Source organism: Cucumis melo, chromosome 1 (genome assembly GCF_025177605.1).
Source record: "Cucumis melo cultivar AY chromosome 1, USDA_Cmelo_AY_1.0, whole genome shotgun sequence".
NCBI classification, from domain to species: Eukaryota; Viridiplantae; Streptophyta; class Magnoliopsida; order Cucurbitales; family Cucurbitaceae; genus Cucumis; species Cucumis melo.
This window is the reverse complement of record NC_066857.1, coordinates 12,852,574-12,974,469: the sequence shown is the minus strand read 5'-3', so window position 1 is coordinate 12,974,469 and position 121,896 is coordinate 12,852,574. Positions and strand designations below refer to the sequence as shown.

Genomic DNA, 121,896 nt, shown 5'->3' with positions numbered 1-121,896 from the left:
GAAAGGATTCTATAAGTTTCTTACTAGGGGGCGTTGTTTGTACTTTCGGTAGGAGAGAGTTTAACATCGTAACTGGACTATGGGGTCCTAAAGAGGACTATATTCAGTTGGTTGGGAATAGTCGACTGTTGGAGAAGTTTTTCAAAGACAAGGAGTGTGTTTACGTTAGCGACTTAGAGGATATATTTTTGGAATACGAGGGTGATGACGATGATATTGTCAAATTAGCTTTAGTCTACTTTATAGAGATATCTTTGTTGGGAAAAGATAGGCGAACCAAAGTGGACATTGGTTTTTTCAAGATTGCTGATGATTGGAATTCATTTAATAATTATGATTGGGGTCGGATTGTTTTTGTACGCACGCTAAGTGCATTGAAAAGAGCCTTGGACAAGCAATATGCCAAGGGAAAGAAGAAATCAACACAGACAAAAAAATATACTATCAATGGATTTCCGCATGCATTACAGGTATGTGACTTCTTACTTCTTACTTCAAAACTTTAAAAAGATCGTTTAGTTATTTGAAACGATCGTTTAGTTATTTTAAACGATCGTTTAGTTATTTAAACGATCGTTTAGTTCTTTTAAACGATCGCTTAGTTGTTGTTTTAACGATCGTTTAGTTATGTTAAACGATCGTATAGTTGTTTTTTAACGATCGTTTAGTTATGTTAAATGATCGTATAGTTGTTTTCAAACGATTGTATAACCACTTGTTTATATATCTATATATATCTTGTGGCACTTTCTAAACTTGTTTGTCAAATGTCGAATAGGTTTGGGCATATGAGTCTAGACCAACCATCATTGGATGTGGTGTAGATAAAGTAAACGATCATGCCATACCATGAATGCTGAGGTGGGTGTGCCAACAATCACCAAAGTCCCAAACTATAAGCCAGGTGTTTGACTCGCCAATGGTAAGTAGCAAGCAATAGTAACTTACTTAAGGATCGCGTGATTTTGTGCTTATTTCTTTGTCCTAAATACATTTGCCTTTTTCTATTTGCAGTTTATAATTAAGGCGGTCATTGAGATGACACCTGAAGAGGAGCAGTTGAAAATTGCTTCAGGTGAACTTTTTGAAAACTTCCGCTCATCTACCATTATTCAGTCGAAGAATGGTGGTTCAAAAAGAGTACGAGAAGTTGTTAATGATGAAGATGACTTCAAAAAGAGTAAGAAACAGAAGTCCAAGATTAAGATGAAAAAGGCTATTCGAAATCTCCAAGATCGAGTAGCGGTTGTTGAAGGGCAACTTAATACTATAAAATCCGATATTGATGAATTGAAGGGCATGATGTCAACCATATTGAAGCACATTGGACTTCAAAGAAAGGTTAGGAATGAAACTGTTAAGTGTATTGACGTTAGTTGTTTCATATTTGGTAACCATGTTCTCGCTAATTCATTTCGAGGTTCCATAGGGTGACGAAGGGGACCACAAGGTGTCCGAAGGCTTAGTAGATCATACATTAGAAAGTAAAGATGTGGATAATGCTAAGACCGAAGATGTTGACACAGGCGGTACCCCTAATTGGTTGAGGATGCCAAAGGAGGATGAACACATTGAAGTTAAAAAGAAGGTTTGGTTCCATGTTCATGCTAATATTGATGTTTAATTTCTATCATTATCCACACTAATGCATTATGAGCTTCCATAGGGCGACGAAGATGTGTTGGAGAAGAAGGTTGATATTGGTTTAGATGAGCCAATAGATGTCGTTGACGATGAGGACGTCATAGAGATAGAACCATTTCTCACTCAACGACCACACGTTCGGCCCGCCCGTAGGAAGCGTGCAAGTGTTTACCAATCAACCCCATTCACAACTCTACCTAAACGGTCTCTGACATCAACCACCAGCACCTCTGAGTCTGAAGCAATAGTTTATGATCCTATGCACAAAATACTTGACGTCCATTTAGATAGACTTCGAGCTTGGATTACAGACAAGCGTACAGACGATGAGCTGCGTGAAACCTTTCATGGGAAAAAATCGAAGGCTTTTTTCAGAGACTTGTTTATGTGTCGCCGGTGGTTGTCGGATGAGGTATGGGATTATCTTATCATTTATGCAATTATAATTTTATCATTGTTATGGTTCTATACATTTACTGCTTACTTTTGTTTCTATTAGCATTTGGATGCACTTTTTCTTTTCATTCGCTTGAAGATTAAGGCAGCCGGGATACCTTCTTCTCAGAACTTCACAACTGCAGACACAATCTTTATGGTTTGGAATCGTCGCGTTACTTTATGTATGTATTTGCGTTTGATATTTGTCTTTCGATCTGATATTTGCGTTTGTATGTTTTTTTTTGCAGCGCATTTTAGTTTCGAAGTGGCCTCTATACAAAGAATGTATTAAAGAGAATCGCCCGTTTGACTGGGACGAAGAGTATAGGTTGGTTGACTATGTTGTCGGGTCAAAAGTGGACTTCCAAGATCCTTGGGCAAGTGTTGATTACGTTTACTCTCCATTCAATGTCCATGGCAACCATTGAGTTCTATTATGCTTGGATTTGGTAAGTTGTCAAGTGAAGGTATGGGATTCGCTTCCGTCACTTACAACTGCCGAAGAGATGACAAACATATTACTGCCCATTCGACAGTTGGTGCCAAAGTTGTTAGATAGTACTGGCTTCTTTGATAGGAGAGGTAGATCATCGACATACAAGGAACCTCTGCCAGTTGTCATTGTTGACTCAATTCCACTTCAACGAAATAATAGTGATTGTGGCGTATTCGCAATTAAGTATTTTGGGTACATAGCTGCTGGTGTTGGTTTAGATACATTATGTCAAGAAAACATGTCATACTTTAGAAAACAATTAGCATTTCAATTATGGACCAACACTCCTATGTATTGAAATATTAACATAAATCACAAGTATCAATTGGCTGTTCGATTATTGTGTATGTTGCATTTCAATTAGTATCAATTGACATTTCAATTAGTAGTATCGATTATTCTCTATGTTGCAAAACTACTTGTAGCTAAACGATCGCTGAATTTTTTTATGATTTTAAGAATATCGTTTAGACTTTACCAAACGATCGTTTAGACTTTACCAAACGATCGTTTAGACTTTACTAAACGATCGCTTAATATTTTGACGTTTATTAAGAAGATCGTTTAGACATCGTTTATTAAGAAGATCGTTTAGACTTTACCAAACGATCGTTTAGACTTTACCAAACGATCGTTTAGACTTTACCAAACGATCGTTTAGACTTTACTAAACGATCGCTTAATATTTTGACGTTTATTAAGAAGATCGTTTAGACATCGTTTATTAAGAAGATCGTTTATACATATGTGCGCGATGAGTATTTCTCTACACGAATATTTTGTGATATGTATCTAAACGAATACAAATATTAACTCAAATATTCTTTCTCAATTTTGGTCGCGTTTAATTGAAAATATCACAAAGTATTTATTTTATAACAAAGTTTAAAATTATAATATGTTATTCTCTCTATAAAAATTACATAAAAAAATTATATAAACGAATACAAATATTAACTGAAAAGTACAAGAACGAATATATATTTTTTTATTTAGCAAAAGTATTTATTGGCCCAAAGTTCCAGCACATATTGTTGTCTAAACAGTTTCATGTTTGGCACAGTTAAACAACCAAGGTCACTAGCAGTTACAAGGCATTCAACAAATTTGGCACAGAAAATTCCACAATCCAATGAACGCCCTTTCTGTAATGTGGCCTTCGATCTGCGTATTGGCCAAGGGCCCTATGTGAAACGATCTGAATGGAGGTTGACTCCAATTGCAATCGCGAGTGAGGGGATGCATCGTGCAGGCATTTGAAGAGCTTCATCAACAAGTTTCTGCTCAACATAATTTGGCATTGAGTCGAACACGTAGATCCTGCATTTTCTCATATCAGCTGCAATAGCCAACCAGTGTTCTTTTATGTTGATGCAGGTAATCACCTAGTTGACATCTCCCCACCCTGGTATGTCGTTGTAATCACCAACAGCAGTGTTGAAATAGTATTCGACATCTTTTTCTGTCCATATACTTAGGTGTGCTGTTGGGTCTGTCCATTCAGCTTTCGTATTATCTGGTGTCACCAGATGAGTATAAAAAATATGGTTCCAAACAATGCAGTCTGGTTTATTGATTCCAAGCTTCAAGAACAAGTCAAAATTTAGTCAGAATATAATGATGCAGTTTAACTTCTATACAAAAAAAAAATTAAAGAATAACAACTTACCAGAAAAGAGGAATGTAATATTCTAAAAGAACGCTTGCAATGGTGCTTGAGATGCAACATTTTATTCTGCAAGTGGGAGAATAGCAAATCCAATGTCTACAAAGAAAAAATAAACGATCGTTTAGTGAATGAAAGGAGAGGATAAGCGATCGCTTAAGAAATGTACATGTAATCGTTTACGTAGTAAGCGATCGTGTAATATTAACTTAACGATCGTTTAGTTAATAGAAGCGATCGTCTATCAAATATAAGCGATCGTTTGGGAAGAGTACTTACGTCTCCATGTACCCATGTGTTTTCTTCAAGCTGTCTGAAAAAGTATTTCTTTCTGGTTGTGGAGACTACTTTCCTTTCTTCATGGGTTGTTTTTCTTGATCTTTTCCATTGTAAGTATTCCTTCCATAATTTTGGATCCACTTTCCACATCGGATTATATGGATCTACTTCTCTGATTTCCACATCTGGGACAGGTGTTGTAGATACTGATATGATCTGAGCAGATGTTGTGGGTGGATTACCTTGTTCATCTTCATGTTGCACCTCTTTATTTGCTATTTTACATAGTTTTCTTCTCTTTATTGGTTTTTCTTGTTCATATTTATCAGGCACAGTTACTGGTTCTTTTTCAACCAAAGTAACTGCTTCATCATTTTTTTTCATCTCAACCTGTTTTTTTGTTGTTTCCTGCAATGTAATCGTATTAAACAAGTAACAAACTATTCATTCAAACGACTACAAATTTGTTGTGTATACATACCAGTTGAGATTCTTCATTTACAATTTGTACAGTTTGATCCAATGGAGCCAATTCACAAAGTACAAGAGGTTGGCTCACAAATGGAAGGGTAGTAATCATTTGTGGCAGGTCTGTTTCTTTCTGAATTTGATGACTTAGACTATCCGATATATCTCTTATAGTCATTAGCAAGTCTGCATCCCTACCGTCTATGCTTATATCACTACCACATTCCTCTTGATGTTCCCTAAACAAAATGAGAAAAAACATGAGAATAAGAAAAAAAAATACAATTGTTAGGTATTTATAAACTAGTAAACAATGAATGAAATGTTAACCTTTGGGTTTCCTCTTGATGTTCAGTATGTTGTTCTTCAGTAGGTTGTTGTTGAGTATGTTGTTCTTGAACAACATACTCATTGTCATTCTGATCAGTACGATCATTCCCTTGATTTTCAGTTTGATTCTAACAAACAAATAAAAACGAACATAAAATTAAAAAAATAATGTATTGTTAAACCATCGTGTATATAAAAGTAAACGATCGCGTAACTTTGATAAACGATCGTCTATCGAAGTTAAACGATCGAGTAACTTTGATAAACGATCGTCTATCAAAGTTATACGATCGTGTAACTAATGTATGATGAAAACAAATTTTACCTGGACCAATCTCTACAGCATCTGCTTCATTTCATACAGCTCCAATGACTGCTTTGTGATTGTGTCATCCATCCTACAGACTATAGAAGTCAGTGTGGATAAATCCTTACGAACTTCTTTTATTTCCTTCTTCAGTTTCTTGTAGGATTTTGAATGACTTTGTTCTTCTTTGTCATTGGACTTCTTTGATCTGAAATGTTTCTTCTTGGTGATTGGATGCATTTCAGACTCCTCAGCCACTGTTTGACTTTGTTCCCTTTGGGGTGACAGTTGTTCTCTTTGTGGAGATGAGTCTGATTGCTCCAATGATTTGTTGTTCATTGCTCCAATGGATTCATCCTCCTCCATTTGCATGTTATCATCCCCTCGAATTCGACTCTCCATGAAAGCCTTCTCTTGGGTTGACATCTTGAGTTTAGGTTGAACAACAGTCTGCAATGTAATTGTATTATTGGATTGTGTAATTATATTAAACGATGACTGACAGGTTTTACTTACATTTTTGTTGTCGAATATGTTATTCTGCAGCATTTTGTAAGATGGAGCTTGTGTACAATTCCATCTCAATATCCTAGGGATTAATCCCTTACTGTTTCTTGTGGCCAGGTGCTCATTTGCGGTTGAGAGTACTTCATAAGCCCACACCTACAACATTTAAACAAATATGTTAAACTTTGATGTTCAATTGGCATTTACTTAAAGTGTATGAAGAAATAAAAATCACCTGAAAAGCAAGCACGTAGCCTTTGATGTTGTAGTATGACACTGCTTTGGAACTTCGTGTCTTCTTCAGCTCGTATGCTTCTTTTTTGCCTTGGAGACTTGTCTTTAAACTGTTGAGCAGACGAGTGTAGAAGAAAGTTGACCAATCGAAGCTTTTAAATGCTTCTTCATCATCAACTCTTCCCAAAATATCCATGTCAAACTGTGTTTTCTTATCCTTCCCGACCATCACAGTTTCTATAAAGACGGCCAAGGCGACCTTCACAGCATCGTCATCATTTGTAAACTCAAAATTCTTGAAAATTTCCTCAATTTCCAAGCATGTTATTACTTTCTTATTTTCTGATCCGAATAGAAGACTTTGTAGTCGCTTGCTATCGCAATCTTTCTCCAATGGATTGTTTGTTGGCCACAATCCAGTTATGATGTTGAATTCCTTTTGGGTAAAACGGACGTTCTTCCCTAAAACCGAGAAACAGATTCCATCTGCGTTACCATCTTCAGGTATCTGCCTCAGCAAGAAATGATGGATCAACTGGCCGTTGAATACCATGTTCACATTCAGCAATGGACCAAAAATTGTTTTTTCGAACATTTGCAGCTGGTCCTTGGTCAGTTTATCCTTAATAAGACTGCCGATCTTGTGCACTTGGCATGACACAGTGGCAGGGAAATACTTTTCGCTAGGTACAGCCATCCTGAAATGAATATAATATATTGAAGACAGAAGTCGAATCCGAAACCCTAAACGCTTCACAATAATAATTTAAGAACACAATGATAGTTTTTGAAGACAGAAGTTGAAACGTTTGAAATATAAACAAAGGAAAAGTGTAACGTTATAGTAAGAAAAGTTCGGAAAAATACCTTTTAACGTTGACGAAAACTATGGACTGAGACAAAAATGGTCTGAGAGAACAATGGACTGAGAGAAAACGAAGGTGTGATCAGTGCGGTTGTGTATTGCGTAGTGACGAAAAACGAAAAGTCAGAAGGCGGAACGTATATATATATCGGTCGTTTTTACCAAAGGGGCAATATTGTAAATTCGCATACTTTTTTTGAAATGTTGAATCGCGGTTGTAAACAATTCGCGGGTGTCTTTCGGTTTCAAAAGATCGTTTAGTTTCTGTAAACGATCGTTTAGTTTTTTATAATCGATCGTTTAGTTAATTTCAAACGATCGATTGGTTGTTTTAAACGATCGTTTAGTTTTGTTCGACCAATCGTTTAGTTTTGTTTAACTGATCGTTTAGTTAATTTCAAAGTATCGATTGGTTGTTTTAAACGATCGTTTAGTTTTGTTTGACCAATCGTTTAGTTTTGTTTGACTGATCGTTTAGTTTTTTTCAAACGATCGATTGGTTGTTTTAAACGATCGTTTAGTTTTGTTCGACCAATCGATCGTTTAGTTTTGTTTAACCTATCGTTTAGTTGTTTTCAAACGATCATTTGGTTGTTGTTAACCGATTGTTTAGTTATTTTTAAACGATCGTTTAAATATTTTTAAACGAACATTTTTAAACGAGTGTTTGTGTTCTTAAATGAATAAGTCAATCGTTATTTTCGTCTTCTTCATCCATTTGGAAGCACAGAAAGTAAGAATGTTGGGACAAATCATTAAGAAAACACATCATTAACAAACATTCATTAATTAGTGTAATACTTAGTACATTTGTAGGGAAATTTCTAATCTTGTATGCTCGACTTGTCGGTATATGAAATTGGATTGGTACACGTTAATCTGTTGTGACCTATTTGTTTACACCGACCACACTTATGCAATTTCGGAGCTTCACCAACACTTGGAATCCTCTTTTTCTTCGGTCGACCAACTCTTTTGACTACGTTTGGAGGTAAAACAGTCATATGTACGTAGTCTTCGCTTGTCTTCCAATCTGATTGATTCCCAACTGGGTAGACGGCCTCCGCATATGCAGCCAACAAACATTCATTAGTGTAATAATTAGCACATAAACTATAAACATTTATATTACGAACCCGTGCTGCAGCAATGGCATGTGAGCATGGTAGTTGCTCAGCTTGAAACTCCTTGCAAGTGCATTCTTTAGTCTGAAGGTTTACGACCTCCTCCTTATCTAAATCTTTGACATGAAATTGGTAACAGTCAATTGGGTTGACCTTCATTGTCAAAGCTCCTTCTTGTTTCTTTTGAATAACTAACTCTGCCCATTTGGTCAATGTAGACGTCACTTTAATGCCTTCTTCTCGACGTTCCCAAAACCAACGTTGTAGCAAAGCTCGAACATTTTCAAGGAATGAAGCAATAGGCAAATCTCTAGGTTCTTTCAGTATAGAATTCATGGACTCCGCTATATTTGTTGTCATCATGTTATACCGTCTTCCTGGGCAGTGAACACGAGACCATCGTGCTATTCCAACATCATTTAAATATTTCCCTGAACCATTAGGAAATGAAAGAAGATGTCTCCACGCTTCTACAAACGTTGATTCACGATATGTTCTCGATGCATTATAAAACAAAGTAGCAACCGTGTCATTCTTATATTTATCATGCAAATTTTGACTCAAATGTTGGACACAAAGGCCGTGGAATGCAGAGGGGAAAACTGATGAAATACCCTTGGCGAAGCATGTTTTCCGATCTGTCACAAAGCCTAGATTAGGCACCTCCCCTATTGCACCTTTCAATTTTTCTAAGAACCACTGTATTGAGTCATCTGTTTCTCTATCAACTACTCCAAAGGCTAGAGGATAGATCTGATTGTTACCATCTAAACAAACGGCCACTATCAACTGACCCCGATATTTGTTCTTAAGAAATGTTCCGTCCATGACTATGACCGGTCTAATGCAATTTAAGAATCCTCTAACACATGCACCAACAGCCATAAAAAGATATTTAAAGAAACGATCATCTTCGAGTTCCATGTGAAATATTGTACCTGAATTTGTAAATTTGAGTGCTTCACCATATCTACACAAAAGATTATATGACTCTTCAGGAGACCCTCGCACTCGTTCATATGCATTTTCTCTGGCACGCCATGCTTTCTCATAACTCATATTTATGCCATAGTCTTGCCTCATGTCTTCTATGATATCACGTGGTTTGTATATGCGACCGGGTCCCTTGAATTTGGACTTTATTAATTCTCCAACAACCCAAGATTTTGCTTGCCTATGGTCACGATTCAAAAACTCAAGAGAACATGAATGAACTTTCACATACTTTTTAATCTTGAATATATTTGAATCCTTCAGTCTAACCGCTCGCAATCTCCAACCACACTTGTTGTCGATGCATCTAACGAAAAGAACCTCTTTTGTAGACTTTTTTACTACAAACTGAATTTTTTTTTTCATTGCCAACACACTTAATCTCATTGACAAATCTCTCTTGCAAAAAAATATTTGTCCTACATCCAACTCTTCATTTGTAGAGCTTTCTTCCGACCAGCCACTTCCTTTTGTCTTCAACTTCCGACTAGAGGACTTGTAGTCAACTTTACCTTTTCCTTTGCAATCTTTTGTAGGAGCATCTCTTTGTTCTGGGATGTCAAACAATTCATTGTACATCTCAACTGACTCCAATGTAAAAGTATCATCTATTGAATGATATGACTCATATGATTCCCATATAGCCGAATTGGTCCCTATCATGTTATGACACAAGCCACCCTCAACTTCACCAATATCAACTTCATTCTCATCTAATCTATCCATTCCAATTGGAGGAGGATGAGGGTTTAAATTTTGAACTTGGTTGCTCCCAGATACTGAATTGTAATCTTTGTTTAACACTTTCATGCTTCGATTGCTTGTAGGCTCAAACGATAGGTATAGGGGGACCTCCAATGGATTTTCACTAAGAATATAAAACTTCAAATCACGGTCATTGCTTAACTCAAATGGAGGAGCTTCCTTTTCCCCTTTGATCTCATATATACATCTTATCTTTATGTCGAACTTTGTAGAGTCAACTTCTGCAAGGTCATATAGTTCAGACTGTAAATCTTTGTGTGTTATTTCTTTAGGGACAACAATGCCTTTTAACACTCCTCCTTCATATTTTCTTCGTCCCTCATCCCATTCACCACTGTGACGCACTAAAATCCGAACATGTGCCATCCTTAAACTACCTTAAGTACTTTTGTATCTTCAAAAATTGATTTGAACTTAAGAACCTACAAAATGCGTGCAAGATGTAAAGAAATGGATTAGGAGGTGTACCAATTTGATTTTGAAATAAATAGTGAAAGTTTGGAACGTGCGAGATACGTGCGAGATAAAGCATGAGGGCCTAAGAGAGTTACTAAACATGCAAAGAATAGCTCTAAATGGATTAGGAGGTGTACCAAGTTGATTTTGAAATAAATAGTGAAAGTTTGGAACGTGCGAGATAAAGCATGAGGGCCTAAGAGAGTTACTAAACATGCAAAGAATAGCTCTAAATGGATTAGGAGGTGTACCAAGTTGATTTTGAAATAAATAGTGAAAGTTTGGAACGTGCGAGATACGTGCGAGATAGGTGCGAGATAAAAAAAAAATATGTGCGAGATAAAAAAAAAACCTTCATTCCTTCTATTCCTATTGCTTACTCCTCCTCTATTTGATCCAACTAAATCCTCATCCTCTAGTTCAATTCATTTTTCACTACCCATTGAACATTGAACTTTCTAAGAACCTAAAACCAAAATTTGACTAAACTAATTTACGGCAAATAAGTCCAATTCCAAAAACCAGACAATTACGATGAAAATAGCACCAAATACCCTAACAAACATTTACTTACAGCAGATAAATTGAAAATCGGTTAGACATGAAACTCACCTAAATAAGACGCTCGAAGTTGATTGAATGGTCCGAATAGGAGCGACGAAATGCACTGGACAACGACCGACGAAGGGCAAGCGACGATGGGCAAGTGACGATGGCCGGAGTAGGTTGCAGGTGTTCTACACGAAAGAAAAGATAAGGGAAAGGGAACTATACGCGAAAGAGAAGGAATCGATGGTGGAGAGAAGGGAAAGCAAACGTGGAAGAGGGAAAGGAAAAGAAGAGCATTTTTGTCCATTCACACCCAAATTGTCCTAAAAGTATTTCTTTTGAAAACTTGTCCCAAAATTCATTTAAACCTCTTTTTTTAACCTATTTTTGGCAATTTCCCAAATAAGTAAGTGTGATTATTGTTTATATTATATTTAAGTTCGTGATATTTTGATTTTAAATTCTTTTTGTGTTTTAGGTTTTTATATGATATAATGAAAATATCAATTCACGTGAATGAAACTTTGTTAAACCGTAAAATAATAGCAAATTGAATCAAAATAATTATACAAATATAGTAAAATATCATGATTGGGTTTGTCATAATAAACACAAATATTAGTCCATCCTTGTCAAATGGATTATGATATTTTTTTAAAATAATCAAAATAATTTCCTTAAAAAAGAAAAAAAACGGACTGAAATCAACTGCCGAGTCAAGTCTCAGACTCAGGAAGCAGAACGAGTGAACCCATAAACCCCAGAGGTACCGCCTTCTTATCTTAAACCCATAACCAATTTCTTCTCTTCTGCAGTAAACCATGAACCATCAGCATTCCCCCACCATGAACGCCCTTTCACATTCACCTTCACCTTCAATCAAATTCTCTTCATACAAAACCCATTCTCTCCTTCTCCCTCAGCCCCGCTCCACGCTTCAATCCATTTCTCTCTCTGGGAAACTAAAGCTGAAGATAAGTTGTTCTGCGTCCGAACACCCAGAACATGCAGCACCAAGAAAGCACCAGCCGTCTAAGAAGGCAAAAAACGTCTCAGATGGCGAGAAAGGAGTCGACCCAGTCGGGTTTCTCACTAAACTCGGCATTTCTCACAAGCAATTCTCTCAGTACCTCCGTGAAAGGTAAGTTTCTTGGTTTTGTTTTGTCTCTAGGACAATGAGTTTGGAGTTTGAACCTGAACGAGTGTGGAATGATAATAGATGGGAATTTTGTTATGAGAGGCTTCAGAAACCTTCATTTTATTCTAATTGTATCGTAGACATGGTTATCTTATTAACTTTTAAGCTAGTTTTCGGATAAATATGACAGTACTTGAATCAAGGGGCTACATCCTTTTAGTTTAGTATGAGGACGATTAAGATTTTTTGACGCTTGTTTTTGTGTGTGGGGACTCTAGATATAAATCGTTGAAGGACCTCAAGGAAGAAATTTTCAATCGTCATGCAAATCTACAGGACCTGTCTTCTGGGTTAGTTCAGTTCTTCATTTTCATCTTCATTTCCATCAGTATCTATCACTCTTTCCTTATTGGTTCAATTTTGTGTTTGGAACTTGGCACAATTTTTATTCCCATTCTTTTTACAGCATCTTCTTGATTTTTTTGAAAAGAAAATTTGGTTAACGTAGTTGTTAGTTTACTAGAGTTGTCTGCTCACATGAATCTAATGCTTTATGATATTTTGGTTATAGGTTTATGTTTTTAGGTATGCATCGCCATGTGGAACATCGTGTTGATTTTATGGAATGGGCTCCAGGTTTGGATTCATTGCTTCTACTTCTACTTTTCCCGCTCTAAATAAAATATGATGCTGGAGCATATTTGATGACTGAGGATTGATGAACATCACGTTGTAAACGCAAAACTTTCCAAATTATGTGGGTACTTGAATCTAAATTTAACATAGCTGGCTTGTTTCCTCAGTTGGGAGAATATCTCTAGCCCAACCATTTTTTTTTCCACATCAACATCAGCCCTCCCTTGTGCCCTCGTGAATCTTGGTTGGGAACTCCTAAAAGATTGAGTTTTTTTCTTCTGGTTCTTGGCTGTCTCTCAAAAGTCCACCTTCTCCCTCACAGATGTGTTTTATGCAATTACCAAGGCGGTGACAGATACCATTCCCCACTATTACTTTTTTTTTAAACGGAAATGAGCCTCATTATTAATTTTGTAATACTAGAGTTGGATGCATTCCAGATTTTTGGTGTTTCCTGATTCCTAGTGCATCCACAGAGGCCTTTTAATCTCCGGTTTCTGATTTTCACTGGACATCCTTCTCTTGCTCAAATGTAAAAAACACCTATGGCTCAACAGGACTATAATTTTGATAGAAAGTCTGGAGACGTGAAGGATTTTTTTTGGTATTATACTGTTGTTAGTTTCTGCTTGGACCTCCTCATCTTATTTTTTTTTTAATTTTGAGAGGTAAAATTGTATTGATCTCAATAATATGTGCAATTTAGATTTTTTTTTCTTTTACGTTGGAGAAAGAACCTATTTCAAATATAGAGAAAAATTAATACAATAAAGACTAAATATTTGATAATTAATAATCACACAATCATTCATTGAAAGTAGAAACTCCAATAAATTTGTTATTTTCTTGGTAAGCTAATTGGAGTGCTTTTCTGGCATTCAGTTATATTCTTCTATATTTGTTTTCTGTTCTGAATCTAGTTAAGCTTCATTTCTGCTACATACTTGGCCTCTGCTGAGACCACCGATTTTTCTATTTGCTTGAGAAATATTTCTTGGACCGATTTCTCTTTCTGCTTCATTTTATTTCTTCAGCCTAACTTAGTTGATCTTGATCTTCAACTTAAACATCGATCTTATTTCTTCTCTAAGTTATGAAAGACAGAAAATAACAAGAAATCACTGAAGAGCTTGAAGTTTCAATTTTGAAACCTCAAACCATCTTTTGAAGCCTAAAATCATCATTTGAAGTAATAGAGAAACCAAACCCTATTGGTTCGAGCGTTGCCTTACATCTCATTTTAATAACTAGTTAAATTTTCTTTTTGTAGGTGCTCGCTATTGTGCAGTAGTTGGTGACTTCAATGGTTGGTCACCCACAGAGAACGCTGCCAGAGAGGGACATTTTGGTCATGATGATTATGGTTACTGGTTTATTATCCTTGAAGATAAGTTGAAAGAGGGAGAGAAACCGGATGAACTCTACTTTCAACAGTATAATTACGTGGATGATTATGATAAAGGTGACAGCGGGGTCAGCATTGATGAAATCTTCAAAAGAGCGAATGATGAATATTGGGAACCTGGAGAGGACAGATTTATTAAAAACCGTTTTGAAGTTCCAGCTAAGCTCTACGAGCAATTATTTGGTCCCAATGGTCCTCAAACATTAGAAGAACTTGAAGAAATACCAGACGCAGAAACAAGATACAAGGCATGGAAAGAACAACATAAAGATGATCCATCCAGTAACTTACCTTCATATGATGTGATTGATAATGGAAAGGAGTATGATATTTTTAATGTGGTGATTGATCCTGTAACAAGGGAGAAATTTAAGGTTAAGAAACCTCCTATACCTTACTGGCTAGAAACACGTAAGGGAAGGAAAGCTTGGTTAAAAAAGTACAGTCCCACTATTCCACATGGAAGCAAATACAGGGTATATTTCAACACTCCTAATGGGCCATTGGAAAGAATTCCTGCTTGGGCTACTTATGTGCAGCCAGGTAATGAAGCACTAACAATTACTACGGTTCAACCAAGATACTTATATCACTCAGTGCTATACTATGTGTGTTGTATAGTTTAACCCATCCTTAGCACATGTTAGAAAGTTCTGATAAAATTTTCCATCTTAACTGAGGTTTGGTAACTTTTATCTTAACTGGTGTACTGGTTAAAAAATTCAGATGCTCATGGGAAGCAAGGTTTTGCAATCCATTGGGAACCACCACCAGAATATGCATATAAATGGAAAAACACCAAGCCAAATGTACCAAAGGCTTTGAAAATCTACGAGTGCCATGTAGGAATTAGTGGATCAGAACCGAAAGTTTCTTCTTTCAATTACTTTATAGAGAAGGTTAGTTTCCTCTGCTTCAAATATATGCATGTATATTATGAAAATAGTAAACAGTTTGGCATTTTATATTTACCCCTATGTTTTTTTTTTGGTAAGGAGCTAGAAGCCACACCTTCATGTAGAAAAATGTAAAAGTACACGAAAACATACTAAAAATGATCCGACAAAAGGAGTCTGACCATAACTATAGAAAAAGGACTCCATCTCAAACTCATAATTACAAAATGGTCTAATGACTGGTGGCCGGCGCCCATAAGGAAGCATTAAACCTAGCTACCTCCCTAAACCCTTAATCAAATGCTCATTTAACAAAAGAACATTGGACTGTTGTACCATTGGAAATGGTACACCAATGCTTCTTCTTGTACTTGTGAAACACATAGGAATGAACAAATATTATGTATGCAGATATCAAAGTTGGTTACAATCATATGGATTATGGAATTTTTTTATCAGTGCATCTAAGCTTCTGAATTTGTCTAGCTTTTGTGAATATCGTGTATAAGGAATGGCGATTGAACTATTTGCTTGTGACAGTTGACTATCTCGTGGTGGAAGCAGGAGCCTTCTAAGATATAAAATTTTCAGTTTGAAAAACAATCAATAATGTAACATGCATTGATTTAAGAGACTATAGAATCTCAAATGTGTGTTTGTGTGTGAGGCTATTCACTCCACAAGAAAATATACTTTGCACAAAAGGCCTGGATTTATAAAAAGGTCTCCAAAATGGTCAGGATTACGAAAGCATTTCATATTCAATACAACATCAGGTTTATGTAGCTTGTAGTATTACAAATTTGGAGCACAAATATCTACTAAACATAAGCTCTACTTGTTAACCATGAGTCGCATGAACCTAAGCTATCCTATCAGTAGGACACTTCCTATGGTTTTCATATATCTTAATGGCTTTATAAACTTTTTTTTCCTTTTTGATGTGAAACTTAACTTTCAGTATCAAGAAGGATGATACAGAAGAGGGGGAAATGAGATTAAGATATACCCACTTACCTACAAGTTACAGACCTTATAATTATTATATATTTTTTACTCACATCAACTGAGGATTCTTTTGGTAGTCTTTTTTTGCACAGAGTGGGAGAAATACTTAATCTTGGCTCACTTCCATTTGTATTTTAATTTGTCAGTTTCTTTATGAAAGAAAATAAATTTCGGCAGCAAATCATCTAAAATATTAACTTATACTTGCACTTTCATTTGCATTGTAACATTACATGTCGTTGGTTCATTTTCACTTTGCACTATGTTTTATCTCCCAGGTTCTTCCACATGTAAAGGAAGCTGGATACAATGCAATTCAACTGTTTGGAGTGGTTGAACATAAAGATTACTTTACTGTTGGTTACAGGGTATGGTATTTGTTTTTTCATCTCTACTGTTATTGAGCAATTTAGGATTTCTACATTTTTGGACATTCATTTAGGTGACCTGTTTTTATACTAGCCAGTATTGCGGGACTTGTTTGATAAGAAATAGTTTTTCTCACTTTGTTTTTTTTCTATGATTTTATTTCTTTTATAGTTTAATTTTTTTTTTTGTTGGTCTATTGGTAGAGAGACATGTTTATATCATTTTAGACATGAAGGTATTAGGTATTTATTTTTTGTTTTCATTTTGTATGATTCAATTTCTTATATATTTTAAAACTTTTTGTTAGTCTATTGGCAGGGAGATATGCTTATATCATTTTTGGACCTTGATATAAACTTAAAGGTCCTTGGTTCAATTTTCAATTTTAACTGTTCTTTTTTATTTTTTATTTTTTATTTTTATATTTCTTTACTTGTTTTATTAATTTTCTTTTTTCTTTTTTTATTAATTTTTAATATTTCTAAATTTATTTTTTTCTTTCTTTATTAATCTTTCATTTTTATGTTTAATATTTATTAATTTGTTTCTATTTTTCAAAATTTTTTCTTCTCTTAACTTTTTATAATTCTGTGTGAATTTAATTTTGAATTTTAAATTTTCAATATTTAGAGAATATATTATTTTATTTTTAAATTTTGAATCTTATTTTAAAATTTCTTCTCTACTTAGCTATATTTATTTTATATTTATTAATTTATTAATTTTTTATATTTATATATTTAATTTAATTTAATTTTGAATTTTAAACTGTTCAATATTTAAATTTATATATTACTAAATAATAATTCATAAATTTGATTTATTTAATTTCAAACTTTTCTTTTATTTCCAATTAGAAGGAGGATACAATTGTAATTAATTCAAATGTTGAAGGATAAAGTTCTCTAGAAATGTTTTTCTTCTACTTTGGCTTTTTATACATTTTTATATATTTGTAAAACTTTTGTTTTGGTATGGTATTGGTGTGTAGAAGTTATATTTTGGTAAGCAATTATGCTTTACATATGTTTGGATTTCATCCATTGTCTTTGAAGAACGAATAAAACAGACTTTTTCCACCTTGTGAAGTGCGCAGTGAGTATTATGCTTGCTAATATGATAATGCTATTTGAGCTGGACTGGAAGAAGACAAAGAAGTAGGTGGTTGGAGAGGACAGGCAAAGAGAGTGATCAAGAGAGACAAAAAGGCAGAGGAAAGATAAATAAAGAGAGGATTGTTGGGTTAGAAAGACTGGCAATATATGGTCGGTTCTTTTTTACGATCCTTGAACTTCCTCTCTTTCCATGTAACAATGAGAAGTTCGTGTCTTCGTTAAAAGGAAAGAAGATGGGCAACAGATAAAGAATGAGAGTGGGTGGAATAAATGGAGAGAGAGAAAGTGAGTGAAAGAGAGAAGGAGCTTACTTGCATGTTGGAGTTTCAGGTGCTGTTTTCAAACAAAGTAGCAGACCCGAGCTCTTTTTTGTGGAATTTCTGTTTCTTTTTTTATTTCTAACCAATAATTTTTTTTAATTATTATTGAAAGTAACAATGAAGAACGAAAACAAAATTTACGTAGAAACCCTAGTGCAGGAAGAAAAACCATGGGGAGAGAGTTCCTTATTATTTTCTGATGATGATAAAAGTAGGGAAATATTTATAGGCAACACGAGCCTCATTAAAAGAATAAAAATTAGGGTAAAGTAAGCTACACAACTGCTTTGGGCTTTCAACTTGACCCAAGCCCACTATTTCTAACACCCTTCTAGGACGTAAATGTCAAAAAGACCCAACTTGCTAACACACGAATCAAAGCTTTGCCTGAAGTGCCCCTTTGTGAGTATATCAACAATCTGGTGGCTCAAGGGTATGTAAGGGATGTAAATTCTACCATCGTCTAGTCTCTATTTGACAAAGCGCCTATCAATCTCCACATATTTAGTTCTGTCATGTTGGACCAGGTTGTTGACAATGCCAATAGCTGCCTTGTTATCGGAGAATAGTTTCATAAGCACGTCATAGTCCTGACAAATATCAGACAACACCTTATGGAGCCAGATTTCCTTCAGATTTTGATAGAACTCGATCCGGAAGAACAGAATTTCTATCTTTATTGATGAATGTAGAATTGTTTACAATATAATTGAATTGAGTAAAACTCAATTCAATGATTAGGGCACTCTTGTTCTTCTATCTCTCAAGAAGTAACAAGCCAAACTAACTTCTTCTCAAAGCTTGACTGATCTTCCCGCCTAACAAATTTCTATTTATACCGACTCCATTGACATACTGACTTAATAGACTAACTAACAACATACAACTTATTACAACTTAGTTCACTCACACATATGACTTCTTTTTATTTCTCCTACTGTATTGAAGTATTATTGGAGGTCTAACAGATTCCCAAACTCATATCCCTGTATTCTGCTTCAGCGCTGCTTCTAGCCACAACTCCTTGCTTCTTACTTCTCCAAGTAACAAGATTGCCCTACATAAAGGTGTAGTATCCCAAGGTGGATTTTCTATCAACAATAGACCCTGCCCAATTAGAATCAGTATAGGTCTTCATACACTTTCTGTCAATCTTCTTGAACTCCAACCCTTTACGAGGAGTTGCTTACCTCAGAATTCTGTTAACTACCTCTATGTGGTCTTCATAAGGAGCTTGCATGAACTGACTGCCTTTGCTCATAACATAGGAGATGTCAGGCCTAGTGTGAGATAATAAGTAAATCAGCTTTCCCATCTAGCGTTGATATTTCTCTTTACCAACAAGAATCTTGTCACTTGAATTTCCAAATTTGATATTGAACTTAATGGGCGAATCAGCAAGACGACATCCCATCATACTTGTTTTAGCTAATAAATCAAGGGTGTACTTTCTCTAGGACACAAAGATGCCCTCTCTGGATCTAGCAACCTCTATCCCAAGGAAGTACTCCAAACTCCCTAAGTCTTGAATTTCAAACTTATCCCTCATCTTTTTCTTTAGTTGGATGATCTCAACAGCGTCATCCCCAGATAGCACAATGCATCAACATAGACAATCAATATTACAATTTTCCCAGCCTTGGAGACTTTTTGTGAACAAAGTGCGATTGGAGTGCCCCTGATTGTAGCCCTGAGACTTGACGAAAGTGAAAATCTGTGAAACCAAGCTCTTAGTCTTGGTGACTGTTTCAACCTGTACAAAAACTTTCGAAACTTACAAACCTGATTATCAAACTGAGCTCCAAATCCTGGGGGAGGACTCATGTACACTTCCTCTTCTAAATTTCCATTCAAGAATGTATTCCTAAAATCAAGTTGATATAGGGGTCACTCTTTATTCATAACAACTGACAGCAAGACTCTTAACAATATTTAACTTTGCAATATGGGAAAAGGTCTTAGAATAGTCAACCCCATACGTCTGAGTGAACCATTTTGCAATTAACCTGGCCTTATGTTTGTCAAGGATACCATCTTCTTTGCACCCATAAGTCTGAGTGAACCTTTTAATGCTTATAAAGTGTTCGTAAAAAGATTTCTGGATCACAAATGAATATGGACTGTATGATCATAGAGAGATTGTCTATTTGGTCGGAACTTATTTCTTTAGCAGAGTTCATTTTGGAGCCTTGATCATTTGGAGGTAATTTAGTATGATAAGATGAATTCTAGTAGGCAATATGACATGAGGAAGAAGAAGATGTTTAGTTGTATGGCAGAAAGTAGTTTGCTGGAAACTATTGTTTCAACAAAACTTGAAGGTTGAAGAAGTGAGTGAGTTTCAAAATCTTATGGAGCTTTAGTCACACAGGAAAGTAAGGATATAATCGACCAAAGATAGTGGCTGTTGGCTTCTTTTGGAAAATTTTGAGTTAATTCATTCCTTTGAATAAAAATATGGGAAAATCACTATGGAAATGTAGAAGTCTGTGTGGAATCGATAATCTAAATTGGAAAATGACTTTTGGAGTTGAGGGTTGTTAAAAAGGAAGATGTATAATCATTGTTTGTCTCCTTCAATTTGCACTATATGCACTATGCTAGTGACTCTTCATAGTATCTGTTTTTGATTGCTCATTCTCAACTTGTTTGCATTGTTGTTAGAATTGTATCCGGGGAGAATCTAGAAATTTTTTCCAAGCAAGCTTCTCAATGTAAAACTTTAATGGAATCATCTAAATTTTAGCCTCCTCTTGGTGTTCCTTCTCCAAGGATCTCGAGATTAACTCAGTGCGAGATATAAGCCTAATCAACCGCCTTTTCCTTAGATGGATGTTTAGTCTGTTTTAGTCTTTTTAGACCTTTTATTCGTATTTCTTTGTACTTCTTTTGGTTTTGTTTTGCTTTTGGACATTACTCCTTTATTTTGGTTTTTAGCTTGGTTAGATATGATCAGGGTGCTATGGGTTGTTAATCTAGTTGAGATGTCCAGGTGCACCTTCTGATCCATGGTTTACATGCTTATTGTATAATTCTCTTGTACTATGAGCTTTTGTCTTATTATTAATACACTAATAAAGAGGCTATTTTCTTTAAAGGAAAAATGATACCATCTGCTTTGTACTTGAGTGTACAATGAGAATTGTACATTCCAAGGTTCTGTTCTTTTCCAGGGATCTCATTTCTTCCATGACATCGGTTTTCCACTCAAGGCACTCTAAGGCGAGGTGGATATTCTTTGATATCGTATAGAGTCAAGGATGACAGTGAAGGCTTTGAATTGGGGTGAAAGGTTCTCGTATAAAACATAGTTAAAAATAAAGTGCTTTGTACAGGATCTGATACCTTTCCTTAGCCAATAGGAAGATCAAGAGATGGATCATATTTACTAATGTTTCTTGGATGGTCCTGTTTGGTTCTGTTTTCAGTAGATTCTGCAAGAACCTCATTCTCATCAACTCTGTTCTCTTTATCTGTGATGACCTCATCAACATTACCCTTCTCAACCATATCTTCAGGGACAACTGTCTCAGACTTGTTATTCTTACCCACTGGACTATTGGTATGTGTGAAAGTGGAATTCGTCTTGGACCTATCATTCTCACTCATTCTATAATTAATATGTGACTCAATGGAATTGGTCATGCCTTGATCTCGTAAAGGTTCAGAGTCCTAGACCAGAGTTGACTGAACAACATGAGACCTAACTTCCTTTCTGAAATCCCTCCTATAGGTTTTTTTGGGAACTTTGTTCATAGGTAAGATTGTACCGTGAGGATTTTAGTCAGGTAAGGTAACCATAGTAGGACAGGTAGACTCTAAGAGAACCACTTAGTTAGACTCTTCATTCACACTCTCACTCTTTCCCCTGAAGTAGGCTAACGGGAAAGAAAAGAGGATCCTCAAGAAAAGTGACATCCATGGAGACAGAAGTATTTATGTGATGTGGATGAAAGCATTTATGGTCTTGTTGGTGCCGAGGGTACCCAACAAACACGTAAGCCTAAGCCCGATGAGTGAATTTAGTTTGGTTAGGGCAAGGGCTATGAACATAGGTTGTGCACCTGAAAGGGACATTAAGATGAGACGGGTGGAGGGATAGGATCCTTTGACACATCCTAGGGGGTCTGGAGGTGTAGGACACGGGAAGGCATTTGGTTTATGAGATGAGCTGCTGTGAGATTAACATCGCCCCATAAATAGGAAGGAAGAGAAGTAGACAACATAAATGAACGGGTAACTTCCAAAAGGTGATAATTTTTCTCTCGGCAACCCCATTTTGTTCGGGGGTGAGCCCAGAAACTTTGGTGGATAATTCCTTTAAAGGACAAAAACTTGTTAAGGGTGTGGTTTTGAAACACACGAGATAAGGTAGAAACATCAATTTTAGAAAAAGGATGAGTAAATAAGTGTGTACTGAAAATTAGGGTGGCCTAAATGGAAATGCCACAACATACAATCTTTTTCAAAAGTAATAATGTGTGAAGATAAAAGACTAGTCCTAGAAATGCTACTGGAGGAGATGTCATCATCAAGCAGGTAGAGTCCCTAACTTTTCTGGACAGTGCCAATCTTCCTCCCTAAGTTCAAGTCTTGAAAAGAAACAGAATCGGGTAAAAATGTTGCTTCGCAGTTTAATTCCCAAGTAATCTTGCTTATAGATAGTAGATTATAGGAAATTTAGGGCACATGGAACACATTGTGTAAGGTCAACCCTTCAAAAGGAGAAATCTTCCCCTTCCTGCCAATAGGAGTCAAGGAGCCATATGCCGTTCTTATTTTCTCATTACCAGTACACTGAATGTAGGACACAAAATATTCAGAGAAACCTATCAAATGATCTGTGGCGCCAGAGTCTAGGATCCAAGGGTTCTTCCCATTAACACTAATAAGACTAAAGGACTGAGGTATATTTGACTGGGCAATAGCTCCTAGTGTGGTCGAGCTGAGATCCCCAGGTGTCTGAGAAAGGCTGGCAAACTCACTCACATAACCAGCTTTGGGTTCTGTTTGTTGTTGGAAGAGAATCTCTTACCTCCTTGGGGACGACCATGTAACCCAACACTACTCCTTGGTATGCCACTCTTTCTTACAATGTTTATAGATAGGGATCAATTTCCCATTGTTCTTCTCACTGACATGACTAGGGGAACTTGCACTGAAGGCAGCGAAATCAATAATGGGGGTTGTCAGACTACTTGTAGCATAGGTACGATCCTCCTCCAGACAAACCTCAGAACAAACCTTCATTAGGGAGGGTATAGGTCTCTGGCCCAATATACATCCGTAGACAACATTGAACTTAGGGTTGAGACTAAGAAAAACATAAATCCTATTAACCTCCTCAATTCTGGAGTATCGTATGCCATTGTTGAGACAATTCTAGACAGTTTCTCTGCATAGATCAATTTCCTGCTAGATAGGGGAGAGTTTGTTAAAAAAGATGTCACATCCATGGTCCCCTGTTTGCATTCTTGAACTTGTTTTTGCAATGTATAAATAAGAGGCATTCTGATGCTTGGAATATAATTTCTAAGCTATGTCCCAAATATTCTTAACAGTTGTAGCATACAGTAAGGGCGTGTTGATATGTGGTTCCATACTATTGATCAATGTGGAGCAAATAAGAGAATTCTCCCATTTCCAGTACCGTTCTTGTGGGTCTCCCAATGGAAGACGAGGTATCTCACCTGTTAGGAAGCCAAATTTGTGGCGCCCTTCAAGAATCATTTTGATAGATTGGGGTGATGAAAAATAGTGTGGGCTGTTTAGTTTCTCCCCTAGAAAATATCCTATAGATTATGCCATTGTATTAGAGGCATAGGAAGATGACAAAGTAGGGAACGAGGTTACCTGATTTTTAGTATACATTGGTGGGGTCGTATGAAGGCCATGGCGAGGGTTGTTGGAAGAGGCCCTTAGTGTCGCTGCGATTTGCTGTCAAAGTACATTCAGCTGCTGTTGAGCGACATGGGGGACGAACCTTGCACATGAGGTGTTGACTGCATTGACGACTCACCCACCTCAAAAGTCAAGTGGGCTTGAGGAGTCCCAAACCCCGGGGTAACAATTAGGGTTCATTGCTGAATTAGTGGCCTGTATCTTGGTGTGAAGACCGTTCCAGACAAGGGTTTGCAGTTGGAAGTGGAAGGTGGCTGGACAAGACCGGGCAGCAGCATGTGCATTGACTGGGCAAAATCCGGAGGTGGCGTGCACAAGGAACGTGCTGGTGCAGGAGGATTCGTACGGATGCTTGGTTGTAGGGTGAGTGCGGCATGTACAACAGCGCAGCTGCATGGGTGACGCGTGCGGTTCCTGTGCGGCTGGATGTGGTACGTGCAGCTGGCAAACCATGCTGGTTGGACTGATTTGGACTTGCTAGAGCAATCTGTCCATGGTGGCGGCGATGCTGGCATCCAGAACGGCTTGGACAACGACATTGAGAGGGGCAGTAGGCTCGCTGACAGTTTGATCCTCCACGGGTTGCTCCTCGTTCTAGGTTCCATCAAGTTTGGTTTTAGGGTTTTAACGTCACCTTGCTTTGATACCATATTGAAAGTAACAATAAAGAACGAACACAAGATTTACATGGAAACCCTAGTGCAAAGGAAAAACCACTAGAGAAAGAGTTCGTATTATTTTCCGATTATGATAAAAGTACAAGGGAAAAATATTTATAGGCAATAGGAGCCTTATTAAAAGAATAAAAATTAGGGAAAAGTAAATTACACAACTACCCTTGGGTTTTCAACATGACCTAAGCCCACTATTTCTAACAAATATAAATGAAAAGATACTAATGCTCGTATTAGTTGACGAAGATTAACCAAACAAAGAAATGAAAATAGAAGTTGGAGCTCTGACAGGCCCCATTTTTTTTGTTAAAACGTGAGTTCAAATAAATTATGCTAACACAAAGTCGGGGTGAATTGTGTTGTTTAAGATATCTACAGATTCTATTTAATTGACTGGGGGATTGTGATCGTGAATTTGGTTCTCTTTTCTATTTTCCCTGTTGATGGTGGATTGATGGGGAGTAACAGGGGATATTTGAATTGGCTTTAATGTTATAATTGATTAAGCATCTTTATGCAGGTTACCAACTTTTTTGCTGTCAGCAGTAGATATGGGACCCCTGAGGACTTCAAGCGCTTGGTTGATGAAGCTCATGGTTGTAATTCATTGTCTATCACAATTTTTTTCGTTTATTTACTTTAAATATTTTGCTTGTTTTATTTTCCTTTCGTCTTGTGTTAAATAAAAAGGTGAACATTTTCTTTGCAATTGAATTTCAAGTTCTTCTAACTTACTAGATAGGCCGGGTCAAGTCATTGAAAAAGAAATGACTCTCTTTATTCATATAGATATAAATTAAAAAAGACTAATGTTCTAAGTACACAAGAGTTATACAAAGAGGATAACATAATCAGCAGGCGCACTTGGATGTATTGACACCCTCTTAATGCCCTCATCATATCCTTCAAGCAAACATAAAAAATCTCGACTAGTGCTCATATATTCAGACATTGCAAACAGGACAAAAAGACTATAAATCACTAGCCTTACAAAGGTTTCAAGACTGAGACATGCAAGACCTATATCAAAAAGCACAAAAAGAAGTAAACTAAAAACAAGTAGATTAGGCTGGGAGAATATAAAAATTCAATTTAAGTAGATTTCTTGAGTACTGTAGATCTCAATAGGTAAGGAACACCACGGGGAGGCATTCTTATGGGTGAATTCAAATCGGTCCAACCAAGCAAAAGATTTATCATGAAACCATAATTCAAGATAGGTTAAAGAAAGAAAACAACTTCTCCCAAAAGTGAATTTACCGTATGTAACCAAAGTGATCGAGGGATTTTTTTGAATTGCACCCCAAGTAAAAGTTGCTGGATATTTCCTTGAAAGTCAGCAACGAACACCCGAGATAGGTTAAAGAAAGAAAACTTCTCCCAACAGTGCACTGCCTATGAACACAAGAGAAGAGATGTAAAGGGTCTTCTTCATGCTGATGACATAAAGAGCAAATGGAAGGAGAAAAACAATTGGTAGGACGTTTATGCTGCATGACAGAGGATACATTAAGATGATCATATATCATGATCAAATAAGATTGTTATCTCTAGCTTTAATTGGGATATGATGTTTTGGTGCTAAGAGGATGTCAACCTAGTGGGATATCCAAGTGCACCTTCTGAACCCCCTCGCTTATTGCTCTCTAGGCTTCTTTATTGTACTCATTGTATAATTCTCTTGTACTTTGAGTTGTTATTAATAAAGGAGTTTGTCTCCTTAAAAAAAAAAAAAAACAAAAAGAATTGTTAACCCTCCTTGGGCTATTAGACTTCCATAGCACTGAATACAACAATTTGTTTATTGGGGAAGAAGGGGATATGTGAGCTGTGAGGGACTTTACTGAGAAAACACTATTTCCTATCAAAGACCATGTTCTTCTATCAAAAGCATCTGAAGTTTCTCTTGCTGCAATTCTATCGAAAGCATCTGAAGAAGGGGCCGTGCTTTGATGCTGGTCCCCTAAAAAGTGGAACAGTTTGCATATTCCTACGAAGAACTAAATGTCTTCAACTGCAGTTGGGAGTTATATATAATATAGAAGAGTTTGCATCTGCATGTACCACCTGAAACTGGTTTTTATGGGATGCTAGTTAAGAGGTCTATACAAAATGGAAGATTGTGGAAGGATACGGTGTTATAAAAAAAAGCCTCCTTTTATAATTTAGGTTGCAGTTTGGTTAGGTTACTTTCATTCTTGAACATTCATGCAAGATTACTGTTCATCTTTTTGTCTTTAAATATTTTTTTATAGCTTATATACTTTTGGTTTGCTCTTTGATTTTTCTTGGTACAGGCCTTGGACTGCTTGTCTTCTTGGATATTGTTCATTCATATGCTTCTGCTGATGAGATGGTCGGATTATCATCCTTTGATGGATCAAATGACTGCTACTTCCATACTGGTATTTAAGTCTTGCTTACTCGCTCTATTTACTAGAAGGCCTTTTTTCATCTGTCAGCCTTCTTTGTGTCTTGATGATACCAAGGTTGCTTTTAAGTGGCTGGGCGCATGTTCTTATTCAGGGTTAATGGAAAATTGCCATTGATGTTCTAACTTAATTCTTTTAACTGTACCTTGTCTCTGACTCTCTTTTTTGAGTAGATTTATTATCCTCTTCTACTTAGAGTTATAATTTTTTATTTATATATTGTTCTTCTTTTTTATCCCACCCAACAGGTATGCTGTTCCTTGTCCAAGGAGCATTCAAAGATGTTGCAAAAATTGTATTTTCATAAACTGTTGGATTATTGATATCTCACATTTTATTTGAAACCTACCATTACCCACCAAATTAATTGTGCTCTACACCCTACTTGGGATCATTCGCAGCTTCATCAATTGTGGGATTCTAACTAATTTGAATTTGTAGGTTCTTTTTGTAAGAAATGGGAAAGATTTACAGGATCCTAATTTTTTTTCTTGAAATGGAAACAAGATTTTTCATTGATATAATGAAATGAGATCAAAGTACAACAATGATGCATATAAAGATAAAATACAAACAAAGAAATGGGAACAATAAGAACAAAGAAACAAAGGAGACTAATCCTTAGAAGCAAAAGAGGAAAAAACTACAAATCCAAAACTAGACAGCACCATTCTAGTATCATTGAAACGATGAGGATGCCAAGTGTCACAATTTCACTTTTTCGAACACGGGATGGGTGATTATACGACACCTGCTCTTAGCTCAACGGGCAAGCCAGCCATATGAAATTTTAAGGTCACAATCAATGTCGTTGTATGATGCAGCCGCTAGTCACATTCCAAGAGAAAACTGGTTTAATTAAACGTGCGAGAGGAAAGAAAGTATTGAAAACATCTTTAAAGCATTGAAGACTAACAATTGCAACACAAAAATGAAAATGATGTTTTAAAGCATCGAAGACTAAAAATTGCAACATACAAATGAAAACGATGTTTAGTACTCGAGCAACACAAAAATGAAAACGACCTAAAGATGAACCTGAAAGATAAAACAACGAGCTATTCAAAGCAACTGAGATTCGAAACAACAAAAAAGAGCTAAGAGGCAAAACAACTACTTCAAAAACTCTGTCCACTAGCAAGCATGACTAGGGAAGCTCTTCTATTGATCTGAGAGTTAAAAGGCGAGCCAATTCAAACAAAGTTCTACAAAGAGAAAGCTTCGAATTGCTTGCATAGGATGCACCCGACTGTAGCATTCCTGTTGTCTATATCGAAGCAATCAAACCATCCCACTTCTTTTGACATAGTATATCCTTTTATTATGCCCAAACCAAAGCTCTGCAAGCAATACTGATGACAAAAATTTCCAAAAATAGTCTCCACCCTTCTCTACAAAGGGAGCCAAGATAAATAAGGGCCATATTGCAACGAATGACAAATCCATCCACCCACGGATAAATAAGGACCAAGAACAAGAAAGGACCCAGAGTGCAGCAAAAGATCCGTTGGTTAAGAGAGCAATCCAGGAACAACCGTTGCGAAGCTTAAAGGGAGTCAAAGATTCAATCTTCCTCCGAACCCATGAAATGCAAAGCACCATTAATAACAAATGAAGGGACATAGTGGTAAAAAAGGAGACATAATAACTAATTAAGAGGTCATGGGTTCCATCCATGGTGGTCTCCTACCTACGAATTAATTTTCTATGAGTTTCATTTTTTTCGAAAAGGAGACAAGCCTCTTAAATTATTATTAATAAAAGAGCCTTTAGCTCAAAGTACAAGAGTATTATACTAAGAGCAAGAGAAAAGAGAAAATTTAGTTTACCTCTGCCAAAACAGCTACAAAACAAATTCCAAATAGAAGAGATCAAGCTAAACATAGAAGAGACCAAGCTAATCAAAACCATATCTGAAGAAATCTAATTACAAAGCATAATGAAAAATCCTCTCATAAAGAACAAAATTGAAACTAAAAACTTTCAAAAATATGCAACCGGCTGCCTTGTAACTGCCTAACCAAATTAATCCATAATCCAGAGGAAGCTCGAAGAAGTCTTCCACTATTCAGCATCGGCGTGAAGGATTTACTTGCTACCCATATGAAGGGAAATCCTAAAATGACTGATGTTGGTCTTACATTGAGGAAAAATACATTAAACTGTTGAAGAATCAAATTAGAATAACTCTACAATTAGATACTATTGATTTCAAATAATCTGGTATTTTGCAAGATCGGGGACAAAAATGAGTTACAAATGGCAACGCTGCGTATTCTGGCTCTTCCTTGCATTGAAACACGACATTGAGATCGGTTTCTAGAGGCTAAAAATGTTTCTGACTTTCAAGTTCGGTTGACCTATCCAAATGCTTAAATTCCTCACTACTAACACTGAAAGGAGAGTCGAAAAAAGGCTTACCCTTGTTGTTGGATTGATTGATAGGGGTTTTGCTTCGAGAACCCTTAAAAAATTTTACCTTGGAGTTAGGCAAAGAGAATTTAGAGTACTTAAACTGGGTAGAGTGGGGATGATGAGAAAATGATTTAGAAGAACGGGATAGGACTTGAATTTGGGTGCAACTGACTTCCAATAAATTAGGATTAGCCTCTACAAATAGCTTGGAGCTGTTGGAAAAAGTTGATGAAAGAGAGTGGATAGAATTTTTTTCAAGCAAAACGGGTACTTGATCATCTAAAATTTGGGCTTTTAAGGACCGTTTTGCCATGATCTTTGATTTCTTCTTTTGGATAAAATACTTCGGAAATGGCTTGAGGTAATATGGAAAGATCTTGGAATAATTCTTTCTTTTCAAATTTCCTCGGGAGCCTTTTGATGAGGAAAAAAGAGAAGAAGAGGAGATGGGAGCTGAAGATGAAGTGTTAAAAGGAGGGCAGCAACCGTTGGTTTCTTTTGGAAAATAGCAGCTGAAAAGAAACCATAGCAGCTGAAATAATTTCAGCTTTTAGCTTTTTGTTCATAGGATTTGAGGAAAGAGGATCACCAAAAAGAGGGCTGCTGGCTGGTTGAGGGGACTTTCCAGCTGTAAAAGTTAACACAGCTGGATTTTTCTCTTTCTTCATTAAAAGTGACTTTTCAACAGCTGCCTTCTTGTTCTTTTCAAAACAAAATTTATTATTCTCTCTCCTTCTTAATTGTGGCTCTTCAAATCCAACCGAGTTCACATTACTTTCCTTGGAGTTCAAATTTAAAACCATCGTTGCTTCAGGGGAGGTAATCGACGCCGACGCCAACAAGGCTAAAAATAGGTGAGTTCCCTGTTTCAAAGCTTTAAAAGGATTCCTCTTATATAAAGGAATTTTTTGGATTGATCTTAGATATTCCACCCGTTTCGGGAAGAATGAATCATCAACAACTCCTTCATCTTTTAAAGCCTGATTTAATCTTTGCAAGTCAAATGGTTTTGAAAAATCCTCAAATGATAAATGACCCTTGGTTAATGGAGGAGGCTCAATCTGTTCAAAATCACCCAAGTGTAAGAAAAAATTCCCTCGGTTAAAATCTGTTATTCCTAATGTAGTTGGTACAAAACCACATTGGTTTTTTTTACTTGAATTTTTGCTTCAGAAACATTTAGAAGGTTGAGTGTTTCAGAAGCGATATTTTCCAGACCTCCAAAATGATCTCCTATCACTTTGAACGTTTGATTGCTCCAATAATCAAGAGGGAGGGTTTTTATTTTAATCCATCCTCCATAGCCTTCAATAATAGATGGTCTGCTATGTTTACTTTTACTCCATTTCTCAAACTTTAAAGGAAAAGGACCCATTACTTGCCATACCGCTTCTTTTCCAACAAACTCTTTTAGAGAACCTTCATCCAATTTAATCAAAGCATTCTCTACAAACAATGGATTAATGATTATCTTTGATTGAAAAAGATCTTCCATGGTTTTTCTAATTTCCTTCCAATCATCAAACACAAAAAATCTTGAAAGAATGCATAGATTTTCGAAGTCTTCTTTTAACTTCCAGATTTTTAACGGTCTAGTGTTGAGTTGCATTCTGAAATCCTGAGGTTAGAACAAGGGAAGAAATGCTCCGTTTTTCCAATTCTTGAACAGAGGGTCGGTTAAGCATCACCTTTTCAGCTTAACTTGCTCTTAATGACTCGAAAGGGGGTTGCAAGGAGGTCTGGAGATGATTTCTGTACCAAATCGAATAATCATGCTTCTTCAAGAATCTTTCCAACATTTTGTGAAAAGGATTTCCAACCTTGTCGAGAGACACCAGAACAAATATGGATGAAGGATACATTTTTGTTCCTCTTCCAAGTTACACACCTCATAATCCAACCTACTTTTGACCTAAATTTTAAGAGTCTTGTACTTCAAAAATCATCAAAACCATTTCGAAGTAGAAAACCATTCTCCGGGCCACGCAAGAATTCAGAAGTTTCCTTCAAGAACCATTTGAATTGAGTGTCTGATAATGACAAGATCTTTCGAGCTTCCACGTTTTCTATATGGAAGTAATCTTTGTCGAACCAAATACAGTAAGGGGCATTCACTACTTTGCATCTTTCTACCTCCATTTTCACGAAAACTAGACAGCTGCTGAAATAGGGATGGACAAGAAGATTCAGGCTCTAGTGAACTTACCGGAGAAGGACGACAAACGCCAGAGGAGAAAAAGGGAGTCGAAGTGTGGTTAGGGATGAAAGGAAGGAAGGGAGGAGAGAGGAGAGAGTCCACATCACTATTTTCTCCATAGGTTAGATGTTTTACATGGTAACTGCAAATATTAATCCCTGCAAGTTTCCTTAACACGTGAATGTTGTAGGGTCAGGCGGGTAGTCTCGTGAGATTAGTCGAGGTACACGTAAGTTGATCCGGACACTCACAGATATAAAAAAATAAAAGAAATGAAGAGGCCAAGAGTGCTGTAGTTTTCAAAGTACTTTGAGAGGGTACACCACGAAGAAGTGTTTTGGCGAGCAATTTTGTACCAATCCCACCATCCAATGAACTTATTATGGAATACCCTTCGGTTTCTTTTAAACCATAACTCTGCCAAAATAGACTTTACTGCATTAAGCCATAGAAAAAACTTAAGAAAGGCGGCCGATCCTTCAAAACTTCAAGGCTTCAAACTGTGAAATCTGCGATGCAGTGGATCTGGTGCAGCAACGGTTAAGCCATAGAATCTGAGGAGCCTTGCTGAGTTTGGGCCCATAAAGGATCCGAGAAGCTGAACATTTTCTCAGATATCGTCCTGAAACATTCAAGCAAAGTTAAAAACAGAGAACAAACTTGCCCAAAAGCCAAATACCCTGTGCTTTTCTTGGACTCTAGTCTTTGGTTTCAGCTAGGGCTTGGACTTACAGTCTTAGACCGAACTTTTCTAATGATTAGGCTTCACATTTTCTGATATACTAGATTACCATAAGCGAATACCCCATGTTATTCATGGGTTACATAAGCATCATTGGGAGCCTAAAGGACCAAGAGACTAATAAACTTCTGTATCTAAGACATTACATCAATACACTTGTTCTAACTAGAAAAATGGATTCTGCTTATACTTATTTATTTATCTTAATTTTTGAATCGTGATTTCCTGCTCTTTTTTTTTTATTCAAATATATTTCTTCTTGACATGTAAAATTCTTTCTCGATTTAGTTCCTCTCTTAAGTTTCTGCTTGAACAGGTAAAAGAGGGCATCACAAATATTGGGGTACCAGGATGTTTAAATACGGTGATCAAGATGTGTTGCATTTTCTCCTCTCGAATCTTAACTGGTAATGTACATAGCAATTATATATATAGAAAATAAACATTTTCTTGTTATAATTGAATGTGATATTCAGTCGTTTCCCCATTTTTTGGTGTTGTACATCTCCTTTGTTTTTTTGGTTTACGAATTCTTAAAGATAGTATTGGTCCTATGTTGTGTGTAAGAACGTGTTTCTAAATAAAATCCATTAAGGTACGATGAGAAATCCTCACTCATACATGCCACAAAGAACGAACTTTATAAGTCTTCATCATTGTCATTATTTTTTAGAAATAAAAATAAAGTATTCATTCCACCATAGAATGGAACATGGAAAGAAAAAATCTATTATGGGGTATTTGGCTTGATGTAGAGATTGAGGAGATTCTCTTGTCTTCGCCTCGTGATGAAGCTCAATTGGGGCAAATGACCTTTTTTTAATTTTTGTTTCGGGATATTTGACGAGAGGAATAATAAATTTTTTATGGAGGTTGAAAGATCCAGTGAGGAGGTCTAGGAGGGGACTCAGTTTAATGCCTTTTTTTTTTTTTTTTTTTTTTTTTTTTTTTTTTTTTTTTTCCTGAAACGGAGACAAAAACTTCTTTATTAATAAGAACTCAAAGTACAAAAGATTTATACAAAAAGCGCAATAAAGAAGTAGTTATCAAGGGAGGGTTTAATGCCTTCTTGTTTGTGTTGTTGATAGTCTCTTCTGTAATTACGATCTTGGTTTTATTTGGTTGGATTGAGACTTTTTTTAGTTTGTTTTAGGCTCCTTCTGCTTTTTTGTGGGGTATTTTTTCTATGCCAATCTTTTATCATTTCTCTATTGTTTTTTTGCAAATGTATATATATCGAGAGAGATTGAAATGAAATTATTAATCTGAGGTGTAGGTTTACCTTTTAACAGGTGGGTTGTGGAGTATCATATTGATGGTTTCCTTTTTCATTCACTCTCTTCAATGATCTATACTCACAATGGTTTTGCTTCTTTTACCGGAGACATGGAAGAGTAAGGCATCTACTGAAACTTATCATCTTACTCTGCTAACATTCAACATTTTTCTAACACAATAAGAACTAGAATTTTTAATTCGGAAAGGAAAGCAATAATACTGTTACCTTAGAAAATTGCTCTATATGGGTCCTTATTTGTTTAATTCAAATCTTGTATGTTGTCTCATTGTCACATGTGTAATCTTTACTGGAATGTCTTGTACCATGTACATTTCATCCTCTTGGAAAAACTAATAAATAAATAAAATTGAAGACATGGCATGAATGAACTAAGAAACACTTGTTGAAGTCAAAGGAGATCATAAAATGCCTTGCAATTGGCGTTAGTTATGTTAGATATAATATTAAGGTTCCTTTATCCATTAGCTTAAGCTATTAGATCAATCCAAAGATAATAAAAGTATTACAAATGATGACAAAAACAACAATCAAACTGAAAAAATAAAAGCGTTCCAATTCAAGATCTAAGCCTAAATTGGCATGGCTCTATCTTTCCAGCCTAGAGTTATAAAGAGTTTCAAATTTGTTGTAGGGTTGTCTCTTGTATCAGTCCACCATAACTTTTGGACTATTTTTAATTTGTTGTTTTAATTTCCCCCCCCCCCCCCCTCCCCCCCCAAACCTTTTCCTTTTTTTATTTCCTTGTGTATTCTATTTATTCTTCTCATTTTACCTATTGTAAAATTAATCAAAAAATAATAAGAAAAAATCGTGGTTTTTCTCCCGGTACTCGGGTTTCCATGTAAATTTGTGCGTTTTTTGTCTCTACTTTCAATATGGTATTAGAACAGGTGGTCTAGGGAGGTCTTGTGTTCAAGCCCCTGCATTAGTGATATACAATTAAATTTTCCTTCAACCATCAGCTTAAACCTTTTGGTGAATTGGTCGATTAATATGGTATCAAAGTCCATTAAGGCCAAACGGGTATTTGGTCCAGGATAGGTGAATCCAAAAGAGGTACCATCTTGAGGGGCATGTTGAGAGTCCCATGTTGGAAAAACCAAGGAGACTCACACTTTTTATAAGATAGATGGCTACTTCTCTCATTGCCAATTGGTTTTGAGATGGAACCCCATACTAGTTGCAGATGGTACAATTGACAGACATATGGCCAGACTAGTTGCAAAAAGATTCATTCAGACCTATGGGATTGACTATTCTGAGACTTTTTCTTCTGTTGCAAAGTTGAACACTATTAAAGTTTTGTTGTCTGTTGCAGTGAATAAAGATTGGCTCCTATATCAACATGATGTTTAGAATGCATTCTTGGATGGGGATCTTAAAGAGGAAGTGTATATGCGTTTGCTTTCAGGATTTGAAGCTCAATTTAATAATCAAGTTTGCAAGCTTCAGAAGTCTTTATACGGGTTGAAACAATCTCTAAGAGCGTCGTTTGACAAATTTTCCCTTTTCATCAAGTCTCAGGGGTACAATCAGGGGCACTCCGATCACACCTTGTTCATCAAAGTCTCAAAGGTAGGGAAAATTACAGTATTGATTGTCTATGTCGATGACATTATGCTATCTAGGAATGATATTGATGAGATCGTTTAACTAAAGAAAAAGATGGGGCTTAAGTTTGAAATCAAGGATTTGAGAAATCTGAAATATTTCCTTGGAATGGAGGTGGTCAGATCTAAAGAAAGCATCTCCGTGTCTCAGAGAAAATACACCCTTTATTTCCTAACTGAGATAGGCATGTTGGAATATCGGTCTGCTGACACTCTTATTGAATTCAATTGTAAACTAGGAAACTCTGATGATCAAGTTCCAATTGATAAAGAACAATATCAGCGTCTTGTAGGTCAATTAATTTACTTATCCCATACTCGTCTTGATATTTCCTTTGCTGTGAGTGTTGTCAGCCAGTTTATGCAGGCTCCCTATGAGGAACACATGAAAGCTGTCAACAGAATTTTGAGATACTTGAAAACAACACATGGTACAAGGTTGATGTTTTAGAAAGATATTTAGAAAGACCATTGAGGCATACATTGACTTGGACTGAGCAGGATCTGTTGTTGACAGTAAGTCTACCTTCGGTTATTGTACCTTTCTTTTGGGCAATCTTGTAACTTGGAGGAGTAAGAAGTAAAGTGTTGTGGTCAGAAGCAAGCGCTGAGGCCGAATACCGAGCCATGAGTTTGGGAATACGAGAGGAAATTTGGCTTCAGAAAGTCTTGTTTGATCTTCATCAAGAATGTGAGACACCATTGAAGTTTTTTTTTTTTTTTTTTTTTTGTGATAATAAAGTCGTTATTAGTATTGCTAACAACCCCGTTCAATATGATAAAACTAAACATGTTGAGATTAATCGATATTTCATCAAAGAAAGACTTGACAGTGGGAGCATATGCATCCCATACATCCCTTCGAGCCAACAGGTTGCTGATGTTCTCACCAAGGGGCTCTTCAAACCAAACTTCTACTTTTGTATTAGCAAGTTGGGCCTCATTGATATTTACGTCCCAACTTGAGGGTTCTTGTATCAGTCCACTGTAACTTTTGGACTATTTTTAATTTGTTCTTTTAGTTCTTGGATATGATGAGGGTGCTAAGGGGATGTCAACCTGTTGGAATTAGTGGGCTTAGCCTTAGATTATGGAAGTATTTACCCTAATTCCTAAACCTTCTCCCTTTTTTATTCCCTTGCGTATTCTATTTATTCTCCTCATTGTACCTATTGTAAAATTAATAAGAAAATAATAAGAAAAAAAATATCGTGATTTTTCTTCCGATACTCGGGTTTCCATGTAAATTTGTATGTTCTTTGTCTCTACTTTCAATACAACCTATTTGAGATGCTCGGACGTGCCTCCTAATCCTTAGGGCATTTATCTCTTTGTCTTGTATTGTTCTTTCATCTTCTTGATGAAATTTCTTGTTTCTTTTTTGAAAAAAGCATTCCAATTGAAACACTATCTTGAATGAAGTAATTAACATACGGTTTAAATAAAGAACACCAGGATGAAGCTAGAAGGCACACAGAGCCCAAAGGATCCTATCTTAAAAAGTACTCTGATTTCGTTCAAACCAAATCTCAGATAAAAGAGCTTAGGTAACATTGATTTAACAAGTAATAATTGCAATTACTCAATTTCTACAATTGGTACAGGTAATGATAAAAAAAAGCACAATTAGGAAATAATTTAAGTATGGAACTCTCTCTTAATACTAGGCAACAACTCCAGCAAATGTGCAGATTGCGTTTTTCTTCACATTCAAGTAATATTTGGGGTTACTCCATTTCATATTAACTAATAGTCGACTAGCAAGCTGGACCTTTGTTTTCTTGACCTTTGTAACAAGCTGGATGTTTTTATTATTGTTTCTATGTTGGTTTGTTTATGTTTGTACTCGGGATATGATGCTTGGCGCTAAAGGGATGTCAACCTAGTTGAGATGTCTAGATGTGCCTCCTGATCCCTATAGAAATCCCTTGATTACTACTTATTTATTGCTCTCTTTGTGTAAATCTCTTGTACTTTGAGTTCTTATTAATAAAAAAGTTTTTGTCTCCGCTTCAAAAAAAAAGAAAAAAATATAGTCAGACTAGCAAATTTGAATGGTGGATAATTCTATATATCTACAGACACTAATAAAAATAGTTAGATAATGGTGTAGGTTAAACAAAAGAGAGACAATTTTATGAATTGCAAGACTTCCATCCTCTTTCATTAGTTTGGAATTTTCCTTTTCATTTGCTTCTTTGTATCAAGAGGAGGTAGACTTACTCTTTACTCTTCTGTACTCTCCAATCTTCCCACCAACCTCATGTCCACTTTCCTATTCCAGAAAAAGTAACCAAGTCGATTGAAAGAAACATGAGGAACTTTTTTTTGGAAGGAAACACGGGCAGCAAATTGAATCATCTTGTTAAATGAGACTTAGTATCTAAAGCCCAAGGAGAGGGGGTCACGACAAAGGAAAGCCGTGCTGAGAAGTCCTTCTCTCTGCTATAAGAAGTGCAGCAGTTTGGGTTTCCTTAAACAAGGAGTTCGGGGCTTACTCTATTCAAGATATTTATCTCAACTGGGCAGCTTTCCTCTCCCAACCAGCCCCTTAATCCTCATCTAGTATTGGATCCAGCCTTCAGACTTGTATCACCTAGCAGCTGTAGCTTTTGTTTTTGTTCTCATTAATTTTTGGTTCTTTCCTAGTCTTGGCCTGTGTTTCTTTTCTGGACTTGTATATGTTGTACTGTTTATTTTCTCTGTTTCGATCAGTCTTATATCTGGGATATGATGTTTTGGTGTTAAGGGGGTGTGAACCTAGTTGAGATGCTTGAGTGCACTTTCTGATCCCCAAGCTTTTTGCTCTTTATGCTTCTTTGTTATTCTCAATGTATATAACTCTTGTACTTTGATTTTATCATTAATAAAGAAGTTTTGTCTCATTTTAAAAAACAAAGCCCAAGGAGAGGGGGCCTCTGCCTAGACAAACCGAAAATTAGAAATATGGCTTTCCTTGCCAAGGTTCGGGGTATCCACGGCAATTGGACATTCCAGTGGAACACAAGCGGAAAAGAGACCTCCAGTTTAAGAAGCCCCTGGATAAATATATCTAGGCAGTGGCACAATTAGAAGCCTTGGCAGATTTTAAAATCGGAAAGGGGCGCAGAACCTTGTTTTGGTTGGACCCATGGCTGGACAGAATTGCTTTGAAAACCAGATTTCCAAGGCTGTACAGAATAGCTCTTCTTCCTAAGGGTTCAGCTTCCAACTACTGGGATTCCTCCACCTCATCCTGGTCTATTGATTTTAGAAGATTATTAAAAGAGGAGGAAGCTTCTGATTTTCCACTTCTCCTTGAATTATCGGATAGGACAAGGTTATCCAATTTAGATGATAAAAGAAGATGGTCTTTGGAATCTCATGGAGTTTTTTCAGTAAAGTTGTCATCAAGACACCTTGCTTCTGCCTCTCCTTTGGACCCACAGCTGGCAAAATGCCTTTGGAAATCTAAAAGTGTGAGGAGGGTGAATATAACCATATGGGTCTTGCTGTTCGGGAGTCTAAACTGTGCTTCGGTTATGCAAAAGAAACTCCCAACTCATTATATTTTGCCGTATATTTGTCCATTTTGTCTTAGATCTCATGAGGACCTACAGCATATTTTCTTTGAATGTATTTACGTGGCCAAGTGTTGGAGTAAGCTCTTTCTCATCTTTAATCTAGCTGGTGCCTTGATAAAGTTTGCAAGAATAACGTTAGACAGCTTCTAATTGGTCCGATTATGGATAAATTACATCCTTGATTTGGTGCAATGCTGTCAAGGCAATCTTAGCAGAAATCTGGTTTGAGAGAAACCAATGGGTCTTCCACAATAAATTTTCCTCTTGGCAGTACATATACGAGTTGGCACGGGTGAATGCCTGTTCATGGTGCTCTCTAAGCAGACAGTTCAACAACTACTCATTGCAAGACCTCCTACATAATTGCCGGGCCTTCATTCCATCAATGAGAAGATTATATCCTTTCATCCATCAATGAGAAGTTATGTTGAGGATGCTATAAGTTTATGTTGCAGTAAGTTGTAGTTTATGGACATAATCAGGGCGCTAGGAGTTGAGGTGTCTTGGTGCACCTATTGATCCTTTGGTTTATTGCTCTTTGTACATCCCTCAAGTATATCGAGCTTTGTCTCTTTATTATTTTTATAAAGAGATTAGCTTCCTTTTCAAAATAACTATTTTGTATCCTTTCATTCCATCAATGAGAAGATTTTATCTTTTTGGTTAGACAACATGGTAATACTTATTTCAAAATCTAATTCCAAAGCAGGTGAGGTAGTAGGACTCAGGTGTAATCTGCAGAGTTCGATTTTATGTGGATACACAGTCCTGGTAGGTAGAACTTGGTAGCTACTTTGTTGGGCCGTAAAGAAGTGAGTGTTTATGTGACAACACTTAACTTTTGTTGAAACCAATTTCACAAGAATTTCCATCCCCCAAGTGTACAAATGTAAATCTTTCTATAGTTCTTACAATCTTTCCTCTCTTTTGATCAATTGGAGAAACCTTCTTTAACTACTTTGATTTTGGGTGACTTTTTATTGTTTTATTATCCTTCCTTTTTAATTTTATACATTAATGAAATTGTTTCTTAAAAAAAATCTAGCCCAGCAACCAAGCAGAGATCTTCTATCAATTATCCTTGTGTAACTGCTTTTTCATAAAAGTTTTTCCAAATTAACGGAAAATTCTTATCTTTATATTCAGCTTAACGTTGGTACTTTGGTTTCTGATTTATTCTATCTTCCTAGTAATTGAAACCCAACCCTGCTTGTTCACAGGTTTTGCAATCAATATGTAGACAAGGATGCGTTGCTGTACCTCATACTGGCAAACGAGATACTTCATGCTCTTCATCCGGATATAATAACGATTGCTGAAGATGTAAATGATTGCTCATCTATTTGCATGTCTATATTTTTAGCATACATATACTTGAAAACCCTTTTATTCGTGAAGTCAAAGTTAGAGATTGGTATGATGCCTTGTTTTGGCTTGGTAAATGGTTAATCGGTGGTCCTTAGCTGATAAATTCTTAAGACTTTTCATGTTGGCCAGGGGTAAACTTCCACTGTTAAGAAGTGAGAAATGAGGTCAACGACAATTGGATTTCTACTTTTAGAAGACCTTATCTTTTATAGAGAGATAAATAGTTAGTCGTATGTGTACCTTTTCCTCCTTCTCTGGTTAAAGTTATCTTTTCTTTAGTAAAATCCCTTTTCAACCACCATTTTTTAGGCTTTTTTTTTTTTTTTTTTTTTTGAGATGGAGACAAAACTTCGTTATTAGTAAGAACTCAAAATACAAAAGAGTTATACAAAGAGAGCAATAAAGAAGTCGTAAGCAAGGGAAACCTAAAAGGATCAGGAGGCGCACTCAGACATCTCAACTAGGTTGACACTCTTATAGTGCCCATTGTTATATCCCAAGAAAACAGAAAAAAACAAAACATACAATATTGAAAAGTCCAGCTTAATGTGGGAGAGGATGATTTGATTCAATAGCAAATCTGGTGGGGTGCAAAGCAGAAAAGTTACCGATCTTATATTTAGGTCTCCCTTTGGGAGGCTACCCTCGACAAAAGGTGTTTTGGCAACCGGTCATTGATCGAATTCACAAAAAACTAGATAGGTGGAAAAGATACAACATCTCTAGAGGTGGAAGACATACTTTGTGCAACTCAATTCTGGTTAATCTTCCCACATATTACCTATTTTTTTTTTCAATACCTGAAAGTGTGGCTGCCTCTTATAGGGAGAATCATACGAAACTTCTTTTGGGAAGGTCATGCCATTAGCAAAATCAACCACCTTGTTAAGTGGAACAAGGTTTCATCTCCTGTAAAAGATTTAGGGGGGAGGGGGGGGGGGGGAAATTAAAATTCATAACACTACTTTGCTTACTAAATGGGGTTGGAGATACTCGAAAGAAGAGTCAGCTCTTTGGAGGCAAGTAATTAGAAGCATTCACGGTAAGGAGGCTTTTGATTGGTTCACTAAAGGGAAGTTCGGTAACAGCCTAAGAAGACCTTGGGTCAACATTGCTAGAGTTTGGAGGTCGGTTGATTCATTAGCCTCATTTAATCTTGGTAACGGTCTTAGAATTGGTTTTTGGACAGATCCTTGGGTTGGTAACACCCATCAAGGATCCTTGGGACCATGATACTTCATCTTGGACATTGGACTTTAGAAGAAGTTTGAAAAATGAAGAAATTGCAGAATTTCAATCATTTCTATCCCTCCTCTAAACGGAAAAAGTGGTTAATTCTGATGACTTTAGATCATGGTTTATTGGGTCCTTTTCTGTTTTTTCTGGTCATGTTTTTTTTTTTGTTTTTTTGGATCCTTGTAATAGGCTGGACGTTATTATCATTGTTGCTCTGTCGGTTTTTTGCCTTTATGTTTTTTCGGGATAGGGTGCTTGACGCTAAGGAGGTGTTAACCTAGTTGAGATGTCCGGATGCGCCTCCTGATTCCCCTAGGATTCCCTTAATTACAACTTCTTTATTGCTCTTTTTGTATAACTCTCTTGTACGTTGAGTTCTTATTAATGAAGAAGTTTTGTCTCCTTTAAAAAGAAAAACAAGGGTCCAGAAGATTATTTTTGGACCAAAAAACAGATAAAACAAAGGGAAGACCCAAAAATATAAATCTCAACCATAAAGGCTAAAAGGGACAATCCATCAAAGCTTAAAACGCAGAAAGAAGCTTCAGACTGTGTAATCTGCAAACAATGGATATGATGCAGCAACTATCAGGCAGGTCGAGTGAGAAAAGCACTCCAGTTGAGGCAAATGTCTTGAATGGAATAATTAACAAACTCCTTTTGTAAGGAGCACCAAGCTGCAACATTAAGATCTACTGCACGTACAATTTCTGCCCTTGATCTTGCTTTATCATGGAAAATACGTTGATTATGCTCGAACCATAATTCTGTGAGTAGAGCTTTTGACAAATTTTCCCATATTATACGAGATTTTTTTGGGTAAAATAGGACCCGACAGAAGTCCATACTACTGAATGAACAAATACCCCATCAAAATTGAACCAAGAAAGTTGAACATGACGAAGAAGGATGACCAGTCGATTAAGGATCCTTTAGAATCTGATCTTAATACCTTGTTTCTCAGAGGAGGATATAATTACTGAGAAACATCCCTCTTTATTTCCCTCACAAGCTCAACACTGTGAAGTTCCAGATCACTTGAAATAAATTTTTGAGAAGTGTGGAATTATTTTGGTTTGAGTACAAAATTTAGACTTGATCTTGTTTTTTCAGCCAATTACTTTTGAAGTCTGTTTTAGTGAATCATGAGAGGTTTGGTGGATGCTTCTATTATTTTGGTCGTCTAAAGTTCTTTTGAAATATTTTGGTTCCAGTGACTCACTTAAGATTTAAAGACAACTTAGGAGGCATATCTTTTCAACAATCCTTAACTTAAAGCTGCATGGCTTTTGCTCTAACTTGGTGTTTCCTCCCATCCATTTTGAAGTTTTTAGTCTACAACTTTCAGCTGATTTTGGGCTTCTTGTTGAAAGATTTTTAAGTTTTCTTTGTTCTCAGTTTTCTATTGTTTGCTTAGAGTTAGTGTTCAAAATAAATGTATGAGGGTGTTTGTGTAATCTTTATACCCTTATTTATTTTCTTTTTTGTCAAGGTCCATTATGACCTATATATATTCTATCCCTTGGATTCTTTTGATAGAGAAATATACAAAAAGTCTCCTATCGTGGTTTTTTCTCCTTGAATTAGGATTTTCCACGTACACAGGTGTTATTCTTTCTTCTCTTTTTATTAATTTTATAGTTTTGATTGTTTTGTTCAACTCACCCGTACTTTCGTTTGTGATCGTTCTTTTCGCTCTTAGTATAATTCGCTTGTACTTTGAGCATGATAGGAACTGAATTTCAATATGAAATTCCAGTAATCTTTATTAGTAATTCTCTGCAATATGAGTGAATTGAGGAGATCTCAATTCAATTACAAATCACAATCTCTCTTGCTTCCTCCGCTCAAGAAAGTCAAGACTAAACTTCTTTCTACAAGACTGACTTTCCATCTCCCGCCTAGCCCCTTTTTAAACTCTCTCCTTCTAACTACTCAACTACCTCTAACAGCTTCCCTTCTAACTACTCAACTATCTCTAACAACTTTTAGTAACAACTTACTTGCTAGTGTTTATTTAATTACAAGGGTGCCCCTGCTTTCTCATTCTTTCTTTTATTCTTTCTGCTGTACTGGAATAATATTGGAGGTCTAACATTACTCCTCCCTTCCAAACTCACCTTGTCCTCAAGGTGGAAGTCCGGATATTTATCAGCAACATCAACATATGGTTCCCAAGTTGTTTCATGAATTGACAGCCCATCCCAACGTATCATCACCTCCCATTCCCCCACCTTGTTTCGACGGTAATCGAGGGCTTCCACCGGGTGTGTTTTCCAAACAAAATTCTCATCCAACTGCTGTATCGTTGGTTGTATGTCAGTATGCTCTCCTACCAGTTTCTTTAGTTGAGAGACATGGAAAACAGGATGAATTAGTGCGCTCTTGGGTAATTCCAGCTTATACGCCACTGGTCCGATTCTCTCCAGGATTTTGTAAGGACGAAAATATTTGGCTGACAGTTTCTCATTCCTCTTTCGTCTCAATGATAGCTGACGGTATGGTCGTATTTTCAAAAAAACAAGGTCTCCCACCTTATATTCAATATCCCGGCGTCGTTTGTCTGCGTATTTCTTCATTTGTTCTTGGGCTAATCGCAGGTTTTCCCTTAAGGACAGTATCATTTCATCCCTTTCTTTCAGCTGTTCGTCTAAAGTAACGTTAGGCGTGACTTGCGTACCATAAGACAATAATGGGGGAGGTTTCCGCCCATAAACCACCTGGAAGGGTGTCATTCCTAGAGCCTTTTGGAAGGTAGTGTTATACCAGTATTCAGCCCATGTTATCCACTTAACCCACTCTTTGGGTTTGTCATTGCAGAAACATCTCAAATATACTTCAACCCCTCTATTTACTACTTCGGTTTGTCCATCTGATTGCGGGTGATAAGCTGAACTTCTATTTAATTTTGTTCCCGCCAAACGGAACATTTCTTTCCAAAAATTGCTAAGGAACACCCGATCCCTATCTGATACGATGGAGGCTGGAAATCCATGTAGCCGAACTACCTCCTTAACGAATAGCTCTGCGACTGTCTTTGCTGAGTAAGGATGTTTTAATGGTATGAAGTGGCCATACTTACTCAGCCGGTCTACTACCACAAAAATGACTTCGAACCCGGCTGCTTTAGGTAGTCCTTCCACGAAATCCATTGATATATCATTCCAGATTAGTGTAGGAATGTTTAATGGCAGTAATAGGCCTGCTGGTGATAGGCATAGAGTCTTGTTTTGTTGGCAGATCAAACATTCAGCGCAGTATTTTTTTACAACAGCCTTCATGCCTTGCCAATATAATTCTCCTGAAATACGTTTATAAGTGCGGAGAAAACCTGAATGCCCTCCTACTGCCGAGTCATGATAGCTATGTAGTATCTGTGGTATTAATTTGGACGTTTGTGATATTACCAGCCGGTCTTTGTATTTCAACATTCCATTATGTATTTTGAACTTGCTATCCTGTAGAGTCATGTTGCCATTCATTTCAGCTATAATTTTCATCAGCTTTGTATCTTTTTCCACCTCTTCTTTAATGATCTGCAAATCAAGGGAGACTGGGACTGTTATGGTACACATCTGCACAGTGGGGGTTATTCTTGACAACGCATCAGCCGCTTTATTCTCGACTCCCGGTTTATATTCTACGTCGAAGGTGTATCCCAACAATTTAGCTAACCATCTTTGATATTGTGGTTGTACCACTCGCTGCTCTAACAGGAATTTCAGTGATTTTTGATCCGTTCGCACGATGAATCGATTGCCCAGTAGATATGGGCGCCAACGCTGCACAGCTAGTACTACAGCCATTAATTCCCTCTCATACACTGGTCTGCCCCTGTCTCTGATGGCCAATGTGTGGCTGTAAAACGCAATGGGGCGCTTATTTTGTATTAAGACAGCTCCTACTCCATACCCTGAGGCGTCAGTTTCAATCTCAAATGGTTTATCAAACATAGGTAAGGCTAATACCGGTAGAGCTATCATTGCTTTTTTGAGCTTTTCAAATGCTTGTTCTGCCTCCGTATTCCAATTAAACCCTCCTTTCTTGAGTAACTGGGTAAGTGGAGCTGCCAAGGTACCATAGTGGTGTACAAATTTTCTGTAGTACCCCGTCAGTCCAAGGAAGCCTCGTGTTTCACGTACGCTTGTCGGTTTCGGCCAATCAGTTATGGCTTTGATTTTTTCTGGGTCCACTTCTACACCTTTGTTTGATATAAGATGTCCCAAGTACTCTACTTTAGCCAGGCCAAAGCTGCATTTTTTTCGGTTTGCGAAGAGCTCGTGTTTTCGTAGCACTAAGAAAACAGTCTCTATATGTTTCAAGTGATCTTCCAGGTTTCGGCTGTAGATTAATATATCATCGAAGAACACGAGGACAAACCTTCTCAAGTATGGTCTGAAGATCGAGTTCATCAAGGATTGGAAGGTGGCCGGTGCGTTTGTGAGCCCGAACGGCATCACTAAGAATTCGTAGTGTCCTTCGTGTGTTCGGAAGGCGGTTTTCTCAATGTCCCCATCTATCATTCGGATTTGATGATACCCGGCCTTCAAATCGATCTTGGTGAATAGCAAGGCACCTCCCAATTCGTCAAATAATTCCTCCACTACTGGGATTGGAAACTTGTCTGGAACAGTAACATTGTTCAAAGCTCGATAGTCAACACAGAATCTCCAGCTACCGTCCTTTTTTTTAACTAACAGCACTGGGCTTGAATAAGGGCTTGCACTCGGTCTTATGATTCCCGAAGCCAACATCTCGTTTACCAATCTTTCCATTTCTTCCTTTTGATGGTATGCGTATCGATATGGTCTGACATTTACCGGATTCGTACCTTCCTTGAGATGTATCTGGTGTTCTATGCTTCTCCGTGGCGGCAGCTTCTCGGGCCATTCGAATATGTCTTTAAACTGATCCAATATTGGGAGCAGTTTTTCTTCTATTTCTCCTTTTTCTTCCTTATGCAATGTTATCGGTTCAGCAATTTCAATTCCCATGGATCTGCACTCGATCAGATAGCCGTGATCATGCTCCTCCCAAGTCTTTACTAAGTTTTTCAAACTTACCCTTGCTTTAGTGAGGCTCGGGTCGCCCTTGATGCAAATCTTTTTCTTGTCGTCATAGAATGTTAGTGTCAAGTTCTTCCAGTCACACACTGTTACCCCTAGCGAATATAGCCATTGCATTCCGAGAATCACATCAACTCCTCCAAGTTCTAGTGGTAAGAAGTCCTCCTTTACTGTCCAGTCTTTCATTTGAACTTCAATCGATTCACAGATCCCTTTCCCTTGTATTGCTGTCCCGGATCCGAGAATTACTCCGTAGTGGGCGGTTTCTTTGATCGGCAATTGCAATGTAGTGACTAGTTTTTCAGACACAAAATTATGTGTGGCGCCGCAATCGATTAAGATCACAACCTCCTTACCTTGTAGTGTTCCTCTGACCTTCATTGTTCCTGGGTCATTCAATCCGACTACCGAGTTAATTGACAATTCTACGCAGGCTGTTGCTTGTGGTCGTACTTCTACGGTTCTCAATTCGGCAGTATCGGTTTCTGTTTCCTCCACAATTTCTAACTCTTCATTGTTGTCTTTTACCACAAACATTCTAAGCTCCCTTTGTTCTCTCATTTTGCACTTGTGATCAGCAGAATATTTTTCATTACATTTGAAGCAGAGTCCCTTTTCTCTTCTTAATTGGAATTCCGCATCCGGCAATCTCTTAGATGTTCCTTCCTTCCTTGTTTCTCCCGAATTTGGGCTTTTCAACGTAATCGTTCTTATCGGAAATGGAGCATTAGCTTTGTTTTCCTTATTTTGCTGATGGTAATTGTGTTTTGTACCTGTCGATGTGGGTGTCGAGGATTTCCCGCCGATGTACCCATTTAAATTTGCTGCGTTTCTCAGAACCTCCCTGTCTTCCACCAATTGCGCTGTTCGCATCATCTCCGCCAATCCTTTCGGTCTGCAGAGTATGACTTCGGCTCGAATCCACGGAAACAGACCGCTCATGAATGTTTCTTCAACGACCCGATCTTCTACGTCGGATAGGGGTGCGACTAATTTATCGAATAGATTTCGATATTCTTCCACCGTCGTTTCTTGTTGGATCCTTAAAAATCGGCCGAAAGCGGTACCTTCTCTGGTCGACTGAAATCGAATCAATAATCGCTCCTTCAAATTCGTCCAACTCACGAATTTCTCCCTTTCCTCTTGGGCTCGGTACCAGTTCAGAGCTGGTCCGTCGAAACAGATCGTCGATACCAACATTTTCTCTGATTCCGTCAGCTTGTGAATCTGAAAATATCGCTCTGCTCGGAACAACCACGATTCTGGATCTTCTCCGGTGAATACCGGCATCTCAACTTTCTTGAATTTGCTTCGATCGTTAGAGTTTTCGTCCGGTTCGTTTTTTTTTGTGTTGATTTCCTCGACATCGCGGCTGGAAGATGCCTTGTCATTCTTTGATTTTACCGTCGGCGAGTTCTGGGTATCCGATTCGTTCATCCGTTCTCCAGCCATTGATCTTTCTTTCGCATTCATTTCCATGTATGACAGAATTGCTTGTTGCTGTTTTTCGGACTGCAGGCGCATCATTTCCATGTTTCTTGTTAATTCGATCAACGTAGATTCGATCACTGGCATTTTTGCTAATTCTTTCTTGATTCCGGCCACTTCTTGTTCAAAGGATTCCATTCTTTCTTCAATCCTGGTTTGCACCATTCTTCCTTTGTTTCACGGATCGCTTCGGCTCTGATACCAATTTGATAGGAACTGAATTTCAATATGAAATTCCAGTAATCTTTATTAGTAATTCTCTGCAATATGAGTGAATTGAGGAGATCTCAATTCAATTACAAATCACAATCTCTCTTGCTTCCTCCGCTCAAGAAAGTCAAGACTAAACTTCTTTCTACAAGACTGACTTTCCATCTCCCGCCTAGCCCCTTTTTAAACTCTCTCCTTCTAACTACTCAACTACCTCTAACAGCTTCCCTTCTAACTACTCAACTATCTCTAACAACTTTTAGTAACAACTTACTTGCTAGTGTTTATTTAATTACAAGGGTGCCCCTGCTTTCTCATTCTTTCTTTTATTCTTTCTGCTGTACTGGAATAATATTGGAGGTCTAACAGAGCATTAGTCTCTTTTACTAATACCTTTCATAAATAGGCTCTCCGTTTAAAAAAAAACATTAGAAACCAATTGAACAGATATAGAATAAAAGCCAGTTAAAAAGAGAGTGTTTCTTACCATGGATGCTTTTTTTAAAAAAAAAAAGAAAATTTAACAGTACATTTTAGCTTGTAAAATCATTTTAACTGTTGGGTAAAGTTCCACTTGTTCGTTTTCTATTCTATGGCAAATTGTAACATCTTTTCTAGCTCTAGTTTCTTGCTCGTTTCTTTTGTCACGAGGCTTCTTGCTAGGATATTTACTATTAGGCACTGTATGCATTCTAGCTTTCTAAGAATTTTTATTTGTCAGGCAACGTATTATCCTGGACTATGTGAGCCAATCTCTCAAGGTGGACTGGGTTTTGATTATTATGTGAATCTTTCTGCATCAGAGATGTGGTCGTCCTTCCTTCAGAATGTTCCAGACCAAGAATGGAACATGAATAAGGTTGTTTTATATGATTTGTGAACCTGTTTGATGGATCTCAATCACTTGGAGGGTTTTCCATTTATTAAAGAGAGAGAATTGCATTGTTCAGATTGTTAGTTCGTTAATTGGCAACAGACACTCCACAAACAAGATGCTTCTGTTTGCTGAAAACCACAGCCAAGTAATTTTCTTCCTAATCTTTTTAAAATTATTAACCATCAACGGTTTAATGAATTATAAGCATGGATGCGTGGATGCATGTCTTCCTCATCTTTTCTTTATTTCTTTATCCTTTTAGTCCATCTCTGGTGGCCGTTCATATGCAGAGATTCTGTTTGGTGATATCAAGGAGCATGGTGCTGGATCAAAGGAAACACTGCTAAGGGGGTGTTCCCTACACAAAGTACGATTCATCTCTTGAACTAAATTATTTATTTAATATTTTAGGAAATAAACGTTCTAGTTTGCAGAAAATGCTTCTAGCCTCCGAAACGGTTGCAAATACAATGACAACGTGTACTGGTTTCAAATGTTAGGCTAGCCGACAGTTGGGAATTAGAACGTTGACCAAATGATATGCTGATCCCAGAACATTTGAACTAATCATCTTCAGTTTTCATTTTTTACGTCAACTATATTATAATACTATATGACAGAACCTCTCAATACCTGTTAAAATATATGGTTCCATCCAATTTCCTTATCATGTGTCTATACCATTTTCAGTGTTTAATAGCTTGCATTCAAATGCATAAGGTCAACTAAATAGTGGGGAAAGAGTTCTACCTTCTATCCTCTTCTGTTATTTAGTTAATCCATTTCTTTAATTTTTGTTTTGATGGCGTTGAATCAGATGATTAGATTGATCACATTCACTATTGGTGGACGAGCATATCTTAACTTCATGGGAAATGAATTTGGGCACCCAAAGGTCAGCTTATATCTCTTCAATATGCATGAAGATGTGTAATATTTTCTCCTGCCAAAATATATTTATAATATTTATCTGTGGATCAGAGAGTTGAGTTCCCGATGCTGAGCAACAACTTCTCGTTTTCGCTTGCCAACCGACAGTGGGATCTTTTAGAAAAGGAAATGCATCATGGTTTGTTTCTTTTTGATAAGGTGTGCAGTTATTCTTCAACTTTGTTAAAATTGAAACTGTCATGCAATTTGAATTAAAGTAAATGTTCTTGTTAGCGATATATAATCAAATTTGCCTTCAACCGCTAGCTTAAGCTTTTGGGTGAATTGGTGATTTAATAGTTCTTGACCTTGAAGTCCACAAACTTTTTACTATCTCATCTTTTTGAAACGGAGACAAACTACTTTATTAATAATAACAATTAAAGTACAAGAGAGTTATACAATGAGCGTAATAAAGAAGCCTAGAGAGCAATAAGTGAGGGGGATCAGAAGGTGCACTCGGACATCTCAATTAGGTTGGCATCCCTTAGCACGAAAACAACAAATCCCAACTAAACCTAGAAATAAAATATGCCAAAATACTATCTCATCTTAATTAACAAAAAAAACTTACCTAAAAAAGTAAATTACAAAATAAATTGCTATTGGTATAATAATTCAGTTGCGTTAATTTACCTTTGTCCTTCTAGGAGCTGATGGGATTGGATGAGAATGAAAAAATACTGACAAGAAGTTTACCAAACGTTCACCACGTCAATGAAACTACCAAGGTAAGCTCTCTCCTTTTCCTTTTTCATTTCTAGTTCATTTTGTCTACTTTGACATTTACAGGTTTGGTACTTGTTTGTTACTGCTTTTGATTCTTTCATGCATTCCGGTTTCAGTTAATGTTTATATTTGACACGGTTAGCATTAAGAATATATATAAAAGATTAAAGATACCTGACCCGCCTAACTTTAGCTTTTGAGTTTAGTGCTAGTTAGAGTTAGTATCAAAGCAATAGAAAGTGTGTTCAAAGGCCTACAGAGTTTGTATGTGTTACTGTTAGTGTCTGTGTTTAGTATACATAAAAATGTTAAACATACGCAACCTTTTCAGTTTAGTGGTAGTTGAACACAGTATCAAAGCAACTTATACTATTATTTCCTTACAAATTGTCAAATTAATTAATAAACCCAAATATGGGAGTATCATTAAGAATATCAAGCCTATTATATCTTAATTTCTTTCAATGGTTTTAATCCTTCTTATGCAATAAAGCAGAAAAGAAAAGAAAGGTAAATTATTGTAAATGGCAAACTGCTGAAAATATTTACAAAGCAAAATTTTAGATTTTATCAACAATAGGCACTATCCATTAGTGTCTATCTAAGAAGCACGAACACGAGACACGACATGACACGGATACTACGCCACACAATATTTTAAAATTTTAGGAAACGACACGACAAGGATACATTTATTAAAATATTCATTTTAAAAATATATATAATTTTTATAGTAAAAGGAAATTCATAGTAAATGAATTGATATATTAAGATTTAGCTTGATGCACTCCACACTCAAAAGTTATTATTATTGTCATATACGCATCTTTTTAGTCTACTCAATGAGTGTTCTATGCATGTCTAATGAATTTGTTGTACTAACAAGCATCCAGGAGATGTCCACCAAGTGTCAAAGTGTTCGACAGGGACACGCTAGCCAAATTAAAGTGTATGTGCTTCTTAGGTGTCTATCATTAATAGAATCTGAAATTTTGAATTGGTTTTCAAAAATACTAGTAGAAAGTGGATAGAAACATAGAAGCGTAATTTTCAAAGACCAAAAACCAAAAACCAAAAACCAAAAGGATGGTGGACTTGGTCTAGGGGGATTAAGGAGGAAAACATAGCACTAGTAGCCAAATGGGGTTGGTGATACTTCAATGAAAAAGAGTTTAGAGAAAGCATTATGGAAGTCTAATAGCCCTCGAAGGGTTAATATTTCGGTTTGGATCATTAAATTGCTCAGAAATACTTCAACGAAAGTTTCCTACCCACTGCTTGTCACCTTCAATAGATCCTCTGTGCAATTTGAATTCAAGTAAATGTTCTTTATTTTGTTATCTACTTCTAACAATGTTTTCAAAATCCATTTCAAGTTTTGAAGACTAGAAAAATGATAGTTTCTAAATTTTATTTTGTTTTTGGTAATTTAGATAACAATTCTAATGCTACCATAAGAAAATGAAGAAGACTATTATAAAGAAACATTGAGAAAATAACCAGAGTCTTCAAAAAGAAAAAAAACCAAAGTCTGAAAGTTTTCAAATGGAGTCTAGTTGAGATTTAGCTAAATATTTAGTTAACAATATGTTAAGATTCTACCTTAAAATAGCACAAATAATCGTAACAAAAGGCTAAAACAGAGGCTGTACTCTGTATTCTTTATAATATTCAACCAAAACAGAAGTTGACAAGATGATTCAAGCAAGAAAATAACAAGGAAAATGATAGACCCCTAATTAGATTTGTTTACAGCAGAAGGAAAAATTAGTTATACCAGTTGGAGTTTGTTACATTAGTTTGTTATGTTAGTTGTAATAACACTCACATGTGAGTTAGTTAGAGGCTGGCAAGATTAGTATAAATACTAATAGAATTTAGGAGGAAGGATATGAGAATTTTGTAAGAAGATTTACTGTAATTTCTTGAAAGAGAGAAAGGCAGTAGAGAGAGAAAGGAATTGAGTTACTCAATTCCAGAATGTACCCCTTATCAAAATCTAAATAGAAGAGGAAATTCATACCAAAAGGTGGTGTTCCATCAGAAAAATACAAAACATACCCAGCACCTTAAAGAGGGCTTGCAACTCCTCTCCTAAAGCTCTAGCAGCCTTTTACAATACTGTTAGGACTCTTCCCCTACACTTAGAAAATCCCAACAACAATGCAGAAACAAAGTGACGGTACTCTGTGAATATTTATATATATCAACAAGAAAGTGTTAACAAGGAAAGATCTAAACAGGAAATACAATAACAGCAAGATAAGCAATATGAAAATAGTAGTAAGAAAACCCCCAGCAATTCGAGAAGCTGTCTCTCCCTAAAAGCCTTCATAGCAACTTTTCACAGGATAAAGACTACCTCACCAATCCCTAAAAACATTCCTTAAATACCTCCACTTCCTTGCCCCCCCCCCCCCCCCCCCCCCCACCAAAGAAAAAATATTCCTTTCACTTATTTCTATTGGCCGAGCTGTCTTCTTGGGCATTCCCTTTTTTACCTTTGCAGCTGTAGTTATGTATGATAGGAGGTTTAACAATACTATCGAGCTTGAAGTTCACCTTGCCCTCCAGGTGAAATGAAGGATATTGCTGGTTCATAGCATAAACGGACTCCTACGTTGATTTACTGTCATGTAGTCCCTTCCTTTTCACTAACCAATCGTTAGCTCCTATTTCACTGTTCCAACGGACACCTAAAACTGGCTCAGGTTTAACTTGCAGCTCAAACTCTTCGGTTAGTGCAGGTGGCAAGTGCTGTATGTGTTGGGTTTTGCCCAACTTCTGTTTCAGCTGTGAAATATGAAACACGTATGGATCATTGCCTCAGGTGGGAGGTCCATATGATAAGCTACTTCCCCAATCTCTTCTATTATGCGATAAGGCCCATAAAACTTTGGAGCTAGCTTCTCACAACGTTTTCTAGCTGAGGATCGCTGTCGGTACGGTTGTAATTTCAAATAAACTCCGTCTCCCACTTTGAACTTCGTTTCATGGCGGCGAAGATCTGCTTCCTTCTTCATCGTTTTCTGGGCTGTCAATAGATTTTCCTTTAAGGCACTAATAACCAAATCTTTTTCCTTCAACAACTGTTCTACAATGTTTTTATTGGTCTTCCTAAAACCAATGGAGGTGGTGGGCAGCCATAAACTATTTGGAATGGGTTTGTTCTTGCCGATGAGTGAAAGGTGGTGTTATACCATAATTCAGCTCATGGTATGCACTTATGCGTCTTTGGTTGTTCGTTACAAAAACAATGTAAATAAGTTTCGAGGCAATGGTTCTCCCACTCGATCTGCCCATCCGTTTGAGGATGAAAAGTGGTACTCCTCTTCAATGATGTTGCTATGGTTGCAAATAATTCTTTCTAGAAGTGACTCAAGATCTTGTCACGGTCAATGACAGTGGAGTTCGGGATTCCATGTTTGCTAATGATCTCTTCGACGAACTTTTCAGCAACTTGTTTCACGATGAATGGGTGTCTCAAGGTAATGAAGTGAGCCATTTTACTAAGCCAGTTAACAACAACCATGATACTATCAAAACCTCCAGCCTTGGGTAACCCTTCTGTGAAGTCCATCGTCTAGTCTTCGAGACTTAAATTGGGTAAAGGTAAGGGCTGTAATAATCCAGCAGGGGAGAGTGCTTTTGTTTTATTTCTTTGACATACTTTGCACTGTTCAACATGTTTTTTTACATTATTCTTCATGCGCACCCAATGTATTTCTCCATTCATACGCTTGTAAGTCTGAGAAATCCCGAATGGTCCCCTAACACTGAATCATGGAACGTATGGAGTAAAGCTGGAATAAGATAAGAAGTTTTTGACAGCAGTAACCTTCCCTTGTAAAGCAACCTGATAGACCCCTAATTAGATTTGTTTACAGCAAAAGGAAAAGTTAGTTATACCAGCTGGAGTTTGTTACATTAGTTTGTTATATTAGTTGTAATAACACTCACATGTGAGTTAGTTAGAGGCTGGCAAGATTAGTATAAATACTAATAGAATTTTGGAGGAAGGACATGAGAATTTTGTAAGAAGATTTACTGTAATTTCTTGAAAGAGAGAAAGGCAGTAGAGAGAGAAAGGAATTGAGTTTACTCAATTCCAGAATGTACCCCTTATCAAAATCTAAATAGGAGAGGAAATTCATACCAAAAGGTGGTGTTCCATCACAACCCGTCCGACACCCACTAGCAGTTGGCTTTTCCTTCTAGATTCTCCTTTAGAATTTTAATTATTTCTTGTAATTCGTCATCCCTTTCTACCTCTTCCATCACTATTTCAACTTCTAGCAACCTGGGAGATATTAACGTATTTAATTCAACGGAATGCTTCATTCGAGATAAGGCATCTGCAACTTTATTCTGCAAATCAGGTTGGTACAAATTTTCAAAATCATAGCCCAGTAATTTAGTCAACCATCTCTGAAATTGGGGTTGGACCTCCCTTTGTTCAATCAAAAACTTAAATACCTTCTGATCTGAAAGCACTGTAAATTTCCTTCCTAACAAATAATGTCGCCATTTTTGAACCACCATCACAACTGCCATCAGTTCCCTTTCATAAATGGATTTCGGTTGTGCTTAAGAGGATAATTTCTGGTTGAAATATGCTATTGGCCTGCCGTTCTTCAACAAAACTGCTCCCAGACCTATTCCTGAAGCATCTGTTTCAATGGTGAACGGTAGGGAAAAATCGAGGAGTCCTAAAACCGGTATAGAGATCATTGCTTGTTTCATTGATTCAAAGGCTTATGTTGCATCTTCATTCCAATTGAGTCCATTTTTCTGCAACAACTTGGTCAATGGATCTGCAATATTCCCATATCCCTTGACAAATCTTCGATAATACCCTGTGACACCGAGCAATCCCCTTAATTTAGAAACATCTTTGGGTTATGGCCAATTTACCATTGCCTTTAGACATTCTCACCATCAGCTTCTACTCCTTTCTTAGAGATCCAATGTCCCAAATAGTTGACTCGGGAATGCCCGATATACACATTTTTTCTTGTTGGCTAATAACCGGTTGTCTTTCATCACATTAAACACCACTCCCAAATGCTTCGCATGTTTCGTGATATCACTACTATAAACCAGGATGTCGTCGAAGAAAACTAACACAAATCGTCTTAGGAAGGGCCTGAAAAATTGGTTCATGAGAGATTGAAAAGTTGCTGGAGCGTTGGTTAATCCGAAGGGCCTAACCAGGAATTCGTAATGTCCTTCGTGGGTGCGAAACACGGTTTTCTCAATATCCTCCTTCATTCGAATTTGGTGGTAGCCTGAGTGCAAATCCAATTTCGAAAAAATTTCAGCAGCATATAGCTCATCTAGGAGTTCTTCAATTACGGGAATTGGGAATTTATCGGAAATAGTCACCTAATTCAATTTACGATAGTCTACACAAAACCTCTACCCTCCGTCTTGTTTCTTTACTAGTAAAACTGGGTTGGAATATGGACTTCGACCCAGCCTGATAATTCCCGCTTGAAGCATTTCCAAAACTAACTTCTTTATTTCTTCCTTCTGTATGTACCCATACTTGTAGGGTCGAACATTTATGGGCTTCTGTCCGTCTACAGTCAATATCCAATGATCCACGACCCTTCTCGGAGGTAACTTCTTCGGCATCTCAAACAATCCCCTGAACCTTTTTAACAGATTACGAATCATTGGTAAGTTCGACTCCTCCCCTTCTTCCTCTCTTTTGCTTTCCTCCTCGTTATCTTCATCAATTTCAACGTTCTGGAATTCCAACAAAAACCCCTGATCCTCTCTTTCCCATGTCTTGGAGATCGTTTTCAAGGAACACTCTGCCTTTGTAAAGGACGAGTCCCCTTCTAATATTACTTGAGTTTTCCCTGCCATTGTTTCAATTGCCAGCGAACCCCCATGAATTTGGTATTGCTATGCCACGACCGTTAATTCAGGAAGTTTGACCTCAACTCTCTTGCATATTCCTTTCCCTTCTAATAGTTACTCCGTATTTAGTTTTCCCTTCCATCGGTAAGTTTAACTTCTTAACTACTTTTTGATGAATGAAATTGTGCGTTGCGCCACTGTCAATGAGGATAATTACCTCTCTTCTCTTCCCTTTACTGTCCCTTGCAATTTCATTGTGCCCTTCAACGTGAAATCCAAAATTTTCCAAAGCGTTATTTCAGTCTCTCCCTTGACTTCTAGGGTTTCGAGTTCCACCACTTCTGGCTTTGCTTCCTCCTCCCCGTTCGTGTCTTACAAATCTTTTTCTTCATTTCCGATAAAAAACATAAGTTCACGATTTGCTTTGACCTTGCACTGGTGCCCTAGTGCATAATAGTTCAAAAACTTCTCCAAATAATTGGTGTATGATTGGTGTATGATCCATCTTGCTTAATCCGTATGAGATGGGCACCCAAACTACATTCATCAGGAGCCTTGAAGTGTTCGAACATCCTCTTTTTGAGATCTTCCCACGACGTAACCTTCTTCCGATTGTTACTCCAGCGAAACCAATCAACCTTGTCTTGACCAAAGCTGACGACGACTATGTTCACCTTCTCCTCGTCAGCCAACTCATTGATGTTGAAATAGTGTTTGGCCCTATAGAGTCATGATTTCGAGTTTACTCTAGTGAAGACATGTATCTCTAACTTCTTATATTTACTTCTATCTGATGAACCTCCGGTGAAAACCGAAGTCATGTCTGTCTTTCCAACTTTTCCTTTCCCTTTCCCTTTTAGCCCAGACCCATTTGAGGCACACGATTCTTCCCAATGTTTAGCACGACTGCTCTCCTTCACTTCTTCCGTCAGATTCCCTATGCTCTTATTTAGACCGAGTATCATTTTCATCAATTCTAGGATCTCTTTCTCATTCATTTCCTATCTATCCTCCCACATTTTCTATGTCATAGCTTGTGTCTTCCCCAGGATGTTTGTGGCTCTGATACCACTTTGTTAGGACTCTTCCCATGCACTCCGAAAATTCCAACAACAATGCAGAAACAGAGACGATACTCTGTGGATATTTATATGTATATCAATAAGAAAGTGTTCACAAGGAAAGATCAAAACAAGAAATGCAATAACAACAAGATAAGCTAGAAAATAGTAGTAAGAAAACCCCTAGCAATTGGAGAAGTTGGCTTTCGCCCTAAAAGCCTTCATAGCAGCTTTTCACAAAATAAAGGCTACCTCACCAATCCCTAAAAACATTCCATAGTCCATTGGTCCACCCCCCCCCCCCCCCCCAAAAGAAAAAAAAAATCCTTTCATTTATTTCTATTGGCCGAGCTGTCTTCTTGGGCATTCCCTTTTTTACCCTTGTGCCTGTAGGTATGTATGATAGGAGGTCTAACACCTACCTAAGCAATCCCTAAACATTCTATTTATATCTCTCCTTTATTCGTGGCCCCATCTGCCATTTTCTTTTTCCCAATCATCTCTCCTTCATGGTTAATGACCCCTTCTTTTATATTTGTGAATAATTGGGGGTCTAACACAATTTCATTTATTTTTATTTATTGCCAAACATTTTCTACAACATTTTAAATTGAGATCCATTTTCTACAAACACACCTTTAGAAACCACGAGGAAGATAATTCTTGGGTGGAATATTTTGATGAAGACTTTAGCTGTTTGAATCAATACATTGTTTTTTCCATTTCAGGTAATATCTTATATTCGAGGTCCCTTCCTCTTCATATACAACTTCCATCCCACAGATTCTTTCGAAAGATACAGCGTTGGTGTGGAAGAAGCTGGAGAATATCGAGTAAGCAATACTTTGCTACCAATTTATATTTTCTGGAACTATAGATCTTGTTCAATAACGACTATCTTTTATTTTAAAAGTTAAATTTTTACTTCTAAAAATATTTTTGAAATCTAAACAAAATTTTTTAAAAACTAAAAAATTTAGAAGTTATGATTTCATTTTATGATAATTTCGAAAACGAAGGAAAAATTAGTAAATAAACATAATTGCTGGTATGAACATAGCTTACGTTCCACTACTTAAAGCATATATCCTCAGCCAAGAGGTTAGATATTCGAATTTCCAACCGCACGTTGTGTTGCTGAACTCTAAAATACAAAATAAGCCAAAAGTAGCAGGAACTAAAAACAAAACACGTTATCCTTCTATGAAATTTATAAAATAGTCAACTTTACTCTTTAATAAAAATCTTGTAGGCCTTATATGGATAAATTTATTTTTGCTCTCTTCAAAACACCCCGACTGAAGTCTGATATTTTAATGCTCACAGATTATGTTAAATACTGATGAAATTGAATATGGAGGTCAAGGGAATATAAAGCATGATCAGTATCTTCAAAGAACTATAAGCCGAAGGTAATGTTTTTTGACTTTCTTGTAGACTTCCTTCCCTTTCCAGATTAATCTTCACAATATCATCATGTTTTTCCATGTTTCCAGAATTGACGGCCTTCGAAACTGCCTAGAAGTTTCTCTCCCTTGTAGAACTGCACAGGTTAGTTAAATCTGTGAATGTTGTGTTCATGCATTAGCCTGGGGTATAATGTACTCGTTTGATAATGTTTTAAATTCTTGTTTCTTGTTTCTTCTCCTTCAATGAAGGAAAACAAAACTGGATTCGGTAAGGTTTCTTGTTTTTGTGGTTTCTTTTTATTGGAAAAGATAGAAATATGTTAGATAATCATTTCTATTTCTTGTTTAAGTTTTCAAAACTAAATTCCAGAACTTTAATGTTATATTTCAAATATTTATCATGCATTTTTAGAAGTGAAAAATGACAAAATAATGGAACCTTACAACACCAACTTGATCCAACCATCCACCCCACTCCCTGTTGCAAGGACTTCTTCTGAGGCAATCAGAATAGCATCTGATATATTTCTTCCATCAATTAAGATGCACTATCCAGAGGTATTCCTTTGTTTTCTTAAGTTTTTATGAAGTTCAATTTATTAGTTTGAAAAATGAGCATTTTCTAAAGGTAAGTTCTCTCTCCCCTTCTCTCTTCCCTCTCTCCTCTTTTCTTTCTCCTCCTCCTCCTTCCCTTCAACTTCATGCCGGCCGATTACCCTATCCGATAGACACTGCTAGTCGTCGCCTTGTTCTTTGACATTACCCTAGCTGCATTTGGCATGTCTTCGTTGCAGTCTTGATCTCTTGGATAGAAGGATTTCCCCCATCCATCATACTGGCAATCCGTGATCCTTTACTTGATGATCCCTCAGGCCCTTCAATCATCGTTGACTTCTCCTTCATTATTCCTTCTATGCATTTCAGTAGCAACTGCTGTTGATGTTGTTTCTCAGCCTGAATACCCAATCGTTCAATGCTCTTAGCCATGGATGCCAAATTCTCCTCTATCGTTGACAACTTGTGTAATTCCACTCTTATGCTCGAAGTGTCTTGATCAACTGCTTCGAGTTTCTCCTCAATTCGCTTCTGTGCCATATCTAAATATATCCCAGGTATTGTTGCTTTAATATCAATTTGATAGAACACTAGTATAGTTGTTCTTTATTCAATTTGGTAAAAGAAGTTACAGATTGGTAGTTTATCAATCTGGAAATTACACACAAAAAATACAGTGAACAATCCACTCTGTACTCATAGCCTACACACCAAAATAACTGATCACCCCCTTTCACACAGACTCCTCTCAACCCCTAAAAACTATCCTGTCCTTCCTAAATAACTGCAAGACTCAATAACTGTAAAGATAACATTAAATTACAGAAATTGTAAAGATACATTAACTGGAATTAACTATAAGAAATTGTTGGCTTCTCCTTCTTCTTTCTCCTACTCTTATGTAAATAATATTGGAGGTCTATCAGATTCTCAATGGGACTCCATTGTTTCTAAGATTTTGAAATTAAATCCTTTGGGGACTTTCAACTAGTGGTCTATCATTGGTCATTTTCAGGTAAAAGTAGTTCTGACTTTTGATGATTGTGTATCACTTACAATCGGTTTGCTAAAAATTTTTGCAGGACTCTTATCAACTTTTATTTTTCTTATTTAATTTACTAATTTAGTCCTGAATTTTGATGGTCTTGTTGATTTAATCTTTAAATTTTAAATAGTGTAAATTACATTTGTAAACTTCGAATGGATGATTATACATTGCTCTTGTTATTACACAAAATGGTGGTGAGTCGGTGATGTAGCATGTTCAATAAAAGTTGGTTGACTGGTCATGCTGTGACAAATGACAAAATGGATTGGATTGCTTAAAAAGATATGACATTATTTAGTCTCTATGTTAGCGACACAAAGTACATATAAGTATAGTTGAAAGTTCAAGAACTTGATTGAAACTTGTGGAAGTTTGGATTCATCCTTTATTACTGTCATCTCATCGATTTTCAATGATGTATAAGAACTGATATTACAGTTGCTTAAGATATTGTGTCATTTGGGGGACAACATTTATGAACACAATTCATTATTTAGTCTCTATGTTAACGACGCGAAGTACATATAACTATAGTTGAACATTCAAGACCGTAATTGAAACTTGTTAAAGTTATTACATGACCACCCAACTTCAATTTATACTTGAACCCATCCCTTATTACTATCATCTCATGATGAAGAACTGATATGACACTTGCTTAAGATATTGTGCATGAAATCTGTTGTTTAGAAGTAGGTAGCTGAAGGGCCATACGATCATGCCAACAACTCGTAAATGTCTGAACTGAATTCATTTCTATGAATACTTGTCCAATCTCTTTCTATCTCTCTCGTGCAGGTTTACAAACTAAGTCGGATATTAAGAATATAAACCATTTTGCACACATTGGGAGGAATTTGACTGAAGTTCGGCGAAGTTGTTATCCATGTTCGCTAGAAAGTCCTGTCCAAAAGACCACTAAGTGAAGTGTCGAAGATGAGCCTGATTTTCCCGTGCCAAGGTAATTTGTTGAGCTTAGCTCAACTTTGTATTTATGAGATAGAATCATGCTTATAATTCTTGCCATCTTTCTCCTTAAGATCCTAAGTGGAAAAATGAATAGTTCTTCAAACCAAGAAATATTGGACGAAGATCTTGCTATTTATAAGATAGAATCACTGATTTTTAGCTATTCTATTACAATTTTGACCGTGGTTCTGTTCTAAACAGCCAGGGTGGACTTGTTTGTTCAGTTGATCATGAGTACGAATAGTTCACTTTCTTTGTATTTCTTAATATTTAAATAAACGGTAGTTAAAATGAAAAAATTGGCTTAGATTACCAAAATGAGTTCTAACCCTTGGGTAAGTGTGTCTCCAGCAGGTTTACTTACCTATCCTTACACAAAAATTTTCTTGGACAAAGTTTCCAAAAATTTTGGGCCATTTAAAATTTTATTTTTATCTTAGCTAAAACCTAAGCTTGTTACGCAAGCATGCAAATTTCTAACCTCATTAAAAGTTCATAAAGCTAAACTATGATCATCTTTGCTTGCAATCTTCCTAATCTCATTAGAAAATTTACAAAGATAAACTATAACTAAATTGTTTTTATTTAAGCATCTAATCTTACTTAATTCTTCAACTAGTTATCTAATATATGACAAATATTTTTTTATTAATAAGGAGTCTCTACATCATAAAAATTATTTTGAAATTATCCTAAACATTCAAATCTATCCATTATATTAAAATATACATGATATGTTTAGCTTATGGCAGAATTTAATCTAAATGACATATTTTATGCCACATTCAAAATGCAATTTAAATCACCTATCTCACACATAATTAAGCTAAAATAGCAAACTTGATCAACTTTTGGCATTCATAGAAAATGTTCTTTAGAAAATCAACTATCCTAAAATTCTAGGTCTTACACAATCTTCGATCTATAACCACCTTGAATTAGGGATCCTAAAAACCATAATCTTCACCCTAGGACAGTTGAGAATATTTGAGTGTTCCAACGGTTAAAGATTGTTGGCCAGAAATCACTCGAAGCACCTCAATGCTATTGAAAAAATCAGCACCCCTTAATTTGAAATGTTGTGACACCTCTTGATTTGAAATGTTGTGGCACAAAACTTTTGATTTTGCTTTTGATCGTATGTTTTTTTGTTCTATTTTTGAACGTTTTTCACAACAAATCTTTGGCATGAACAACACCAACTTGATTTACAGTACAAATATTTAAAAAAATGGATTTTATATTGATACAATCAATAAAAATCGTAAGACTAAATGCCAAAAGCCTAAATAGTCAACTTGTAAACCGCAATTAAAAATCACATATAGTATTTATTTTAAAAGCATTTTGATTTTCAATTTAAATCAAGATTCAAATATTGACTTTAATATCAATTGAAAGGGTCGAGTGTTCTCGATCCCACGGTGAAAATAATGGAATCGTCTTTGATTTTTCAAAATAATTAAAAATACAAAATCTTATAGAAGCTTAAATAGTCCCCTTTGTTGATAAAAGTCAACATAAACTTCTCTTAAACTGATAGTTTTCTTGGAGCTTTCATTCTCCATGAGATTTTCTTTGGTATGACTATCAAGGATTTTGGTTGTAGGAAAATCTCTTCAAAGGTGTGAGGGCATGGGGCTGGAGAATTTTCAGAAAACTCTTTTCAAGGACAACTTTGTTGGGAAATGATGGGCTTTCGAAATAGGGGCCGTTTTTAAAAGAGAAGATGCAAACAATATGCTATGGTGGAAAAGATATTTAAAGAAAGTACGTGCAATTGATAAGGTTCAAGAAACACAAGTTAAAATCTTTCAAAGAATTTTTTACTCAACCTCACTACTAAAAATATTTGTTCAGATCAAAGAAATATAGAGTAAGAGAAGGTTTAAATCCAAGAGACTTGGTGGAAAAAATTATCAATCTAAGATACAAAAATTCAAGAATCAAAGAATTGTGTAGTGGGATTTATGGTAACAAGCAAAAATAAAAAAGAAAGCAACTAAATGTTCTTTTTAGTTTTCAAGAAAGTGATGAGCATAACAAAACATAAATTCTCTCAATGGTTGTAAAGATGGGAATGGATAGTTCTAGCAATCTTTTTATCATTGAATAAAGAATACATTGCAATTCAATTCAACCTACAACCAATAGTCCAAGAAACTTGAGCAATGAATCAAGAAACAACTAAAAATTCATACTAATTTTAAAAAAATGCTTTCATGATGTCTCTAAAAATTAATCGATTGAAATTCAAATTAAGAATTGAAGAAAAATTAATAGATAGATCACATGCTAAAAATTTGTAATTTACAATAATTTTTCTTTAATACAAAGTAAGAAAATATATTGATGCATGAGCAAAAAGTTTAAACAGAAATGCAAAAATAATTACAATCTAATATAAAATTTAGGAATATTTTAAAGGTGGGATGATGTAACAGTTATGAAAGTTTTAAACGGTAAAAGAAGAAAATTATATAGTTTAATTTTTCAAGAATTACGATCTTTGGCTTTAAAACTGAATCATTTCCTTGTATTTGAGAAGATTTTCCAGATTAATAGGAAGGAAGCTTAATCAAAATGAATCAGAAATTTTTTTCTATGATCGATCGATATAAACATCAACAACTCCGAATTGGATTAGTTTCTCCTCAACAAATAAGTGCTTGGGCCAATAAAACTCTATCGAATGGCGAGATAGTTTAATGAAAAAGTTTCGAATATAATTAAAAATAAATAAAAGTTTTTTTTTTCAAACTCAGTTTCTTTAGAAATGAATATTATAAAATTATAGATGAAAATTAGGAGAATCTATAATTAAAAAGATTAGAGGAAAAAGGATCAGCCATGTGTAGAATATGATATTAGATGTGCGAAATTATAAAACTAATGACCGTAAAATTGGAGAGAAAATCGATTTTTTTTTTTTTTAATTTCTTAAATTTGTTTCGAAAGATCAAAATTTCATTTTAGGAGAAGAATAAAATAAAATAAAAAAGTGAAATTTTTATAGAGAAAAGAAAATTAAAAACTATTTAGTAAGAAAAGAAACTTAAATGGTTATAAAGAATTGGATAGATTTTTTATTTATGCATTTGAAATTGGTGCTCAGAAAAAAAGGTTGAAATTTTGTGATTAAATTTAATTTAATCGGGAGTTTTGGGATTTGGTTGAAAATCTTAAAGCATGAATTTAACTTTAGATTTAGATTAATATGTTTATATTACAAAACTACACCTTATAAACTCCCCCTTCACTACAAAGTACAAAGGTTGCCTGTGAAAATACTCGAAAGAAAAAAGAAAAAGAAAAAGAAAAAAAAAAAAAACAACCTTCCATACTGCCCCTTCGCCGGCGTGAAATCGGAGGAGTATTGGGCTCGAAGCTTCTCGACTGTCGGAAATGGCGAATCTCCCCCAGTCCCTTTCCATGAATGCTGCCTTTGGAGGTCCTGGTCCATCCATCCCTGGTGCCACCGGAGCTCCACCGAACAAGGAGCGAAAAATGGCTTCTTCAGAGCAGTTGGTCCTCGACCTCAGCAATCCGGATCTCCGGGAGAATGCTCTCCTTGAACTTTCGAAGGTAAGATTCCTTTAGCGGAGGAGGAGGAGAGTAGTCGGGGTTTGGTGTTGGCGTTAGTTTTTTTCCTTCTTCTTATTTTGGTGCGATGGTGGTGATAATTAGGGGTTGCAGAGGAAACGAATTCTGTTGGTGTTGGAGAGTTTGTAGCTTTTGTTTGGTACGTGAGAAATTTGTAATTTGGCTGCGGCCGAGAGAAGTGTAGGCGAACGTCTGTGTTTATTTGAAATTAAGTTTTTGTTGGTGTGTATATCGTCGCAGCCAAATCGGGGATTGATGCGAGGTTTCACCTGGTTTTTATCCTTGCCCGTATTAGTGCTACTTTTGTGAATTATTCTGTATGGAGTTGACTCTGACTGATATGTAGCGTAATGAAACTTAACCCAACCGGTTAAAAGAAAGAAATATAAACTCCGATTATTCGATTTCGAGATAACGGACTAGTCTTCTTCTTTCTCTTTCGGCTCTAATTCGTGCTGCAAATTTTGTTGGTATCGAAGTACTAACAACGGTTGGATGGGAAATGAAAGTACAAACTAAAACGTACGCTGTGTTTCTAGCGAAAAAAAATATGGCTGACCCTTTGTTAGTGCTAGGGAAAGGTTTAGCCCATCATGTGGGATATATATATATATATATATATATATATATATATATATATATATATATATATATATATGTATGTATGTATCAGTTAAACAAGTATAGTTGATGCTCTAATTTGTTTCTGTTTTTATTTTCAGAAGAGGGAATTGTTTCAAGATTTGGCTCCCTTGTTGTGGAACTCTTTTGGAACGATTGCTGCCTTACTGCAAGTATGCTGTTTTACTTGTCAAACTTTCTATCAATTATCTAATCATTGATGTGATACAAAATCTTATGTTTATTTATTTATTTCGTTGGCCATATTTCATTCCCTAATGTTGTTAAGTTATTTTTAATTATTCTTTTTGGCTCTTACAGGAGATTGTATCGATATATCCCGTTCTTTCACCCCCAAATCTAACCCCTGCGCAGTCAAATAGAGTTTGCAATGCTCTTGCTCTTCTTCAGGTCACTCACTGTTAAACTTTTCACTTAAGGGGAACCAAATTATAGATGGTTTTATTGTCGCTAGTCACTCATGGACATTTTTATCTGAAACTACAACTTATGCACTCTGCATGTTTTTTGCAGTGTGTAGCCTCTCATTCAGATACAAGGATGTTGTTTCTCAATGGTAATGTTTTTCATCTTGTTTATGTTTGAACACTTTTGCTTAAGAATTCGTATACGAAAAAAAAGTGTCCTTGACAAATCTTACACTAATCTATGAGGAGGGAGGGACTAAGGGAGTAGGCCATGTGGATCCGGAGCAGTTTCAAAAAGGTTCTTCCCCATATACTGATGGAGAAGGGACATAATAGAAATATACCTTTTGCATGTGCCACACTCACCTCATATTGGTTGGAGGAGATCCTGATGAATTCTCCTTTTCAGGACCAAGGGATAGTATTTGTTGGCTAGCTTGTTGTTTTGTGATATTGTGGGGAGTGTGGATTCAATGGAGTGGTAGGAATTTAAAGAGGTCGAGCGATATTCAAGGAGGTGCGAGAAGGAGTGAGGTCTAAGCATCTTTAAAGTGTCTGATAATTGGAATTTGTTTTGTAATTATTAGCTTGGTTTCAGTCTTTTTCACCAGAGAGATTTCCTGTGGTCGAGGTCTCCTTTTCTCTTTTAATTTTATTTTTCAATGCTCCTGTGTATTCTTTCATATGTCTCAATGAAAGCTTTCTAACTTCTGCATAAGCCATAATGATAATTCTCGATTGAATATCTAGCAAAAAAGTAAAGTACATATACAAATATGACTTGGGTGCCCGTCAAGAGTGTTTTAAAGCTCAAGGCAACAATAGTCTTCTGGGGCTTAAGCACATGGTGCCAAAGAAAAGCAGTGTTGGTTTTTTCTTTGAGGCGCACTAAAAAAAAAAAAAAGATACCCTTGAACACAAAAATTTATATTTAGACTTGGTAAATTTTATTTTTTAAGTTAATGAAGAAGGAAAGCCCCCTGATTATTTCTAAAAAATAATGAAAAAGCCCCGAGGTGCAGGGTTTTGAGGCTGGGGGCTTCACAAAAGGGGAGCTCCACGAGGGACACCTTATTTTGTGAGTCTCACCTTGTCAAGGCCAGGCACCATACTTGCGCCTTGAGCCTCGACACTTCTGTACGGGAGGGCATTTTAATACACTGGTCATCGGTCATACGATTTACGTAATTTCCTTAAGACGATTGCATTCTCATAATATTTCCCAGTATTCTAATTAGTGTCATTTTCAAGAATTGACCAGCAACTAAATTTTATCCTTTGCAGCTCACATACCACTGTATTTGTATCCTTTTCTTAACACAACTAGCAAGTCAAGACCTTTTGAGTACTTGCGCCTTACTAGCTTAGGTGTCATTGGTGCATTAGTGAAGGTATTTCACTTTAAAGCATGGGCTTTCTCTTCTTTGTTCTCGTTTCTTTACGTGCACTTTCAATGTTTTGATTCCACTTATAACTTTGATACAACCGTATGGACATAGGATGTGGACTGGAAAATATGGCAGGCGTTCAGAATAAAAGGAAACTTCAATTGCATGAATTTCTGTAGCTTTTGCTTTTGATACCTTATAAATCATAAGATCTAAACCTTCTAAATGTTAAGTACGCTTTTCTTTTTTTTGAGATAAAATATTAAGTATGGTTTGTTATCAATTGAAACTTTTTTATTTAAATGAAGAAGCTATCAGATTAAGTAGCACCATTTAGGGCTTTCTTAAAATCTTTTCGGTGCATTAATCATATTACTTTTGTAACTTTATCCCGTTCTTTAGAAAAAGATAGTTTATGTGACTGCTTCAATATGTACAAATATATGCACCTTTGGTACTTTCTTGTAGTAATTTTATGATGGGCGTTTTTTTTTTTTTATAATTTTGTTCTTTTCTCCTGTTGATATTTATATTTCTTTGATTATTAAAGATTCAAACTCTTTTTTGTAGTAATTCTTGGTAGCTCTTGTTTTTGTGATGGCCTATGTTTTTTTCATGAGCTTTTTCTAGACTTCGTTGCCCAGGAAAGAAAAAAAAGGAAGGAGAAAAAAGAAAAAAGAATGAAAAGCTGTGCACCAAGGTCCAGATAATGTAGTTTGGTATTTAAGCACCGATTTGTATAAGACTTTAGCTTAACCTGCTTGAATAAAATTACTTCGGCATGGCAGGAAAAAGGATAATACTACGACATTAAACTTTTTTGGCCTTTAGACGTGATATTGGTTGGTGTTTCATTATTCAAATGAAAATCTGACATAGTAGTCTATGTATGCCTTCAGAAAATTGCTAAGTCCGTGTATCTAAATATAAGAATATACTCCATACCTTCCACTACATAACCTCAGGTACATACAGGCATTGGTACGAGGTGGCCTTTTAATTTCATTGTTACATGGGGCGTAGGCTATGTTTCAATAAATCTTGTTGATCTTTTGAAAATGTGAGTGCTGTTTTCCTTCTTGTTTTCCCAGGTAGATGATACAGAAGTAATAAGTTTTCTTCTGTCAACTGAAATAATTCCTCTATGCCTGCGTACCATGGAAATGGGAAGTGAGTTGTCAAAAACAGTTGAGTTTCCTGATGCTACTCCTATTTCTTTCTCTCTCTATATATTTTTTTCTATTTGTTTCTGCAATTTTACAATGGCACATTTTGGGAGTTAACATCTATATTGTAATTTTCACGGAAAGTTTTGATTGTTTTCTTAATGGGATGAAAATGAAGAAATGTCAACATTTCTCCTCCATTTCTTTTCCCGTTCTTATCAAAATCAAGGGATGTGGGGACTAACTCTCAATTAGTGGACTCTTTCTTGAACTCTGAACAATCCTTTCCTTTTGAGAGGGTAGGAACATGTCCTCTTCTCCATTTGTTGGCCCCTCAATTTTTTGCCTTTTTTTTTTCCAAGACTTCTCTCAACCTTTCCGTGGTTTATACGTATGAAAATAGCAGTAAACAATTTAATGGTACCTTTCTTCCATCTCTGATTCAGATGTTATTTTAGTGAACAAAGTATTAGAGTTTATACTATGCGCTCGTTAACTAACTACTACGACCAACAATTTTATGCTGCAGGTTGCAACATTTATTGTGCAGAAAATTTTGCTGGATGATGTGGGGTTGGATTATATTTGTACTACAGCTGAGCGATTTTTCGCTGTTGGTCGGGTTCTAGGGAATATGGTAGCAGCTCTTGCTGAACAGCCCTCCTCTCGGCTATTGAAACACATAATTCGATGTTATCTTCGATTGTCCGATAACCCAAAGTCGGTAAACGTAGATTTACATCTCATTTGAGGCAATTATCCTTCACTGTTTCTTTAACTTGTTCCATTGTTCAGGGCTTGCGACGCCTTGAGGAGCTGTCTTCCAGACATGTTGAGGGATGCTACTTTCAATAGTTGCCTTCGGGTAAGTGCCCTTTCTAAATGGACTGCATTACTATTTGGTAGGGCTTCTAATGAGGAACAATGTTTACAATTGATGGAATATTATCTAAGTGGGAAGTGTGGTTGTGGTTGTTGCATAAGAAACCATTTCATCAATAAATGAAGTATCTAATTACAAACAAAACCCAAGTACAAGATTATGCTAACCATTTCATCGATAAATGAAATATCTAGTTACAGACAAAACCCAAGTACAAGATTATGCAAACCATTTCTTCGATAAATGAAATATCTAATTACAAACAAAACCCAAGTACAAGATGAACCGACATGACAACCCCATCAATAGATGAAAAGTATGATGAAATCAACGAGGTAGGGTGGATGAACAAAATGGCGATAAAAAAATGTAAAAAGAATTGTTGTAGAAGCCCGCTACTATAGAGAGACCAAACAAATGATCAATTCAAAGAATATCAAACTGAAGTGGAACCCCCAATTGAATCTTTTTTCTTATATATAAGAAACAAATATATTCATGGAACAAAATAAAAACAACCTAAGGGCAAGGGACAAGAGGCCCTCCCTAAAAAAAACTAAAGAATAAGGGGCCAAGGGCCTTCCAATTGTTGAAAATCATAGAAATGATGTAATTACAAAAGTGTTTGGTATTAATTCGTACTCCGTCAAGAAGTTGTGTGTTGCAACACAATCCAAAAAGAATCAAAAGAATTATAGTTGTCTTAAAAAATTCTACCATTCCTCTCTTTCCAAATACACCACAAAAGGGAACGGGTAGCACAAGCCCACAAGATGTAACCTTTCGGACTATAACCTCTAATTTTGAGCCTTTCCAACATCCAACTGTCAATCTTACTAGAAAGACAAACCTCTGAGTCAAAGATTCTAAACAGAGTGTTCCGAGCTTTCCAGGTCCAGGGTCTCCTCTTCTTTGAAACAAAGGCAACACATCGAGGGGATGAGTATGGTATGCCAAAATAGTTTCTCATGAGCATTGAAACTTCTATAAGCGAGCGACCATAAGAAGAATTTCACCTTTTTCGCGATTTTAGTCTTCCATGTGGCGAATCAAGGAAGCAGAATGGAGGGGATCTCTTGGTTAATTTAAGAAAAGTTAATTTCGTAGTAAAGCTGCCATTAGCATTAGGTAGGAGTCCATTTAAGATTATCACGATCGTCCGAAGGGGCCCAAGAATGAAGAGTTTCCTGAATAGTGGCCACGTTGTCAAGCTCACAATCAAGCACATTTCTTCTACGACCCATATTCCAAGAATGACTGGCATTACACCAACAGTCAGCCACAAGAGCATCCTTGTTCAATGACCTGGAGAACAAATTAGGGAATATTTCTGCTAAAGGTTGCAACACCAGCTGTCATTCCAAAATCTGATTTTTGTTCCCTCACCTAACAAAAAGGCCGAGAAATTAAGGAAAGTCTCCTTGTGTTTCAGGATGCCAGCCCATAATCTATAAGACCTTCCCCTGTTTGGAGCTTTAGGAAACTATCCATTCTCCTCCAAGCCGTAAATAGCCACAATTAAGCGCTTCCATAACGCATTTTCTTCCTTACTAAATCTCCAAAGCCATGCAAGCCAAAGTCATGGAACCCCCAATTGAATCAACATGCAAGCTTAAGTAACCACTAACGACCAAAAAATAACTATGACAATAATGATGAGAGAAGGCCAAAAGAGGATCGAAGAGCGTATCCAAGCTGACAAAGAACCCTCCGAAGGGTGGATGAAACTTTTTTCTCATTAGAGCTCTAGCACTCTTAGTTCCAATGTCTCTGATACTTTTCGTTTGTTACATAATAAAACATGGTTTAAAATATTATAGAAAAGGGTTCTGGAAAATTAGTGCTCCACTAAGAAAAATACTATTTTCAACATCATCCCGAACTCATGTTCAGTCGGAGCTCCTACTTCCACAGCTACTGCTTATGAGTATATATATACATACATGTGTTTATACATGTTTTGTTTTCAAAAAACTTATTGACTTATTTTGCTTTGTTTTTGGTTCATTTCCATTTTTTTCTTTTAATGTTGACAGGAGGATCCAACCACTAGGAGGTGGCTGCAACAGTTGCTACACAACGTAGGAATGAGTAGGGTTCCAGCACTTCAGGCTGGAGCTGGATTTGATCACATGATGGTGAACTAAACCTGAAATGTATGTTTCAAATTTTCAGTATTTGTCATATAGTTTTACAGTTTGCAGCTTTGCTACAACTTATTTATTTTCTCTGCTGTGTTTATTTATTTGTAAGCATGATTTAGTTTTGTAGTTAGGGACGTTGTATCTGAAAAAAAAAAAAGAAAGAAAATTCATTTAACTTGAACAATGCCGTTTCTAGTGGAAGAATTATACATGTTCATAGTTGCCAATAGAACTGCTTTTAGCTGTGTAACATCTAAGTCTTATCTACCAAATATTTTGTTTCAATTAAGGGAAAAGGGTCTCTTACTTTGTTAGACATTTTTTAGCATGTCGATGAATTTATTTTTATTTAGTCCAAGGTCTGAAACTATTACACTTTTAGTCTTAGGTTTTTAATTTCAATTTAGTCTCAAGGTTTTAAAATGTCAAAATTTTACTGTTGAGGTTTGGAGGCTTTTTTTTTCTTTTTTTTTTCAAATTTCAATTTTCAGTTTGGCCTATAAGTTTCATCATTTACACCTTTAACCATTTTTTCTGTAAGAAGATTGAACAGTTAGAACGATAAAGCACAAACAGAGATGGGAAGATCAGATCTTTTTGACACTTTTTATGTGATTTAGTTTCTGATATTTGTTTGTTCTTTTTCTTGTCGAGCAGAATTTCACTAAGTTACTGTGTTTGTTTTTGATGCAGCCAAGTCTGTGTAGTACTTTAGGAGATTTCTTTTACGATAGGTCTTAGCCATGAACCCTCCTTCATATCAATTCAAGTGCGCAACTTACCAAACGATCTTGAGAACATTGAGCATTTGTTCGAATCTTTGTGGGTTCTAAGTAGCTCTTTGGTTTCCTACAACCCTACGAACATTAGTTTTACCATATTCGCCTCAACATTAGTTCCCTCTCAACAATCCATTCTCAAAATCGTTGGGATTTGTCTCTTCTTACAATGCCAACTGAAGGAAATGGAGAAAGGAATGGTAGAGACAAGATTGGAATTTCAGAGACGAGATCAAACCCCCACCTCGAGGAATAGATGTCGTGACATTCATTTATCCTGTTAACTAGTGAATTCGTTGTGTATTTTTTAGTGCATGAAAGCATAAATAGCTTTGATTGGAATAGTGTTTGTAGATTTTTCTTTCCATTACTTCACTTGGGTTGGGTGGAGTCTACCTGATTGATCGTCCAACGACATGGCGGTTTAGTAAATTGACGGTTTAGTAAATCGATTCCTATGAATTTATTAAATAATTGGAATTCTTTATTCACAGTCTATCGTGAGAATTAGTCACTAAATTCAGAGTTGAAGACTTTGTTTTAAAATTTCTCCAAAATATACTAACCAAATTAAAACGTTTAAAGTTTTTTCAAATACAATATCTACATATATAAGCAAGAAAACTACAGTTAAAACAATTTTTCTTTTCCCCTTTTGTATTAGTTGTTGATAAAAGTTATCATGTTAATAGGACATGCTACATAGGGATTATCGTTCAGATGCCCCAATTGTTTATATTTATGTGAAATTGCCTAAATATAACACCTCATATGCAGATTGAGTCAGTCTCGCCCTCTTGCTCTCCTTTCTCACTCGCACTTGCTCTCCTCTTTTTTTGTTCTTGTTTAGACCTTTTTTATTCCAACGAAAACTTAAATATAGTATCTGATACTACTTCTTGACGAAAGCGACCGCCCTTTGGAAACAAACTCACATTTTGGTAAGAACTCGCATTCAATGCGGCAATGACCTCTCTAATTCTTTTGAGGTGAGTCTACAACCACTTCAGTGAAAACATGGCCATTGGTGAAAGGAGATGAGGAAGAGGAAAAAAATAGGGCCTTTGATGTTGATCGGTGATAATACAAGCAGAAAGCATAATTCTTAAGTTTCAAAATATAAGGCAAAAATTTATGTTAATACGAACTATGTTGACATTTTCTTTTCCTTCGGAAATCACCAAGTAAGAATTTTACATTTCTAGATGAGTAAGTCTAACTAGTATGCATTCGTATTATTTATATTTCATCGTTAGTTTTATAAGAAATTTATATAGGACGTAACGAGTTTTGTTTTAGAAAAATTACAATTTCATTGATCTTCGAATTAGTGTTACAATTCTTTCATGTCAATAGGTTTTCATTTTTGAGTTTGTCATTTTTTTCAAAATAAAAAAGTGCCGATGCAAAAATTCTCTTTATGTCATTGGATTTGGAATTTATCTTCTTCTTCTTTTCTTTTCTTTTTTTTTTTCTTTTTTTTTTTTTTAATTTGTGAGTTCTAAAGATTTATTCAATTGTCAATGAGTTTTAAATTAGTAAATGCTAATGTTTATGATATTTTCTACATGTACATACAAAACTGTCTAAAATTATATACTGAATTTAAACCATATTAAAACAACCTAAATAAGCAAATAACAATATCAAAACAACCTTGGCAACCATAACAAATAACAATATTAAATACAGTTACATCTCCTCTCAAATTCAAAGTGGTAGAGTAGAGACCATCTTTAATTTGCAATGCAACTAATTGAAGTGAGTAGAGAAGAGTGCCTTGATGAGAATGTCTACTGGTTGTTCTGAAGTAAATATAGATTGAAGGTAAAGAGTAAAACTTTGAAGATGGTGGCAGATAAAGTGACGATTATTCTTTATGTGTTTTGTCCGTTCATGAAAATCATCATTATGAGTATTTTTGAGTAGCAATACGACTATCATAAAAAAGAATAGTAGCAGAGTCTTGGGGAGCCCCCATGTTCCACATACACCCTCATAAGTAGCATTGGCAAGGACACAATATTCAAACTCTATGTTGGAACAAAAGACAATAGTTTGTTTCTTACTATGCCAAGAGATAAGAGGATCACTAAAAAAAAAAACAATATCTTGTAGTAGATTATCTATTTGTAGGATCTCCTGCTCAATTAACGTCAGAGTATCTAGAGAGAACCAAGGTTGATTGTGAGAATGTACACCAGTGAAGTGAATGGTGCAAGGAGCAGACATGAGCTAACTGACAACATGGATGACATAGACGATGTCTGGACACGTCATAGTCAGATAGATATAAGACTGCCAGCAAGTTATTGATACATGGTTGATTTCTCAAGGGGGGTACCATTAAAAGGAGTTAGGTGTACATGTGAATCCAATGAAGTTGGTGAATGACAAAGACAGTGATTGCAAATCGGGCCAAAAGGTCAGAAGCATATTTTTTCTTGGACAAGTAGTATCTATCAGAAGAGGTTGTGACCTGAAGGCCAAGAAAATAACTAAGTGGTCTATGTCCTTCATCTTAAAGTGTGTGCTTAGATATTTGCTTAGATATCATTGAGATCTAATACAACCTAGGATCATCACCTGTAATAATCATGTTATCCACATATAAAATAAGAATAATGTCATAAGGAGTCTTACGAGTGAACAGTGCATAATCATGAGCATTGGAGGTAAAACCAAGTTAAGTGATAGTTGAACTAAAAGTTGCAAACCAAGCATGTGAGACTTGTTTTTAACCCATATAAGAAGAAATACTTTTTGAGGTGGAGCATAGGTACTAGGTGGTGGTTGCACATATACCTCTACAAGATAGAGTGCAATTAAGAAAAACATTTTTTAACATCTATCTAAAAAAAAGGCCCTTGTTTAGAAGTGACAGTGGGCAAAAGACTCCGAACAGATGTCATGCGGGCAACATGAGAAAAAGTTTCCTCATAAACTATATCATACTTATGAAAATATTCTTTAGTCGCAACACAAGCTTTATATCGTTCAATGGGCCCATGTGAGTGGGTCTTGTTCTTATAGATCCTTTACAACCGATAGGTTTCTTATTAGGAGGTACCTCAACATAATCCTAGGTGTGAGTTCTTTTTAAAGCATGAAGTTCCACAGTCATTACTTACTGCCAAAGAGAGTTGGTACATGCCTTAGGTAAGACAAAAGTTTAAATAAGGACATGGTAGTAGAAAAACAATGATAATTTTTTAGATGATGAGGAGTTTACCTTACTTGGGTGAAGCGACGAAAATGTACAGGTTCAAGTTTCAAATTGGGAGCAAACGACAAATCCATGAGAGTGGTGGTAGGAGAAGATTGATTAAGCTCAGAAGTGGATAGTGGGGAAGATCAACAAGATCAGAGGTTGAGATTAAATCCCTAGTGGGGTTAGTGAAGAATGGTTAGGGGCTACTTAAGAAAGTATGAAATGGTGAAAGTCTTAAAACATGTGGTGTCCCCAAAAAGTGACATGAAGGAAAATGTGTAATCGTTGAAAGATAGGATTTCAACATTAGAATCCTTTATGTTTTGTGCCACAACCTAGAAAACAACATAGACAAGCACATGATTCAAGCTTGGTATGTTTGCGAGAATACAAGAGAATAAAACATGCACACCCAAAGACTATAAAATGAGAGTAAGAAAGAGATGGACCCTACAATTGTTTAAACAAAGAAAAAATTGTGAATAACAAAGGAGGAAAGATGATAGGAAAGAAGATTGATGACATAAACAGATGTGAGGGTAGCCTCACCCCAAAACTTCTCAAAACATGATGCAAAGAGAAGTTAGGCATGAATAAAGTCTAGGATATGACGATATTTTTGCCCGGCTCGGCCATTTTATTTAGAGGTATAAAGACATGAGCGTTAGACCATAGTACTCTGATAAGCTAGCAAAGAAAGGAGGTGAAAATCTTTATACCCTATTTCATTGTTTGCGCGAAGAATTTTGATGGTTAGAGAAATCTGAGTATTAACCATTTTAGCAAATTCAATGTATACTTGGGGTAGGGAAGAGCGGTGTTTAAGAAAAAAAATATTCAAGTAACAAGTCGTTACTAAAAAAACAAAATATCAATAAACATTGATTGAAGAAGTGGAAGCAAGACCCTAAATATCAGAATGAATTAAACCAAATGATGTATCACATAAAGAATCAAAAGTAGAAAAAGTAACAACTAAAATTAAATTATGAAGTTTATTAGGAGATGGATGATCAAGACAAAGACGTCACTGATATGTATCGGTATCAATGACGACTGTAGAAATAGATAGGAGAACGAGTGGCTAAAAGGACATGAGCTCAAGCAATCTTCCCACCTTGCGACTCATACCAATCATTTATCCAAACCGTGGATCCTAAACCTGATAACCATGAGAAAAAAAGGATGGTTAGACCAAGATCACACAACAGACCAATAGAAGCAAGAATAAACGTGAGGTTGGGGACATTATAGGTGTACGAAAGACTTATGGTAGGGGTATCGGTAGTGCCAATGTGAGAAATCGGCATATGATTACCATCAACTAAAGGAACTGTGGAAAGAGATTTTACAAGGTTGGAAGAAGACAATAATGTTACGTGAGGCCCTAATCCAAAAGGAAATCCTATTGAAGAAGAGCTCCACCAAGAAAGGTAAGTTTGACTTAGTGTAAAAGAGAGGTGTTTCGCGAGGAGGGATGCAATTGGAGAAGAGACGATGCAAAAAAAAGCATGTAAGCTCAAGTGCTATCGTGTTAAAGAAAGCCTAAGTGCTATCACATTAAAGAAAACGACGCAATGAAACTTCGTTAACGAAGAAGAAGCATGCGATAAAAGCTAAGACATCAAAGAAGAGTTCAACCAATACTTTATTTATGTCCTAGTTGATCCTGATATTTCAAAAGAAACAAAAAAAATGGGTCATAAAATTTTTTTATTTATAAATATAAAATAAAGAATAAAATAACTTTTACAAAGATACCCAATTCGTTTATTTCAATTGAAATAAATATACGAGTTGAATGAAGCTAAAAATGAAAAAAAAATTGATAATAAGTAATCGAATGATCCAAGGCCCATCCATTCTAATTAGTTGTATGGAATGGATAAATTTTTCGTTCTCATTTTCAGCCCTTGTTCATTTATTTCTTTCTTGATTAGGAAAAGCGGGTGCACCTAAGGTTCCAACTAAAAAGGAAAAATGATTTCTCATTATCTCAATTGAAGTAGTGAGCCTCATAGGCTCATTTCTTCAACTAGTCCCCCTGTTCCTTGAATGGATCTCTTAGTTGTTGAGAGGGTTGCCCAAAAACAGTATATAAGGCATACCTAGTAAAGCTTATATGTAAATCAAATATAGAGATGGCAACTAGGTTTGTTGTTTCCATTATTATATAATTTCAAGACCACAATGGATCTATAGTAAGATTATTTATTTACAACGAAATGGTATACAAAGTCAACAGATCTCATTGATTAAAAAAATATAGGATTATTTATGGCTACACAAACCATTGACGATAGTTCTAGATCTGTGCCAAAACGAATTGTTGTAGGGGATTTATAAAAACCATTGAATTCGGAATATGGTAAAGTGGCTCCTGGGTGGGGAACTACACCTTTAATGAGTGTCGCGATGGGTTTATTTGCGATATTCCTATGTATTATTTTGAAGATTTATAATTCTTCCAATTTACTGGTTGGAATTTCAAGCAATTAGATTCGATCCACAAGAACCCCTAAATAACTTTTCAATTAAAAGGAGAGTCTAAAGTATGTAGATTTTTGCTTTTTAGCCCATTATTTTTTGGTAGTTTGATAGTGAATTTTTTTTTTTTTTTTTTTGTATATTCGAAATATGAGTGCTTGACTTGTTAGGATTGATCCTATGGATACGATAGAGAAGAAGTCAGTCATCTCTATCAAGATGATTTTATCTCGTTGGATATTCAGTCTAGGCTAGTATTTGGAGCACATAATATATGAAATAGATTCCAAAATATTAGAACAAATATGAGAACTACGGTTCATACTTATCAGACCTCGTGGCCGGACTTCGAAAAAAGAGTTAGAAGTGATAAATAAAAAGGAATTTATTCTTTAGTTTCTACTTATTTTGGTTCAAGGACAAACCTTTCTTTGGCTTTTTTTCATTATATTCAGTCATTGAATAAGTGATAATCCAAGGCTTCTTACTTAGGGAATTTTTGAACTTTTTTTGGAAGGTTTCTTTTATTGAATCATCGTGGTTCTAGTCTGAATCTAAGGTTTTAATTGATTCATAAGGTCTTAACAAGATAATTCATATCAATAATAAAAAAAAACAATAGTAAAGTCGCATTACATACAAATAAAAGAAAAAAAAAGGTAAATAGAAGATTCAAGAGGCCTCTAATGATCAATATAAATTTGAATGAGCCGACTCGATGTTTGGGCATTATAACTACAACAAAGACTTTTTGGAGATTTTGATTCTTTTGTATCTTGATACAAAATATTGAATCATAGCATCAAGAAGTTTGAAATTTTTTAGTATACATATCCGTTGCGAGTGGTATTTGGGTGTTTCTGTTTGAGCCATACAAGACGAAGTTCTCATATACGGTTCTTAGAGGGGGGACCCCTCGGTTTACCTATCTCAATAAAGTGTATGATTAGTTCGAAGAATATCTTGAAATTCAAGTGATTGCAGATGATATAACTAGTAAATATGTTCCTCCTCATGTCAACATATTTTATTGTCTATGAGGAATTATGCTTGTTTTTTAGTACAAGTAACTACGAGGTTTGCTATGACTTTTTTCTACCGTCTGACCGTTACTGAGGCTTTTGCTTCTATTTAATATATAATGACGAAAGCAAATTTTGGTTGGTTAATCCGATTAGTTCATAGATGGTTGGCAAGTATGATGGTCTTAATGATGATCTTGCATGTATTTTACGTGTTTCTTACCGTACATGGTGTAGTTCTAGCTGTATTAACCACATCCTTTGGTGTAACTGGTTATTCTTTACATTGGGATCAAATTGGTTATCAGGCAGTCAAAATTGTAACAGGTGTATCAGAAGTTATTCCAGTAATAGGGTCGCATGTGGTAGAGTTATTACGCATGAGTGCTAGTGTGGGACAATCTACCTTGTCTCGATTTTATAGTTTACACACTTTTGTATTACCTCTTCTTACTGTCGTATTTATGTTAATGCACTTCCCGATATATGATACATAAGCAAGGCATTTTTGGTCCTATATAGGGAATAGAAATCATAGATTTGTAATTAGTTATTTATGATTACTCTGAGGTGAAGAAAAGTATTTCATTGCTGCAAATATGGGTTATTGAAAAATAAGACATGCGTTTGAATATTTTCCTTAAACTCCATGAAATTTTATTCATTATTTTTCAATAATAGTTGAAGGAAATTATTCGAAGAGAAAATGGATTGTGGGAGTTTGTGACTTGAACTATTGATTGGACCGTGTAGATGTCTTTTTATCTACCACATTGGGATTCACAAACAAATGTGTCTTTATTCCAACCATCGCGAAAGCTTCATATAGAGGGTAGAATGGTTTAATTGAAGAGAATCTTTTCCATGATCAGACTTGACCATGTCATGCATGACCAGGCTTCGTAAGATCCAATAGAATAGGTGACATATATGACATAATATATATTATGTTTTATCTATTTCACACATATTATGCTTTATCTATTTCACATATATTATGTTTTATCTATTTCACTTACTTAATAGTATGAAAATGCATTCATGTCCTCTAAATTGACTCGATTCATAATACTATCAGAATGAAACAATGGATCTAAAGAAGAAGATAGGCTAGACTCTATTAGTAACAAGTAAATCCTTTGGATGAAAAAGTATCAATATTTTTGGGGGCTAAAGCCCCATCACAAGGTTTAAGTCAACCCATAAGGCCCTTGAACATTATCAACTTTGTAAGACTACTTGGGTATTGATAATTTATCTGTAAGAACTAAATTCCTTGCAATGGATAATTGTGACTCTTGAAAACAGAATCTGGTAAATTTCTTCTTACATTGAATCACTCATTTATTTTATGCTTGGATAAGATATCAATTTTTTTAGGCGCAAGGTGTAAAGATTGTTGGGTTTTATGTCCTAAAACTCGTAGATAGTAAATATGATTCATTGACCGTTATTAATAAAATGTTTTATTATTATAATTTCAATAAGTGTTATTGATTATATTATTAGTTTTGTCTTAATAACCTAAATCCAATAAACTAACATCCTAAGCTGTTTTATGAGTCTTGAATAGTATGTAGAGACATACGGGGATCAATGTTCAAGATCAGTTTAAAGGGTCTATAGTATAGGGTTAAGGTTAGGTACTTTATCCTGTTAACACTATGGATACGGCTCACTTTGTATTTGATTCAAACAAATTGATCCAATGCGATCATGTATGCGATATGCGAGTGAGTTTGCATGAGATCGGACCACGAAATAGTAATTACTAGATGTAACTCCATTAACTAGTTTGGATTCTATTTCATTAGGATGACTTAGGTAACTTAGTCTTAATCTTGAGTGTATTATGAACTCTTTTTTGCGAGGGATTGTCCTTTGATTTATATGAGTGAGAGTGGCCAAATTGTCGACTCCATATGCTTATCATTTTAGGGACAAGACCAAGTGGGGAGCTGGGAACATAATCACACAAAATGAAATTCACTCCTTCCCGACTTTAGGGTAAGTAGATAAGTGTTCCCATAAATGGTGTCTTCGGGACTTGAACAAAGGGTCATACCCTCTCTATGCACGAGAGGGGTTTCTGTTTAGTGGTTGGACCATAAATAGATTGTTCATTAGAGGAGCACTGGTATTTAAGGACTAGAAGTAACCTAGGAGTAAAATGATAATTTGACCGAGTTAGTGTTACAAACACTTGTGAAGGATTAACTTACTGGTAATTGGTCTATATCCGTGGACACATAAATATATCTACAGTGAGAAGAGTTCACCTGTAAGTCTTTAGTGGAGTATACACACAGTTAACGAATATTGATTAATGTGGTCAATGAGTTTAGCCAATTAATCTCATATCGTTGTAGCTTCTGATCTGTAGGTCCATTAGGTCCCCTTCCTAGCTCGTAAAAGGTAATGAGATTTATTTATATTGGTTGTAATTTGAAATGTTCAAATTTACTTTGAAAATTAATATAATATATGTTATACATTATAATATAAAGTTTATATTTTAATTAGACTTTATTATATAAATTTAATTTTGGATATGATTCAAAATTAAATTATGAGAGAATAAAATATTTGAATAAGTTCAAATATTAATTTAATGTGAATTAAATTCATATTAAAACTATAGGTTAAAATTTAATGTGTATGTGATACATATTAAAACTATAGGTTATGAGAGAAATTTATATTTGAATATGATTCAAATTTTGGATTAAATTAAATATAAGATATTTAATTTAAAAATTAATTAATTAGAGAATTAATTAATAGTTTAGTTTAATTTGATTTAATTAAATTAATTAAATTAAAACTATAGGTTATGCAAGAGATATTCATTTAAATATGATTTAAATGAAATATTAATTAAATATGATTTAATTAATTATTATTAAATTAATTAATTAATTAAATTAATTAATTATTTTAATATATATTAATTTAATATTTATTTATTAAATTAATAGAGAACGTGGGTGGTTTTACCACATTCCCATTTATTCTCTCAACTTCCCACCTCTTCTGTCTGAAGAAGAAGAAATTTTTTTGCGTAACAAAAACAGAATTGTTCTATGAGTTCTATGATTCTAAAAACTCTCAAATTCTCTCTGAAAAAATTTTCTATGTAAAGAAAAATTCCCTCAATCCAATTTGGTTCCCACAAACTATCTCAATCCAGAGAATAGGAAGGTTTTTGAGTGGTGGTGTTTTCCAATTTTGAAGTTTTGTACATACAGAGACGTCAACAATCATAAGTTTCCTCTTCTTTATTCTTTGTATTTTTTCTTGAAAGCATGCTTAGCCATAGAAATTAATTTTATAATTTTTTTGCCAATGTATTGGTATTTTTTAGGTTCCAATTAAATTGAGTTATGGACTCTTTTAATTCTTCTGCTGTGTAAAGGGTTTTTATCCCTTCAAAGATGTGGGGAGAAATGCCTACACCTAAGTGTGGTCGCAATAAGGTAGACATATTGTTGAAAAGATGGACGCCGAATAGATGATTGGACAACTCATTAGAGGCAAAGTTAATGTTCTGTGAACTTCTCGAAAAGAAAGTTAAAGGATGAGAAGTTTGGCTTTCCAAAGAGGTAAGGTTGGTATCTCAAGGAAAGTGTCTATTTGTAACTGACGCTGGACTTACGTATTGAGTTCGGGTCGGCTGCAGAACATGGAGAAATGAAAGGGTGACATGTGTAAAGAGTGGAAATGACCCATGGATGTGAAAGATCACTATAAATGGGCCAAAGGTCGAAAGAAAAGGGGCATAAGATGTTACCATTCTGATAACTCATCGAAAAGGAAATTTTGAGAGTTGAACTGCAAAAAATAAACTGAGATTAAAAAGGAAAAGTGGAGTCTCAAGTGTTTGTGAGTGATCCTTCTAAATGAATGTTTGTAGTGAATGGTTCTTATAAACGAATGATTGTTTTGAAACGATCCTTTCAAATAAATGACCGTTTATGAATGATTCTCATTAATCTGTATTTTAGCAAATGGTTTTTGTATGAAAAAGGGATATCTTTGTGGATGATTTTCATGTATATATCAAATGTTATATTATGTTCCTTACATTCGTAGAAAGTATCTTCTGAGTATTGTGTTGTTATATCTCTTCGTAATCTTGTGATCTGAGTGATATTGTGATGATGTGCCTTTCTGTGTTGTGGAGCTAACATTTGTTATGATGATGATAGTGTATTGTGTGGTGATGAGATCAATCACAAGATGTAGGTGGGTATCCCAGGAAACTCGTAAGAAGCTGGTTGAGATGTGTCCCAGGTTTAGGCGAGGGGAGAATCCCAGGCCCTTGTGGTAAGGAAACGATTTGTGAAATGATGATGGGTATCGCAAGAAACTCATAAGATGTTGGTTGAGTTGTGTCTTAGGTTTAGACGAAGGGAGAATCCTAGGCCGATGAGGTGGAAAACGATTGTGAAATATGATGGGTATCCCAAAAAACTCGTAAGACGCTAGTTGAGATGTATCTCAGGTGAGGAGAGAATCTTAAGCCCATGAGGTGAAAAATAAATTGTGAGTCACTGGTGGAAATCCCAAGAAACTCGCGAGACGCTAGGAGTTGTGTCCTAGGTCCAGGTAGGGGAGAATATTAAGCCCCAATGTTGAGAAATGATGGTGCAATAATGTGGAACGTGTGAGATCCTTGTGATGGCTATGATCATGTTTGCGATGAGGTAAGCCTGTGATTGTCACTACCACAAGTCGGGGTATTCTTGATGCATTAAAGCGTCAGAGTAGGCTTGAAATACGTCGAGAACTGATTTTTCGACAGAGACCGATGCAACGTCAGAAACCGTTTTCCCAATGCTATTATAAGTACGTCGGGAGGCTTTCAATTGCCGACCATATGCTGTGTTGGGAAAGATTTTTAAAATATATATTTTTAATTTTTTTAATTTTTTTAATTTTTCAAATTGTTTTTTTTATTCAATCGTATTATTCTTTTCTTTATTCTAATTCAATTTAAATTGAATCAAATTATAGAAAATAAGCAATAAATTAGTAAATAAGTATATAAAATAAAAAAATCCAAAAAGAAAAATTAACGAATGTTCCTAAAAGTATATAATATAGTAAATGTTCAAAAAAAATACATAGAAATAAAAAACTACGTACGTCTCCTAACAAGCCGCATATGCTATTTTACACCAACTCCAGACCTACAATGATACAAAAGTAAGTTTATTATATATGCATATCAGTGAATAATGCAATGTAAAAAATTGAATATGGAAAGATGTATACGTACCACAAGGGATCATGGTCCTCTATGTGCCAGACTCATTTCTTCTACAAGCTTTTGCATTTGTTCCAATTATGAAGTCAAAATCTTCGATTTCGTTCTCTTTTCTTCAATTGCTTGTTTAGCTTCATCAAACTTCGACTCGTTGCTGCTCAATCATGACTTGTTATAATTTGTACTCCCTGGCTTGCGAAAACATGGTCGAAGAACTGCTAATACTGGTCGTCTTGCGGGACTTGGGCTTGGGTCCCCAACCAAGACCTTTTGAGTAGCCCGATCGTCTATCCAAAATGGTCTCACATATCTCATCCCTAGAGAGTGGCTAAGAACCCTCTGAGATAGGCTAGAACTTAAGTTCCAACATTCGATTCTGCAACAAATTTCCTAATTAAGTTAGTAAGACACAAATAAAAGTACATAATAAGACAAATGTATTGCTTGAACTTACATGCACATCCTCAGCGACCTGCGAAATAAACATACCATCTCAAATGTGTGTTTTCCTAAATAACTCAACACGATTGACTAGTTGACCTTATTGTTCAGCGAGCTTGTGCTGTCGTTGTAGAAACGACATGTACCCACTGCTATGATTGTAAGACTGCTTTTGCTTAGCAACCTTGTTCGTCCGTGATTGCTTCTGTATGAAAATAATTGGTTATTTTTTATACATATAAAAAGTTGAATGAAATAACCATTACAATATATAAGTCTCTCCTGAAATGCATGACTCACGTAGTAATCACAATGGAAGTGTCAATCTTCCATACATCCCACCAATATGTGCCGTGGGTTAGCCTGTTCAGGGTCACTGTACTTTTTGAAATGTTTATAACAGTCACCTCTGAACTCTTTGAAAGAATTGAGTATTTGATGCTCTACAAATCTATTCATTACTTGATCGTTAAAATCAAGCACAAAATGGCGCTACACATTACAAAACACCACACATTAGCTTAGTTACTTAAGTATGTTTCAAATGAAAACCAAATTATGTATTGCACATACTTGTAGATCGCCTTTGACGACCTCGATGTATTTCCTTCCAACATCAGCCCACCTAAGGTAGCGAACTGGAAATGCATGCCTCACACATACGCCAATGACCTAGCTGAACCGAACATTTGTGGAGATATTGGCTTCTTTGCTCTAAGAGCTATAGACATGGGAATCCTACTATTAGCATGGATGTATCTCTCCAACTCCAAGAGTCAAGACTGCTGACGTCTTCTAGAGGTTGGAGGGGGTTGAGTAGTTTCTGTTGAATAAAACAACAAATCATATGAGAAACAAGTTTAAAAAATTATGAGTTTAAGTACCAAGAGACTCATCCGAATTGTCACCCAATAAGGACGACCCTTATGCAGTGTTTAAATCCTCATCGAACTCGAGGAACATTCGATCTATCTCCTTAAAACTGCTCAAGAATGATGATATAGTATTTGTGAACATAGAAAAACAAGCATTCATTAAACAAATACGAATACATACTCAGATTAGAAATATAAACTAATCAAATATGTGGATACATGGTCGTCACTATCATTTATCGTCGCTTGATTCGCTTTGATGTGACAATTATTCATCACCATCGTCTATGAAGTCGTTAATGACATGTCGCACAATCGGTCTTTCAATGACTGCAGGATCAACATTAGGCCTGAAGAAAGTGTCATCCTCAATTGTTCATCCACTCGATAACCGACAACAATTTCAAGTGCATTCAGTTGCCCATTCTCTACTTCATCCACTTTGGGCACGTTCCATATACGCTTATTTTGGACCACTTGGAAAACTTTCTAATTAGTACCATTTTTTAGGTCATCTAGGTAAAATACTTGATGTGTTCGCGTCGCAAAAATGACCAGTTCCTTGGCGAACAAAAAACGGGACGTGTTGATTGCTTTGTACTCTGATTCCACACGGGTCTTTTGGCTTTTGTTACTGTCGATGTCATACCACTGACACTTAAATAGCCAAACACTTCTTTCCATCAAATATTGAACGTGTAACACTTCATCCAGAATACCGTAGAAATTGTTGTCCTCACTTCCATTAGTACTACTTTCATCGATTACCATGACTCCACTGTTTTATGTAGTGCATCGGGAATCACATTCTGTCGTATGAAATCTCACCTCACCGAAAATGCACCTATTATAACATAGAACGTCAGGTGATGGTCCTATCGCAAGTGAGAAGAAATCGTGAGACATATTTTGTCTTACGCAATTTTATAGCCTGAAATCCATGTGATAATGATTATATACATTCACGTTCAAATAGCTTAGTGCGTATATGTCAGCTATCAAATTTGTGCATGTTATATACCTAATTTTGGGACCATTCAGGAAATGCATGTTGATGTCTTTTGTACAAAGTAACGTTTTGAGCTTACCGACGTATTAATCTCTAATGTTTCCTGATGATGATGATTATAAGTTTGTGTATGAACAATGTATAACAAATACTCAACAAATACTTAAACAGTCAAAGATAAGAAATGCTCACTTGTGATACTCTGATATTTCGTCTACGTTATTGAGGATATACCAATAAAGAGGCATTTCTCTACCTGTGATAGAGTTCGAAGACTTGACACACCTAATGGTCGTACTTTCTGCTTGAAAATTTTGAACTCACCAATCACCTCGTCATCTGGAATGCTATCATCACTTCGCTCATCTCTAGTGAATTGAGTCTCGATACCACTTAGGTAACGCGAACAAAAAGTGCCCTATTAATTCATCACATATGCTTCTACAATAGAGTCTTCAGGACGTGCATTGTTTTGAGGATACTGTTTCGAAGTGCGTAAAATTCTTTGAACAGGATACATCAAACTGTAAGAAACCAGACCAGCAACCTTGATTTCATATGGTAAGTGAACAACAAGGTGTACCATAACGCAGAAGAAGGCGGGTGGAAATGTTTTTTCCAACATGCAAAGTATGATTATGATATATGCTTACAATCTATCCAAATCACTTCTCTGATCGTTCTTGTGCACAAGTGATGAAAAAAACTACATAGTTCGGTAATAGTAGTGTACACATTTTTTTGGTAAGAATGCTCGAATACCAATAGGTAGAAGTCGATGTAGCAAAACATGACAGTCGTGCATTTTGAGACTTGATATTTTCTCATCTCTTTCATTCACACATCGTGAAATATTAGAAACGAATCCATCGAAAAACTTAATTTATTTCAGGAACTTGCAAAACTTAACTCGCTCGCCGCTAGTCAACGTGTAATTTGCATGCACCTTGACTAATTTGTTACCAAATTCTATAAGATGTAAATTCTTTCTTATCTTCAAATCTTGTAGGTTCAACCGAGCATTCGTGGTATCCTTGATTTTTCCTTCGATATTCAATAAGGTACCAACCAAGTTATCACAAACATTCTTCTCAATATGCATTACATCGAGTTTGTGAAGTAACAGTAGTCTCAACCAGTAAGAAAGTTTAAAAAAATACTTCTCTTCGTCCAATTAAAAGATCTCTTTCTTTTCTTATCTTTTAATAAAGGATGTTCACTCATAATTAGAAACTTCAACTTATCTAGTTGTTCCAATATTTCATGTTCATTCATTACCACTAGAGGAGACATGCGCTCTACCTTTCTATCGTGTAGCATACTTCTGCACCACACGTGGTTCTTTAGAAGATAGCGTTGATGTCCCATAAAAGATATATTTTACCTCGTATCCCAAACGACGATCTATCTCTCATGCATATGGAACATGCCTAATACCCCTTTGTACTCCACCCGGATAGGTCACCATACGTCGAAAAATCATTAATTATCCACAACAAGGCTGCATGTAGCTGGAAGAACTTACTGGTAAAAGAATCATACGTACACACACCAAAATTTCATAACTCTTTTAGTTCCTCAATCAATGGTTGGAGGTAAACATCGATTTTTCTACCAGGAGATCTAGGCCCAGGTATGAGCAATAACATGAAGAAATTTGACTCTTTCATGCATTTCCAAGATGGTAAATTGTAAGGAATTAACACAATAGATCATATACTATATGAGATACTCATATGATCATATAGATTAAACCCATCTGAAGTTAACCCCAAACGAACGTTCCATGGATCAAAAGCGAAATCAGGAAATTCACAATCAAAGTGCTTCCATCCCTCCACATCAGTTGGATGTCTCAACACATCATCTGCTTCAACAGGTTTATCCCTATGCCATCTTATGTCAGCAGACCCTTGTTGCGAGGCAAACAAGTGATGTAATCTTGGTACCAACCGAAAGTAGCGCAATACCTTATGCAGAATTTTTTTCCCTCTGTTAAGATTAACCTTGTACCAAGCCTCGCCACATGTATGACAATGTTGCAAATCGCCAAACTCCTTCTAGTACAATACCTAGTCGTACTTGCATGCATGAATAGTCTCGTATCCCAAGCCCATGTCACACAGATTTCATTTAGCTTCATAAAATGAACTAGGGATAGTACTACTACACATTGGAAATGCTGCTCTTAACAGTTCTAACAACATGTCGAAAAACTTGTTACTCCAACCATCGAGAACCTTGACGTGCATCAACTTAACCTAAAAATTCAAGGAAAAAAATTATGAACAACCGGGGTACAACTCACTACGTGCTTCATTCAATAAGTCCTGAAATATATTTGTTGTATCTTGTTCTATATCTACCCCAATATTGTATAAAATTTCATTCTTTAAACGACCTTCCTCCGTTTCCTCTTTATGTTCAATCGAAGCTTGTAAATTTTTCAGCTTACTAAACATTTCATCTTCTTCTTGAAAGTGGCTACAACTAGTTCCTTCATCAAAAGGGTTACCACTAGTTCCTTCATCAAAGACTTATGTACCACTATGCAAGTTAATTGGCTCTCCATAATACACTCATTCTGTGTAGTAGAGAGATATTCCAATAGCAAGGAGATGTCGTTACACACTCTCTAATGAGTTCCAATTTGAGTTCATACATCTCTTGTATGAACACCTTATTCGTCTATAATCATCAACTTAAAACTTGGCAACCTCTAAAAATTATGTCACTCCCTCTCTATACTCAACAGAAAACTTATTCCTAAGTTTCATCTAACCATTGTCCATCATTAAAGCCTCTAAAAGATAAATAGGTTTGATTAGTCGTATATACCTCATCTCAAACCCTAAACTTACTCCCCTGAATAAGTTATGTCCAATCTCCCAAACTTTTAACAAAAGCTAAGTTTAAACTATAGAGGCTAACATAACTAGATGATAGCTACCACAAGTTAACCACAAACAACTTCAATCTTTACAAACTACCTACCCCTTTCAATATATATACTTTACAAGCTATCTACCACAAATTCAAACCCTTAGAAATACTGACAAATTCAAAATTAGTTGGCACTTACTAAGCTACCATAACTGCAGGATAGCCATAATAAATTAATAACAAATGACTTCAAAACTACTAAGAAATAAACAACTAAGTTTGAACTAAAGGTTACCATAAATGCAGGATAGCCAAAATAAATCTCAACCGTAAATTACAAAAATTATAAAACAATAACAGCCTTCACCCCTTTCAAGTTTTTAATATGACCCCCCCTCAAATTTTCAACCTTAACCCCCTCAAATTTTCAATTTAAACCCCCCACCCTCTTCAAAATTTCAATTAAACCCCCTCCCCCTCAAAATTTCAATTCAATTCAACTCCCCAACTTTAGATTTTAAATTAAATATAACTCCCTAACTTCAATTTTTCAAATAACCCCTTCGCCCCCTTTAAAATTTCAACCCACGCGATTCAAATTTTTAACTTTAAAATTGATATCTATTTAGAAACAATATTCTAAAACTATTTCGCAATCAAAATCTTAAAACTCATTCACAATCAAAATCCTAAAACTAATTTTATAAAACAAAAAACTAAACTAAACTAACCCTAAACTAAACCAACATTTAAATTAATGCTTATCGAAATAAGGATGAGCAATGACAAACAACAATGAACTGCGGCAGGGGCACGACGGCAACGACACGACTCTCTTCCTCGTCTCCTCCGTCGTTTTTTGTTTGTCTCCTCCTCTCTTCATTTCGGTTCTGTTATTTACATAACTGAAACATCTTTTTATAAGGGAACTCCCAACACACCACGAAAACGTCGAGAGATTCCACTATCCCCTACGCCATTAGTATTACTAATGGCGTTGGGAATAGCCACACACATTATCGATACATTACTAATGGTATCGAAAAAAGAGAAGTCCATTCCCGATGCTATGCATGGCACGTTGTGAGAAGAGCTATATATTATTTAATTGTTAAACATTCCTGATGCATTATGTCAAGGCATCAGAATTGACTTCTTGTTTTTAATTTTGACGTCCTGTAGAAGACCTTGGGAAATGTGAATAATTAAATATTGTGTTTGTCTTTACTCGACATGGACAAAATGACGTCAGTGAAAGGCCTCTATCCCAACATCATATCTTCTAATGTCTTTTTGTGCGTCGGAAAAGCCCCAATTTCTTGTAATGTGTGAAGTGATGAAATTATATATATTTGTTATATATATGCTTATGTTTTGACATTGATATTACTTATATCTAAATTATTATATTCCTAAAAAAAGTGTTTCCTAAACTCATCACTCACTAAGTCTTTAACTTACATTTTAAGTTTTCCCCCTCCCTAGGTTATTAGGCGTTGAAGCCAAGTAAGGAATGAAAGTCAAGTGTGGAAGCCAAGTAAGTGAGAAGAAAGGGGATGGTTGTGTAGACTTGTGCAGCGTGCGACCGTGTCATCCTATCTCACATTTAAGGAGTCGGTTGGTAAGCGCATCGCTCCTTAATGCGGAGATCTCCAGCACAGATTGTAGAAGGGTTGTCTGACGTATTACAGTTGTGAGACCAAAGACGAAGAGTGTGGAGGAATTGAGCTAGGAAAGGAAGCGCTAAAGATTTTTCTTGAGTTGGATTGCTGGCGACTCAAGAAGAAGGATGATATCGGAGTTCTTATACTCATGAACACTTCTCCACAACGAGTAGTGTTAGACAATGGACGAGGAAAGTTGGACCAGAAGTCTCAGCTTTAGTTTTATGTTCCACGAGAAAAAGGAATGTAATTTGTAACACATAACTTTATAAGGGTGTTAAGTTAGCAAAGAGAAGAAGATATTTATTCCATTGTTTTATTATTATCTCTTGTGGTTGTCGTCTAGGAATTCAAGTTGAGTTGTGTTATGTAATCGTACTACGAGACATAGCAAAGTTCAAAAGTTGTAAATTTCGCTGAAATAAAAGTGTCCAAGTTCAAGGCAAAAGGCTTGAGAAGACAAGTTAAGTAAGATGTTCCGCCATCTCGTGGAGAGGCTTAGTGTGGTAGCAAAGACACCTATTTAAGTAAGTTCTGAAAGTCACTAATCTAGAGACTTAGAGGAATTGAAGAAGTGTCATAAGAAGAGGTGGTTGCGACTATTTGATAGTATGGAGTTCTATCTTAAAACTATTGGAAATGAGAGGAATAACTCATCTATCTTATAAAGAGTGTGAATCCTTTTGGTTTTTTCAATGTGGGATTTTCAACATATCAACTGCAATAACAAGAGATGAGGAACTAGTTTCAAAGGAACTCTTTGATTTTGGTAGTGTAACCTAGGGCACAAGGTGGACGAGTAGGATATTTATCGAGAATATGACCTTACTTGTAATAATATTCGCATTCGATCGTATGAAAATCAATAAATTTGTGGTCGTTTTGTTTACAATTTTTACAAAATGATGATTCAAATGGAGCACGTGGATAAGTGGTTGTGAGCGCAACATCAGGTGTCCTCTCTGCCGAGTGTTTCTTCTAAAAAAGAATTTCCTGAATCACAACATCGAGAGATGGCGAAGGACTATGATGTAATATGGCTACGCAAACAATTTTGAGCAAAGTCCCATGAGAACCTTGATGAGTCATTGAGTCGTAGGTGATTAAGACTGATTTTTGTTTATTTTAACTGAGTCTAAATAGGCTGAAGAACAAAAAGGTACTCATTCACAAAATATCCTGCCTCCTGATTAGTGCTGACTAGAGTAATGTGTAACTGGTAGTAGTGAGTTAGGCCAATGGTTTGATATCTGTAGACAAAAAAATTCAAATATCTTTGGCAATATTAAAGGCATCAATTGAGTATGTATAGTCGAGATGGACATGTTACCCGATAATTTTTTTGTACCAATCCTTTAGTCATTCAATAAACTAACTATCATCCTCAGTAGTACCTTTGATAGGTTTGACAACTCTCTAATGACAATCCACCATAACTTGTAGCAAATTAAAAAAGAAAAAACTTTTCATTTGATGGGCCTAAGTGATGTAGTTAGTGCCATCAAGCATGGTGCTAATAGGGCAAAATATGTTAAGTTTTTCCATTGCAGAATCAAACACCCCCCTCCCCCCCCCCCCCCAAAAAAAAAAAAAAAGAAAGAAAGAAAGGATCTTGGTTCTTGGTTCACGATGTATCGAAATCTGAGCCACGATTGGATCTTTGTTCATGGCAATGAGCGGTGTGTCGCCAAGTGCCAAAGACGACTCAAAGCGGCTGACATCCTAAAAATGGGTTCATTTTAAAGAACAATAAAAATGAGTCATTTCCAACTTTTTTCGGTGTGATTGGTCACCAAAATAAAATAAAAAATATTTTAATAAAAAGAAAAAAATGACATGCAAAAACTAGAGTTGAGTTTAGGAGTCATTTGTATACAAGGAAGGTGTTAACACCTCATAATACCCGTCTAGAAAATAGTGACCAAATTTCAATTATTGTATCGAAAAATACTCTTTATTTTTTTTAAAAAAAACAAATGTTATGTTTCAAAGCTCATCATTTATGTGAAACCACATTCTGGAAAGAAAGGGCTGAGAAGAAGGAAGTTGTAAAAACTAATTATAATTATTAGGCGTTTTGAAGGAAGTATGTGTTTTAACTAGGTGACGCGAGGAAAAGTTGTGTTTTGAGCTAGACGACGAAGGACAAGGCGAGGAAAGGAAGTTGGAATATAGTATGGACTCTTAAATCTGGATTAGTAAGCAAATTACATGTTAGGTTTAAGTTAAGCATGCTTAAAAGAAATATTAAACCTATGTGTACGTGTAAGACACAAGGAAGGAGCTGACAAACTAAGATGAGTTTAAAAATGACTAATTTAGTTTATGATTAGTATAAATAACTTAAAATTTCAAAAGGAAAACTTACAAGGAAGTTCTAAGCAAAGCTCTATCAAAGAAGTCCATGTGACAAGATCGGGGAAGAAGAGATGGTCCAGGCGATAAGAAGAGGAAGAGTAAAGAAAGTTTAGCTTTGTGAGTGACTTTTCCAAAGAAAAGAAAGAAGCTTTTCTAAGTTTTTTCTTTCAAGTCATGTCATGTTATGTATAGTGCAATCTTAGTTATGATTTACATGAAAAACATGACTGTTTGAAAGTATATTTACAAGTTAAAACATATATTTCTTATGAATGCTTGTATGCGAGTAAATCATTAGTTAAAAAATATGACCATTAGTTTTTTTTTTTTAAAAAGGATTATTATCTGTATTTGTATCAAGTTGGGTGAAGTTGATAAAAGTTGTTAAGTTATTTTCAAGCTTGAAGTCTTGAGTTATTATCACGTAGCATGTTCTCAATAAATAAAGTTTTGAGCTTAAAATCGGACGTTTTGACGCTTCGTAAGAGGTGTTCTGGCACCTCATAAGAGGCGTTGGAGCTATCCAAGTTGCGAACACACCAAGGATGCGAGAAGGATACATCTTGGGTTGGGGCGTGACAATTTCAATATTTGAAGCAATGATCGATCCCATAAAATAAGTGGAAGGGATTTCATCAATTTAACTATATTATGAAAGAATTCCTTGCCTTAATTATTACAATTTCTCCAAATTCGTCATAGGAAATAGCCTTCTAACAAAACAATTTGTTTAAAACATTAATTAAACTCATTTTTCATGGGATTATATCGAGCCAAATCTCAGACTTCCAAATATGTTATACTTCACCTCAAGAATTCTAGGAAATCAGATTTTAAAATTTTATAAATCATGTCGTACGATTGTTTTTTAAAGAGCTACAGTTTAAGTTATTAGAAAACATTGATTATGAATAGTCTAACTTTTTAATGTTTGAAAACACGAAATTTTAATTGGTTTAGAAAAGGGTTTTGTGAAAGACTTTTAAACTTAAAAAAAAAATTAATTAAAAAAGACTTTTAAAGTTTTGAGAAATTTTTAATTAGAGATCAAATAAGAGTTAATTAGAATAAATAATATATAAAGATACACACAATTAAAGATGCGTCATAATAAATTAAGCAAACATATATAAAAAGAAAACATATTGGAGATTGATCTCAAACTCCCAGAAAATCGATCTCGTCACCTCAGAAATTTAGAAAACCAGACTTCCATATATTTCTAAATTTCATCGTTTGTAATCTTTTTATGAAATGAAAAGATTACCAACAATATGATTAACATATTAGAGTACATACATTAAATTAACACAAATAATACTTCAATACTAACCTAATTAAAAAATAGACTAAAGACACAATAATGAAATAATAAAATTAAATAAGCCAAAGAAAATAAACATAGATTTAACACATAATAACGAAAAACTACGAGGGAGGAGTATTTTAAAAGAAAGAGATAAACAAGAAAACAACAATTATGAATAAAGGGTAAATTTACATAAATGTAACAAAATCAAGAAATATTTAGGGCTCGTATAACAAAAAAATTAAAGCCCATGAAACCACTATTGTTTTTTCATAAATTCTAGATTTACCCTTTGTTGTTTTTAAATATTGTGGAACCATTCTTTACTTCACTTCTTTTTTTTTCTTCTTTGTGATTTATTATTCTTATCTTCATGTTATTAATTTCTTCATATTATTACTTTTCCTTTTTCATATTCCCACTTCTTCTTGTTTGCGATTTCTTCATTTAACCTTCCAAAATTTCCTTCTTCTTCATCTCTCATCTTCTTTTTTCTTCTAGGTACAAGATCTAAAAGATATTTGGTACAAAATCTAAACGATCATATACCAATATCTAAATGATCAGTTGTCTATCCTAGATAGACAGAGATAGACCATTATCACTAATATACATTTAGGTTTGGTACAAGATCGTTTAGACTGGATACAAGGGTACAAGATTGTTATGAAAACCATTTAGATTTTGTAGAAGATCGTTTAGATTGAGTACAATATCGTAATTTAGACTAGGTACAAAGGTACAAAATCATTTAGGTTGGGTACAAAGGTATAAAATCGTTTAGACTGGGTACAAAGGTATAAGATCGTTTCGACTCGGTACATGAATACAAGATCGTGTACTAAGATCATTTAGATTTGGTATAAGATCATTTATACGGTGTATATGATCGTTTAGACTAGGTATGAGGGTATACGATCATTTAGACTGGTACAAGGATACAAGATCATTTAGACTTGGTACAAGGATAAAATATCATTTAGACTGTGGTACAAAATCGTTTAGACTGGGTACAAAATTATTTTTAATCATTTTTTCATGCGTGTGTGACCAAAGGGTATTTTTGTTATTTCATGTTGCGAGTTTATAAACTTTTTTTTCTCAAAATTATTATATACGGTGCAAATATTTTCGCGTTTTGTTCTATTTTTAAAAAATCTCTAGATAAATAAGTAGAAAGTAAACTTGAGATGAAAAACTCAAAATGACACACATGTTTATATTGTGTGAAAATTATAACAATAAATAAATAAGTAAATTTTGGATGTGATTGACACTTTTTGCTTTTTCTTTCTATGATAATAATAATATTAATAACAATAAAAAATTCTTATATATAGAAAAAAAAACTAAAAACAGATTTGTTTTCTAACAAAGATAATTCTTTCTGCTCTCTTCAACATATAATTCTTTTTATTTTTCTCTGTTTCTTTTTGAGAAATTTTGTATGAAGGTAACAAAACATCAAATTATTTACGGTGAGTGTAATAAAGCCCATAAAATTTTCCATTTTTAAAATATTTTAGGTTTGTCCTTTGTTTTTTTTCTTCTTCTCGCTGCAATTTTTTTAGTTGTCTTCCTCCTCACTGCGATTTCTTTCGTCGTATTTCTTCTTTTTTTCTCGCTGCGATTTCTTTCCATTGTCTTTTTTTTTTTCGTTGCGATTTCTTTTCATCGCCTTTCTTCTTTTCCTCTTATTTTTTTCCTATGCGATTTCTTTCCATCGTCTTTCTTCTTTTCCTCTTCTTTTTTTTCCTCTGCGATTTCTTTCCATCATCTTTGTTCATTTTTTCTTCTTGTTTTTTACGTCGTTTAAATTTGGGTAACCAAATCTAAACTATCGTGTACAAAAAATAGCATAATTTAAAAGATTGTGTATAAAGAATCTTGAAAAAAAATATTTAGATTGGAGTAGCCAAATGTAAACGATCGTGTAAAAAACAAATTATCGTGTAGATAAATCTAAACGATCAGGTACCAAAATAAATAAAAAAATCGTTTGTCCAAATCTAAATGATCGTGTACTAAAGGATTTTGAAAAAATAAACAATCATGTAAACAAATCTAAACGATCATGTAAAAGAATAATCTAAACGATCGCGTACAAAAAAAATTTAAAAAATCTTGTAGCCAAATCTAAACGATCATGTACCAAAAGAAAAACGATTTGCCTACCCAAATCTAAATGATCGTGTAACCAATTTTAAACGTAACCAAATTAAATAATCATTAAACAATCGTGTAAACAAATTAAACGATAGAATTAAAAAAATAGTTGCCAAATAAAAGACTAAATATAAACGATCATGTACCAAACAATAGCCAAATCTAAACGAACGTATACCAAATATATTACGTGTGCATTTTGTACCAAATATATTACGTGCGCCTTGTTGATGAGGGCATTTTTGGTATTTTACACGGTGGACCTATGAGTTTTTTCCGTTTTCGGAATTGTTCTATACAGTGTAAATATTTTACCGCTTTGTTCTATACAGTGTAAATATTTTCCATTTTGTGGTTGTATAAAAGGATTTATAGAGTTTCTTTATGTTCTTTTTCCTTTTTTTACTAAATTTTATGTGTTTTTTGTTTTCAAAACCATATATCATATTTACAATCTAACAAATGTATCATGTACTAGAAAAAAGAATCAACCAAAAATAAATTGAAGGAGAATTTATGTGGTTTTTGCTGATAATCAATTTGATTTTTTTAGAAATAAAAACGTTTACTACTTTAAATTGATATTTAAGTAATTATAAAGGATATTTAAAACTAAAAGGGATTTGCATTGCAAATTTGAAAATTAGAAAACTTGCAAAGAGTTTTATTCAAAAGGAAGACATTGATTACAGAGAGATTTTTTTGTTCAATTTTATCAAAAGACTCTTTTAGGGTAATTATGACATTGCTAGATCACTTTAATTTAGAGCTACATCAGATGGATGCAAAAATTATGTTTCTCAATGAAAACATTGATGAAATGATTTATATGATACAACTAGAAAATTCTATGTCTCGTAATTCATAGTCTATGGTGTACGAATTGAAGAAATCTATCTATGGTCTCAAGCAAGCCTCTCCTCAATGATATTATAAATTTTATGAAGTAAATACCTCATTTTGTTTTGAGGTGATTATAATGAAAGATTGTATATATCACAAGTGTAGTTGGAGTAAATATATCTTTCTAGTTTTACATGTTGATGACATCACGAGTTTAGTGGGGGTAAATGAATTTGAGATGAAGGATCTTGGTGATGCTTCTTTTGTACTAGGAATTGAAATAATCTAAGATTGTTCTCAAAGAATTTTGAGATTGTCACAAAAGAACTTCATTGAAAAGATTTTGATTAGATTCAAAATGAAAGATTGTGTACCAAAAGATACCTCAGTCGCTAAAAGTAATAAATTTCATTTAGGTTAATGCTCTAAAACCATACTTGAGACTAAGGAGATGCAGAAGGTTTCCTATGAATCAACGATTGGAAGTCTAATGTATGATCAAGTATGTATGCATCCAAATATTGTGTTCATAATTGGAGGGTAGGACAAATATTTGAGCAACCCGGGGGATGGATCATTTGAAAGTAGCTAGCCAAACGTGTTATGAGGTATAGAACAAAATAAAAGATTATATGTCCACTTATCGAAGATCAAAAGTCTTGAAAATCGTTTTGTATTTTGATTCTGATTATGTTGGATGTCAAGATGCTTTACGATTGATTTTATGCTATATCTTCATGTTGGTCGAAGGAACTGTATCCTAGAAAAGTGTTAAGCAAGCACTTATGATTTCTCCTATCATGGTTGCATAGTTTATTGTATATTATGAGGTGTCCATTTATGAAATATGGTGCAATAGAAAAAATTCTGAATGGTCAAATTTTGATAGAACACATAGGAACAAACTCTATGGTGGAAGATTCATTGGTTATAGGTTTACCATCTAATGTTTTTCATAAGCATGTTGCTCACATGGGTTTTGGTTTCCTGATTCCATGGTTTAGTGAGAGTTTGTTATTGAGGATGTTTTTTTGACGTTAATGCATTTATTTTCTATATAGAATAAAATGATGGTTTATGATTTATTAGTTGAACTTAATTTTCATGCATGCAAATTTTTCAAATGCGGTTCAACATAAAGTTTTTAAGAATGTTATCACTAAGGAATTTGGACCAGTTGAAAACAGACATGATCTAGATCACTTTAGATGTAGTTTCCATCTTTGATCTGTGTCATTGATGTATTGAAATTGGTGAGCAAGGAAAGTTTAGTTACAAGTGTAGTGACAAAAGCTACCTTGATTCTATGTTGATATAGAAGATGGACAAGATTGAACTAAAGAGGACTCTATTTTTGAAATAGCCTATTTATGCACACTTAATATTTATGTGATTTTATTATATCAGATATACAAATATAGCCCATGTGAGAAATTGTTAAATGTATTTAAACAATAATACGTATAATCAAAGCATGAAAATGTATATGGATTAATAATTTAATACATTAGGTTTTTTTTTTTATTAAATTGGACTCTATTGTGTGATCTATTTAATTAAGACCCTTAGATTCTTGATTGAGTATGAACTAAGTATGTAGAAGTACGTTCACATATTGATTTAGGTTTAATGGGAACTTTAATTGAACTAGCATATAAAGAGACTTTACAACTATGGTCCTTAATATACCAAAACAATAAAAACTCAATCTTTCCTAAATCTTATCTAGAGTGATATCTCACTAAGGGCATTTAGAATTTTGGTTGAGGATGAGACACCAATCTTTCAATAGAATTTATCTATTATTCACAATTTGACATGAATGATTCTATAGTTAATCTATTTAATATAGATTATGTAACGACCCAACTCTTTATACTAAGCTGAGGTCGTTACCAAAAGGGAACGATGACAAGAGACACTTTTTTTGAAACGAGGGAAGAATAAATTTTCATTAAAAATGGAATATTAAAACATTGAAACATAGACGCGGAAGCAAAACTGAGTCCCCATATGGCATGTCACGGATCCTTCTCTATCGCTCGCCAGCTTTCGTCTACCTTTACCTTCGCCTGAAATGTTAAACATAGAAAGAGTGAGTATAAACATATACTCAGTAAGGGACCTACTACTAGTCCCGCTAGGTGTCTGTTAACTTCCCATTAGAGTCCTGAAAAATGGTACCCAATCTCTGGCACGTTCCCGAACACGTGCAACATGCGCTCCCGTAGGAACGAAAATCTGGTCTTCGGTGTCCCGAGGGAGCACCTAGGACATGCTGGTCTGTAGTGAACCCGGGGGTAACACTAAGACAATCGGGATGCGAGGACCCCGTCGAATCACTCGAATCATATCTATATCCATGCTAGACTGGCGTCCCGTCGAACCACACAGTCCTAAATAGGTGGTGATCCCGAAGGACACCCATGCAGGTACGACTCTAATAGACAAAGTTAACAGAACACCCTATCCATAGCATGTAGCATAACATAACATCATAACATGGCATGAGTATTAATCTTAACGTCCTTAATCATGTGATTAATATATCATGCATTAACAATCATCAACAGTCATCAACAACATACTACCGGTCATTAACATAACATCAGCCATCATCAATCATCAACATAATAATCTCAGTCATCATCACCAACATCAATACAATGACAGTCATTATCAGTAGCATCAAGTTATGCATTTTAGCTACCATCAATGCATAATCATAATTACATGCGGTCTCTTGAATTCAGTTCGAAGGTCTAGTAGGAGAATCTCTTACCTGGAGATTTTAGCCAAACAAGGTACTCCCTAGTTGACAGTAAAAATTCTCCAATTAACTTGATCCTAATCATAAAAGGAAAACTTAGTATCTTAATTAATGAAAGTAGCAATTGGCTAACATCCAAAAATTCTCCCAAATTAATTAACTTTCTAAAAAAAAAGGGGTTGAAACCAATTCAACCTTGATTGGGAAAAATCCAAGATTTAGATCTTAAAAAGTTTAGCCAATTGAACCTTTAAAGAAACCTCAAATAGATCCAAAATTAAATTAATAAAATATTAATTTAATTTTATTTGCTTACCAAGGTTACTCAAATGGAGGTTGAAAAATCCTCTTATCCTTGATGAAAAATTCATCACTTTAAATCCTCAAGCTTCCAAAGAGACCAATCTTAACTTCAACTGAGGCGGCGACAGCAGAGGGTTATCTTAGAGAAGAAGATGAAGAACCTTTTTCTTTTTCCTTTATTTCCATCTTAAGCATTCCAATCTATTTATAGACCCAAATAATAACAATAATAATAATAATTATTATTTCCTTTTCCTTTTCCTTTTAGGATATATATAATAACAATAATATTTATTATTATTATTTTCTTTTCCTTTTCCTTTTAGGATATATATATAATACCAAAAAAATATACATATATCTTTATTCCCATTATCTTTCCTAAATCAATGCCTTAATCTTAGGCATTTATAACTATTAGTAATAATAATAATACTTCTTTATTATTATTATTTTTCTCTCACCAAAATCTACAATAAATATATATTTATTTAAACCATTATTCTCTCTTGCAAATAAATATATATCTTTTTTGTCCAATCAAATCAACCATCTCTCTCCTTATGGATTATCTTCTTTTCCAAACAAATATAATTATATTCCATCATATAATTAACTTCACTTTTCCATATTATTAATTAAATATATATATATCCATATATATATACTCAATTAATTACAATTCCACAAAAACTAACTTTTCCCTCCAAAATCTCAAATTAACTTAAGTCCTCAATTAATTTAATCAATCAAATCTTTTCCAATAAATCACTTATAACTTCCACAACATGAATTGTCTTAAACCAACCATAACAACTTCACTCCATAATCAAGATTTATCTTTCTGCAGAATAATTAATTATCATCCACAATAATTAATTATTATTTACCTTTCTTCCAAAATAATTAATTATCTTCTACAAAAAAAAAATTATTGTTTATCTTTCTCCAAAGTAATTATCCTTTTACAAATAATTAATTATTGTTTATCTTTCTCCAAAGTAATTATCCTTTTACAAATAATTAATTATTGTTTATCTTTCTCCAAAGTAATTAATTATCCTTTTACAAATAATTATATTTTCCCAAAATATAATTATTTTACTTTTTCTCCTTTAATAAATATCCTTTCTCCAAAACACAACTATTTTTTCCTTAAATAATTATATTTCAACAAATATAATTATCGTTTCCTTTAACATAATAATTATATATATATATTTCCACATATACATATAATTATTCAATCTCCAACAAACTTTCCACCCCACAATTTAATTAAATAACATCCATAATTATTTAATTAAATTCAACTTCAACAACACTAAAAATCCACAACTTTACTTAATTCTCTTAACCTACCATTTAAACAAAAACTTAACAAACACCACGTGCCAAAACCTCTAATTAATTAAATATTCATCCAAGAAATATTTAATTAATTTCAATTCCCACCTAAATCAAATAATTCTCATTAAATGAATTCAAAATAACGCCCAATAAATTATCTTAATTTTTGGGGCGTTACAGATTAAAGTAATTATGCTAACATGTGCAACTTTCAAACCTTTTATGCTCGCCACGTGCCACAGACTTGAGCAATGCTACGACACTCACATCTAAGGGAGTTTTGGTCCTTCTCTAAAAAAAATTTGTACAGATAAACCTATATGTACAAAATTAGATGATAAATTTTGTGAGGATTAGAAATGAAATGAAGAGCGAGGAGGAGCATAAAAAAGTCATCCCAACATGGCCTCAACCTATGAACATCTATGCTTGCACATAATGGAGATCCAATGAAGTGAGTGATGTTGAACCTTCTTTATCTTTTTTTTTTTTTTTTTTTTTTTTTTATATCTAAGGATATTTTAAGAATTATTTACTAGATTTTATCATACTAAATCGTAACTTTTAGAACAAAATCTAAAATTTAACTTTGTTTTGAAACTATAGCGACAGAAATTTGTATTTTATAGTACCCAAATTTGTAACTAAACCAAGATATTACCATTTCTTTAATCTTATTTTCAGACATAGGCATTGATCGGTACTAAAATGGGCCATTGATATTGGAAAGCCCAGAATCAAACATCTCCAAAATGGGATAGCCATATAAAACCCTAAACCCTTTCCATTTTTCGGTTCTTCTTCTACCCTTCAACTTCGTAAACCCTAAACCCCTCGTTCGACGTCTTTGCATTCAAGATCTTGAGGTAAATTCTAAGTTCTATGCTCACTTTTTTATGCTTATTCAATCCTATCTCTATTCGATTTGCTATGGAACTTTTGGAACAATAATTTCATTTCCAATCTCATTTAACTCAATCTTGCTCACCCTCTCCCATTCTCCACTCTCACTTGATTCGCGGTCTGGTGGGTACTAGAATTGAGATCGCATGTAACTTTCTTTTTATGTAATCTTGTGCTTCCGGATGCTTGCATCTGTTGTTGGTGAAGTTTTAATTTCTCTTTCTGAATCTCGTGGACCGAAACTGGCATAGCATATGGGCATTTTATATTTTTGGGTTATTTCACACACACACACACACACACACACACATATATATATATTATGATTTTAATCGGAGTGTTCCAATAAAATGAGTTCTGCCCAGCGAGGATTTCTTTTTGAGTAATTGATGTCTTTTCCATAGCTCCTTTCATATGCGCTGCTTTCTGCTTTCGGCCAATTATTTGCAACATATTTTTGTTGGTAACCCGTCAAAATTGTGCGCATGTCTACACCGAGCTATTACTAAAATACGATCACTAGGGATTCTCCAATAGGTGCAATCATTTCTCACCAGAAGAAGAAAATTTGGCCAAATTTAAACTGAAACGTTGGGAATCAGAGACAAAATTCAAACGTAATCTCCTCATCATTTTCAGAGATACTTTTGGCCTAATTTTAATATATGAAATAGATGATTAATGATTTGTTTTTTTTTTTCATAATGCTTTTCAATGAATACGCTAATTTGGAGGCCATTAAATTGTTTGTTTATTTGAGCTAGACCTGCCACTGCCTCGACATCAGCTTTGCTCTGACTTCCTCTACCCCTTTAATTTTTGTAGATGAACTGAATATGTTTAGTGTCTGGGAAAGCATTGATGGGAACTGTTGTGCTGTTATTTAATCAATCCTAAGCATTCACTATCCTCTCTGTTAGTTTATAAATGCACTTTACTACACATACTTTCGGAAACTTCAGTGATGATTCTTGAATTGATTTTCCACCTTACTTCATTGATGATTCTTTAATAACTTTTCCGTTTTTGAATTCTCAGAATCTTGAAGTATGAATTTGAACAATGTTAAGGTTCCGAAGTTGCCTGGTGGTGGTGCTGCTTCTGCTTTGTTGAAAATTGGGATTATTGGTGGGCTAGGGTTATATGCAGCTTCCAATAGTCTCTACAATGTTGAAGGAGGGCATCGGGCCATTGTGTTTAATCGTCTGGTTGGAATTAAAGATAAGGTTAAATGATGTGGTCCATTTTTCAAACGCAGTTATAATTCTATATCCATTGGTGATTTGGCTAGAAAATTTACATGGTTCTTGGACGACATCAGCATATAAGTGCCTAAACTTTGTGGTTGGTATAAGCATTTGAACAAATTTTCTGCTTGTCATAACTTTCAGGTTTATCCTGAAGGAACACATCTCATAATCCCTTGGTTTGAGAGGCCAATCATATATGATGTTCGTGCACGACCAAATCTAGTTGAGAGTAGTTCTGGGAGCCGAGACCTCCAGATGGTATGTTATTTCTTTTATTTGAAGATACCATACTTTTTTCTTTAATCTTTGATTTTATTCTTGTTGAATGTGGGCTTAGACCTGCTTAGACTACTTTTAATACTCAACGCTTGAGTGATTGCCTAAAAACATGGCATGCGTTTATGTTTTACATGTTGACAGGCAGATTTTTAGTGTTTTCTATTGGGTAATACTGATGCACCAATCTTTGTGAATCCCTTATCACCACATCAAAAAAATATTAAAATATTTCAATGAAAGGAAAGTGCAAATTTTGCCACATAGTAAGTTATGATCAGACAATTTGGTAGAGTGCACAAAGATGGTCGCTGCCTGGGATGCACCTAAGTATTTTTCATTTTTATGTGTTTCGTATACCACAGCTGGAATCTTGATCTTAATGACTGGCTATTATCTGGATTTGCATCCTTTTTTCAAAAGAATCCATGTAATCTCGTTGGGCACTCGAGTCACAAGGGAAATACATAGGGTACAGGTTGAATCTTCTACTTAGTTTCAACAGATTCATAAAATTTATTCCAAGTATTTGGAGTGAGGGTGATGAATTTTTTTGATAATTTAAATTCCTAGTAATACTCTATGAAGATGAACACTTTAGTTTGGCTAATGTGTCCATGTTTGACACATGGATGCTGCATACTTGTTGGGCACATATTGCACATTTGTCAGTGGAATAGAATTAGATACTAGTTGTACTTGTAGTTGTACACAGTCAAAGTAGGTTCAACATGTGTCAGACATGCATTTAGCACTTGTTAAGTATACTATTACTAGACACATAAATGGCAAAGATAATAAATTTTGAGAGCGAAATACATCAAACTAATTTTTTAAGCAGGTAAATGTATAAACTCATTGACTTTGAATTCTTTATTTTTATAAGCGTGGCTTACTGCGATTGTGATCTAGATTTGAAATAATTGACATGTCATGTGTCTGTTGTCTTAGGTAACATCTTTTACTTTTTTCTTTTATAACCCCTTGGAGTGATGGGGATATCTCGTGTCTTCCTTACTGTATCACTTCTTATTATCGACATCTTCTCATTTCTTATAAAAAGAAATGTGTGTACTCCTCAAGTATCGAGAGTTGAACTTGTTTTTGCTCTCCAAATTATTGATTTGATGAATTCATTTATTAGTACAGATTTCTGTCATTAATTTTTGGCCTGTGGGAAATTCTTTTGGTGTCTGAATTATTCAATAACTATCTTATTTGTTTTCTCTGCAGGTTAAAATTGGTCTTCGAGTTCTCACACGTCCCTTACCAAATGAGTTACCTACCTTGTATAGAACTCTCGGGGAAAATTATAATGAAAGGGTTCTGCCTTCAATTATTCATGAAACTCTAAAATCTGTAGTCGCTCAGTATAATGCCAGCCAACTTCTTACGCAAAGAGAGGTAAAATGAGAACTGTTCTCTGCTAGTTAGGTTCCAATGTATTTCTGTCTTGTTTATCACATATATTCAATTTGTTTTTTGATTCAGTTTGTTTTCTGTTCATAGCCAACTGAATATGATTCCCTCTGTACTTTTCATGTAGCTGCCTCACTAGAATCCTCGTATGCTGATTTACTCTTAATTTTCAGGCTGTAAGTAGAGAAATCCGAAAGACTTTGACTGAGAGAGCAGCCCAGTTCAATATTGCTCTTGATGATGTGTCCATAACAAGTTTAACTTTTGGGAAGGAGTTTACAGCTGCAATCGAAGCCAAACAAGTGGCTGCCCAAGAAGCCGAAAGAGCCAAATTTGTTGTCGAGAAGGCTGAACAGGACAAGAGAAGTGCTATAATTAGAGCACAGGTGAGTTGGATGGGGATGATAAGTTGAACAAAAGTACTACCAACTTCTTTCTCGATGTTCTGTAAAATCATATTAATTTGTTTATATGGGGAGGGCCAGCTGAAAATTTATCACTTTCTCTGATCTTAATTACTAGGGAGAAGCCAAGAGTGGGCAGCTGATAGGGCAAGCTGTTGCCAATAACCCTGCATTTATGACATTGAGGAAGATTGAAGCGGCAAGAGAAATTGCACATACTATTGCAAACTCAGCTAACAAAGTTTTCCTGAATTCAGATGATCTGTTGCTGAACCTTCAAGAGATGAATTTGGAGTTCAGTGGAAAGAAGTAAGATTATTTCAACTCTTCAAACTTAGAAAAGCCATTTTGTCTGGTTTCTTTGATTAATTAGTGAATGTTGGGGCATTTACGTGGAAGACTGGTTAGTGTTTGTAAACAAAAATATGAATGGTTTACTATCCATCTCTTATCCAACAACTTGAGCCGAGCCTGAGCCTGGCTGCTTTAGATGGCTGCCAATTCTCATCTACCTGAGGAGATAGTTTTTGCGTTATAATAATAATTTTAGTACATTCTTATATGCCATTTTAACTGATTACATGTGTGGGTAGATGGTGATGAGTTGATTGGATCTTCACTGATTTGGAAAAGGTAAATCTCAAGCTTGGATTACACCAAGTGTTTAAATTAAAAAACAAAAAACAAGTCATTTTGAAGAAAATTAGGGTGTTTGAACACCACTCAAAGATAACTAGATAACTTTTCAAATGCATTTAAAACAATTTTTATTATAAAATAAATTTTTTGAAAAACACTTTCTTGGAATGGGTCCTAAATTAGATAGAATTTACTCCTATGATGATGTAAATAGACTTCATGCACCAGAGCGTAGTGCTCGAATATTGTCAGACTGCAGTTATTTCTATATATCCTTTTCTAATAAAGTAAAAGGAAGGGGAAAAAAATTGTGATGATTTTATTCTAAAGAGTTGAATCTTGAAATCTTGCAGTAGATGGTTTCGAGAGATGAATATTTAACAATTAAAATTCATAATAGACTCGCGATAAAACTTGAAAAATTTAGAAAGATTTGCCAATTTGGTCAATCATCATGACTTCTAAATTTATGGTATTATATGTCATTTTTCTTGACACATTAGTATATCTACCCTATTTCATTCCATAGAGGCAAACCAGCATTCGTTGAATTTATGTCCAACAAAGTCGATGGAACATCAAAGTGAATATAATACAAATAATATAATAGTATATAAATTCTTTCGAAAGGTATAACATGTTTATTTTCTAATTTGATCAAATGTTTATTTATACAAGGTTGGGAGCTCCACATTTCCATTGTGACAAACTAATCAAGTCATTTAGGTTTATAGCCTCTTCTTTAAAAATGCAATGCAAAGCTTCCCACATATATTCTTTTCAATGCAAGGGATCTTTGCCAATTTGAACAAATATTTTGGATACGGCACCAACTATAGATTTTCAAGGGAACCTTTGTTAGTGATTGATACACATGTCCTTTTCCCTATTATAAGACAGGCTCACGAGTGCAAATGTGGGATGATAGATTGTATGTTCATACTTTAACAATTTAGAAGGAGATAGATATGTGTCCTGAAATTATTTAGGATTGTTTGTGTGGAGGTGTACGACATTTTAAGATTGATGAAGTTGCTAATGTTTATGATTTTCTTGTTGGTTTGAACTACATGTTTGATGTAACGTGAGGCTGTCTATTGGGACATATACCTATACCTTCTCTTATATAAGTGTGATTTGAGTTGAGTCTAGAGGAAGACAAAGTCAGTGCTATGAACATCACGACTGTATCCACTACTGATTCTATACTTTTAGTGCCAAATTATCTGGTTCTGATATTGATAAGAAAAATGGGAAACAAACCCAATATGTGAACATTGTCTGACATACAAAAGAATGGTGCTAGAAGTTACATGGTAGATCATCAAATGCCAGAAGATGTCCTTCAAATGACAAGTCGAACCCTAGTTGGGCTCTTATAGGTGAGTCGACGGGCACCCTCAGTCACTACCTCATGTGAATTGCCAAAGTGACCTTTGTGTCTCGTCCCTTGGGGTCGTTGGTCAAGCAAGTATTTTCCAATCTTGTCTCTTCATGAAAAATGATAAAAGAAACCATAGATACTTTATTCAAGTGCTACAAATCATTTGATTGGATCCTATAGTAATTTCTATCGTATCTTCCAAGTGTTGGTAATGAAAAGATTCAAATTTCAGATGAGCCTTTTGCTCATATTGCAAGCGAGGGTCATATTTCTCCCATTGATGGTTTAACTTTACAAAATATGTCGCATGTACCCAAAATCAACTTACTATCTATTAGTAAGATAACTAGATATCTGAATTGTCAAGTTGTCTTCTCACTAAATAATATTTTCTTTCAACAATTTTCACTACTATTGGACTTATTTCAACACCAAAATTGTTATTCTTCATGGTGATAATGGTCGTGAGTTCCTTAATTATACCCTTCGTGACTTTTTGTCTTCTAGAGGCATTGTTCACCAAATCTTTTAAACCCTAAATCTTGTATGCCTGTATCCTTCAACATAATGCGATGGTTGAAAGAAAAATTTGTCACCTCCTCAAGATTGCACAGTCTCTAATGTTGTCTGATTCACCTCCATCGTTCCTATGGAAGGGATGCAGTTCTCATTGCAGGTCATCTTATTAATCGAATGCCTTCCTGTGTCCTCCAACTCTAAACCCCTATTGAATGCCCAAAGGAGTCATACCCTACCATGCAACTTATTCTTGATGTCTTTCGTCGGGTTTTTGAGTACATTGCCATTGTTCATAGTCATGGCCCTAACCAAACCAAGTTTATCCCTCGTACTCAGAAATGTATCTTCGTTGGGTATCCTTTTCACTAGCGGTGTATAAGTGTTTCCACATTTCTTCCAAAAAATACTTCATCTTCATGGATGTAACATATCTTGAGGATCAGCCTTTGTTCCTCATTAGTCATCTTCAAGGGAAAAGTATTAGTGAACAGACTAACTAGTTAACATCTTCTGTCCCGATTAGCATCTTCTGTTCCGACTGACCTTCCTGAACTCATCCTAAGTATCCATGACACTATTCTACTCACTAAACAAGTCTTTTGGATAACTTACTTGAGGAAGAATCTTAGAAAGGAAATGATGTTCCATACTGCTTCATTGGTTACGGTTCAAGGATCTAAACCAACACAAACTCGAGGTACTGCTTCAATGAATGGAATTCCCATAGTGGAAGCGTATGAACGCTGGAAAAATGGAATTCAATTTGAAAAACTACAAAATTAAGAGAAAACAAAAATTAAAACTCAACATGCTTTTCTTAGGAGGAGAGGAAAAAAGAAATCTAACATTTGTAGATTTCTCTCAAGAACACCACAAAGTCTTCCTTGTTATTCTCAAGATGAAAATCAGATAGAGAGTTGTGGGCTTTTGTGATATTAATTTGATGAAGGAAAAACTTTGAGAGATTTTGCAGAGAAGAGACATCATGAAAACAGAGGAGAGAAGTAATTCATAAAAAATCTCTCTATATTTTAACCATTTAAGAGGGATGGAGGGGAAAGTTATCAAATAACTCTCTCCCTTTCCCTCCACTAACATAAAATAACTCTCAAGGGAATTATTATATTAATTAAAATAAAATTAATATAAATTTAAACCATTTTATATCTTATCTAATATAAACTTTATATTAGATAAGATATATAATATAACCAATGGTTTAGTTATCTTATATAACTTATAGTTCTAATATGAATCAAATTAATATTAATTTTAACCTATAGTTTATTTATGAATCTTATTCGTATTTATTAAAAGTAGAGACAAAGAACACACAAATTTACGTAGAAATTCGAGTACCGGAAGAAAAACCACGATATTTTTTTATTTTCTGAATAATACAATAGGTACAAGAGGGAATAAATAGAAAATTATAAAGAGATAAAAAAAAGGAAAGGATATTTAGGGTAAATCTCCCAATAGGCTAAGCCCACTAATTCTAACACTCCCCCTTAAATTGAGATGTAAATATCAATGAGGCCCAATTTGCTGACACAAAAGTCGAAGTTTGGTTTGAGAATCCCTTTGGTGAGGACATCAGCAACTTGTTGGTTCGAAGGAATATATGGAATGCATATGCTCCTACTATCAAGTCTTTCTTTGATGAAATGCCGATCAATCTCAACATGTTTAGTTCTATCATGTTGAATTGGGTTGTTAGCAATATTAATAGCGGGTTTATTATCATAAAAGAGCTTCAATGGAGTCTCACATTGCTATTGAAGATTAGACGGGACTTTCTGGAGCCAAATTTTCTCACATATTTTCAAACTCATAGCTCTATATTCAGCCTCAACATTGCTCCTGGCCACAACACTTTGCTTCTTACTCTTCCAAGTTACAAGATTGTCCCAAACAAAGGTACAATAACCGCTGGTAGACTTTCTATCAACAACAGATCCTGTTCAGTTCGAGTCAGTATATTCCTCAATGGTCTTTCTATCTGTCTTTATCAACCCTTTACCAAGTGTCATTTTTAAGTATCTTAAAATTCTTTTGATAGCTTCCATGTGTTCCTCATAGGGAGCCTGTATAAACTGACTGACAATACTCACAACAAAGGAAATATCAGGACGCGTATGAGATAATATTGTTCTTGAAGCTACTGGAACTTGATCATCAGAGTTTTCTAGTTTACAGTTGAATTCAATAGGAGTGTCAGCAGGACGACATCCCAACATACTTGTCTCGTTTAGCAAATCAAGAGTGTATTTTCTTTGAGACACGAAGATGTCTTCTTTAGATCTGACCACCTCCATTGGAAGGAAATATTTCAGATTTCCTAAATCCTTGATTTCAAATTCATTACCCATTCTCTACTTAAGTTGACTGATTTATGCCTTATCATCTCTAGACAAAACGATGTCATCCACATAAACTATCAGAACTGCAATCTTCCCTGTCTTGAAAACTTTTGTAAATAAAGTATGATCAGAGTATCCATGAATGCACCCTTCGGACTTGACAAAGGTAGTGAATCTGTCAAACCATGCTTTGGGTGATTGTTTCTGACCATATAAGGATTTCTTGAGTTTACAAACCTGCTAACCAAACTAGGCTTTAAAGCCAGACGGGGCTCATGTAAACCTCCTATACTAGATCTCCATTCAGAATCTTAACATCCAGCTGATATAGAGGTCAATCTTTGTTTACATCAATAGAAAGAAGGATTCTGACAATATTCAACTTAACAACAAGAGAAAAATTTTATGATAAACACCATAGGTCTGAGTAAACCCTTTTGCAGCTAACCTTACCTTATGTCTGTCAAGTGTTCCGTTTGCTTTGTATTTGTGAGTGAACACCCATTTGCATCCCACAGGCTTGTGTCCCTTGGGTAGAGTTCATGACAACATTCTTTCATTTAGGACACTCTAAAGCAATGTGAATATCTTTCAGTATTGTGGTAGAGACAAGGGTGGCAGTAAAAGCTCTGAACTGTGGTGAGAGATTCTCCTCTGACACATAATTAGATATGGAGTGCTTTGTACAGGACCTAGTACCTTTTCTCAGTGCAATAGGAAAATCAAGAGAAGGATTATATTTGCTAGTATTTTCAGAATGGTTTGACTTAGTTTCGTTTTCAATATGTTTAGTAACAATCTTGTTCTCATCAATCCTGTCCTCTCTGTCGACAATGACCCCATCAGTACTGTCTTACTCACCCATATCTTCTAAAACAGTTGTCTTGAACTTTTCATTCTCACATGTCTTACTGTTGGTATGTGAGTTAGTATTAGCCTCAGACCTGTCATTCTCACTCATTCTGTTATTATTATGTGAGTTAATGGAATTAGTCATACCTTGATCTCTTATTGGTTCAAAATCCTGGATTGGAGCCGTCTAAACAACAGGAGACTCAACTCCCTTTCTGAGATTCCTCCTATAGTAAGTTTTCCAAGAAACTTGATTTGTGGGCAGGACTGGACTGTACTGTGAGAGCTAAAGTCAAGTAAGGTAACCACAGTAGGACAAGTAAACTCTAAGGATCAGGTAATGAAGTTTGCTAACACCATATGTATCATCACTAGAATTACAACCAATGATATTATTGGATTTTGATTATAGTTTATATATGCCTTGAATCGGCCATATTATTAATTCTTTATTGACATGTTAAGAAATTTTAAGGAATGAATTTATATTTATATTAATTATATTGTAAAATAGAAACCACATTATATAAAAATGAGCAACAAAATGCCACTAAATAATATAAAGAACATGCATGTAATTAAGTTGTTTAAAAAATCATCAAATGCTTATTTGCTGTTAGTAATAGTAGATAACTATTCAGTTGTATTGCGGAAAGAATAGTCAATTTTCTATATGGAGTAGTTTTATAGTTAAAACTTTGTATAAATTACTTTGTATTATTCTTCATCTATCAATAAGAAAACTTTTTCACCCTTTATGAAAGACTATTACATGGAATTAAAATTTTCTTACAACTTCAAAGAAAACTTTTTCACCCTTTATGAAAGACTATTAGCTCCAAAATCTTTCTAAGATCTACCAGTTAGGCCTCTAGTAAGTGGATCCGCAATATTATCTTTTGACCTCACAAAGTCAGTTATGATAATTCCACTAGAGTAGTTGCTTGATTGTATTATGTCTTCGTTGAATATGTCGAGACTTACCATTATACATAATATTCTGTGCTCTTCCAATAGCTGTCTGGCTATAACTATATATACATATTGTAGGCACCGGTTTAGACCAGTTGTGAATATCTTTCAAAAATTTTTGAAGTCATTCTGCTTCTTCTCTAGTATTGTCTAAAGGTTTGGTAATTCTCCAAGTTGAATGAAAATGTGCTTTAGTCATTTTTAATTCCACACAGACCTCACATCTATGTTTTGTGTCAAAAGTGAATTTTGGAATCAAGTTCATATTAACTAGGCTTCACAAAGAATTCAAATTGACATGTCCTAATCTGCCATGCCAAACAAATGACTCAACAATATAAGCAAAGTAGATATTTTATTATTAATAATACTTTTGGGTACAATCGTGAGGACATTTAATTTAAACAGACCATCATTCAAATAACCTTTTCCAACATGTATCTCATTCTTGAAAAGTACAAAATTATCAGATACAAAGACCAACTTGAAGCCATTCTTGCTATGCAATGAACAAAAAACTAAGTTCTTGTGAATGTCAGAAACATGAAGCACATTGTTGAGAGTGAGTTTCTTACTAGAGGTCATCTTAAGAATCATTTTTCCTTGTCCCTCAACCTTTGGAGTAAAGGAGTTACGACCCATAAATAATTGTTCCTCACTCGAGATAGGCACATATGATGTGAACATGTTCTTGTTGGCACAAAAATGATGAGTAGCTGTAGTGTCTACCCATTCTTGGAATTGCCTACCATGTTGCATTTTGAAATGACTGCGCAAAGGTCAATATTTGCAACATCATCTGATACTTCATTAACTTCTGTGATATGAGCTTGAGCATGCTTTTTTTAAAGTTCTTTAGCTTACGACAATCCTTAGATTGATGTCCCATTTTTTTGCAGTTGTAGCACTTGCCAATTGAATTTTTTTGTGGATCGCGGTTTTTTTATTTGAACCTTCACGAGAAAACTTCTTTTTCTTGTTACTTTGTGGTTTATTTTCCACAATGTTAGCCTTTGGATTTATTGTACTATCCATAGTACATTTTTCTACCTTTCTATTATTCTCTTTATTCCTAAGTCGGAACACAAGTTCCTCAAGTTGTATCTCTTTGCTTTTATGCTTGAGATAATTTTGGAAGTCCTTCTATGAGGATGACAATTTTTCAATGATTGATGCTACCTGAAAAAACTCACTCAAAGTCATATTCTTAGCATGTATATCATGTAGAATTACCTGGATTTCCAGAACTTGACTGATTACATTTATAAGTATATCATACCGTTGATATAAAAAACTGATACAAATTAAAAAAAATAGAACCGAACGTAACTAAATAAAACCAAACTGATCTACAAAGTTCCTTTCGATAAAAGATATTATGAACAAATAAAAGAACAAATAAAAGAGATGATGAAGAACTAATCGTAGCCCTAATTTTAATAAATAATATATGAGCAATTCACATAAATAATATTAGGGCTTCAAAAAGGGGGAAGAAATACATACATAATTCTTGTTTTCCCTGAAGAAAAAATGAGGAGAATAGGAGAAGAAGACGAGGAGAAGATGATAAAAAAAAGAAGAAGCTGACAAAGAGAGAGAAATCTAAAAGAACGAAACTGAAGAGAGAAGAGAAGGACGGTGGAGAAGAGGTAGAAGAAGACAAGGAGAAGAGAAGTAGGTGAATAGGAGAAATGATGAAGAAGAACGATAGAGAAGAGAAGAAGAAAACGAAAAATGAAGGAGAACAATAAAGAAAAACGAAAGAGAAAGAGAAAACACCAAAGAAGGGCAATTTTGGAATAATAAAAAGAATAAAATAAGAAATATCAACCAAAATTAAAAAGTTGCTATATTTGCAAAATTGAAAATGTTAGTGCTAATATTGCTAAATTAAATTTTTATTGTGTTAGTGCTAATATTGCTAAATTAAATTTTTATTGTGCCACCCAATACAATTTCCCTAAAGAAAAACTCACATACAAACTAATGCAGAGAAAAAAATATTTAAAACACTCAAGTTAATATACTACTATGATAATTGAATGAAAGGAAACAAATCCAAACTATATATGTATGAAAAAAGCTAAGGTCGTGAACAAAAAAAATTCAAACAAAAGTAAATAATACAAAAACATAAAATTAATGAATCCTTCAAATAAAATAGTATAGAAGCTACGTGAAGAGTTGAAAAAAATAAGAAGAAACAAATATAAAAAAAAACAAAATAGTTTGTTTTACTACATAAAAGGTTGGAAAAAAAATAAAAGAAACAAATATTTTTAAAAAATTATCAATTGGAAACCTTATTTATCAGATGAAAAAATCAAATAACTTCATTATTTTATTATTATTATAGATCCCTTAAAAAGAGAAAGATTGATGCTACGAGCGATTAAAATTTTGGAAAAGATGCCGTGAAGGATTTGAAAAAAAAATTCTTAATACAGATCTAAAAAAAATAGTTAGATTTTCAAAAAAAAAAAAAAAAAGAAGTCTAAATAGAAATCGAAATAAGAAAAATTGTAATATAAATATGATTTTACTAGTGCTGATAATAAATAAAACAAACTTCAAATGCATAAATCTTGCTATGTACTTGTAATTAAAGAAATACAGAAGCATATAAAATCAATCATACATAAACATTTGTAAAAAAAAAAAAGTTCAATTGCTATTGTGATTAATATTATACTAAATTAAACCATTGTGATTGCAAAAAAAAAAAAAAAAAAAAAAAAATCTTCAAATACCACCGTGTAAGTTAAATAGGAAAAATTGTCTATTTTTTTTAACAAAAGAAGATGCACTAAATTTGTCTTAAGATTGTTATCAATATTATCATCGCAAAAAGCAAAAAAATCATATATGTATTATAGATCTGAGCCCCACGAATTCACGTTGTCTCTTTAAGACAAATTTACTCACCCTAGTGCTTGAGTTTTGAGAGTAATTTTCTCCCATGATAGACTATATCACATTTCTTCTAAGAGTAGCACCCTGTCTAAAAGATCAACGAACAAAACTTTGTGAATCTACCAAACGTCAAAGAATGTGGATAATGGAGAGAAATTCTTTTTGAAGAAGACAAAGATTATATAAAATGATGTGTATTTCAACCTAATTGAAAAGGACCTTATTTATAGACTTATTCGTGGTCATTTGAAAATAATTTTTTTTCTATAATATAGTATTAGTTTTCATGAAGTGATGCATCCATTCACGAAGAGATGCATCCATTCACGAAGAAACACAAACAATAACCATTTATTCCAATTAGAGGTGTAAGTTCAACCCGAATAATCTGACAACCCACACTACCCAACCCATATTATATGGGTTGGGTTGAGTTAGTTTAAAATATGGGTTAGGTTGGGTTGAAAATTTTGGTTTTTTTTTGGGTTAGGTTGGGACTTGGGTTAGGGGTTGGAAAATTCAGGTCAACCCAACCAACCCGAATTAATATATGTATATATATATGTTATATTATATTATATTTAATAAAACATTAGGAAATTAGGTCATTCTTTTCATCTCAGACTCTTCATCCTTCGTGCACCGTCTCCCTCTACACACTCTTAATCTCCTTAGCGTGTCATCTCCCTTTTCACGCCCCTAGTCATCTTCTTCATCGCATCACCACTGTCTCCCACTTCATCTCACTGTTGTCTTCCTCATTGCAACGTCTCTGACTCTTCCTCTTCATCTCACTTCACTTTAGTCTGATGGTCATCCTTCTTAGATTTCAGTCTCCCTCCGACGGCCATCCCTAAGGACCAATTGTTGGTACCCAAAACTTTAGTCGCTAACTTGGTGTCCGTTGAAACGACCCAACTTTTCAGACTAAGCTGAGGTCACTACTTTACTAGTAAGACATTTTATCAAAAAATAAAAACATTCATAAAACCTGTTTAAAATTATTAAACATCAAAAAATAAGGAAGACTATCTTCGGGCCCTATTTCAAATAATTTCAAAAGCTTAGAACATCGTCTATGAAATCATAAAAAACAAAACAAACCAATAGATGTCCTAACCATGATTCGTTTCAAATCCTCAAAACAAAAATAAGTAAAGACATGAAGTGCATAAAAAGTAGACGTTCCCATATGGTGTTCACGAATCCTTCTTGCCCCTCGCCGGTTTACCTCTCGCATTACTTTTGCCTAAAAAAGTTAAACATAAAAGGGTGAGTAAAAAATATACCCAGTAAAAGACCCACTACTTGTCTCGTTAGAGGTAAGAACGGTTAGCTTTCTATTAAGGGGTACCTTGCAATAACAATCTAGTGATCTCGTAGGACGCACACATCAGTCTAGTGATCCCGTGGAATGTACATATCAGTTTAGTGATCCCGTCGGATACACATATCTGTCTAGTGATCCCATCAGATGCACATATCAGTCTAGTGATCCCAAAGAATACACAACATGTGCTGATCCCGTAGGACACCATGCTTGCAAGGTGTACCACCATATAGATAAAGCTAACAATTACCCTTCTAAACAGTCTGTGGCAGTCACATCAACACACATTTTAAACTAACAATTCAAACTCTACGCACAACCAATCAAACAGTCTAAGTTCAATCAACAGTATCGTCCATCAATATATATATCTAAACTATACATCACAATCAAACCATCTAATTCCAATCCATAGTAAAAACCATCAATATGTAACTACACCTGACAGTAAAATCATCTACATTTAGTCAACAACAGAACCCATCAATATCCAAACTACACATAACAGTCAAATCATCTACATTCAGTCAATAGCACAACCCATCAATATATCTAAACTACACATAACAGTCAAGTCGTCTATACTCTATCAACAACACAATCCATCAATATATCTAAATCACATATCACATATCACAGTCAAATCCTCTATACTCAGTCGAAAATGTAAACTAGCAATACTTTCTATCTACACATAATAGTCGAACCAGTGCAGTCATTATATTATAACTTTCGTATCAGTCGATACGTTCCAATTCTAAATTGAGTCCAGTAGTAGGAATCCCTTACCTTACGTTTAGCTGAGATCGTTGCTTAACTCGAAGTCCAATGAATCAACCTAAATATATAAGGGATTTGAACACTATATCAAGCAAAGTCACCCAACCAAAACACCCAATTGCAAATTCTATAACTTACCCAAGTAAATGGAGAATTGAACTCCAAGCCACCATTGATAAAGTCTTTAACTTTTTGCATGTTGCAAAAATCAATGACATCTTCTTGCAAAACGTAACTCTTTCGAGGTATACCAAATAGCTTAGAAGGTACTTGAAAGGAAAAACTAGACCCATCAACCATTACCCTTTTAGCATATATGAGAATATATTTCAATTGAATTGGTAGCTTGGATGGTTCATTAGTAACTTCCACCTCCTTTGTCATCGGTCTTGAAGCTTTTATCTAACACAAGTAAGTAACAATCTAAGAACTCATATACGTAAATTTTTTTGTTTACAATCCACCTTCACATTTACCTCATTCTTTGATATCGGTGGTACACTAGCAATCCCTTTCTCCTCTTTTACCACGTTTTCTGAAACTTTCTCCTAAAACCATCAAGATTTTCAAAGCACAAGTAAATGATAGCTTCACTTTGATAAACAATTAATATTGTAACTTTACTTTAGAAACAAACATTTTACCTTCTCTTGGACTTTACTCTTGGAGCAACTACCATGCTCCGATGTTGGGATGTTTTGAACTTTTTCTTCCAATTCTCGAATACGTTTACGAAGTGCTTCATTTTCATCAATAATTTGTTGGTTTGTATCCACCTTATTTGACTTTCTTGGTTTTGCTTGATGAAAATAAACAGTAGGTGTAATGAAACCACCTACACCACGTTTTCGGCCACCATATTATCGAGTACCCAAAGCTTGAGTTAATGCATCATTGGGTGACTTATCATTGGGTTATTAAACCTACACGATCGTGCTAGTAAATCTAAACGATCTTTTTTATATACGTTTTTCATAATGGAAATATTTGTTAACCGATTGTGCATTTATGTTAAAATAATATTTGGGTAGGTTTAAACGATGTTATCATTAAATGTAAACGATCAATATATAACATCTGAACGATTGGTCTATCAATCATAATTATAAACGCTTAACAAGTATAAAACAGAGAAATTCTAAAAAGTTGTTATACATTGATTGTAAACGTTATTACATGTTTTCATTGTATGTAAATTTTACAAAACATGTTCATGCACATTACGTGATGATGAAGGAAAAATGTTTAATGCAATTGTATCGCCATCCACATTACTTTTGCAAAGATTTTTCCTCAACCACCTGTTGGAATTTGTGTCCTAAAACTCATACATTGTTAATTTCAATAAAATTTATTATTCAATGCTATAATCTAAAAACCAATAAATTTAGGTCCTGAGGCTATTCTACTGAGTTTGTCAAATACACTTGAACCTTAGGTATAGACATAAACATGGATTAAGTTCAAGTTAATAGCCCAAATAGTCTATAGTGTATAAATAAGGTTGGACACCTTATTCTGGATAAACACTATGGATGCGGCCCGCTTCATAGTTAGTACAAACGATGTAATCCTAAATCGTTTATGTAGAGACATGGGAGTGTGGGCATCCTATGTAAATGGTTTGCATAAGACTAGAACCACGAAGTAGTCACTTTTAGTTATAACACTGTAAACTATAAACTGATTATTTCAATTATGATGGCCTAGGTAACTTGATCTTAATCCTAAACTAACTATGAACTTCTGTTCATTCGGTAGTATCCTTAGATCTGCATAGGTGAAGGCAGCTCAACATCGTTGGCCCAATAAGCCTCCCATTTCAGGAGAAAGACCGAGTGGATAGCTAGGGACATAGCGTGCAAGATGGAATTCACTCCTACCCACTTCTGGGATAGTAGATAGGTTGTTCCCTTAAGGACTGAATCCAAGCCTTGAACAAGGGGTCCCACCTTCTCATTGACCCGAGAAGGATTCTGGTTTATAGGTTGGACCTTAAACCAATTGTTCAATAGTGGATCAGTGGGTCTTAAGAAGCAAGATGTAATCTCGGGGGTAAAACAGTTTTTTGACCCAACCAAGATTACGAACAACCTATGAAAGATCGACTTACCCATTATGGTTATATCAGGTGGTCAGAAATATATTTATAGTGAGAGGAGTGCAACTAAGAGTCTTTAGTGGAATGACTCTTTAGTTAACGAATGTTGATTAACTTTGGTCTAAATGAGTTCAGCCAGTTAATCTCGAATCATTGGAGCCCATGTTCTATAGGTCCATTAGATTCCCCTACTAGCTCATATGGATTCAACTAAGAACAAGTATGTTGAAGTAATTCGAAATTGTTCGAATAAAAATAAGAGAGAGAAACCGACAAATATATAAGATATAAGTCGATAGAAATAAACTTTAAGTTTTATATTTAAATATGATTTAAATAAATATGAATATAGATTCATATTTAAAAACTTGAAAAGTTTAGAAAACGGTCAAAAGTCAACATGTTGATTTTGAACTTTGACCGGATTTATATTCAAATATGATTTGAATTTTAGAGAAATGAATACGGATTCATACTCGAGAGGCTAGAATTAATCAAAACAGGAAAATTAGTAAAAAGTCAAAAAGTTTACTTTTGACTAAGAAAAGTCAAAGTTTGACTTTGACTTAAGTTGGTCAAATGACCAAAATACCATTTTGACTAATTACTTTATTAATTAATGGTTAATGGGCAATGTGGCAATTGATTATGAATTAAACGCCACTAATTTCATTAAAGAGTTAATGAATTGATTAGGTGTTGATTAGATATGAAATAATTTACATGCAATTTGCATGTAAATTTCATATAAAACTTCTCATTACCAAATGAGAAAAGGATGATGTTTTCTCTAGAATAACACCTAAACGATTGACTCTCATCTCTCTCAAAAATTCTCTTCGCATAACCGAGTCTCACAACTCCGTTCTTGGTCCTGAGCATAGTAGGTCAGCTTGGTGGTTGTCCTTGCTCGTGATTTTAAGGAAGAGAAGAAGTTTTGGACCAAAGAAGAAGTTGAGATCCACAAAGGTAAGTACATCGTTTACCTTCCTCTCTCTTCGTTTAGGTTCATCGCATGGTAGATGTATGTTAACTTCTAAATCGTTTAGATGCATATAGAGTAAAGCATGATCCTTTATTTTTCGCTCCTGCATGTCTCTAATGCTTTGGTTCTTCCATCACCACCTGCTTCGTAAATTTTCATTAATTGTAATAAACAT

General features: G+C 35.1%; 3 protein-coding genes across 8 annotated transcripts; all 3 read left to right on the top strand.

The window, feature by feature from the left end:
* The first annotated feature begins 11,862 nt into the window (after positions 1-11,862).
* LOC103490131 (1,4-alpha-glucan-branching enzyme 3, chloroplastic/amyloplastic) lies at positions 11,863-61,915 on the top strand. 2 transcript variants are annotated; one of them, XM_008449501.3, is made up of 21 exons: positions 11,864-12,262; positions 12,538-12,609; positions 12,831-12,895; positions 14,166-14,843; positions 15,027-15,199; positions 16,483-16,572; positions 25,104-25,179; positions 26,881-26,988; positions 32,686-32,776; positions 33,662-33,763; positions 40,063-40,165; positions 48,932-49,069; positions 49,161-49,232; positions 49,350-49,454; positions 49,905-49,982; positions 50,069-50,176; positions 50,668-50,748; positions 58,404-58,508; positions 59,002-59,087; positions 59,172-59,226; positions 61,486-61,915. In XM_008449501.3, the coding sequence occupies exons 1-21, from the start codon at positions 11,943-11,945 to the stop codon at positions 61,516-61,518; spliced, it is 2,739 nt and encodes a 912-aa protein (XP_008447723.1). In that variant the 5' UTR covers positions 11,864-11,942; the 3' UTR covers positions 61,519-61,915. The 2 variants fall into 2 exon arrangements, with proteins under 2 accessions (XP_008447724.1, XP_008447723.1); XM_008449502.3 differs by lacking the exon at positions 33,662-33,763 and having other exon boundaries at positions 11,863-12,262.
* Positions 61,916-64,800: 2,885 nt separating this feature from the next.
* Positions 64,801-73,164, top strand: LOC103490130 (uncharacterized). 2 transcript variants are annotated; one of them, XM_008449500.3, is made up of 10 exons: positions 64,801-65,241; positions 65,982-66,053; positions 66,202-66,291; positions 66,415-66,457; positions 67,593-67,699; positions 68,788-68,883; positions 69,392-69,582; positions 69,658-69,727; positions 71,782-71,901; positions 72,583-73,164. In XM_008449500.3, exons 1-9 carry the CDS (start codon positions 65,062-65,064, stop codon positions 71,890-71,892), a joined length of 960 nt encoding a protein of 319 aa, XP_008447722.1. In that variant the 5' UTR covers positions 64,801-65,061; the 3' UTR covers positions 71,893-71,901; positions 72,583-73,164. The 2 variants fall into 2 exon arrangements, with proteins under 2 accessions (XP_008447722.1, XP_016900485.1); XM_017044996.2 differs by having other exon boundaries at positions 64,905-65,241; positions 71,782-73,164.
* Positions 73,165-103,286: 30,122 nt separating this feature from the next.
* On the top strand, positions 103,287-107,447 carry LOC103490129 (prohibitin-1, mitochondrial). Of its 4 annotated transcripts, none has more exons than XM_008449498.3 (7): positions 103,431-103,494; positions 104,357-104,446; positions 104,570-104,757; positions 104,923-105,039; positions 106,291-106,461; positions 106,650-106,862; positions 106,999-107,447. In XM_008449498.3, the coding sequence occupies exons 3-7, from the start codon at positions 104,581-104,583 to the stop codon at positions 107,191-107,193; spliced, it is 873 nt and encodes a 290-aa protein (XP_008447720.1). In that variant the 5' UTR covers positions 103,431-103,494; positions 104,357-104,446; positions 104,570-104,580; the 3' UTR covers positions 107,194-107,447. The 4 variants fall into 4 exon arrangements, with proteins under 4 accessions (XP_008447719.1, XP_008447720.1, XP_016900510.1 ...); XM_051089451.1 differs by lacking the exon at positions 103,431-103,494 and adding an exon at positions 104,060-104,148; XM_008449497.3 differs by lacking the exon at positions 104,357-104,446 and having other exon boundaries at positions 103,287-103,494.
* The last annotated feature ends 14,449 nt before the right edge of the window (positions 107,448-121,896 follow it).

Excerpts from the sequence above, each read along its gene's own strand:
- LOC103490131 (XM_008449501.3), top strand. The coding sequence starts at position 11,943 with ATGAACCATCAGCATTCCCCCACCATGAACGCCCTTTCACATTCACCT. Across the intron at positions 40,166-48,931 it reads TAATAACGATTGCTGAAGAT|GCAACGTATTATCCTGGACT; the intron begins GTAAATGATTGC and ends TTTATTTGTCAG. Across the intron at positions 59,088-59,171 it reads CAAAGAACTATAAGCCGAAG|AATTGACGGCCTTCGAAACT; the intron begins GTAATGTTTTTT and ends CCATGTTTCCAG.
- LOC103490130 (XM_008449500.3), top strand. The coding sequence starts at position 65,062 with ATGGCGAATCTCCCCCAGTCCCTTTCCATGAATGCTGCCTTTGGAGGT. Across the intron at positions 66,054-66,201 it reads CGATTGCTGCCTTACTGCAA|GAGATTGTATCGATATATCC; the intron begins GTATGCTGTTTT and ends TGGCTCTTACAG. Across the intron at positions 66,458-67,592 it reads AAGGATGTTGTTTCTCAATG|CTCACATACCACTGTATTTG; the intron begins GTAATGTTTTTC and ends TATCCTTTGCAG.
- LOC103490129 (XM_008449497.3), top strand. The coding sequence starts at position 104,581 with ATGAATTTGAACAATGTTAAGGTTCCGAAGTTGCCTGGTGGTGGTGCT. Across the intron at positions 104,758-104,922 it reads TGGTTGGAATTAAAGATAAG|GTTTATCCTGAAGGAACACA; the intron begins GTTAAATGATGT and ends CATAACTTTCAG. Across the intron at positions 106,863-106,998 it reads GTGCTATAATTAGAGCACAG|GGAGAAGCCAAGAGTGGGCA; the intron begins GTGAGTTGGATG and ends CTTAATTACTAG.